Source organism: Ranitomeya imitator, chromosome 4 (genome assembly GCF_032444005.1).
Source record: "Ranitomeya imitator isolate aRanImi1 chromosome 4, aRanImi1.pri, whole genome shotgun sequence".
In the NCBI taxonomy this organism is placed as follows: Eukaryota; Metazoa; Chordata; class Amphibia; order Anura; family Dendrobatidae; genus Ranitomeya; species Ranitomeya imitator.
In genome coordinates, this window is record NC_091285.1 from 12,279,382 (window position 1) to 12,383,665 (window position 104,284).

At 45.4% G+C, this 104,284-nt stretch overlaps 4 protein-coding genes, 1 long non-coding RNA gene and 1 pseudogene across 6 annotated transcripts; all 6 read left to right on the top strand.

Annotated features, from left to right (window-relative positions):
• The first annotated feature begins 13,395 nt into the window (after positions 1-13,395).
• LOC138674415 (uncharacterized) lies at positions 13,396-33,747 on the top strand (annotated as a pseudogene).
• A 10,411-nt stretch (positions 33,748-44,158) lies between these two features.
• LOC138675072 (E3 ubiquitin/ISG15 ligase TRIM25-like) lies at positions 44,159-46,768 on the top strand. The gene has a single exon (XM_069763044.1). It carries the CDS (start codon positions 44,197-44,199, stop codon positions 46,192-46,194), a length of 1,998 nt encoding a protein of 665 aa, XP_069619145.1. The 5' UTR covers positions 44,159-44,196; the 3' UTR covers positions 46,195-46,768.
• An 18,410-nt stretch (positions 46,769-65,178) lies between these two features.
• LOC138675073 (E3 ubiquitin/ISG15 ligase TRIM25-like) lies at positions 65,179-69,817 on the top strand. The gene has a single exon (XM_069763046.1). The coding sequence runs from the start codon at positions 65,203-65,205 to the stop codon at positions 66,808-66,810; it is 1,608 nt and encodes a 535-aa protein (XP_069619147.1). The 5' UTR covers positions 65,179-65,202; the 3' UTR covers positions 66,811-69,817.
• Positions 69,818-79,587: 9,770 nt separating this feature from the next.
• LOC138673846 (uncharacterized) lies at positions 79,588-80,350 on the top strand. The gene is made up of 3 exons (XR_011320364.1): positions 79,588-79,688; positions 79,854-80,049; positions 80,197-80,350. It is a non-coding gene; the product is annotated as an uncharacterized lncRNA (long non-coding RNA).
• Positions 80,351-85,819: 5,469 nt separating this feature from the next.
• Positions 85,820-87,344, top strand: LOC138674416 (E3 ubiquitin-protein ligase TRIM39-like). Its single transcript, XM_069762262.1, has 2 exons — positions 85,820-86,490; positions 86,540-87,344. Exons 1-2 carry the CDS (start codon positions 85,820-85,822, stop codon positions 87,342-87,344), a joined length of 1,476 nt encoding a protein of 491 aa, XP_069618363.1.
• A 7,615-nt stretch (positions 87,345-94,959) lies between these two features.
• LOC138675074 (E3 ubiquitin-protein ligase TRIM39-like) lies at positions 94,960-97,355 on the top strand. Of its 2 annotated transcripts, XM_069763048.1 has the most exons (2): positions 94,960-96,002; positions 96,033-97,355. In XM_069763048.1, exons 1-2 carry the CDS (start codon positions 95,018-95,020, stop codon positions 96,695-96,697), a joined length of 1,650 nt encoding a protein of 549 aa, XP_069619149.1. In that variant the 5' UTR covers positions 94,960-95,017; the 3' UTR covers positions 96,698-97,355. The 2 variants fall into 2 exon arrangements, with proteins under 2 accessions (XP_069619149.1, XP_069619148.1); XM_069763047.1 differs by having other exon boundaries at positions 94,961-97,355.
• The last annotated feature ends 6,929 nt before the right edge of the window (positions 97,356-104,284 follow it).

A 104,284-nucleotide genomic window follows, 5' to 3' on the forward strand; every position in this document is an offset into this window, starting at 1 on the left:
CCGGAGCGGATAAACTGCTAAGAGATCAATTTATTGAAGGACTCTACACCCCTTCTCACCGGGGGCATGTGAGCATGCTTGTTTTTAAGAACCCTGAATTGACATTTGCCCAATTAAAGGAGAGCGTTATACGTCTCCAGCTGGCAGAGGCACCTCGGGATCAGGATCCTGCGCAACCCATGGCAGAGGCTCCTCAACAACATGGAGTACCAGTGACATCAGCTATGTCCGGGGCCATTGCTAAGCCCCTGGGGCCCAGTACTAATGAGGCTCTTCAACAAAAGCTTGACTCTTTAACTGATGTTGTTGCTTCAATGGCTAAAACCATGCAGGAGATGAGAGGACCCAAGATGGAGTTGTCAAACCGTAGAGAAGGTGTTCCATGGATGAGACCCCGGAGATACCCGACATGGAGAGGACGACCCCGCGACCGCTACCAACCGGATGGACAGCCCATTTGCCGCCGTTGCCAGCAGCCAGGCCACTTTGCACGAGATTGTGATTTAAACGGGAATCCCCTGGGAATGCGGGCCGCTTCGCAGGAATGAACTTTCAAGGCCCAACACCCTGGCACGACAGGTACATCGGAGGACGACCCATTATCCCTATCGTGCTGGACGGAATGCCCCTCAACGCTTTGCTGGACACAGGTTCCCAGATTTCATCTATACCGTATATCCTTTATAAGAGGTACTGGGCTGATGCAGATATTGATAAAGGGCCCTCTGATGTTGAACTAGATATATGGGCCAGTAATGGTAAGTTGGTACCGAAACTAGGATTCAGGGAGATGACCATAAAGATTGGTAAAGTAGAATTGAAGAAACAGGGTATAATTGTTGTTGATGTTGACCGGCGGAACTGTGAACCAACTGTATTGATAGGAATGAATGTGTTAGAGAACTGCTTTTCCGAAGTCATTTCTGTCTTACAGCAAATTGCTGAAACTGCCCAATCCTGCCAGCAGAGAGTTCTCCGGAGGGAAATAAAAGTATTGATGTTAAGGCAACAGGTAGAAGTTGCAGGTGGAGAAATCGGCAGTGTGAGGGTAAGTGATCCAACATCTATTGTAATCCCACCAAAAACAGAAATGCTGGTATGGTGTAGAGCAGCCATTGGTACTAAGGGACGAGATTATCAAGCCTTAATAGAACCAGTGTACACCGACAGCAGGCCCACTATACTCACAGCACGAGGGATAGTCGAGGTACACCGGGGACGAGTGCCGGTACGACTTTTGAACTGTGGAGAGGAAGAGGTCACTTTGCCAAGGTATGCTACAATGGCAAAGCTATATACTGTTGACAACAATGCCATCACAACCATTGAGCCCTTAGAACCAACCTGTCAGGTGGAAGGCAATGGCTCAGATGGAGAAATGGAGGATTGGTGCCAACAGCTACACGTGGGCATAAATTCAACACCTACCCATCAAAAACAAGGGGTGTATAGGCTAGTGACGGAATATGAACAAGTCTTCAGTAAACACCCATTGGACTTCGGACGGATAGAAGGGGTAGAACACACAATCCCCACCAGTGACCATCCCCCAATAAAAGAAAGATATAGACCCATACCGCCCGCTCACTATCAATGTGCAAAAGATATGCTGAGGGAGATGAAACAGGCCGGGGTAATAAGAGACAGCTGTAGCCCCTGGGCGGCCCCTCTAGTGATTGTCAAAAAAAAGGACGGAACCATGAGAATGTGCGTAGACTACCGGAAGATTAATAACATCACCCATAAAGACGCCTACCCCTTGCCTAGGATAGAAGAGTCCTTAACTGCTTTGAAATCTGCTAATTATTTTTCCACCTTAGACTTAACAAGCGGGTATTGGCAAGTCCCTGTGGCTGAGCGAGATAAGGAAAAGACGGCATTCACCACACCAATGGGTCTATGTGAATTTAATCGCATGCCGTTCGGACTCTGCAACGCATCCGGTACCTTCCAGCGGCTGATGGAATGCTGCCTCGGACACGAGAACTTCGAGACCGTCCTCCTGTACCTAGATGATGTGATCGTCTACTCAAAGACTTACGAACAACACTTAATAGACCTGGCAGAAGTGTTCGAAGCCTTATCCAGGTATGGCATGAAAGTCAAGCCATCCAAATGTCACCTTCTCAAGCCAAAGGTAAAGTACCTGGGACACATCGTGAGTTCGGAGGGAGTAGCACCAGATCCCGAGAAAATAAGCGCCATAACGGATTGGCCAAGACCTACCAGCGCAAAAGAAGTGAGACAATTCCTGGGATTGGTGGGTTACTATCGCAGATTTATAAAAGGATTTACCAAGTTGGCAGCACCCTTGCAAGACACCTTGGTAGGGCAGACAAAGAAACCTTCAAACCGAAACCCTCCTTTTCAGTGGAACGACGAAAGGGAAGACTCCTTTGAACAACTAAAGAAGGCACTAACCGGAGAAGAGGTTCTGGCATACCCAGATTACCATCAACCTTTCATCCTCTACACCGATGCCAGTAATGTGGGACTAGGAGCGGTGCTGTCACAAAAGCAAGAAGGTCGGGAGAAAGTCATCGCCTTTGCAAGTAGAAAGCTCCGGCCTACTGAAAGAAATTCAGAAAATTACAGCTCCTTCAAATTGGAACTACTGGCAGTAGTTTGGGCTGTGACTGAACGTTTCAAACACTATCTGGCCGCTGCAGAATTTATTGTCTATACTGACAACAATCCGTTGACCCACCTGGACACAGCCAAATTAGGTGCGTTAGAACAGCGATGGATAGCCCGGTTATCTAATTACAACTTCAAGATCAAGTATCGAGCAGGTCGCAAGAATGGAAATGCCGATGCCCTATCCCGGATGCCACACTTGAGAGATGTAGAAGAAGAAATGGGGGAGCTTGACGAAATTGAACTACCAGCCTTCCATCATCCCAAGGCAAAACATCATCAGTCAAGCACCTATCAGAAACAACAAGAGGTGAATTTAAATCCGTTAGCACACCATAGATGGGCTGACACCCAAGACAGCAATCCGGCTGTGAAGTTGGTGAAGGAACTGTTAACTGAGCAAAGTGCATATCCCGATGAGGATGCCCCAGAAGAGACGCATCAACTCTGGAAAGAGAGAGGCAAAATGTTCCTGTATCAAGGGAAGCTCTGTAGAAGGTACACCAATCCGAAAACACATGAATTGGTTTGGCAGATTATCGTGCCTAAACAAGATGTCAAGATGGTCCTCGAAGCTTACCATAATGGTGCTGGTCACTTCGGTTGGAAAAAGTTAGAAGTACTTCTAAGAGAAAGATTTTATTGGGTCGGGATGAGAAAATCAATCGAACAGTGGTGCAGAAATTGTGGCCCGTGCAACCTCAGAAGAAACGATCAAAAGAACCAAAGAGCACCACTGCAGCCCATAATCACCAAACAACCACTTGAACTTGTAGCCATGGACCACGTGAAGTTGACACCAAGCCGGTCTGGCTATGTCTATGCCTTGACCATCGTGGACCATTATTCACGCTTCTTGGTAGTAGTACCCGTAAAAGATCTGACAGCAAAAACAGCAGCCAAAGCGTTCCAAACGTACTTTTGTAGACCCCATGGATATCCGGAACAGGTTCTCACCGACCAAGGTACAGCCTTTGAATCAGAGATCTTCAGAGAATTCTGTAATATGTATGGTTGCAAAAAGATCCGGACGACGGCCTATCATCCACAAACAAACGGCTTATGCGAGAAGATGAACCATATTGTAATAGAACTACTAAAGACTTTACCTGAGGCAGAAAGGAATCAATGGCCAGAGAAATTGCCTGACTTGGTGGATCTGTATAATCATGTCCCGGTGAGTTCCACCAATTGCACCCCAGCTTACCTTATGCGTGCAAGACCCGGCCAATTACCAATCGATCTAGAAATGGGAATTCTGAAACCAGACGCAGAAGTCCAAGACTCCAATTGGGATATCATACGGCAAAAGCAGTATCGCCAAGTGCAAGAGAGTGTGCAAAGAAGCCTTCAGCAAACTAGAGAAAGACAAGAGCGAACTTTCAACCAGAATGCTCTAGCGACCCCATTAAGACCAGGTGACCAAGTGCTCAAGAGAAATCGTCGAACCAATAAACTGGACAATCAGTGGGAAGCCGTACCCTACACAGTTTTACCAACAAGAGTGGATAATCCTAAAATGTGTCTCATTAGCAAAAACGGAGGCTTAACATCTGTACTAGTGTCAAGAGACAATCTTAACCCCTTCATGACCCAGCCTATTTTGACCTTAATGACCTGGCCGTTTTTTGCAATTCTGACCAGTGTCCCTTTATGAGGTAATAACTCAGGAACGCTTCAACGGATCCTAGCGGTTCTGAGATTGTTTTTTCGTGACATATTGGGCTTCATGTTAGTGGTAAATTTAGGTCAATAAATTCTGCGTTTATTTGTGATAAAAACGGAAATTTGGCGAAAATTTTGAAAATTTCGCAATTTTCACATTTTGAATTTTTATTCTGTTAAACCAGAGAGTTATGTGACACAAAATAGTTAATAAATAACATTTCCCACATGTCTACTTTACACCAGCACAATTTTGGAAACAACATTTTTTTTTGCTAGGAAGTTATAAGAGTTAAAATTTGACCAGCGATTTCTCATTTTTACAACGAAATTTACAAAACCATTTTTTTTAGGGACCACCTCACATTTGAAGTCAGTTTGAGGGGTCTATATGGATGAAAATACCCAAAAGTGACACCATTCTAAAAAATGCACCCCTCAAGGTGCTCAAAACCACATTCAAGAAGTTTTTTAACCCTTCAGGTGCTTCACAGCAGCAGAAGCAACATGGAAGGAAAAAATGAACATTTAACTTTTTAGTCACAAAAATTATCTTTTAGCAACATTTTTTTTATTTTCCCAATGGTACAAGGAGAAACTGAACCACGAAAGTTGTTGTCCAATTTGTCCTGAGTACGCTGATACCTCATATGTGGGGGTAAACCACTGTTTGGGCGCACGGCAGGGCTTGGAAGGGAAGGAGCGCCATTTGACTTTTTGAATGAAAAATTGGCTCCACTCTTTAGCGGACACCATGTCACGTTTGGAGAGCCCCCGTGAGCCTAAAAATTGGAGCTCCCCCACACGTGACCCCATTTTGGAAACTAGACGCCCCAAGGAACTTATCTAGATGCATAGTGAGAACTTTGAACCCCCGGGGGCTTCACAAATTGATCCGTAAAAATGAAAAAGTACTTTTTTTTTCACAAAAAAATTCTTTTAGCCTCAATTTTTTTCATTTTCACATGGGCAACAGGATAAAATGGATCCTAAAATTTGTTGGGCAATTTCTCATGAGTACACCGATACCTCACATGTGGGGGTAAACCACTGTTTGGGCACATGGTAAGGTTCGGAAGGGAAGGAGCGCCATTTGACTTTTTGAATGAAAAATTATCTCCATCGTTAGCGGACACCATGTCGTGTTTGGAGAGCCCCCGTGTGCCTAAACATTGGAGCTCCCCCACAAATGACCCCATTTTGGAAACTAGACCCCCCAAGGAACTTATCTAGATGCATATTGAGCACTTTAAACCCCCAGGTGCTTCACAGAAGTTTATAATGCAGAGCCATGAAAATAAAAAATAATTTTTCTTTCCTCAAAAATGATTTTTAGCCTGGAATTTCCTATTTTGCCAAGGGTAATAGGAGAAATTGGACCGCAAATGTTGTTGTCCAGTTTGTCCTGAGTACGCTGATACCCCATATGTGGGGGTAAACCACTGTTTGGGCGCACGGCAGGGCTCGGAAGGGAAGGCACGCCAATTGGCTTTTTAAATGGAAAATTAGCTCCAATCATTAGCGGACACCATGTCACGTTTGGAGAGCCCCTGTGTGCCTAAACATTGGAGATCCCCCACATATGACCCCATTTTGGAAACTAGACCCCCAAAGGAACTAATCTAGATGTGTGGTGAGGACTTTGAACTTCCAAGTGCTTCACAGAAGTTTATAACGCAGAGCCATGAAAATAAAATAAAAATTTTATTTTCTCTAAAATGATTTTTTAGCCTGCAATTTATTATTTTCCCAAGGGTAACAGGAGAAATTTGACCCCAAAAGTTGTTGTACAGTTTCTCCTGAGTACGCTGATACCCCATATGTGGGGGTAAACCACAGTTTGGGCACATGTCGGGGCTCGGAAGTCAAGTAGTGACATTTTGAAATGCAGACTTTGATGGAATGCTCTGCGGGCGTTACGTTGCGTTTGCAGAGCCCCTGATGTGGCTAAACAGTAGAAACCCCCCACAAGTGACCCCATTTTAGAAACTAGACCCCGAAAGGAACTTATCTAGATGTGAGGTGAGCACTTTGAACCCCCAAGTGCTTCACAGAAGTTTATAACACAGAGCAGTGAAAATAATAAATACGTTTTCTTTCCTCAAAAATAATTTTTTAGCCCAGAATTTTTTATTTTCCCAAGGGTTACAGGAGAAATTGGACCCCAAAAGTTGTTGTCCAGTTTCTCCTGAGTACGCTGATACCCCATATGTGGGGGTAAACCACTGTTTGGGCACACGTCGGGGCTCAGAAGGGAAGTAGTGACTTTTGAAATGCAGACTTTGATGGAATGGTCTGCGGGCGTCACGTTGCGTTTGCAGAGCCCCTGGTGTGCCTAAACAGTAGAAACCCCCCACAAGTGACCCCATTTTGGAAACTAGACCCCCCAAGGAACTTATCTAGATATGTGGTGAGCACTTTGAACCCCCAAGTGCTTCACAGACGTTTACAACGCAGAGCCGTGAAAATAAAAAATCATTTTTCTTTCCTCAAAAATGATGTTTTAGCAAGCAATTTTTTATTTTCTCAAGGGTAACAGGAGAAATTGGACCCCAGTAATTGTTGCCCAGTTTGTCCTGAGTACGCTGATACCCCATATGTGGGGGTAAACCACTGTTTGGGCACATGTCGGGGCTCGGAAGTCAAGTAGTGACGTTTTGAAATGCAGACTTTGATGGAATGGTCTGCGGGCGTCACGTTGCGTTTGCAGAGCCCCTGGTGTGCCTAAACAGTAGAAACCCCCCACAAGTGACCCCATTTTGGAAACTAGACCCCCCAAGGAACTTATCTAGATATGTGGTGAGCACTTTGAACCCCCAAGTGCTTCACAGACGTTTACAACGCAGAGCCGTGAAAATAAAAAATCATTTTTCTTTCCTCAAAAATGATGTTTTAGCAAGCAATTTTTTATTTTCTCAAGGGTAACAGGAGAAATTGGACCCCAGTAATTGTTGCCCAGTTTGTCCTGAGTACGCTGATACCCCATATGTGGGGGTAAACCACTGTTTGGGCACATGTCGGGGCTCGGAAGTCAAGTAGTGACGTTTTGAAATGCAGACTTTGATGGAATGGTCTGCGGGCGTCACGTTGCGTTTGCAGAGCCCCTGGTGTGCCTAAACAGTAGAAACCCCCCACAAGTGACCCCATTTTGGAAACTAGACCCCCCAAGGAACTTATCTAGATATGTGGTGAGCACTTTGAACCCCCAAGTGCTTCACAGATGTTTACAACGCAGAGCCGTGAAAATAAAAAATCATTTTACTTTCCTCAAAAATGATGTTTTAGCAAGCAATTTTTTATTTTCTCAAGGGTAACAGGAGAAATTGGACCCCAGTAATTGTTGCCCAGTTTGTCCTGAGTACACTGATACCCCATATGTGGGGGTAAACCACTGTTTGGGCACACGTCGGGGCTCGGAAGGGAAGGAGCACCATTTGACTTTTTGAATAAAAGATTGGCTGGAATCAATGGTGGCGCCATGTTGCGTTTGGAGACCCCCTGATGTGCCTAAACAGTGGAAACCCCTCAATTCTAACGCCAACACACCCCTAACCCTTATCCCAACTGTAGCCGTAACCCTAACCACAACCCTAACCGCAACACACCCCTAACCACAACCCTAACCCCAACACACCCCTAACCCTAACCACAACCCTAATTCCAACCCAACCCTAACCCTAAGGCTATGTACCCACGTTGCGGATTCGTGTGAGATTTTTCCGCACCATTTTTGAAAAATCCGCGGGTAAAAGGCACTGCGTTTTACCTGCGGATTTACTGCGGATTTCACCTGCGGATTCCTATTGAGGAATAGGTGTAAAACGCTGCGGAATCCGCACAAAGAATTGACATGCTGCGGAAAATACAACGCAGCGTTTCCGTGCGGTATTTTCCGCACCATGGGCACAGCGGATTTGGTTTTCCATAGGTTTACATGGTACTGTAAACCTGATGGAACACTGCTGCGGATCCGCAGCGGCCAATCCGCTGCGGATCCGCAGCCAAATCCGCACCGTGTGCACATAGCCTAATTCTAAAGGTATGTGCACACGCTTCGGAAAACGCTGCGGATCCGCAGCAGTTTCCCATGAGTTTACATTTCAATGTAAACCTATGGGAAACAAAAATCGCTGTACACATGCTGCGGAAAAACTGCACGGAAACGCAGCGGTTTACATTCCGCAGCATGTCACTTCTTTCTGCGGATTCCACAGCGGTTTTACAACTGCTCCAATAGAAAATCGCAGTTGTAAAACCGCAGTGAAATGCGCAGAAAAACCGCGGTAAATCTGCCATAAATCCGCAGCGGTTTAGCACTGCGGATTTATCAAATCCGCTGCGGAAAAATCCGCAGAGGACCAGAATACGTGTGCACATACCGAAACCCTAACCCTAACCCTAACCCTACCCCTAACCCTACCCCTAACCCTACCCCTAACCCTACCCCTACCCCTAACCCTAACCCTACCCCTACCCCTAACCCTAACCCTACCCCTACCCCTAACCCTAACCCTACCCCTAACCCTACCCCTAACCCTAGTTCTAACTCCAACCTTAGTGAAAAAAAAAAAAATTCTTTATTTTATTATTGTCCCTATCTATGGGGGACAAATGGGGGGGGTCATTTACTGTTTTTTTATTTTGACCACTGTGATAGATTATATCACAGTGATCAAAATTCACATTGGAACGAATCTGCCGGCCGGCAGATTCGGCGGGCGCACTGCGCATGCGCCCGCCATTTTGGAACATGGCGGCGCTCGGGGAAGAAGACTGACGGACCCCGCCAGGATCGGTAAGTATAAGGGGGGGAGATCAGGGCACAGGGGGGGGAGATCAGGGCACGGGGGGGCGTCGGAGCACGGGGGGGGAGGGATCGGAGCATGGGGGAGAGTGATCGGTGTGCGGGCGGGTGGATCGGTGTGCAGGGGGGGTGGATCGGTGTGCAGGGGGGGTGGTTCGGAGCACGGGGGGGGATCGGAGTGCGGGGGGGTTTGATTGGAGCACGGGGGGTGTGATTGGAGCACGGGGGGAGCGGACAGGAGGACGGGGGAGCGGAGCACAGGACGGAGGGGAGCGGGCCACAGATCGGGGGGCTGGGGGGGCGATCGGAGGGGTGGGGTGGGGGCACATTAGTATTTCCAGCCATGGCCGATGATATTGCAGCATCGGCCATGGCTGGATTGTAATATTTCACCATTTTTTTAGGTGAAATATTACAAATCGCTCTGATTGGCAGTTTCACTTTCAACAGCCAATCAGAGCGATCGTAGCCACGAGGGGGTGAAGCCACCCCCCCGGGCTAAACTACCACTCCCCCTGTCCCTGCAGATCGGGTGAAATGGGAGTTAACCCTTTCACCCGATCTGCAGGGACGCGATCTTTCTGTGACACAGCATATGCGTCACAGGTCGGATTGGCACCGACTTTCATGACGCATACGCTGTGTCACAGGTCGGGAAGGGGTTAAATTATGTCCGGAAGCATTGAAAGAGCCAGACGTTGTCCAGCCAGAACCAGAAGTTATTCAACCCATACAGGTTCAACCAGTAAAGGAAAAAGAAGAGGAAGTGTATCACACCTGTATAGGAGACTTTCCCAAAACCCTACTAACATACCATGGTGCAGTAGTGGTTCCCATGGTGGCCTTTTACCCAACACCAAACCCAATACCAGAAGTCCCAAGACAGGAAGAGGCTGACCCCGTACTACAGGAGGTTCCAGGCCAGGAAGAACAGATTCCTGGTCAGAGTAATCCCATTCACGGTGGACTTGCCAACTCCATAGTCGTGGAATTATCTTTAGCAGAGCGGGCAGATACTACATCCGCAGTAGACAGTAGTACACCACATGAAGAGACACCGCTATTACGTAGATCACAGCGTAGTACCCAGGGTCAATTACCGGCCAGGTATGCAGATTACCAACTATAAAGCTCATAATGTGAATTGTATATATGTTATGCCGTATATAGTTAAACAGAAAATGTAGTATAGTCATTGTTATCAGTCTGCAACGTTTAAGCCCAGTGCCTACAGAGACTTGTCTGTATGAACTTCTTGCATATTCTTGAACTTTTTATCAGCCCAGAGGCACTAAATCAAAGCTCCGGAAAGACTGCTTTTTGAACTTTGCTCCTCGCTCTTTTTGAACTTTCTTTAGACTTTATATTGATAACTCCGTTGGAAAAATGGAACTAAATTCCTGGACACAAAGTGCAGTGCCTTTCCTAGTACCTTCAAGGATAGAACTGTATTAATGGACGCTATTTGAAGTGACTTTGTACAGAACTATATTTTTGTTTCCTCGAGTGGTTTTTGTAACTTTTCATTTTTAAGACTCTGTACATATTAATTGTTATTTCAAAATGTTATTGTCCCACAGTCCCGGAGTACTGTTCTTAACTAAGGGGGAATGTGGCACCCCTAGGGGTATTTGCCACAAAAATAGTTACTGACAGTAAATGCAAATACTAAAATAGCAAGACTGCACTACCACCTCCGGCCAGAAGGGGGAGCTCCAGAGACTCCCCTTGATCCATTCTGGTCTGAGAGAAGAACTGGCAGTTGGGCTAAGGAGCTGAAAGTGAGAGGTCATACAGTTGAATCTCTAACAGCCCTGTGACTGTTACCAGGCCTAAATCACCGGCCTGAGGAGAAGAGGGATAGAGAAAAAGGACATTGTGAGAACCGGGTAGCATTAATCACTACCCAGAACAGGTGCAAAGACGGATACCGGATCCGTGGCTGTATTCATTACATATAATACAGCAACCGGAAAAACGTGAGGTGATATCAGCTTCACTAGGGTCGGACGCAGCAACAGACACAGAGTTCAGCGGTACTCCTGGAGGGGGTAAGCCGATAAAAGGACTCGGGTTGCCCGTCGAACCAGGACCCGGAGGGGACAGATTGGGCCGGCAGCCAGTTCACATACAGCAGCAGGGCCACACAGATATTGCGTACAATAAGAGGCGAAGACCCCGGCAGGGTCAAAGTAACTCAGAGTTCCCATACAGACTCCGGTGACAGGACTGGTTGTAAATCCTTTTTTGTTAAAGTAAACTGGTTAAACGTTTCAGTGCCTCAGTCTTTCATTTGGACAATAGCCATCTATCCAGGATTGGGATCATCACCGCTGGGAGAACCTGCTGCTGATCAAGTAAGTGCCTGTTCCTTCACGATACCCTTTACACTGTGCATTGCCTGAGGCCACAGCACCGGGTCAAGCCACCCGTGACACCCCCCTCAACAGACAGACCCCATTGGTCCGGTGTTGGGTACCCCGGTCTCTTGGGCGTCACATATTCTTTCCTCATGCTGTTTTCTATATGCAGACAACAATATCCAGCAATAGCGCCTAGCAATAGCGCCCAACTCTTTACCTTTCTCCACTTTCACTTTCTGTAAGCATGCAACAACATCAGCAGGTTCAGCATCCTTCAAACATTTGTCCCATGCTTCACCCAAACCAGCACTATGCGACCACTTGGTTGCCAAAATATCATAGGGAGCCCGTTCCCAACCTGGAATCTCAATAGACTCACTCACAGCCACCTTTTTCTTAAAGAGAGGCATGTTTTACACACTATCACACAGAGTCCTGTTAATATTATAAACTTCTGAGCCTTCTGCGTATCCTGCCGACTACGCCAAATTATGTACTGCCAAGTTTTTAACACTAAGGTTCGGATACGACTTTAAAGAAGGCTACTATTTGCGATATAACGCAATTTTATTTCAAAGTACAAAATTAAAGGAATAATATGATTGGATAGTATGATTGAATACACATTTGTATATTTTAAGATACAAAGTACATACAGTATAAGGATTAAATTCATATAATGATTAAGAACATATAAGGATTAAATACATATAATGATTAAGAACATATACTCACATCATCAGTCACCAAGGAGCTTTTAAACATCATCTGTCTGGAAAATCAGAGAAGCAAACACCAAGACAGAGAACCCCTGGAAAATTCTCAACACTGCACGGGCGTCCCCACTTATGCAGGTATCAATCACTGTACACAGGTAAGTACAGGTTCACCAGTTTATGCTTCTGTCTTAAGGTACCGTCACACTTAGCGACGCTGCAGCGATACCGACAACGATCCGGATCGCTGCAGCGTCGCTGTTTGGTCGCTGGAGAGCTGTCACACAGACCGCTCTCCAGCGACCAACGATGCTGGTAACCAGGGTAAACATCGGGTAACTAAGTGCAGGGCCGCGCTTAGTAACCCGATGTTTACCCTGGTTACCATCCTAAAAGTAAAAAAAACAAACACTACATACTTACCTACAGCCGTCTGTCCTCCAGCGCTGTGCTCTGCACTCCTCCTGTACTGTCTGTGAGCACAGCGGCCGGAAAGCAGAGCGGTGACGTCACCGCTCTGCTTTCCGGCTGACCGGCGCTCACAGCCAGAGCAGGAGGAGTGCAGAGCACAGCGCTGGAGGACAGACGGCTGTAGGTAAGTATGTAGTGTTTGTTTTTTTTACTTTTAGGATGGTAACCAGGGTAAACATCGGGTTACTAAGTGCGGCCCTGCGCTTAGTTACCCGATGTTTACCCTGGTTACCAGTGAAGACATCGCTGAATCGGTGTCACACACGCCGATTCAGCGATGTCAGCGGGAGAGCCCACGACGAAATAAAGTTCTGGACTTTCTTCCCCGACCAGCGACAGCACAGCAGGGGCCTGATCGCTAGCGAGGACGCTGCAACGTCACGGATCGCTAGCGATATCGTCTAGTGTGACGGTACCTTTAGTCATGTTTCTCTGGCCTTATATTGTGATTTGCACCATGTTTAATTTGGTTTCACCCTGTCCTTCAAGTGGCCAGCTTTCAAGATAGGATGAGACCAAGATATCAGTCATACATCAGACAATGGGCCATAAACCCATAGATACATAAAACAAGGGTAAGATAAACCCACCTCAGACAGAGGTTAAATAAACCTTGTTTTACAATAACAAACAGAAACATAGAACTGTTTGTGAACTGAAAGGTCTTCAGACAATAAATAAACAGTTCCCAAGATTGTGTCTCAATGAGCATTGTCTGTCTGTAAATGTATGACAAGAGATGCTGCTCTGTAATAGTCTGTATGCGTTCAGTATATTTCAAAATGGACTCAAAATAGCCATTTTTATATTCACATTACATAAGCGGAGGACAATTTCTATTTGGGACTGCAGACAGACTTAGTAGGCTGTCCCCTGTGGACCATGCATCCACAACATTAACCCAGTGCGCCGTAATGGACATGTAACCTTTCGTGGACATGCCTACTGGTCCATGCATCTGTTGTCAGGTGCACCTTTCTACTATTAGATAGCCTGAGAGCATGGACAATGCGGATTTTTACATGATGGTGGAGGGCTGGGATGGCTTTTCTCGCAAAAGAAGTGACAACTGGGTAGCTCTTACCGTGGTACAGCGTAGTCCATCTGGGCTTTATAATTATAAATAAAAGAAAAAAAGTAGGCTGTATGCACTTTGAAATAGGTTCCAGGGGTACACGGGCGGCAGTGGACTGGTCACTGGAGGACTAGTGGAAGGAGGGACCGCAGACAGGCTTCGAAGGCCTAACATAAAAAAATTGGGCTGTAGGCACTTTATAATTGGTTCCAGGGGTACACGGGCAGCAGTAGACAGGTCAGTGGAGGCCTAGTGGAAGGAGGGACCGCAGACAGGCTTCGAAGGCCTAACATAAAAAAAATTGGGCTGTAGGCACTTTATAATTGGTTCCAGGGGTACACGGGCAGCAGTAGACAGGTCAGTGTAGTAGTAGTAGAAAGAAGGGACCGCAGACAGGCTTCGAAGGCCTAACATAAAAAAATTGGGCTGTAGGCACTTTCTAATTGGTTCCAGGGGTACACGGGCAGCAGTAGACAGGTCAGTGTAGTAGTAGTAGAAAGAAGGGACCGCAGACAGGCTTCGAAGGCCTAACATAAAAAAATTGGGCTGTAGGCACTTTATAATTGGTTCCAGGGGTACACGGGCAGCATTGGTCTGGTCAGTGGAGTAGTAGTAGAAAGAAGGGACCGCAGACAGGCATCGAAGGCCTAACATAAAAAAATTGGGCTGTAGGCACTTTCTAATTGGTTCCAGGGGTACACGGGCAGCATTGGTCTGGTCAGTGGAGGAGTAGTAGAAAGAACGGACCGCAGACAGGCTTCGAAGGCCTAACATAAAAAAAAATTGGGCTGTAGGCACTTTTAAATTCGTTCCAGGGGTACACGGGCAGCAGTAGACAGGTCAGTGGAGGCCTAGTGGAAGGAGGGACCGCAGACAGGCTTCGAAGGCCTAACATAAAAAAAATTGGGCTGTAGGCACTTTTAAATTCATTCCAGGGGTACACGGGCAGCAGTAGACAGGTCAGTGGAGGCCTAGTGGAAGGAGGGACCGCAGACAGGCTTCGAAGGCCTAACATAAAAAAAATTGGGCTGTAGGCACTTTCTAATTGGTTCCAGGGGTACACGGGCAGCATTGGTCTGGTCAGTGGAGGAGTAGTAGAAAGAACGGACCGCAGACAGGCTTCGAAGGCCTAACATAAAAAAAATTGGGCTGTAGGCACTTTTAAATTCGTTCCAGGGGTACACGGGCAGCAGTAGACAGGTCAGTGGAGGCCTAGTGGAAGGAGGGACCGCAGCCAGGCTTCGAAGGCCTAATATAAAAAAAATTGGGCTGTAGGCACTTTTAAATTCGTTCCAGGGGTACACGGGCAGCAGTAGACAGGTCAGTCGAGGCCTAGTGGAAGGAGGGACCGCAGACAGGCTTCGAAGGCCTAACATAAAAAAAATTGGGCTGTAGGCACTTTATAATTGGTTCCAGGGGTACACAGGCAGCATTGGTCTGGTCAGTGGAGGAGTAGTAGAAAGAACGGACCACAGACAGGCTTCGAAGGCCTAACATAATAAAATTGGGATGTAGGCACTTTATAATTGGTTCCAGGGGTACACGGGCAGCAGTAGACAGGTCAGTGGAGGCCTAGTGGAAGGAGGGACCGCAGACAGGCTTCGAAGGCCTAACATAAAAAAAATTGGGCTGTAGGCACTTTTAAATTCGTTCCAGGGGTACACGGGCAGCAGTAGACAGGTCAGTGGAGGCCTAGTGGAAGGAGGGACCGCAGACAGGCTTCGAAGGCCTAACATAAAAAAAATTGGGCTGTAGGCACTTTATAATTGGTTCCAGGGGTACACGGGCAGCATTGGTCTGGTCAGTGGAGTAGTAGTAGAAAGAAGGGACCGCAGACAGGCTTCGAAGGCCTAACATAAAAAAAATTGGGCTGTAGGCACTTTTAAATTGGCTCCAGGGGTACACGGGCAGCAGTGGTCTGGTCAGTGGAGGAGTAGTAGAAAGAACGGACCGCAGACAGGCTTCGAAGGCCTAACATAAAAAAAAATTGGGCTGTAGGCACTTTTAAATTGGTTCCAGGGGTACACGGGCAGCATTGATCTGGTCAGTGGAGTAGTAGTAGAAAGAAGGGACCGCAGACAGGCTTCGAAGGCCTAACATAATAAAATTGGGATGTAGGCACTTTATAATTGGTTCCAGAGGTACACAGGCAGCAGTAGACAGGTCAGTGGAGGCCTAGTGGAAGGAGGGACCGCAGACAGGCTTCGAAGGTCTAACATAAAAAAATTGGGCTGTAGGCACTTTCTAATTGGTTCCAGGGGTACACGGGCAGCAGTAGACAGGTCAGTGGAGTAGTAGTAGAAAGAAGGGACCGCAGACAGGCTTCGAAGGCCTAACATAATAAAATTGGGCTGTAGGCAATTTATAATTGGTTCCAGGGGTACACGGGCAGCATTGGTGTTGTTAGCGGAGGCCGATTGTAATGAGTGTCTGCCAGTTAGTAGTCCCAAACAATATATACATGTTAATCTCTCGCATGACAACAAAACAAAACCACCAAAGGGTGCAATCATTCGGTACTGGGGTGGGCTCCTCTGCGTAGTTTCAGACCTAGTAATTTGGCACAAAGTATTTACTTGGGTAAATATAGGACACTGCCTCTGACTATGTTAAGTACCATCATACATGTCAACACAATGGTATTGTCAGTGGCAGGAATTTACGGATGTCAGCGCATAGACTAAACATTGGTGGAACTGTGAGAGATAATTGTGCAAGTGGTTTAGCAATGTTTGAGCTGGGTGTGGGGGAACTCTCTTGTGGCCGGCGGTACAGGCCCAGGGCTCCTCATGTTACAACAGTGTGTCTGACGTTGGGTGCGCACCACCACCGCCAGAGACACTTTATTGTACTATGAGGGACCCAGTGGCAGTGCCGTCGACCAAAAGCGGGCACACCCACCTCTTCAGACAAACAGCACTCTCACGGGTGCTGGCGCCAAGTGGCGATACCACGGCCCCGTGTGGGGAGTTTGGCCATTTAGGGAGGTGTAAACATGTCGTATGCTGGACAATCAGGTGCTGCAAATTACGAGATTGGAAAAGTCATTCAGAAAAGCCCACAGGCAAGACCTTTTCATAGGAAAGCTAGGTGTCAGCCGGGCAAGGTGGGGCAAAAGATATTGAAATCCAGTTGTGGTTCATTTTAATGAAGGTTAGATCATCTACATTTTGGGTAGCCAGACGAGTCCTTTTTTCGGTTAATATTGAACCTGCAGCACTGAATACTCTTTCGGATAGGACACTAGCTGCCGGGCAAGCAAGCTCCTGCAATGCATATTCTGCCAATTCTGGCCAGGTGTCTAATTTGGATGCCCAGTAATCAAATGGGAATGATGGTTGAGGGAGAACGTCGATAAGGGATGAAAAATAGTTAGTAACCATACTGGACAAATGTTGTCTCCTGTCACTTTGAATTGATGCTGCAGTACCTGTCCTGTCTGCGGTCATAGCAAAATCACTCCACAACCTGGTCAGAAAACCCCTCTGTCCAACGCCACTTCTGATTTCTGCCCCTCTAACACCTCTGGTCTGCTGGCCCCTGCAGCTCGTGTGAGAACGATCACGGGCGCTGTGTGCTGGGAATGCCTTAAGCAAACGGTCAACAAGAGTTGATTGTTTGGTTGCTAATATTAGTTCCAAGTTCTCATGTGGCATTATATTTTGCAATTTGCCTTTATAGCGAGGATCAAGGAGGCAGGCCAACCAGTAATCGTCATCGTTCATCATTTTAGTAATGCGTGTGTCCCTTTTGAGGATACGTAAGGCATAATCCGCCATGTGGGCCAAAGTTCCAGTTGTCAAATCTGCGGTTGTGCTTGGTTGAGGGGCAGTTTCAGGCAAATCTACGTCACTTGTGTCCCTCAAAAAACCCGAACCCGGCCTTGCCACTGTCCCAAAATTGCTGTCCCCTGTGGACCCTGCATCCACAACATTCACCCAGTGTGCCGTGATGGACACGTAACGTCCCTGGCCATGCCCACTGGTCCATGCATCTGTTGTCAGGTGCACCTTTGTGCTCACAGATTGCCTGAGTGCATGGACGATGCGCTCTTTAACATGCTGGTGGAGGGCTGGGATGGCTTTTCTGGAAAAGAAGTGTCGACTGGTTAGCTCGTAGCGTGGTACAGCGTAGTCCATCAGGGCTTTGAAAGCTTCGCTTTCAACTAACCGGTAGGGCATCATCTCTAACGAGATTAGTCTAGCTATGTGTGCGTTCAAACCCTGTGTACGCGGATGCGAGGCTAAGTACTTCCTTTTTCTAACCATAGTCTCATGTAGGGTGAGCTGGACTGGAGAGCTGGAGATCGTGGAACTAGCGGGGGTGCCGGTGGACATGGCAGACTGAGAGACGGTGGGAGATGGTATTGTTGCCGCCGGTGCCCTAGATGCAGTGTTTCCTACTACGAAACTGGTGATTCCCTGACCCTGACTGCTTTGGCCTGGCAAAGAAACCTGCACAGATACTGCAGGTGGTGCGGAAAATGGTGGCCCTACACTGCCGGAAGGGATGTTGCGTTGCTGACTAGCTTCATTGGCCGAGGGTGCTACAACCTTAAGGGACGTTTGGTAGTTAGTCCAGGATTGCAAATGCATGGTGGTTAAATGTCTACGCATGCAACTTGTATTGAGACTTTTCAGATTCTGACCTCTGTTTAAGGTAGTTGAACATTTTTGACAGATGACTTTGCGCTGATCAATTGGATGTTGTTTAAAAAAATGCCAGACTGCACTCTTTCTAGCATCGGATACCTTTTCAGGCATTGCAGACTGAGCTTTAACCGGATGGCCACGCTGTCCTCCAACAGGTTTTGACTTTGCCACGCGTTTTGGGCCAGATACGGGCCCGGGAGATGGAACCTGTTGCGATGTTGATGCCTGCTGCGGCCCCTCCTCCTCCGCTTCAGAACTACTGCCGCCTGCAGCCTGTTCTCCCAATGGCTGCCAATCGGGGTCAACAACTGGGTCATCTATAACCTCCTCTTCTAGCTCGTGCGCAACTCCGTCTGTGTCACCGTGTCGGTCGGTGGTATAGCGTTCGTGACGGGGCAACATAGTCTCATCAGGGTCTGATTCTGGATCAGTACCCTGCGAGGGCAATGTTGTGATCTGAGTCAAAGGACCAGCATAGTAGTCTGGATGTGGCTGTGCATCAGTGCACTCCATGTCAGATTCAACTTGTAATGGGCATGGCCTGTTAACTGCTTCACTTTCTAAGCCAGGGACGGTATGTGTAAAGAGCTCCATGGAGTAACCCGTTGTGTCGCCTGCTGCATCCTTCTCTGTTGTTGTTTTTGCTGAAGAGGACAAGGAAGCGACTTGTCCCTGACCGTGAACATCCACTAACGACGCGCTGCTTTTACATTTACCAGTTTCAAAAGAGGAGGCAAAAGAGCTAGAGGCTGAGTCAGCAAGATAAGCCAAAACTTGCTCTTGCTGCTCCGGCTTTAAAACGGTTTTCCTACTCCCAGAAAAGGGAGCGTTCGAGGCCTTGTGTAGCCAGACGACGAACCTGGCTCCACAGCTCCAGACTCAGGTGCAATATTTTTTTTACCACGACCACCTGATGCTCCACCACTACCACTACCCTCATTACCAGCTGACAATGAACGTCCCCGGCCACGACCTCTTCCACCAGACTTCCTCATTGTTTTAAAAACGTAACCAAACTAGCGGTATTTGTTGCTGTCAAACAACTTACACGGTGAGCTATAACTTCAGTATGATTTAGATACCCCTTTACAGGTGGGTGACACCGCAAGGAAAAGCAGGCACAATGTTACACACTCTGCTTTAGGTGGCACCAAACGAGAGAGATGCCACACATGCAGGACTGTCACTCAAGCACAAATGTCAATATTAATCTCCCACTGTTTGTTTTTATTTTTTCAGGGAGAATTTAGAAACCCAAAAAAAATAAAAGATTTTTTAAGGAAGAATTTAGAAAACAAAATTAAAAAAGTGATTTTTTTTCAGAGAGAATTTAGAAACCAAACAAAAAAAACAAAAAAACAAATAGGCTTTCTATGGCCCACTATCTGAGAGAGAGAGATGGCACACACAGGAGTCAGGACTGGCACACAAGCAGAAAGGCCAATATTAATCTCCCACTGTTTTTTTTTTTTTTTCAGGGAGAATTTAGAAACACACAAGAAAAAAATGATTTTTTAAGGAAGAATTTAGAAAACAAATAAAAAAAAGTGATTTTTTCAGAGCGAATTTAGAAACCAAATTAAAAAAAAAACAAATAGGCTTTCTATGGCCCACTGTCTGGGAGAGAGATGGCACACCCAGGAGTCAGGACTGGCACACAAGCAGAAAGGCCAATATTAATCTCCCACTGTTTTTTTTTATTTTTTCAGGGAGAATTTAGAAACCCAAAAAAAAAAAAGATTTTTAAGGAAGAATTTAGAAAACAAATTAAAAAAAGTGATTTTTTCAGAGAGAATTTAGAAACCAAACAAAAAACAAAAAAACAAATAGGCTTTCTATGGCCCACTATCTGGGAGAGAGAGATGGCACACCCAGGAGTCAGGACTGGCACACAAGCAGAAAGGCCAATATTAATCTCCCACTGTTTTTTTTTATTTTTTCAGGGAGAATTTAGAAACCCCCCCCCAAAAAAAGATTTTTTAAGGAAGAATTTAGAAAACAAAATAAAAAAAAAGTGATTTTTTTCAGAGAGAATTTAGAAACCAAACAAAAAAACAAAACAAATAGGCTTTCTATGGCCCACTATCTGAGAGAGAGAGATGGCACACCCAGGAGTCAGGACTGGCACACAAGCAGAAAGGCCAATATTACTCTCAAACTGTTTTTTTTTATTTTTTCAGGGAGAATTTAGAAACACACACAAAAAATTATTTTTTAAAGAAGAATTTAGAAAACAAATTAAAAAAAGTGATTTTTTTCAGAGAGAATTTAGAAACCAAATTAAAAAAAAAATAGGCTTTCTATGGCACACTATCTGAAAGAGAAAGATGGCACGCTCAGGACTGGCACACAAGCCCAAAGGGCAATATTAACCCCTTCATGACCAGGGGATTTTTCGTTTTTCCGTGTTCGTTTTTCGCTCCCCTCCTTCCCAGAGCCATAACTTTTTTATTTTTCCGTCAATTTGGCCATGTGAGGGCTTATTTTTTGCGGGACGAGTTGTACTTTTGAACGACATCATTGGTTTTAGCATGTCGTGTACTAGAAAACGGGAAAAAAATTCCAAGTGCGGTGAAATTGCAAAAAAAGTGCAATCCCACATTGGTTTTTTGTTTGGCTTTTTTGCTAGGTTCACTAAATGCTAAAAATGACCTGCCATTATGATTCTCCAGGTCATTACGAGTTCATAGACACCAAACATGACTAGGTTATTTTTTATCTAAGTGGTGAAAAAAAATTCCAAACTTTGCTAAAAAAAAAAAAAAAATTGCGCCATTTTCCGATACTCGTAGCGTCTCCATTTTTCATCATCTGGGGTCGGTTGAGGGCTTATTTTTTTGCGTGCCGAGATGACGTTTTTAATGATAGCATTTCGGTGCAGATACGTTCTTTTGATCGCCCGTTATTGCATTTTAATGCAATGTCGCGGCGACCAAAAAAACGTAATTCTGGCGTTTCGAGTTTTTTTCCCGCTACGCTGTTTAGCGATCAGGTTAATACTTTTTTTTAATTGATAGATCGGGCTATTCTGAGCGCGGCGATACCAAATATGCGTAGATTTGATATTTTTTTTATTGATTTATTTTGATTGGGGCGAAAGGGGGGTGATTTAAACTTTTATGTTTTTTTTATTTTTTTCACATTTTTTTAAACTTTTTTTTAAAACTTTTGCCATGCTTCAATAGCCTCCATGAGAGGCTAGAAGCAAGTATAGCACGATCGGCTCTGCTACATAGCAGCGATCTGCTGATCGCTGCTATGTAGCAGAATTGCACGTGTGCTGTGAGCGCCGACCACAGGGTGGCGCTCACAGCGACGGGCAATCAGTAACCATAGAGGTCTCAAGGACCTCTATGGTTACCATTCACAAGCATCGCCGACCCCCGATCATGTGACGGGGGTCGGCGATGACGTCATTTCCGGCCGCCCGGCTGGAAGTGGTAGTTAAATGCCGCTGTCTGCGTTTGACAGCGGCATTTAACTAGTTAATAGGTGCGGGCAGATCGCGATTCTGCCCGTGCCTATTATGGGCACATGTCAGCTGTTCAAAACAGCTGACATGTCCCGGCTTTGATGCGGGCTCACCGCGGAGCCCTGCATCAAAGCAGGGGAGCCGGCATCGGACGGTATAGTACGTCCGATGCCGGTAAGGGGTTAATCTCCCACTGTTTTTTTTTTCAGGGAGAATTTATAAAACCAATGAAAAAAAAATAAATAGGCTTTCTATGGGCCACTATTTGAGAGAGAGATGGTATGCTCAGGACTGGCACACAAGCCCAAAGGGCAATATTAATCTCCCACTGTTTTTATTTTTTTCAGGGAAAATTTATAAAACCAATGAAAAAATAATAAATAGGCTTTCTATGGCCCACTATTTCACAGAGAGATGGCACGCTCAGGACTGGCACACAAGCCCAAAGGGCAATATTAATCTGCCACTGTTTTTATTTTTTTCAGGGAGAATTTATACAACCAATGAAAAAAAAATAAATAGGCTTTCTATGGCCCACTATTTGACAGAGAGATGGCACTCTCAGGACTGGCACTCAAGCCCAAAGGGCAATATTAATCTCCCACTTTTTTTTTTTTTCAGGGAAAATTTATAAAACCAATGAAAAAATAATAAATAGGCTTTCTATGGCCCACTATTTCACAGAGAGATGGCACGCTCAGGACTGGCACACAAGCCCAAAGGGCAATATTAATCTCCCACTGTTTTTATTTTTTTCAGGGAGAATTTATACAACCAATGAAAAAAAAATAAATAGGCTTTCTATGGCCCACTATTTCACAGAGAGATGGCACGCTCAGGACTGGCACACAAGCCCAAAGGGCAATATTAACCTCCCACTGGTTTTATTTTTTTCAGGGAGAATTTATACAACCAATGAAAAAAAAATAAAAATAAATAGGCTTTCTATGGCCCACTATTTGACAGAGAGATGGCACGCTCAGGACTGGCACACAAGCCCAAAGGGCAATATTAATCTCCCACTGTTTTTTTTTTCAGGGAGAATGTATAAAACCAATAAAAAAAAAATAGGCTTTCTATGGCCCACTATTTGACAGAGAGATGGCACGCTCAGGACTGGCACACAAGCCCAAAGGGCAATATTAATCTCCCACTGTTTTTATTTTTTTCAGGGAAAATTTATACAACCAATGAAAAAAAAATAAATATGCTTTCTATGGCCCACTATTTGACAGAGAGATGGCACTCTCAGGACTGGCACACAAGCCCAAAGGGCAATATTAATCTCCCACTGTTTTTTTTTTCAGGGAGAATGTATAAAACCAATAAAAAAAAAAAATAGGCTTTCTATGGCCCACTATTTGACAGAGAGATGGCACGCTCAGGACTGGCACACAAGCCCAAAGAGCAATATTAATCTCCCACTGTTTTTTTTTTCAGGGAGAATGTATAAAACCAATAATAAAAAATAAATAGGCTTTCTATAGCCCACTATTTGACAGAGAGATGGCACGCTCAGGACTGGCACACAAGCCCAAAGGGCAATATTAATCTCCCACTGTTTTTATTTTTTTCAGTTTTTCATTTATACAACCAATGAAAAAAAAATAAATAGGCTTTCTATGGCCCACTATTTGACAGAGAGATGGCACGCTCAGGACTGGCACACAAGCCCAAAGGGCAATATTAATCTCCCACTGTTTTTTTTCTTCAGGGAGAATGTATAAAACCAATAAAAAAAAAAATAGGCTTTCTATGGCCCACTATTTGACAGAGAGATGGCACGCTCAGGACTGGCACACAAGCCCAAAGGGCAATATTAATCTCCCACTGTTTTTTTTTTTTCAGGGAGAATGTATAAAACCAATAATAAAAAATAAATAGGTTTTCTATGGCCCACTATTTGACAGAGAGATGGCACCCTCAGGACTGGCACACAAGCCCAAAGGGCAATATTAATCTCCCACTGTTTTTTTTTTTCAGGGAGAATGTATAAAACCAATAAAAAAAAAATAGGCTTTCTATGGCCCACTATTTGACAGAGAGATGGCACGCTCAGGACTGGCACACAAGCCCAAAGGGCAATATTAATCTCCCACTGTTTTTTTTTTCAGGGAAAATTTATAAAACCAATGAAAAAATAATAAATAGGCTTTCTATGGCCCACTATTTCACAGAGAGATGGCACGCTCAGGACTGGCACACAAGCCCAAAGGGCAATATTAATCTCCCACTGTTTTTATTTTTTTCAGGGAGAATTTATACAACCAATGAAAAAAAAATAAATAGGCTTTCTATGGCCCACTATTTCATAGAGAGATGGCACGCTCAGGACTGGCACACAAGCCCAAAGGGCAATATTAATCTCCCACTGTTTTTATTTTTTTCAGGGAGAATTTATAAAACCAATGAAAAAAAAATAAATAGGCTTTCTATGGCCCACTATTTCACAGAGAGATGGCACGCTCAGGACTGGCACACAAGCCCAAAGGGCAATATTAATCTCCCACTGTTTTTTTTTTTTTCAGTTTTTCATTTATACAACCAATGAAAAAAAAATAAATAGGCTTTCTATGGCCCACTATTTGACAGAGAGATGGCACGCTCAGGACTGGCACACAAGCCCAAAGGGCAATATTAATCTCCCACTGTTTTTTTTCTTCAGGGAGAATGTATAAAGCCAATAAAAAAAAAAATAGGCTTTCTATGGCCCACTATTTGACAGAGAGATGGCACGCTCAGGACTGGCACACAAGCCCAAAGGGCAATATTAATCTCCCACTGTTTTTTTTTTTTCAGGGAGAATGTATAAAACCAATAATAAAAAATAAATAGGTTTTCTATGGCCCACTATTTGACAGAGAGATGGCACCCTCAGGACTGGCACACAAGCCCAAAGGGCAATATTAATCTCCCACTGTTTTTTTTTTTCAGGGAGAATGTATAAAACCAATAAAAAAAAAATAGGCTTTCTATGGCCCACTATTTGACAGAGAGATGGCACGCTCAGGACTGGCACACAAGCCCAAAGGGCAATATTAATCTCCCACTGTTTTTTTTTTCAGGGAAAATTTATAAAACCAATGAAAAAATAATAAATAGGCTTTCTATGGCCCACTATTTCACAGAGAGATGGCACGCTCAGGACTGGCACACAAGCCCAAAGGGCAATATTAATCTCCCACTGTTTTTATTTTTTTCAGGGAGAATTTATACAACCAATGAAAAAAAAATAAATAGGCTTTCTATGGCCCACTATTTCACAGAGAGATGGCACGCTCAGGACTGGCACACAAGCCCAAAGGGCAATATTAATCTCCCACTGTTTTTATTTTTTTCAGGGAGAATTTATAAAACCAATGAAAAAAAAATAAATAGGCTTTCTATGGCCCACTATTTCACAGAGAGATGGCACGCTCAGGACTGGCACACAAGCCCAAAGGGCAATATTAATCTCCCACTGTTTTTATTTTTTTCAGGGAGAATTTATACAACCAATAAAAAAAAAAAATAGGCTTTCTATGGCCCACTATTTGAGAGAGAGATGGCACGCTCAGGACTGGCACACAAGCCCAAAGGCCAATATTAATCTCCCACTGTTTTTTTTTTCAGGGAGAATTTAGAAACCCCACAAAAAAAAAACAGAAAAAAAAATTAGGCTTTCTATGGCCCACTATGTGAGATGGCACACACAGGGATGGCACTCGAGCAGAAATGCCAATGTTAATCTCCCACAGCTTTTTTTTTTAGGGAGAATTAAAAAAAAAAAAAAAACACAGGGACTGTCCTATAATTACTATCTCCCTGCAGTAATCTCAGCCAGGTATGGCAGGCAGCAATAAGGAGTGGACTGCTGCACAAATGAAATAAAAAGTGTGGACAAACAAACAAGATAGCTGTGCAGAAAGGAAGGAACAACAGGATTTGTGCTTTGAAAAAAGCAGTTGGTTTGCACAGCGGCATACACACAGCAATGCAGCTATCAGGGAGCCTTCTAGGGCAGCCCAATGAGCTACAGCGCTGAGGAAAAAAAAAAGTAGCTTCCACTGTCCCTGCAAACAAAGGTGGTGTTGGACAGTGGAAAGCGCTACAGCACAAGCGGTTTGGTGGTTAATGGACCCTGCCTAACGCTATCCCTGCTTCTGACGAAGCGGCAGCAACCTCTCCCTACGCTCAGATCAGCAGCAGTAAGATGGCGGTCGGCGGGAACGCCCCTTTATATCCCCTGTGACGCCACAGACAGCAAGCCAATCACTGCAATGCCCTTCTCTAAGATGGTGGGGACCAGGACCTATGTCATCACGCTGCCCACACTCTGCGTCCACCTTCATTGGCTGAGAAATGGCGCTTTTCGCGTCATTGAAACGCGACTTTGGCGCGAAAGTCGCGTACCGCATGGCCGACCCCGCACAGGGGTCGGGTCGGGTTTCATGAAACCCGACTTTGCCAAAAGTCGGCGACTTTTGAAAATGAACGATCCATTTCGCTCAACCCTACTTAGACATACTTGCAAACAGTTTCCCTTCCCACTTTTTCTTTTCTATCTTTTATTTGGCAAAGGCTGTTCATCGATATGGCAGCCCAGTACAAGAAACAGCAAAGAGGCTCTGGCCGACCTCTGTGAGCAGAGAGGAATAGAGACAGCTGACAAATACAAGGAACTGCTGATACGTGCCTTGGTTGAGCAGGACATAGAGCAAAGTGCTGGAACATCTGGGCAAGGAGAGAGTCCACCTCAGAGAGACCCAACATTGCGAGCTCTTGCATCGGAGATACTTGATGGAAGTGGCAGTGCTGACGAGACCATGGACTCTACTTTACAAATGGACTTACAACAACTGGGAACAAGTGATCCCAATCTGCGCATGCAGCTTATTCTACAGCACCGACAGGCTGCTGCTCCAGAATGCCGGGATGAGAGAAAGGCTGCAGCACGCCGGGAGGAGAGAGCTTTCCAGCTTTCAGATGCCTCATATAGAGAGAGGTATCAGTCCTCAGCTAACCCCTCCCAGGACATAAATCCAAGGAGACCACGGCTGGAAAACTTCCCTGTGATGGAGAAGGATACGGACTTGGATACTTTCCTTCGGTGATTTGAAAAAACCTGCAGGCAATGCAATCTACCTCGTGAGCAGTGGGCACAGTATCTAATCCCAGGGTTGAGAGGCGAAGCCCTGGAAGTTTTTGCTGACCTCCCACCAGAACTAGATGGGAACTATGAGGCCATAAAAGAGGCCCTAATCAGGAAATACAACCTAACACCAGAAGTCTATCGTAGAAAGTTCCGGAAAGTACAATGTGGATCAACTGACACCTATGCGGATGTTGTGAGCACCTTGAGGACCACGTTCCACCAATGGATCAGGGGAATTTCTGTTAACAGTTTTGAGGACTTAATGGATCTTATGGTCAACGATCAATTTCTTCACATGTGCCCCATGGATGTACGACAATTTGTGTGTGATCGGGAGCCACAAACTGCGGATCAGGCTGCAAAGATTGCGGACTGCTATGTGGCTAACAGGATGCCTGAGGTGTGGAAGCCATCGGGATTCAGCTGGAATGGAGGTAAGCCAAACGAGGACCCTTCTCCTTCTGCTGGCCTATCACCAGTGCTGCCCAAGCCTACGTCCTATGGGGTCCTGGGGAATAGACATCCTTTAGGTCATGCACGCCGGTGCTTCTCCTGCAACAAAGTGGGACATGTTAGCGTGATCTGCCCTGATAGGGAGAAATGCCCAACTACAACCACAAAGCCATCTGTGTCCCCACCGTCTGTCCTCTTTGTGGCCGGCTCTGATGCGAGGGCTAATGAGAACTGTCAATCTGTCACTGTTGGCAATAAAGTCACCATTGGTCTCGGAGACACTGGGACAGAGGTGACCCTGGTGCGTTCCGCCATGATAACCCCTGCCGATATCATACCAGGAAAGACTATGTCTATAACCGGGATTGGAAGGGTCATCCCTGCCGTGCCCATGGCCCATGTGTACCTGGACTGGGGAGCAGGAAAAGGACTGAGAGAAGTGGGAGTATCAAAGGCTATTCCCACCAATGTGTTGCTAGGCACGGACCTGGGGAGGATGGTGTCCACCTATATTCCTACCTCGCAAGTAAATGCTACAGAGAAGGTGGAAGCAAATTACTCACCTGAGATCCCGTGTGAGGAGGGAGAGCACGGTGGCTCAGTGGATAGCACTGCAGCCTTGCAGCGCTGGGGTCCTGGGTTCGAATCCCACTCAGGACAACATCTGCAAAGAGTTTGTATGTTCTCTCCGTGTTTGCGTGGGTTTCCTCCGGGCACTCCGGTTTCCTCCCACATTCCAAAGACATACTGATAGGGAATCTAGATTGTGAGCCCCATCGGGGACAGTGATGATAATGTGTGCAAAACTGTAAAGCGCTGCGGAATATGTTAGCGCTATATAAAAATAAAGATTATTATTATTATTTATTATTATTATAATGTATCACTGCACAGGACTGTACATATGTGGCAGCTGTGACCCGGAGTCAGGCTGCGGCTCAGACTCAACCCCAGAGGTTCGAGGATGAGTCTCAGACAGCTCCCTCACATGGCAGACCCACCAAGGTCCCTGATAACCGACACTGGAGACTCAGCTTCAGACCTGGGATTGGCAGTCACACTAGGCCAGGGCCTGCAGACTGACAGTCAGAGCTTCCAGGAGGCCCTGCGGTCATATGTCAGTCTGGAGAAGCTCAGATGTCTTGCAGGCCAGCCCCCTGCTGCTTCTGACAAAGAGAGAGTATACTGGGACCAGGGCAGACTGTATACAGAGACTATCCCCATGGACACTACAGAATCTTGGGACTGTGAAAAGCGGCTGCTCATTCCTTATCCATTTAGGGAACAATTATTGAGGATTGTCCATGAAATTCCTCTGGCCGGACACCTTGGAATACAAAAGACTAAAGCTCGCCTGACACATAACTTCTATTGGCCCAAGATGGGGACAGATATTGCCAATTACTGCCGATCATGTGTAGTTTGTCAGAGAGTTGGAAAGTCCGGGAATATACAGAAAGCTCCATTGATACCACTGCCTGTGATCGATGAATTTTTCCAGCGAGTGGCAGTGGATATCATAGGGCCACTTGCAGGGGCGGATTATCAGAGGGTCAATATGGGCGGTAGCCCAGGGCCCAGTGGTCTGGGGCGCAGATTGACCCTCTGATAATGATCTGTGAATGCGGTGCGGTGCCGGCCGCCGGCGTTTATGTGTCCCCCGGACCCGGTGGGCAGAGAGAGGGGGTCCGCATCGGGCCCCTTCTCATCTGCTCATCGGGCCCCTTGCAGCGCTGCGGCGGTTTCCTATTGATGTGCGGGCGCGCGCCCGCACGTCAATAGTTAACAACAACAGCCGCCAGCCAATTGGAGGCTGGCGGCTGATGTCGGCCGCAGCGCACACGTCGCCGGCGTCTGACGTCATTGTCAGTCGCCGGCGAGTGTGCGCTGCTGCAGGGAGCTCGCCGCCTGGAGCGCGGACAGGTGAGGAGACTGCTTGTTTTTTTTTTTTTTTTGGATCAGTTATCGGTGGACACACTGGGGGAGTGGGGGGCAATGCTGGAGACACTGGGGCAGATTGGAGGACACACTGGGGGCAATGCTGGAGACAGTGAGGCAGATTGCTGAAGACAGTGGGGCAGATTGCTGGAGACAGTGGGGCAGATTGCTGGAGACAGTGGGGCAGATTGCTGGAGACAGTGAGGCAGATTGGAGGACACACTGGGGGGGGCAATGCTGGAGACACTGGGGCAGATTGGAGGACACACTGGGGGGCAATGCTGGAGACAGTAGGGCAGATTGGAGGACACACTGGGGGCAATGCTGGAGACAGTGGGGCAGATTGGAGGACACACTGGGGGGCAATGCTGGAGACACTGGGGCAGATTGGAGGACACACTGGGGGCAATGCTGGAGACAGTGGGGCAGATTGGAGGACACACTGGGGGCAATGCTGGAGACAGTGGGGCAATGCTGGAGACAGTGGGGCAATGCTGGAGACAGTGGGGCAGATTGCTGGAGGACACACTGGGGGGCAATGCTGGAGGACACACTGGGGGCAATGCTGGAGAGGAGACAGTGGGGCAGATTGCTGGAGACAGTGGGGCAGATTGCTGGAGACAGTGGGGCAGAATGCTGGAGACAGTGAGGCAGATTGCTGGAGACAGTGGGGCAGATTGCTGGAGACAGTGGGGCAGAATGCTGGAGACAGTGAGGCAGATTGGAGGACACACTGGGGGGGGCAATGCTGGAGACACTGGGGCAAATTGGAGGACACACTAAGGGCAATGCTGGAGACACTGGGGCAGATTGGAGGACACACTGGGGGCAATGCTGGAGACAGTGAGGCAGATTGGAGGACACACTGGGGGCAATGCTGGAGACAGTGGGGCAGATTGCTGGAGACAGTGGGGCAGATTGCTGGAGACAGTGGGGCAGAATGCTGGAGACAGTGGGGCAGAATGCTGGATACAGTGAGGCAGATTGGAGGACACACTGGGGGGGCAATGCTGGAGACACTGGGGCAGATTGGAGGACACACTAAGGGCAATGCTGGAGACACTGGGGCAGATTGGAGGACACACTGGGGCAATGCAACATGCCCGCTGCCTTGGGGTCATCCTTGATTCTGACCTTTCATTCACCCCCTACATCCGATCACTGGCTCGCTCTTCTTACCTGCATCTCAAAAACATTTCTAGAATTCGCCCTTTTCTTAATTTCGACTCTGCAAAAACTCTGACTGTTTCACTTATTCATTCTCGTCTGGACTATTGTAACTCTCTACTAATCGGTCTCCCTCTTGCAAAACTCTCCCCGCTCCAATCTGTCCTGAATGCTGCAGCCAGGATCATATTCCTCACCAACCGTTACACCGATGCCTCTACCCTGTGCCAGTCATTACACTGGCTACCCATCCACTCCAGAATCCAGTACAAAACTACTACCCTCATCCACAAAGCACTCCATGGCTCAGCACCACCCTACATCTCCTCCCTGGTATCAGTCTACCACCCTACCCGTGCCCTCCGCTCCGCTAATGACCTCAGGTTAGCATCCTCAATAATCAGAACCTCCCACTCCCGTCTCCAAGACTTTACACGTGCTGCGCCGATTCTTTGGAATGCACTACCTAGGTTAATACGATTAATCCCCAATCCCCACAGTTTTAAGCGTGCCCTAAAAACTCATTTGTTCAGACTGGCCTACCGCCTCAATGCATTAACCTAACGATCCCTGTGTGGCCTATTTATAATAAAAAAAAAAAGGTTCCTCGCATCATGTTCTCATACACTTTATGCAGTATTAGCCCTCTGTGTCTGTACTGCTACATACTTAGGCAGGTAACTGGTTCATGCAGCTTTACATGAACACCTGAGCCTTACACTATAGCTGGTCCGAATAACTAAAGCAATTGTTACCATCCACCTCTCGTGTCTCCCCTTTTCCCCATAGTTTGTAAGCTTGCGAGCAGGGCCCTCACTCCTCCTGGTATCTGTTTTGAACTGTATTTCTGTTATGCTGTAATGTCTATTGTCTGTACAAGTCCCCTCTATAATTTGTAAAGCGCTGCGGAATATGTTGGCGCTATATAAATAAAATTATTATTATTAATGCTGGAGACAGGCAGATTGGAGGACACACTGGGGGCAATGCTGGAGACAGTGGGGCAGATTGGAGGACACACTGGGGGCAGATTGCTGGAGGACACACTGGGGGCAGATTGCTGGAGGACACACTGGGGGCAGATTGCTGGAGACACTGGGGGCAGATTGCTGGAGACACTGGGGGCAGATTGCTGGAGACACTGGGGCAGATTGCTGGAGACACTGGGGCAGATGATTGCTGGACACACTGGGGCAATGCTGGATACACTGGGGCAGATGATTGCTGGACACACTGGGGCAATGCTGGAGACACTGGGCCAGATTGCTGGACACACTGGTGGTAATATGCTGGACACACTGGGGCAGATTGCTGGACACACTGTCTGGGGGCAATATGCTGGACATACTGGGGCAGATTGCTGGACACACTGGGGATAATATGCTGGACACACTGGGGGCAGGACTGGAGGCATGGGCAGAATGTAGACACGGGGCATGATTGGAGACATGGGGCAGGATTGGATCATGGGGCAGGATGGATACGATGGAGACAGATGGGGCAGGATGGGGAGATCATATGGTGTAGAATGGATACTCATGAGTGCAGGATGGGAGAACATATGGCTGGAGCCAGGAATGAGATAAACGGAGCCAGGGTGGGGAATATTATTACCATAGGGGCTAATTAAGGGATATTATTACTGCAGTGATGTATTTATTTTATTTTTTGAGTATACTGTTTTAAATGGGGGGGCGGTCCTGTTATTATGCAGAGTGACACTATATCGCCTTTTCTTCTTCATGTGGTGTAATGTAGAAGTTGTGAAAAATTAAGTAATGTGTTCTGCAAGTGGAGCTCGAGATAACTGTGTTATTTCCTGCAGAAACGAGTCCTGGCTGGAAGAAATGATGGCGGTCTGTGCTGGATGAAAGATGGAGTTCACCTAGAGACATCACTGGTGAGTCAGTGTTACCTATACACTGACACTATACACTGTATACTATATACAAAGGTCCTGTGTACAATGTCACCAGTGATCACTGTATTACCTCTACACAGACACTGCATACTAAGTACAGATCTCCTGTGAATACTGGCACTTATGGTGATAGTATTGTGTTTTTTGTTTTTTTGTTACTGATCAGTATTGTGGTACTCAGTCACTATGTGGTGGTAATATGTGGTCTGGAAATGGTGTTGTGGTATTTGTCCCTTGTATGTGCTATTTGGTCACCAAGTGGTAATATGTGGTCTTGACATAGTGCGGTGGTATTTGTTCCTTGTATGTGATATTATTCGATCACTGTGGTTGTAATTTGTGGTCTGGTCACGGTGCGGTGGTATTTGTTCCTTGTATGTGATATTATTGGTCAAGATATACCTAAATTGTATTGCAGATTTTAACAAATATTTAATAGGTTACAGTAGAGTAGGGCCCGGCCATTTTTCTGGAATAATCTGGTTCGGGTATATCATGACCCCCGTCACATGACCCCCGTCACATGACCCCCGTCACATGACCCCCGTCACATGACCCCCGTCACATGACCGGGGGGGCCCACAGTGTGTGAACAGCCCGGGGCCCTGGCTACCCTTAATCCACCCCTGGCCACTTGCAATCCCTAGCAGCTCTAGCAAAAAGTACATCCTCACAGTGGTGGACTATGCTACACGATACCCGGAAGCTGTGGCACTATCCTCCATCCGAGCAGACAAAGTGGCGGATGCTTTACTGACTGTGTTCTCTCGTGTGGGTTTCCCGAGGGAAATGTTAACCAATCAGGGAACCCAGTTCATGTCTGATCTGATGGAAAACCTCTGCGAGAAAACACAAGTGCAGCATTTTGTGGCCAGCGCCTATCATCCCCAAACCTACGGACTCTGAGAGCGTTTTAATGGAAGATTGAAACAAATGCTGAAAATGTTGGTGGAGACTGAAGGGAGAGACTGGGAGCGGTACCTCCCCCATCTGTTGTTTGCCTACAGAGGTACCCCAGGCGTCTACTGGATTCTCCCCCTTTGAACTGTTTTATGGGAGGAGGGTGAGGGGGCCACTTGATTTGATTAAGGATTGTTGGGAGGACGACCCCAAAACTGCGGGAGTCTCAGTGGTTGAATGTGTACTGCGGCTCAGAGAGAGAATGCAGAAACTGAGCAACCTGGCCCATGAGAACGTGACGCAGGCCCAAACCAACCAGAAGGTCTGGTACGACCGTAATGCCAGACTGCGGGCCTACGAGGAGGGACAGAAGGTTTGAGTGTTAGTCCCTATGTTACAGAATAAATTTCAGGCCGCATGGGAGGGACCATATACTGTACATAAGCGGCTGAATGATGTTAATTATGTGGTGACACTAGATAAGCATGCAAAGCGTCAGAAAGTGTTTCATGTGAATATGCTGAAGGCTCATCATGGCAGGGAGGCCTGTGTCTTACCTGTCTGTAGCCTGCATGAAGAGGGGGAGGCTGATCTGTTACTGGATGTGGGGGCCGGGACTCAGTACATGGAGTCCCTGGAGTCAGCAGAGTTTAACCCTGAGCTATCCCACAGAGGTCTGAGCTGATAGGGGTGCTCAACAAGTTCACCGACGTCTTCACAGGGGAGCCTGGGTGGACGCACATAGCTCACCATGTGGACACTGGTACTAATCCCCCAGTACGGCAGTCTGCATACTGGGTGTCAGCAGAGGTGAAGGCACACATGAGAGAACAGGTAGAGGAGATGCTGAACCAACAAGGTGATACAAAAATCCCAGAGAAGTGGCTTATGCCACCATTGAAAAGAATGTTTGGCAATTGTGTGGGCTCTGCAGAAGCTGCAACCATACCTCTATGGGCACAACTTCACCCTGATCACAGATCATAAACCATTGAGTTGTCTCAACAGAGTAGTTGGGGACAACGGGAAATTGCTTAGATGGAGTCTGATATTACAGCAATATGATTTCACAATTCAGCATAAGAAAGGATTCGATCATGGCAATGCTGATTGCCTATCTCACCAAGGTGGGACAGAACCAGATACGTGCTCGGGAGCTGACCTGTAAGTCAACCCCCATACACGTTCATAAGGAGGGAGTTGTGGTGAAATATGTATATGTATATATGTGTAGTGACATATGTATTGGTTTATATGTGTAACCAGCAGTAGTTTAACATCAGCTCTGAAACTGCAGGCCTCACAAAGGTCACAACATATGTATCTTGGGAAGGCAGTCTACTGTCTCCAATCTTGACAGGGGGTCTGGCTGGGAACCAGGAAGAAGGGGAAACATTTCACACCTTCTAGCTCTTTTGAAGAGAGATGTCAATTACAGCCTGACACTATCTATCTGTGAGAACCTTTAGGCAAAGAGTGTTCAGAGGAAAATAATATATTCATTGGGGGAGCGGCCGTGGTCCAATAAAAAATAAGCAATTATAATATTAACCTGAGAGGCTGGCCTAGAAATCTGGCCTCCAGAGTAACTCTATAAATTAGGCTTGTATACGTACAAAGCTGTTCACTGATTGATGGCAGCCAAGCTGATGTGATCCAGTCCATCCATTCCCCCCTCAGGGAGCAGAAAGCAGACTACAAAATTAGCTATATCTGTAAGTTTTCTCTTGTTTATTTTTTTAACTGTTTTGCATATTTGCATGTCTTTTTATTACCATATTTTTATACCTTTTTCTTTATTGTAAGCACTGTATCTTTTTGTATTTACGTATAAAACTTTAACAAGTTGAACCTTGTATGTTCTATAGAATCCATAGCCTTAAACTGTATGATCCTTATGATTGGCAGACAGTAGTAGTAATATTTCCGGGACTCATCGCCTGTGTGTTCAGTGAGTGGTGGCAGCGTGTATGAGCGGGTGTGTGGCCTGGGTCGTTGTGTGATTTATGCTCCCATTACAGCATAGGACAGAGGTTGAATGCTGGATTGAGAGAGGGGAGATAGATTAACCCTTGCAGGCGCAACCCCAGGTCGCGTGCTAAGAGCAGGTACGTGACAAATTGATGGCAGCACGGTGGGATCCGTGACACCTAAGAAGGGGCTATGGATATTAGCTGCCCCCCAACTACAAACACCAGCTCCCAGCCGCCCCAGACATGGCGAATCTTACAGATGTGCCAATTCCGGCACTTAGCCTCTCTCTTCCCACTGCCCTGTAGCGCTGGCATATGGGGTAATAAGGGGTTAATGTTACCTTTGTAAGGTGACATTAAGCCGGCTTAGTAATGGATAGGCGTCAATAAGAATCCTGCCATTACTAATCCTATAGTTGGTAAAGGGTTAATAAAACACACACATGCAGAATAAAGTATTTTAATGGAATAGAACACCACACAGTGTTTCCATCTTTTTTTTAAACTCAAATACATTTTTATTAAGAATAATATTACAATTGACATGTTACATTCTTGTTTTCAGTACAAAGTTTTCCCCCCAAACGAACCCCGCAATCCCAACTTATCCCGCCCCCCCCCCCCCAATAAGACAGCCCACCTTGTTTAATAGCTCCACACTCAAATCTATAGGATGACTATCCCCTCGGTTAGGACCATAGGCCACGTGTTATGTTTTCACCAATTCAGGGTCTTGATTCACCCGGTCTCTATAACAAACCTATCCCATGGCAAGCCACGGAGACCATAGCTCATCGAACATTTCAATTTTCCCTCTTTTCTGATAAAACCCCTTTTCCAAGTATCCAACAAATGTGTTAGACCGCACCCAATACTGACACCGTCTCCATGGACATCAGGGCGCTCGTCCACACCAGGGGATCCGTCCCAGCAAAAGAGTCCACAATCGAAGTATAAAAAGGACAGCGCAACACTAGGAAGTGACAGACAGTAACTTTCTTTATTCTGCCTCCTGCGGCGAAGTTTCGGTCCGTGGACCTTTTTCAAGCAAGCTGTCTGTCACTTTCCTAGTGTGGCGCTGTCCTTTTTATACTTCGATTGAAAACCCCTTTTCCAGTCTCAGGCCCTGCTTCACATTATGGAGGAATTCTCTTCTTGAAGGCGGCTCGTCCTTAATCCAATTTCGCGCTATTACCTTCCGGGCCATATACAGCAATCTGGCAATAGCTGTCTTCAGGTTGTTATTCACTCCAATCTCATCCACGCACCCCAGCAAGCGCACCATCGGGTCCCTCAGCACCGTGCATCTGTATGCTCCTTCCACACGACTCAAAACTACCAACCAAAAAGCAACCAGTCTCGGTCACGTCCACATCATATGAAATATATCTGCATCTGTAGATTTACACCTCGGGCACTCAAAATCATCACGCAAGCCTGCCTTATATAATACCTTCGGAGATTTGTAAACTCTGTGTATCACATAAAGCTGTGAGTCTATACGGTTCGCTCAGAGACAGCCGTGGAACCCACTCCAGCACCGACTCCCAAGTTTCGTTCTCCATTGGGCCCAGATCCCTCTCCCACTTAGCGCTCGCCAGTATTGGAAACCTTAACAGGAAAGTGTGCAGCAAGTCTTTATAAAGAGTGGAAATAACCCCCCAGTAGTCCCTTCACCACACACATACTCTAACACTATATCCCTTTGATTTCTGATGCCTCCGTCCCTAGTCTGAGCTCCAAATACATGTCTCATCCGCAAATATTGATATTCCCCCGCAGGCCCGAGGTCAAATTCCACCTGCAATTGGGAAAAGGATTTCAACTCTCCCTGCTCAATTATCTGTTAGACATATTGAATCCCCTTGGCCTGCCATTCTGGTAGTACCCCCATTGCCACAAACTCCTTTAAATTATTATTATGTCATAGCGGGTGAGAATCTGGTCAGACCCGTAATCCCACGTATATGTTTTAGTCTACCCCACAGCTTACATATCAATAACATAGTCGGATACAATTTCCCCACAGCCCCCCAGGGAGCCATCCTTCAAACATTGTACTGCTGGCCTTCTTTTTGTCACCTTTTCCATTAATTGCTGTACCGCCCCGGATGACCCTTCATGCGCCCAGCCCTTTAAGTGCTGACTCTGGGCTGCAAGAAAATATACTTCAGGGTTAGGCAATGTCTAGCCCCCATCTTCCTTGGGTCGCTGAAATGTCTCCAGTCTGATACGTGGATGTTGTCTCCCCCATACCAAATTCATGAACAGGGAGTTAATCTGCCGAAATTTCCCACGCGGTATCCAAATTGGCGCATTATGAAGAACATACAGAATCTTCGGCATCAAAATAATTTTGATAAGATTCACCCTGCCCACCACAGATAAATGCAGCTTAACCCAAGCATCCACTTTTGCCTTAAGAACGCCTAAGATCGGAGTCAGATTCCTATGTATGTAATCCGTAATCGGCATAGATACCCATATCCCAAGATATTTAAATTGACTTACCACCTTCAGTCGCCCATCCTCCAGCAGCTCACTCCCCTCCTCCCCTACGTCGTCCACTTTAAACAAAATAGACTTACTCCAGTTTATCTTCAGTCCTGACCAGGGCTGCCACTAGAAATTTCGGGGCCCCATACTGGCAAAATTTTCGGGGCCCCCTTGAGACTCCGCCCAGGTTCCACCCCAGCCCCGCCTCCACACTCCACCCCTCAAACTGTCCACAGTCCCACCGCTCTCTCTTGGAAAAACTCCACTTCTCACCTACCACACATTAACAGTTCCCATCACCAGATCACACATATAGCCGGCAGCTTTTATTTTGACCAAAAGATTTTTTAAGCCACCACCATAACGCGGTAGACACTTTTGGCCGGGCCCTACTCTACTGTAACCTGTGAAATATTTGTTAAAATATGCAATACAATTTAGGTATATTTTTATTTATTTTTCAATTTTTAAAATGACCAATAATATCACATACAAAGAACAAATACCACAGCACTATGACCAGATGACATATTACCACCACAGTGATCGAATAATATCACATACAAAGAACAAATACCGCTACACCATGACCAGACCACATATTACCACCACAGTGATCGAATAATATCACATACAAGGAACAAATACCACTGCACCATGACCAGACCACATATTACCACCACATAGTGACTGAATACTACAATTCTGATCAGTAATTAAAAAAAAAGCACCATACTATCACCATAAGTGCCATTATACACAGGAGATCTGTACTTAGTATGCAGTGTCTGTGTACAGATAATACAGTGATCACTAGTGAAATTATACACAGGAGCTCTGTATATAGTATACAGTGTATAGTGTCAGTGTATAGGTAACACACTGACTCACCAGTGACGTCTCTAGATGAAGTCCTTCATCTTTCATCCAGCACAGACCGCCATCATTTCATCCAGCCAGGACTTCTCTCTGCAGGAAATAACACAGTTATCTCAAGCTCCGCTTGTAGAATACATTACTTAATTTTTCCCAACTTCTACATTACACCACATGAAGAAAAAGAGGCGACATAGTATCACTCTACACAGTAACAGGACTGTGCCCTCATTTAAAACAGTATACTCAAAAAATAAAATAAATACATCACTGCAGTAATAATATCCCTAAATTAGCCCCTATGGTAATAATATTCCCCATCCTGGCCACTGTGTGTCTCATTCCTGGCGTCAGCCATATGTTCTCCCATCCTGCCCTCATGAGTATCCATTCTGCCCCATATGATCTCCCCATCCTGCCCCATGTGATCGCCCCATGTGATCTCTCCATCCTACCCCATCTGTCTCCATCATATCCATCCTTCCCCATGATCCTGCACGATCTGTCTCCAATTCTGCCCCCAGTGCCTCCAATCATGCCCCATGTCTCCATTCTGCCCCCTATGTCTCCAACCATGCCCCCATGTCTGAAATCCTGCCACTTGTCTCCAATCATGCCCCATGTCTCCATTCTGCCCCCTATGTCTCCAACCATGCCCCCATGTCTGCAATCCTGCCACTTGTCTCCAATCATGCCCCCTGTGTCTCCATTCTGCCCCATTTGTCTCCAATCCTCCCCCATCTTTCATCCTGCCCCGTGTCTCTAATCATGCCCCGTATCTCCATTCTGCCCCGTGTCTCGCATTCTGCCCCAATGTCCAGCATTCTGTCCCAATGTCCAGCAATCTGCCCATGTCCAGCATTCTGCCCCCGGGTCTCACAGTCTGCCCCTGTGTCCAGCATACTGCCCCTGCCACTGTGTCCAGCATTCTGCCCCTGTCACTGTGTCCAGCATTCTGCACCAGTGTGTCCAGCATTCTGCCCCTGTCAGTGTCCAGCATTCTGCCCCAGTGTGTCCAGCTTTCTGCCCCAGTGTGTCCAGCATTCTGCCCCAGTGTGTCCAGCATTCTGCCCCAGTGTGTCCAGCATTCTGCCCCAGTGTGTCCAGCATTCTGTCCCAATGTGTCCAGCATTCTGCCCCAGTGTGTCCAGCATTCTGCCCGTGTGTCCAGCATTCTGCCCCTGTGTGTCCAGCATTCTGCCCCAGTGTGTCCAGCATTCTGCCCCAGTGTGTCCAGCATTCTGCCCCAATGTGTCCAGCATTCTGCCCCAGTGTGTCCAGCATTCTGCCCCAGTGTGTCCAGCATTCTGTCCCAATGTGTCCAGCATTCTGCCCCAGTGTGTCCAGCATTCTGCCCGTGTGTCCAGCATTCTGCCCCTGTGTGTCCAGCATTCTGCCCCAGTGTGTCCAGCATTCTGCCCCAGTGTGTCCAGCATTCTGCCCCAATGTGTCCAGCATTCTGCCCCAGTGTGTCCAGCATTCTGCCCCAATGTGTCCAGCATTCTGCCCCTGTGTGTCCAGCATTCTGCCCCAGTGTGTCCAGCATTCTGCCCCTGTGTGTCCAGCATTCTGCCACTGTGTGTCCAGCATTCTGCCCCAGTGTGTCCAGGATTCTGTCCCTGTGTGTCCAGCATTCTGCCCCAGTGTGTCCAGCATTCTGCCCCAGGGGGTCCAGCATTCTGCCCCTGTGTCCAGCATTCTGCCCCAGTGTGTCCAGCATTCTGCCCCTGTGTGTCCAGCATTCTGCCCCTGTGTGTCCAGCATTCTGCCCCAGTGTGTCCAGCATTCTGCCCCAGTGTGTCCAGCATTCTGCCCCAGTGTGTCCAGCATTCTGCCCCAATGTGTCCAGCATTCTGCCCCAGTGTGTCCAGCATTCTGCCCCAATGTGTCCAGCATTCTGCCCCTGTGTGTCCAGCATTCTGCCCCAGTGTGTCCAGCATTCTGCCCCTGTGTGTCCAGCATTCTGCCACTGTGTGTCCAGCATTCTGCCCCAGTGTGTCCAGGATTCTGTCCCTGTGTGTCCAGCATTCTGCCCCAGTGTGTCCAGCATTCTGCCCCAGGGGGTCCAGCATTCTGCCCCTGTGTCCAGCATTCTGCCCCAGTGTGTCCAGCATTCTGCCCCTGTGTGTCCAGCATTCTGCCCCTGTGTGTCCAGCATTCTGCCCCAGTGTGTCCAGCATTCTGCCCCTGTGTGTCCAGCATTCTGCCACTGTGTGTCCAGCATTTCTGCCCCAGTGTGTCCAGGATTCTGTCCCTGTGTGTCCAGCATTCTGCCCCAGTGTGTCCAGCATTCTGCCCCAGGGGGTCCAGCATTCTGCCCCTGTGTGTCCAGCATTCTGCCCCAGTGTGTCCAGCATTCTGCCCCAGTGTGTCCAGCATTCTGCCCCTGTGTGTCCAGCATTCTGCCACTGTGTGTCCAGCATTCTGCCCCAGTGTGTCCAGCATTCTGCCCCTGTGTGTCCAGCATTCTGCCCCAGTGTGTCCAGCATTCTGCCCCTGTGCGTCCTGCATTCTGCCCCCCGGGCCCCCCTGGATCGCCGCTCTCAAAGAAAAAAAAACATGAGTTCTTACCTGGCCATGCTCCTGCTCCGCGCGAAGCTCCCTCCAGGCTCCATGCAGACGCACTCGCCGGGCCCGGCGGCTGAGAATGACGTCAGACGCCGGCGAGTGCGCACTGCGGCCCTATTCAGCTGCCAGCCTCAGACTGGCTGACGGCTGTTAACTATTGACGTGCGGGCGCGGGCCCGCACGTCAATAGCGTGCCGCAGCGCCTGCAGGGGGGGCCCGGTGAGCAGATGAGACGGGGCCCGATGCGGGCCCCCTCTGCTCACCGAGCCCCATACGCCAGTCACGGCTGTAATGCCCTGATGGCGGCCCTGGTCCTGACAGTGAGCCAAATCTTTCAATAATCCCAATATGCCCCCCAAGAAAGCAACTGGGTCAGCTATAAACAGTAGAACATCGTCCGCATACAACGCCACCCTCTCTTCAATCATCCCATATTTAAACCCAGACACCTCGTCAGACTGTCGAAGTTTAGCAGCCAATGGCTCCACGGCCAGAGCAAACAAAAGAGGAGAGAGCGGACACCCCTGCCTTGTCCCTCTAGCTAATTGTATAGTCCGTGATAACTCCCCATTCGCCCGGACTCTGGCCATCGGCTGTGGATACAGTAACCGAATCCAGGACACAAACCTCTGTTGAACGCCTTATGGGCGTATAAAGATGCAATAACTCTCTGGCCACAGTTATCAGACCAAAGCTGCAGGTTCATAAATAGCCTCCGTAGGTTGACCGCCATGGATCTATCAGGCATAAAGCCAGATTGGTCTGGGTGCACCAGGCCGGAGATGACACTCGTCAACCTCATCGCCAACACCTTGGCCAGAATCTTGACATCTATATTAAGCAAGGAGATTGGCCGATATGACTCAGGTTGCCCCAAGTCTTTCCCCTCCTTAGGAATCACCGCTATTATGGCCTCTCTCATGGATGTAGGCAGACACTCCCTAGTCTTAGCCTCCTCTAGGACCGCCTTTAATCTGGGAATTAGCACCTCCCCCATCTGATTATAGATCTCAGCAGGAAACCCATCTACTCCAGGCACCTTTCCATTAGCCATAGACTGCAATGCCCGACCCAGTTCCTCCTCCGTGATAGGAGCCTCCAAGCCCTCTCTATCTGCGTCACTCAACCTCGGGAGCTCCAGTCCCTCAAGGAACGCCACTGTCTCCCACCGTCCATCCATCCGAGAGGAGTATAGGTCCTCGTAAATATCCGCAAAAACCTCCAAAATCTCTGGAGTCTCAGAGACACTCGTACCACTTCCAGAAACCAGAGAATGGACAAACGAAGTACTTCTCTGGGCAGAAGCCACCAGCGACAGCATGTGACCTACAGTTTCACCCTCCTGATAATAAGCCAGCTTCAGGAATTCCCGCTTCCTTTCAGCTTTACCCAGCAATATTTCTTCCAGATGACTTTGAGCTACCTTTAATCTCTTCCCAGCTTCCGGAGTACCCAGTGTCACCATCTCATTCTCCGCTGCCCTCAACCCATCAATCGCTGCCTTCTCTGCCTCTCTCGACTTCTGCTTACATCTACTAATGTCTCTAAACAACAGCCCTCTTAAGTACGGCTTCATGGCTTACCATAACAGTGTTGCCATCTTTATTACACTGGTAATCCAAGCGAAGCCATCGATCATCTGCAAAAAATGAAAAAATAATAAACCAACAGTATACTCCCTGGTCCGGCGCAGTCCTTAATAACGAGTGAGTGTCTGAGAGATGCCTGACATCCAGACATAGCAGAGTTTGTAGATGACCACCGGAGATAACTCTCCCGGTCATGTGCACGGCAGTTCTCGCGATAAGCTACGTTATCGCATGAACTGCAGTGGACGCGGACTAACGGCGGTGGGACACGTAAGACCTTATTTAAATCATGTGACAGGGGTCGGCGATGCGATCATTTCCGGGCGCCCCGCCGGAAGCGGTAGTTAAATGCCGCTGTCTGCGTTTGACAGCAGCATTTAACTAGTTAATAGGCGCGGGCAGATCGCGATTCTGCTTGCGCCTATTACGGGCACATGTCAGCTGTTCAAAACAGCTGACATGTCCCGGCTTTGATGCAGGCTCACCGCCGGAGCCCGCATCAAAGCGGGGCTTCTGACCTCGGACGTACTATCCCGTCCGAGGTCAGAAAGGGGTTAAGGGTGCTTAGTCACCAGAAACGCGTCGATATCGTATTTTATCTACTGTTTACGCTGATGTTTTTATCCTCTTTTGAGCACGCTTCCAGTGAATAAAGGAAAGTTTTCTTCACTATTTTGTTGAGCTGGATCCTCCATTCTTCTGATTTGCTTCACGCCCTGACACAGCGTTTCCATGCTCCGAATCTCTCAAGATGTCTACTACCGTGAGCTGGACTTTATTTTACTTAAACTAAGAACCTCAAATTTAGTCAAATATTTTTGCCTGGCGTCATTAAATCACTGTGCAATTTTGGGATGTGCTATCCTTGTATTTTTTTCAGCAGTTATTGCACAAAAAGGAGCAACAATCATACGTTGATCTAAAGCCGCTAGGCCAAAATTTATATGACTGAACATGAGGTTTTCAGTTTAACATTCTGATCAGACTGTATGAAGCCCACAGCAACATCACAGCAAACCTTGTAGTGGGTCCTACCACCCTAACTGAGCTGAGCGTGCGTCGACCACCGCCACAGTGGCAATGCACCAGAAATGAATGAAACCAGAAATAAACACTAAATATTTCATTACAGCACAAAAAAGTTGGTGATAGCAACAGGATCACAATTAAGTTACTACAAGAGACTCTCGGTGGGGTTAAACCTGGAGCCACAGTAAGGAGGAGTTCAGCTTTCTTTCTGATTCTGGATCACACCCACTGGGTATGTGTGGGGGAAGTGTGCTTTTAATGCTTTCACAGTTTCACTTCTTCCTTCTGCCTTCAGCGATGACGTCTGCTGGTCTTGAGAAGGAGCTGGAATGTTCTATCTGTATGGACATTTATGATGATCCTGTAACCCTGAGATGTGGACACAACTTCTGCTTGGACTGCATTGATCAGAATCTAAATGTACAGGAAGAGTCTGGAGTTTATTCCTGTCCTGAATGTAGAGAAGAGTTTGAGGAGCGGCCGACCCTGATGAGGAACATAACTCTGTGTAATGTGGTGGAGAACTTCCTGTCTACTCATCCACATCAGGAGGAGATCACCGGGATCCGCTGCGCTTACTGTGTGGACTCTCCTTTACCCGCCGTTAAAACCTGTCTGACGTGTGAGGCTTCTTTGTGTGATAAACACCTGAGAATTCACAGTAAAGGACCAGAACACGTCCTCACCGATCCCACCACCTCACTGGAGACCAGGAAATGTTCTGTCCACCATGAACTCTTGAAGTATTACTGCACTGTGGACGCGGCTTGTGTCTGTGTGTCCTGCTGTCTGATTGGAGAACACAAGGGACATAAGTTGGAGTCTCTGGATGAAGCTTCTGAGAAGAAGAAGAAAAAGCTTAGAAATGTTCTGCAGAAACTGAACATAAAGAGAGAGAAAGCTGTGGAAGAAGATAGTTGTCTGAAAAAGAACAGGAGAAAAGCACAAGATAAAGCATCTGGAGAAGCCCAGAGAGTCAATTCCCTGTTTACAGACATCATGAGGCAGGTGGACAACCTGAAGAACAGTGTCCTCAGTGAGATCTTCTGGCGGGAAGACCAGGAGTCACTGTCTGATGTGATCCAGAAGCTGGAAATAAAGAAGGACCAGCTGTCCAGGAAGATGAGGCACATTGAGGAGCTGTGTAACATGACGGATCCACTGACTGTCTTACAGGATCCAAACATCGGTGACTTGTGTGATTCTGAGGGGGAAGATGGAGGTGATAAGGCCACAGGAGAACATGATGGAGGTGATGAGGACACAGGAGGACATGATGGAGGTGATGAGGATGGAGGAGTCCATGATGGAGGTGATGAGGACACAGAGGGACTTGATGGAAGTGACCAGGACACAGAGGGACATGATGAATGTGATGAGGGCGAAGGGGAACATGATGGAGGTGATGAGTACACAGAGGGACATGATGGAAGTAATGACACAGGGGGACATGGTGAAGGTGACGAGGATACAGGGGGGCATGATGGAGGTGATGAGGACACAGAGGGATATGATGGAATTGATGACACAGAGGGACATGGTGAAGGTCATGAAGACACAGGGAGACATGATTACACAGAGAGACCTGATGGACATGATTACACAGGAGGACATGATGGAGGTGATCGGGGCGCGGAGCTGATCTCACACATATCACACACATTATCTGCTATGATAAGAGATATAAATGTGACCTTCCATGTGGAGGATCCTGCAGACATATTACTGGATGTAAACACGGCTTATAATAAACTCCTTATATCAGATGACCTGAAAACTGCGACCTGGACAGAAATAAGACAGAAACGTCCAGAAACTGCAGAGAGATTCCAGTATCCTCAGGTGATGAGCGGGAGGAGATTTACCTCAGGACGACATTACTGGGATGTGGACATCAGGAGATCTGTATTGTGGATGGTGGGGATGTGTTACCCCAGTATGGACAGGAGGGGGCTGCAGTCATACATTGGAGATAATAACAAGTCCTGGTGTTTAGTTAGCGGGATGATGTTTAATAATCGGCCTGCAGTGAGACATGACAGTAAATTGATCCAAATTCGTCACCAGATCTCCAGTGATAGGTTCAGGATATGTTTGGATTATGAGGCCGGGCAGTTGTCCTTTTATGAGCTGTGTGACCCCATCAGACACTTACACACCTTCACTGCCGCCTTCACCGAGCCTCTTCATGTTGTCTTATGGGTAAATGGTTCTATAAAGATATCAGGGGGAGAAGCTGTGAGGAGTCGTAAACGTAGAAGAATCTGCCTTGAGAATGGTGACATTATAGGTTGAACAATCCAGGTCTCCACACCTTATGGGTATGGACACCTCTGATTTCGAAGGATTTTTTTTGTCCAATTGTTACTGGTTTCTTCAGTTCCTCTAATGTTCAGGCTGCAATCTTCATTCCGACATTAATGTTTAGACCTCCTGTTATGCTGCTTAAAAATTGTTCCTAGTTTCAGATTTTTCTCTTGTGATCGTGTCCCTCTCAGTAATACAGGCGGGATGTGATGTCTTTGTGTTAGCACAGCTTCATTCCTGGACTGATTTCTCCTTGTGCACAGACTCACAGCACCAAAATGGTAAAAAAGTAATGTGTTATGAAGATTATTTAGAACGGAAATGAACATTAAAAATACGGTGTGAAGGTGTCCATATTATTAAAACCAGTACATTTTACCCATATATTGTAGCGTAGTTTATCATAAAAGTATAATGTCAAGACTATTGTATATCGATTTTTAGCTGATGTATCATGTTTGAAGTGTTATTCTCAGAATCACATTATTTTTCACAAAGTACAGTAAATGTATACTTATTGTAATATTCTGATTGAACACAACATAAAGTTTCTTTCTTACAACCTGTCTTTTTTTCTCACCTTCCCTCTGTGAATCCAGTTTTACATTTCTGAATGGGTGGTCCTATTCTTATTCTGCCAAAACTACATTTCCCAGCAGCTCTTGCTTCTCCTCAGTGCTGCAGACCCTCCCTCCCCTGTGAGCTGCTGACCAGCCTTACCTCTCAGTGCAGCTGATCACTGTACGGACCCTGCTCCTACATCACTGCAGTTCAGCAGGTCTCTATGCATTACATACTTACCAACACTGACAACGCAAGGTTCGGGGGGTTTAATGACCCACCTTGAGCACACAGGAAAGCCTCCAGAATGCCATCTTACTGATGTGGTTTGCCAAGTTCTTTTCCTTTTGCAGTTTATTTTGCATGTAATTAGGTTGGGGGAGGAGGATTGCACTCCAAAGAACAAAATTCCGTTTCGGTGGGGATGTGGGATCTGCCAGGGGAGATCTGGAGATGATCTGATATAATCTTGTAGCTCATAGGATGTCCTCAACACGGAAGGGATCAATATTCAGGATGAACAAGGGGATCATGTACTGGGTTTACATGACACATTTGCCCATGTTTTTAGGTTTAATACTGAAAAGATATAGCTGAGCTGGGATGAGACGGATCACACTAATGGATTATATGCCTCATATAAAATCTAGCGCTTGGTTTTGTTTTCATTTTTGGAGCGGGGGTGGGGAATTTTATTTTTCATTGGTTTCATATATTTAAGGGGCAACGTACCAGGTGGTTAAATAAAGGACACATTGTCATAATACAGTAAGTAATAATGTCCTTTCCTTGTGTATATATGATTGTATGATATATAATTTCCTAGAATTCGAACAATATTCAGTTGAAGTATTGTGAAGACGAGATATGTCTGTGTCAACTTTTGTGGTTTTAGCCGGCATCCCTTATCTAACGTACAATGTAAGGTGTCATAGCTTGCCGTCTCTGGCTACAGCTGATACCAGAAGTTTCAATCCACCATATAAAGACACATCTACATGTTTCTCTCAATATCTGACATTAAATCAGAATAAACATTTCCCGTTTTAGGTCAATTCGGATTACCATAATTATTAATATTTGCCAAATGTCAGAATAATGAGAGAATTTGCATCACCCCCAGGTAACCGGTTGCTGCAGTGATGTCGCCTGCCCTTCGGGGAGGGTGATATCACGCTTGGAGGCGAGGGAGATCCTATCTATCAGGTAAGGCACTTGCATTCAACACAATCTGAATCTAGGCCAGGAAGGGGAACTCAGGACCCGGATTCAGGGGAGCTACCTTAGACTTCATGTATCCTGGTCTGGAGAAGGAGCCAGTCAGTCTTAGTTAGTCTGAGGGAGACAGTGGAGGGAGACAGTTGGTCTCCAGTAGCTGAAGGACGCCTGGAGCAGACGTGGGGGCCGAGCAGCCACGAAGGAGCTGCTACCCCTGGAAAGAGAAGTAGGAGAGTTGAATTGTGGAGGAGCTTAGAGAAAAGAAGCACAGAGGAGGAAAGGGCTCAGGAGGGGAACAGCGGAAGGACACCCTCAGAGTCAGAGCGCAGAAGCCGGGTACCGGGAGCCTGAGGTTGTGTTGTTCTCCAGGACGCGCTACAGAACTGAAGGGCATAGTACTGTATGTCAATTGCCTGTAACAAGTCTGAGGTGAAGCAGTGACCGTGAGAGCCGGGTCACTTAAGAGATCCTATAAACAGGCTCAAACTGCCTATCGTACAGACATCTGTCTTAGGACAGGAGAGAGGGCACTTGCACTGAGCTTCAAGCAGCAGGGACCTAATTAACTAAATGGTGCTAGCAGGAAAGGCTTACGGTCCTCACCTGGTAAAGGGATCTCTTATTGCCTCCAAGCCGACCGGACCAGAGCTACCCTGCACTTGGTATCCTGGACTGAGGACTACTACTACCATCAGTAAACCAGGTAAAGACTTGCCAACCTGTGTCCTCGTTCTTTGTGCATTTATCGGTTTACACCATCTTGCCAAACATCTGGGAAGCCCTAGGGACCTGTGGGAAGCGTCACCATCTTGCTGCATACCATCACTCTAGAGGACCCCTTTAAGCAGCGTCGGTTCCTAGTGACCGAATACCACAGGTGGTGTCACAAACATAGACATTACAAATCCTCTTAAAGACCTTTCCCTTTAATTGGATGCCCAGGGCCGCGGACCGGGTCACAGCCACCGTGACATCCCCTTTAAAACCGGACCCGGTACCGAGTACCCCGCTGCCCTGGTGGGCACTCCAACTGTTTTAAGGCATTTTTATTACTTACTGCAAAGTCAAAAGTTTACATTCACATTCACGCCTGATTATAAATGCCTGCATATATGGGTAATTAAAATCACCACCTGGTGGAGGTTGCCCCTCCTGGTATGCGCCTATTCACACTAGTCTGGATGTGCCAGTCAGTTTTATGTCTTTTGTAATATTACTGGATGTAAACACGGCCGCTAATCATCTCCTTATATCAGACGACCTGAAAACTGCGACCAGGACACTAATAACGGAGAATCGTCCAGAAACAGCAGAGAGATTCCAGTATTATCAGGTGATGAGCGGGAGGAGATTTACCTCAGGACGACATTACTGGGAGATCTGTATTGTGGACAGTGGGGATGTGTTACCCCAGTATAGACAGGAGTGGAGCGAAGTCATACATTGCATATAATAACAAGACCTGGGGTTTATATAGAGGAGTGTGGTGAAATAATAATCAGTATTCAGTGACACATGACAGTAAAGTGATCCTGTTACCTCACCAGATCTCCAGTGATGGAGTCAGGATATGTCTGGATTATGAGGCCGGGCAGTTGTCCTTTTATGAGCTGTGTGACCCCATCAGACACTTACACACCTTCACTGCCACCTTCACCGAGCCCCTTCATGCTGCATTATATGTATGTGGCGGTTTGTATTTAACCCCTTAATGACCGCCGATACGCCTTTTAACGGCGGCAGTTAAGGGTACTTAAACCACAGTGCCATTAATTAACGGCGCTGTGGAAAAAGTGAATAGCGCCCCCCAGGGTTAGATTTTCTCTGGGGTCTCGGTTGCCGGGGGTAGCTGAGACCCCAGAGAACATGATTCGGGTCGGATTTGCCATTTAATTTCTCTGTCCTCCGATGTGATCGCACATCAGAGGACAGATAAATGGGGTCCCCGATAGCCCCCCCGATACTCACCGGTCTCTCCCAGTGCTCCTTGTGGTTCCCCATTGGTGCCGCCATCTTTTTCCGGCAAGAAAACGGCGGGGAAATGCGCAGTGCGCCCGCCGACCGGCACCCGGAAGATCTTTAGGGTCTCGGCTGCCGGGGGTAGCCGAGGCCCCAAAGAACATGATCAGGGTCGGTTTTTACCGACCCCTGTTTTGTGATCGCCGGCAACCGCAAAAAAAAAAAATGCGGTGTGTTATTCTCTGTCCTCTGATGTGATCGCACATCAGAGGACAGAGAAATAGGGGGATCGGGGACCCTGTTATACTTACCGGTGTCCCTGGGTCCTCCTGCTTCTTCTCCTGGAGGCCGGCATCTTCCTCCGGGAAGAAAATGTCAGGCGCATGCGCGGTGCACCCACCGTGATGTGCTGGCCAGCAGAGGAAGATTCTTCCTTTCATTTTATTTTGGTCACTAAGATCCTATCACAGTGATCAAAATAAAAAAAAAGTACATACCCCCCCTTTATCACCCCCTTAGGAAAAAATTATAAAATAAAAAAAAGTATGTATTTCCATTTTCCAATTAGGGTTAGGGCTAGGGTTATGGTTGGGGTTAAAGTTAGGGTTAGCGTTGGGGCTAGGGTTGGGGCTAAAGTTAGGGTTAGGTTTGGGGTTAAAGATAGGGTTGGGGCTAAAGTTAGGGTTGGAGCTAGGGTTAGGGCTAAAGTTAGGATTGGGGCAAGGGTTAGGGTTGGGGCTAAAGTTAGGGTTAGGGTTGGGGCTAAAGTTAGGGTAAGGGCTATGGTTGGGGCTAAAGTTAGGGTTAGAGTTGGTATTAGGGTTTGGATTATGATTAGGGTTAGGATTGGCATTAGGGTTACATTTGGGATTAGGGTTAGGTTTGGGATTAGGGTTAAGGTTAGGGTTGGGATTAGGGGTGTATTGGGATTAGGGTTAGGTTTGAGATTAGGATTAGGGGTGTGTTGGTGTAGGGTTTTGATTAGGGTTAGGGGTGTTTTGGGGTTAGGGTTGTGATTAGGATTGTTGATCGGGTTGGGATTAGGGTTAGGGGTGTGTTGGGGTTAGGGTTGGAGTTAGAATTGGGGGGTTTGAACTATTTAGGTACATCAGGGGGTCTCCAAACGAGACAGCCAATTTTGCGCTCAAAAAGTCAAATTGTGCTCTCTCCCTTCTGAGCTCTGCCATGCGTCCAGTGGTTAACCCCCACATATGGGGCATCAGCGTACTAAGTACTAGTTGGACAACAACTTTTGAGGTCCAGTTTCTCCTGTTACCCTTGAAAAAATAAAAAAAATTGGGGCCTAAATAAATCATTTTTGTGGAAAAAAAATTATTTTTTATTTTCACAGCTCTGCGTCAAACTTCTGTGAAGCACTTGGGTGTTCCAAATACTCACCACACATCTAGATAAGTTCCTTGGGGGTCTAGTTTCCAAAATGGGGTTACTTGTGGGGGGTTTCTACTGTTTAGGTACATCAGGGGCTCTGCAAACGCAACATAACGCCCGCAGACCATTGTATCAAAGTCTGCATTCCAAAACGGCGCTCCTTCCCTTTTCCCTTCCAAGCCTTGCCATGCGCCCAAACAGTGGTCCCCCCCACAAATAGGGTATCAGCGTACTCAGGATAAATTGCCCAATAAATTTTGTTGTCCAATTTCTCATGTTACCCTTGAGAGAATAAAACATTGCAAGCTAAAAAATAATATTTGAGGAAAAAAAAGGATTGTTTATTTTCACGGCTCTACGTTATAAATTTCTGTGAAGCACTTGGTGGTTCAAAGTGCTCACCACACATCTAGATAAGTTCCATAATGGGTCTAGTTTCCAAAATGGTGTCACTTGTGGGGGTTTCCATTGTTTAGGCACATCAGCGGCTCTGCAAACCCGACATGGCGTCCGATCTGAATTCCAGCCAATTCTGCATTGAAAAAGTCAAACGGTACTCCTTCTCTTCCAAGCTCTGCCATGCGCCCAAACTGTGGTTTACCCCCACATATTGGGTATTGGAGTACTCAGGACAAATTGCTCAACAACATTCGTGGTCTAATTTCTCCTGTTACCCTTGTGAAAATAAAAATTTGGGGGCGAAAAGATAATTTTTGTAGAAAAAATTTGATTTTTTATTTTCACGGCTCTACGTTATATACTTCTGTGAACCACCTGGGGGTTTAAAGTGCTCACCACACATCTAGAAAGGTTCCTTAAAGGGCCTAGTTTCCAAAATGGTGTCACATGTGTTTTTTTTTACTGTTTAGGCACATCAGGGGCTCTCCAAACGCGACATGGCATCCGATCTCAATTCCAGCGAATTCTGCATTGAAAAAGTCAAACGGTGCTCCTCCTCTTCCAAGCCCCGCCGTGCGCGCAAACAGTGGTTTACCCACACATATGGGGTATCGGGGTACTCAGGACAAGTTGCACAACAACTTTCGTGGTCAAATTTCTCCTGTTACTCTTGTGAAAATAAAAATTTGGGGGCTAAAAGATCATTTTTGTAGAGAAAATGTGATTTTTTTTATTTTCACGGCTCTACGTTATAAACTTCTGTGAAGCACCTGGGAGTTCAAAGTGCTCACCACACATCTAGATAAGTTCCTTAAGGGGTCTAGTTTCCAAAATGGTGTCACTTGTGGGGAGTTTCCACTGTTTAGGCACATCAGGGGCTCTCCAAACGCGACATGGCGTCCAATCTCAATTCCAGCCAATTCTGCATTGAAAAAGTAAAACGGCGCTCCTTCACTTCTAAGTTCTGCCGTGCACCTAAACAGTGGTTTACCCCCACATATTGGGTATCGACGTATTCAGGAGAAATTGCACAACAAATTTAGTGGTTCATTTTCTCTTTTTACTCTTGCTAAAATAAAAAAAATTGGTTCTGAATTAAAATGTTTGCAAAAAAAAGTTAAATGTTCATTTTTTCCTTCCACGTTGTTTCAGTTCCTGTGAAGTACGCAAAGGGCTAATAAACTTCTTGAATGCGGTTTTGAGCACCTTGAGGGGTGCAGTTTTTAGAATCGTGTCAAGTTTGGGTATTTTCTGTCATGTACACCCCTCAAAATGACTTTAAATGTGAGGTGGTCCCTAAAAAATGGTTTTGTAAATTTTGTTGTAAAAATGAGAAATCGCTGGTCAACTTTTAACCCTTATAACGTCCTAACAAAAAATAATTTTGTTTCCAAAATTGTGCTGATGTAAAGTAGACATGTGGGAAATGTTATTGATTATCTATTTTCTGTGACATATCTCTCTGATTTAAGGGCATAACAATTCAAAGTTTGAAAATTGCAAAATTTTAAAAATTTTCGCCATGTTTCCATTCTTTTCATAAATAATCGCAAGTAATATCGAAGAAATGTTACAACTATCATGAAGTACAATATGTCACGGAAAAAACAGTCTCGGAATCAGCGGGATCCGTTAAAGCGTTCCAGAGTTATAACCTCATAAAAGGACAGTGGTCAGAATGGTAAAAATTGGCTCGGTCATTAAGTACCAAATTGGCTCTGTCACTAAGGGGTTAAAGAGATCTGAATACTTTCCTTACCCACTGTATATATATCTATATTTATATATTTATTATTATTTTTTGTTGTAATCAGCATATCCCAAAAACTATTATTTTTCATTTCTCTTCTTTGATTATTTTTCATCTGCCACATTTTTTGGAACATATAATCTGCGGCTTCATTTTCATAATTTTGGGGGAAAGGTCAAAAATTTAATTCTGTTTTAACTTTTTGTTTTGTCCTTATGCCGTTTTTCATGTTGAATACAGTAAGTTTTACGATGACTTTATTTTGTAGGTCATTATGATTTCAGAAATTAAAAATCTATAGGGTTTTTTACATTATCTTTCTGATTTTTAAAAAAAAAAATTGTTAGCAATTGTTTTTGTGTTGCTACAACCCGACATCCACATCGTTTATTTATATTTACCGTGGACCGAATTCAGACGTCTGTGTATCATTACGGGTCACAACGTACCGATTGGCTTTTCACCCCATCTCGATAGTCTCAGATACGGCGCGGCCAGTCCGTGCATTCCGAGGTAATAATTTTATTTCTATAGCGCCGACATATTGCGCAGCACTTTACCCACTTGTATCCCAGTGAAAGATGAAATCACATTATATTGTCATTCCGTCACATGAATCTTGAGAAAACCACATTTTTTTAGCTGTATGCAAATGAGGTGTTAAGTGCTATGGGCGGCAGAATGCACTTAGTGAAACTCTTTCTTCTTTGGTTACAAAAGCTTGGAAGCAATGTGAGCGTATGTCTAGATACCGCACATGTGAGACGCTAATGTAGGCTCAGATAACCGGCTAACGGTAAAGAAAAAACCTTTATTGACAACGTATTTTATGGCTCGTGGGTCCCTTTGTCAAGTAAGAGAGACATCTATACATCTATAACACATTGGAATCCTTTACATATTAGTAGTGTATCATACATATCATTCGTCAAACTCAATCTGACAGGTGGGCCCGCCCCTATCAAAGTGTATCAAAGTGTGTAACCCCTCCCTGTCTGCCAGCTTTCCCTCCCTGGCTGTCTGCTTTCCTCTTTTGATACCCTTTGATATTGTTTTGATTGTTTTTATATCCTATTAGATTTTCATTTTATGTGTAATTGTTGTGAGTTTGCTTCTGTAATCAGAGCAGTGTATTTTAGAACCAGTGTTTCTGTCTGCAGACTGTAATGTGTAAGGTATTCTCATTTTATATATAGTGTTTTATAACACACCATGCCGTTTATATAATTTTATATCCTAGCTGTGTATTTATTTGATACTGGATTCTCATTTTTACACGTGGCTTACAAAGACATTTCAATAATATAATTGCTATCAGATGCTAGCTATCAGTGTGAAACTGACAGACAAGCACAGCTGTGTCTCTACAAGGAGTGGCTAACTGAGCCAGGAATTTCCACATGGCCTATTAACCCCTGTCCTGCTGAAAGAAAACAAAACACCTTTAATACACAGGAGAAGTGCTTCTTCTCAGCGATGAAGCAGAAGCCGTCAGACACCGTGGTCTTCTAGTACTGCTCTGTCGCGGTAACTCCGTGACAGTGATGTTGCCGAAACGTTGGATGGAATGATGTCGGTTGTCCTATGATGTCCGGCTGTTCATTAAACATTTGAAATTATCTGAAAATTGAACTTGTTTGACTGATTGAGTGCCCAAGGTTACCATCTTTATATTCTACTTTATTCCTTTGAGCACCATCCACTCGATAGAGTGCACCACTTTTGACCGATTAGACATATATTTGAGCAAACACGATCCCACGAAGGAGACGGTGCGAAAGTGTCACAAGAGGTCAAAGGACAAAGATGAGACACAATTGACAGAGAGTCAGGAGGAGGAGCAGGGTGCGGAAGAGGACTTTGCAAGTCATTAGTAAAACACTGTAAAGGCTTATAGAATTGTCGGATAGTATTATCTTTCCACGTGAATTTGTGAGATTCCAGAACAAGAATGGTGAATCTTATTGTTATCAAAATTCACAAATCCAGGATACATATAGTACTGTATGTGGTCATCAAAGTTAACAACTGTAAAGTTCCGTTCTAACATTCCTTATCCTTTTCACCAAAAATGTGGTTGTCTTTGTCATTTCAGCTGAACTGGATGTCTGACCTCTGGATGTCGGAGTAGGACACAGCCCCATTGATACGTACTGTTTGCTAGCAATTAGCTAAATTCCCTAATGCACATTTCGCGCCTAGAAGATAGCATCCTGGCCAGTGGAAGTTGAATGTTCACATTCCAGTTCTGTTGTGTATGACGTTGCTACCTTGTAAAGTGTTCTGTATTTCCAATTAGTTCTAACAATAAAACCTTTTAAGCTGATCTGTGTGCTCCATGTCCACAGCTGTGACCTGGGAGTCAGAAATGCCTCCAGGGGTCTTCCCCATGCTGTTCCCTTGTCATATGAGCAGCACTGTTCCCATCAATTTGTCAATTTCTGAAATTTCTAGTCCCTCTGCAGAAAAATGCTCCCCATAGTTTCCCATAGAGTTACATTGGGCTCGTTCCTCGGGTCGAGCACCCGATCATTCCAATATGCTCGACCCAAGCAACCTATAGACGGCGTAGGTACAGGCTGGTCTGTCAGTGTAAGTAGTGCCAACCAGCCATGGCCAATAAGAACCTCTACACAGCAGATGTCACATCTCTTAAGGCCCCGTCACACATAGCGACGCTGCAGCGATACCGACAACGATTTGGATCACTGCAGCGTCGCTGTTTGGTCGATGGAGAGCTGTCACACAGACAGCTCTCCAGCGACCAACGATCAGGGGAAAGACTTCGGCATCGTTGAAACTGTCTTCAACGATGCCGAGGTCCCCGGGTAACCAGGGTAAACATCGGGTTACTAAGCGCAGGGCCGCGCTTAGTAACCCGATGTTTACCCTGGTTACCATCGTTAAAGTAAAAAAACAAACGCTACATACTTACCTTCCGCTGTCTGTCCCCGGCGCTCTGCTTCCTGCACTGACTGTGAGCACAGCGGCCGGAAAGCAGAGCGGTGCTCTGCTTTCCGGCTGCCCGGCGCTCACAGCCAGAGCAGGAAGCAGAGCGCCGGGGAAAAACAATAAACGTCACAAATAATACATATTTGATGCCCCTCTAATCGTAATGAGCCGCACAACACAGTGATCAAAATATTTATTTATAGTGATTGGTTATAAAATGTCGGTTATAAAATCCGTGGCCGGCGTCCATAGGAGATCGTAATTTCTGCTATACACTACTATGTATAACACGAGCAATCAGACAATCGCAGCTTTAAGTCCCCTAAGGGGACTATTAAATACCATAAAAAGTGAAAAAAAAAGTTTTAAAAAAATCTGAAAAAAATAAAACATAAAACTGCAAATCACCCCACTTTTGCTCATTAAAAATAAGAGTTTAAAAAAAAAAAATACACATATTTGTTATCGCTGAATTTGTAAATGTCCAATCAATCAAAATATAAAATTAAATTAATCCGATCGGTGTTGAAAGCCGACATGGACAATATCCGATAATATGTAACAGGACGCAGGAGTGCTATCCCCCATCCACTAAGGGTATTAAGCCTACATGTCCACCAGCAAGACGCAGATGCGCCGCTGCTATTCCTCAACAAGGTCATACTCAGAGAAAAATCAACTATTAGGCCATACTTGGATTCAAAGAGACTGCACCTGCCCCTTGACACTACAGGGACAACATCCTCTTTACTATAAGAGCCACTCATAAATCCTGGATTAAGTGCGACTTTAGAGTAAGACCCGGGAGGGTCGAAACGTCAATCACATTGAGTCGCTTGTACAATTGTTTAATAAGTGCCTACTATTTGATCTGTCACATTTGATTGATTTCTGTTTTTCACTTGAATAAATTAGCAAGTTTCAAAAAATCCTTTTGTTTCTAAGATATTCCACACAGGGAGTGCGGTGGATTGCAGAACTCACCGGGTGTAGAAAGAAAGACCGCGTGAACACCACAGATATACACAATCATACTGTATACTGTACAAGGGTGTACCTGGGATCAAAACTAGGGGGGGGCAAGCCATGGTCGTTCAGGTGGTAAAATTTTAGAACGTGTGTACAATAGGGGGAAACATACCCTAACACACTGCAGCGGCCCTCAGGTATATAATTACACTCCGTGCAGACGTCACATATTGGATCTTTCTTTGCATAAGAGAATAGCTGAATACATTATCACTAGTGTTGAGCATTCCGATACCGCAAGTATCGGGTATCGGCCGATACTTGCGGTATCGGAATTCCGATACCGAGATCCGATATTTTTGTGATATCGGGTATCGGTATCGGAAGTGTAAAATAAAGAATTAAAATAAAAAATATTGTTATATTCACCTCTCCGGCGGCCCCTGGACATCAGCGGGAGGATCCGGCGTCCGGCACGGCTTCTTTCTTCAAAATGCGCGCCTTCAGGACCTGTGGAATGACGTCCCGGCTTCTGATTGGTCGCGTGCCGCCCATGTGACCGCCACGCGACCAATCAGAAGCCGCGACGTCATTCCTCAGGTCCTAGAAGGCGCTCATTCTAGGACTTTAGCTGAGGAATGACGTCGCGGCTTCTGATTGGTCGCGTGGCGGTCACATGGGCGGCACGCGACCAATCAGAAGCCGGGACGTCATTCCACAGGTCCTGAAGGCGCGCATTTTGAAGAAAGAAGCCGTGCCGGACGCCGGATCCTCCCGCTGATGTCCAGGGGCCGCCGGAGAGGTGAATATAACAATATTTTTTATTTTAATTCTTTATTTTACACTTTAATATGGATCCCAGGGCCTGAAGGAGAGTTTCCTCTCCTTCAGACCCTGGGATCCATGAGGATACATTCCGATACTTGATGTCCCATTGACTTGTATTGGTATCGGATATCGGTATCGGCGATATCCGATATTTTTCGGGTATCGGCCGATACTATCCGATACCGATACTTTCAAGTATCGGACGGTATCGCTCAACACTAATTATCACATGCGCACTGCACTAAGATGGCCACTAACAGCACTCTGCAGCAGTATGTATGTATAAAAAACCCCAAAAATGGAGTTCTATACAATTAGGTAAAAAAACAATACTTTATTAATCAATAATTACAAATACAATTAATATAGACAATTGACCCTGGTAAAAAAAAAAGGCATGGGTCTCCAGCCATAAATGTCATTACAATTAAGTCAGAACATCACGATGGTAACCATCCATTATATCCCTATTTGATAAAGCTAAACGCGAAACGCGCGTCGGGGTTGGGCCTGGCTCCGTGGCATAGCAGTACATCATGGGTGAGCACTGAGCATATTTGACATATTCATTATTTTCTACCTGTAATATACATACTTATGTTTGGGGAACTTCCTTAAGTTGATAGTAGATGTTTGATCGCTGATGCTGTGCGCACTTTGGCAATTGGCAGCTTGGCTAGATTAGACTTGCACTTGCGTTAAACTTTGCATTGTGCTGCCATAACGCACACATAATGGATTGTTACCATAGTGATGTACCATCACTGATGTTCTGACTTATGACCTCATGGTAGAGCCCGACATATGAGAGCCTTCTTGCTGCATTATCTGCAACATGATCCCTGTATAGTTATGATTAGGAATAATGCTGACTACTGGGTGCCACTCTGTTAGATCCACGTTATAAACCAAATTTTGCAAGATGATTTCTGCCCTAGAAAGGGACCCGCGAATGCTGGAGTATTGAAACATGCTTTTATACAACCGTAAGAGAGCTTTTCCCCAAGACAGCAGTGAAGCACACGGTTCACATCGCAGTTATAGACTTCCAACCTCCGGCACATCAATTCGTCAACGCCAAAACATGAGCAGCAGCGGTGGAAGCGGAAGAAGCAACTTCCGTGAGTCCTTTGACACTTTTTTTTTAGACCAACTCGTGCACCAGCACAATAGAGTCCACGTCTTACACGTGGTGAACGAATGGAGAGGATGGTGCAGGAGTATCTAGAACTGAATATCAGGGAGGGTTTGCACATTTTCGTCTTCCAAAAAGGATGAGTGGCCCGAGCTCGCCTCACACGCCTTGGAGCTTTTATCGTTCCCGGCAGCCTACGATTTCTCAGAGCGTGTCTTCAGGTGGTGGTGCTGCTGGTGGTGTCCTGACGTATAAGCAAATCCGGCTGTCCCCTGAAAGTGTAGACCGCCTAACTTTCATCAGCATGAACAAGTCATGGATCCCCAAGGACTTTTGCTCCTCATTTGCAGAGTGTACAGACTAGGTGATATTGCATTTTTTAGTGTGATGCATTAATGTCACGTAACTACAGTCTGTGATATCTTTAATGTGTCTTCTGTTGCTGCTGATGATGTTAACACAAATTTGTGGAAATGTGAACAGTCATGGTTGGTCTACATCTGCTGGGTTCGCTGTAGTGGAAGACGTGTCAGTCCCAATTAAACTATTTCTATTCTCGTGACAGTTATTCCACTTCGGTGGTGTCAGGCCCTCATTTTTTAAAATGTGAAGACTCCTGGTTGGGTGTCCATCTGCTGGATTGGGTGTAGAGACAGACTTGTCGGTTCCTATTATACTATTTCTACTGTGGTGACATTGATGCCACTTTGGTGTTGACTGGCAATAATTTTTAAAAATGTGAACACTCCTAGTTGGGTCTCCTTCATGCGTGTTGTCTGTAGCAGTAGACATCTGACACCGTCAGGCCTCCACTTCCTTGGACTCAACTACCCGTGTTACTATCATACCTCCCAACCGTCCCAGATCCAGCGGGGCTGTCCTGATTTTGACAGTCAGCCCCGCGATCCCGGGCGGGACACTACTTGTCCCGCACTGGTTGGGAGGTGTGTAATACATCCAGTCCGCTCCCTGAGTCCCTGCACCCTCAGAGCAGCACAACACATATCGGCTGCTCTGTGCGCACAGGACCTGTGATGAGGTCACAGGATGGGAGGAGTCAGGGGGTCACGTGATCGGGAGGACCTCCATGTAGAGGACTCTGCTGGTTGCCATGGCGCTGGACGAGGGTAAGTAAAGTGTATGTGTGAGGTCAGGAGGTGTACAGTGTGGATGTAGCAGAGCCACGTGTGTACGAGGTGTGCGGAGCGGAGCCGTGTGTGTACGAGGTGTGCGGAGCAGAGCCACGTGTGTACGAGGTGTACGGAGCGGAGCCACATGTGTACGAGGTGTGCGGAGCACAGCCACGTGTGTACAAGGTGTACGGAGTGGAGCCACGTGTGTGCGAGGTGTGCGGAGCGGAGCAGCGTGTGCATTGTATATGGAGCGGAGCCGTGTGTGTACGAGGTGTATGGAGCAGAGCAGCATGTGAAAGGTGTATGGAGCAGAGTCGTGTGCGTACAATGTGTACGGAGCGGAGCCGTGTGTGTATGAGGTGTACGGAGCAGAGCAGCGTGTGAAAGGTATATGAAGCAGAGTCATGTGTGTAAGATGTCTAGGGAGCGGAGCCATGTGTGTAAGAGGTACACCTCGTACACACACGGCTCCGCTCCGTACACCTCATACACACACTGTTCCTCTCCATACATCTCGTACACACACGGCTCCGCCCCGTACACCTCGTACACACACAGATCCGCTCTGTATACCTTGCACACACGGCTCCGCTCCGTACACCTCATACACACTGTTCCTCTCCATACATCTCGTACACACACGGCTCTGCTCCGTACACCTCGTACACACACTGTTCCTCTCCATACATCTCGCACACACACGGCTCCGCTCCGTACACCTCGTACACACACTGCTCCGCTCCATATACAATGCAATACAATGTGTATGGAGCAGAGCCGAGTGTACGAGGCGTACAGAGTGGAGCCGAGTGTTTATGAGGTGTACGGAGTGGAGCCGTGTGTGCACGAGGTGTACGGAGTGGAGCCGTGTGTGTATGAGGTGTACGGAGTGGAGCCGTGTGTGTACGAGGTGTACGGAACGGAGCCGTGTGTGTATGAGGTGTACGGAACGGAGCCGTGTGTGTATGAGGTGTACGGAGTGGAGCCGTGTGTGTACGAGGTGTACGGAACGGAGCCGTGTGTGTATGAGGTGTACGGAGTGGAGCCGTGTGTGTACGAGGTGTACGGAACGGAGCCGTGTGTGTATGAGGTGTACGGAGTGGAGCCGTGTGTGTACGAGGTGTACGGAGCGAGCCGTGTGTGTATGAGGTGTACGGAGCGGAGCCGTGTGTGTATGAGGTGTACGGAGCGGAGCCGTGTGTGTATGAGGTGTACGGAGCGGAGCCGTGTGTGTATGAGGTGTACGGAGCGGAGCCGTGTGTGTATGAGGTGTACGGAGCGAGCCGTGTGTGTATGAGGTGTACGGAGCGGAGCCGTGTGTGTATGAGGTGTACGGAGCGGAGCCGTGTGTGTATGAGGTGTACGGAGCGAGCCGTGTGTGTATGAGGTGTACGGAGCGGAGCCGTGTGTGTATGAGGTGTACGGAGCGGAGCCGTGTGTGTGCAAGGTATACGGAGCGGAGCCGTGTGTGTATGAGGTGTACGGAGCGGAGTCGTATGTGTACGAGGTGTATGGAGCAGACGCTGGCTTAGTCGGATCGGAGCAAATATTGCTCCTCGCTCTGACACGGACTGGCACAGGAGACACGGAGGTCTTTATCAGTGGCATATCACAGCTGCAGCGACGTAAGCAGTCTGCGGTGCAGCTGGATGACACCATTTAGCGCCGGGGGAGTGGAAGCTGCCGGCTGCTGCGAGGGTGCACGGTAAAAGGTGTGTGTGTATTGATGGAGAAAGCAATGATGGGGTGGGGGTAACTATGTGTGGCCATTATACTGTACCCAGCATCGTGTGGGGGCATTATACTGTACAACGCAATATGTGGGGCCATTATACTGTATGGACCATCACGTGGGGCAAGTATACTGTACGCAGCATCATGTGTGGTCATTATACAGCATGGAGCATTATGTGTGGCCATTATACAGTATGGGGCACTGTGTGGCCATTATACAGTACGAAGCATCATGTGTGGCCATTATACAGTATGGAGCATCATGTGGGGTGATTATACAGTATGGAGCATCATGTGGTAATTATACAGTACGGAGCACTATGTGTGGCCATTATACAGTATGGAGCATCATGTGTGGCCATTATACAGTAAGGAGCATCATGTGTGGCCATTATACAGTATGGAGCATCATGTGCAGCCATTATACAGTATGGAGCATCATGTGTGGCCATTATAAAGTACGAAGCATCATGTGTGGCCATTATACAGTATGGGGCACTGTGTGGACATTATACAGTACGGAGCATCATGTGTGGCCATTATACAGTATGGAGCATCATGTGCGGTCATTATACAGTATTGAGCATCATGTGCAGCCATTATACAGTATGGAGCATCATGTGTGGCCATTATAAAGTACGAAGCATCATGTGTGGCCATTATACAGTATGGGGCACTGTGTGGACATTATACAGTACGCAGCATCATGTGTGGCCATTATACAGTATGGAGCATCATGTGTGGCCATTATACAGTTTTGCAATATTCGCCGATTAATTCGTCGAATATTGGCCGAACATAGCCAAATGCCATTCTAGTCAATGGGAGGCAAAAACAAACACATGCACAACACCTTATATCAACAAGAAAATCAGCCGCACTCAAGTAGTTGAGATTTATGCAAAAAGTGTTGTTTCTTTATTCGTGTATACAAACATCACCAGGTGCTTTCAGATATATAGTGATTGCGGACAATAAGGTTAACGTTTCGACCAGGGACGGTCTTTGTCACTTGTGCCAGAAGGATAAATGATGGGCAATGATGATCGTATGGGAGGCAATGATGGAGGTGATAGGCAATGATGGAGGTGATGGGCAATTGTGGTGGGGAGGCAATAATGGAGATGATGGGCAATGATGGTGGTGGGGGAGACAATGATGGAGGTGATGGGCAATGATGGTGGTGGGGGAGACAATGATGGAGGTGATGGGCAATGATGGTGGGGGAAGACAATGATGGAGGTGATGGGCAATGATGGTGGTGGTGGGGAGGCAATGATGGAAGTGATGGGCAATGATGGTGGGGAGACAATGATGGAGGTGATGGGCAATCATGGTGAGGGAGGGAATGATGGAGGTGATGGGCAATGATGGTGGGGAGGCAATGATGGAGGTGATGGGCAATGATGGTGGTGGGGGGAGGCAATGATGGAGGTGGGAGGCAATGGTGGTGGAGGAGGCAATGATGGAGGTGATGGGCAATGATGGTGGTGATGAAATGGACAATGATGGTGGAGGAGGAGGCAATGATGCAGGTGGTGGAATGGGCAGTGATGGAGGTGGTGGGGGAGAAGGCAATGATGGAGGTGGTGATGAGGACAATGATGGGGTGGAGAGGGGCTGCATTATACTTTATGAGGGGACTACATTATATTCCGTGGGGGGACTGCATTATTCTCAGGGGACTACATTATATTATGGGAGGCTACATCATACTGTTTGAGGGGGCTACAGTATACTCTATGGGGGGCTGCATTATATTCTGTGGTGGGGCTGCATTAAACTATATGAGGGGGGCTGCATTATACCCTATGAGGGTGCTACATTATATTCTATGGTGGGGACTGCATTATACCTGAGGGGGTTGCATTATATTTTGTGGGGTGCTGCATTATATTCTATGAGAGGGGACTGCGTTATATTTTATGAGGGGGCTAAATTATATTCTGTGAAGGGGCTAAATTATATTCTATGTGGGAACTACCCCAACCCCTGCTACATAATTAAGATGTGAACTACCTTATACCCTGATATTAGCGCTTTTTAGCGCACAATTGGTGGTCTTGTATCTATTTCTATGTAGCTACATAGTGGGCCCCAAGAATGATTTTCTCTGGTGGGCCCAAGGTGCTCCAGTCCGACGCTGCACACACGGCTCTGCTCCGTACACCTCATACACACACGGCTCTGCTCCGTACACCTCATACACACATGGCTCCGCTCCATACACCTCATACACACGGCTCTGCTCCGAACACCTCATACACACCCGGCTCTGCTCCATACACCTCATACACACACAGCTCGGCTCCATACACCTCATACACACACAGCTCGGCTCCATACACCTCATACACACACAGCTCGGCTCCATACACCTCATACACACATGGCTCTGCTCCGTACACCTCATACACACACGGCTCTACTCCGTACACCTCATACACACACGGCTCTGCTCCGTACACCTCATACACACATGGCTCTGCTCCGTGCACCTCGTACACACACGGCTCTGCTCCGTACACCTCATACACACATGGCTCTGCTCCGTGCACCTCGTACACACATGGCTCCGCTCCATACACCTCATACACACGGCTCTGCTCCGTACACCTCATACACACACGGCTCTGCTCCGTGCACCTCATACACACGGCTCTGCTCCGAACACCTCATACACACACGGCTCTGCTCCGTGCACCTCGTACACACACGGCTCTGCTCCGTACACCTCGTACACACACGTGTGTGACAGTTTTTTTTCTCTGACTTTATTAGAAAAATGGAAAATGTTCCATTCAACACTGATCCTCATTAAGTTATTTACTGAGATCCTCGGTGTCGCTAAACCTGTAGATAGCACCTGAAGGATAAGTTCCGTCTCGCCCTTTCTCATGAATGTGGATCACACCCACTGGGTGTGTGTTTGAGAATTCTACTTTCATTTCTTGCTTCTGCTTTCAGTGATGGCGTCTGTTGTTCTAAGAAAGGAGCTGGAATGTTCCATCTGTCTGACCCTGTATACAGATCCTGTCACCCTGAGATGTGGACACAACTTCTGCCGGGTCTGTATTGATCAGTTCCTTAATACACAGGATGGATCTGGAGATTATTCCTGTCCTGAATGTAGAGAAGAGTTTCAGGAGCGGCCGACACTGAAGAGGAACATAACTCTGTGTAATGTCGTGGAGAATTTCCTGTCTACTCATCCACATCAGGAGGAGATCACCGGGATCTGCTGCACTTACTGCATTCACTCTCCGGTACCTGCTGTTAGATCCTGTCTACACTGTGAGGCTTCTCTGTGTGATAATCACCTGAGGGTTCACAGTAAAGGACCAGAACACGTCCTCACCGATCCCAGCACTTCTCTGGAGACCAGGAAATGTTCTGTCCATATGAAGATCCTGGAATATTACTGCACGGAGGACGCTGCTTGTATCTGTGTGTCCTGCAGTTTGGCCGGAGAACATCGGGGACACCGGGTGGAGATGCTGGAGGAGGCCTCTGAGAAGAAGAAGAAGAAACTGAGAAATGTTCTCCAGAAACTGATCACAAAGAGGAAGAAGACTGAGGAAAGAGTCCAGAGTCTGGAAGATCGAAGGAGAAAAGCTCAAGAAAAAGCAGCTGGAGAAGCCGAGAGAGTCACTGCCCAGTTTACAGACATCAGGAGACGGGTGGACGACCTGGAGAAGAAGGTCCTGAGTGAGATCTCCAGGTGGGAAGAGAAGATGTCACTGTCACTGTCTGATGTGATACAGAAGCTGGAAATAAAGAAGGACGAGCTGTCCAGGAAGATGAGACACATTGAGGAGCTGTGTAACATGACGGATCCACTGACTGTTTTACAGGAACCAGACACCGGTGACTTGTGTGATCCTGAGGAGGAGGGAGGTGATGAGGACACAGGAGGACATGATGGAGGTGATGAGGACACAGGAGGACATGATGGAGCTGATCGGGGCGCGGAGCTGATATCACACATATCACACACATTATCTGCTATGATAAGAGATATAAATGTGACCTTCCATGTTCAGGATCCTGCAGACATATTACTGGATGTAAACACGGCTGATAATAATCTCCGTATATCAGACGACCTGAAAACTGCGACCTGGACAGAAATAAGACAGAATCGTCCAGAAACTGCAGAGAGATTCCTGTATCCTCAGGTGATGAGCGGGACGAGATTTACCTCAGGACGACATTACTGGGATGTGGACATCAGGAGATCAGGGGATTGGAGTGTGGGGATGTGTTACCCCAGTATAGACCGGAGGGGGCTGCAGTCATACATTGGAGATAATAACAAGTCCTGGTGTTTATATAAAGGGCTGGCGTATAATAATCAGTTTTCAGTGATACATGACAGTAAAGTGATCCGGTTACCTCACCAGATCTCCAGTGATCGGTTCAGGATATGTCTGGATTATGAGGCCGGGCAGTTGTCCTTTTATGAGCTGTGTGACCCCATCAGACACTTACACACCTTCACTGCCGCCTTCTCCGAGCCTCTACATGCTGCGTTATTTGTACATGATGGTTCTATAAAGATATCAGGGAGGAGCTGAGAGGAATCGTAAATGAAGAAAAATCTGCCTGGAGACTGATTGGTGTATCACTCAGCCAGTAGGAGGCAGCAGTGGGAGGAGCTACAGCTGAGCTCATTTTCTCCAGGACTCTTTATAAACAGGGATCTAAAGGGGAACATTCCTCTTGTAGAGATATGCCAGAGTGAGGAGACTTATAGGCCATGCACTGCTCTTCTAGGAAATGAAATATGTGAACTGTCTCTTCAGTGAGGAAAAGGACTTGATCTCTAGTGTCATTATTGGAAGGAGCAATCCTAAAAGTCAGTTTCCGCCCTGTAACGAATCTTGCCACATGACTTAGGATAAAAGCTGGAGAGCGTCTGGTCGGACTTTTATCCTTAAATCATGTGACAAGGCTCATTGAATGGTCAATATTTCCAGTAGGTGGCACTAGAGCTCAAGTCCTCTTCATCTCCAGAGACAATTTGCATATCCATACAAACATTAACCCCTTTTGGGCTATGGACTCCTTTGATTGAGGTAAATTATATGTTACTGTTTTTCTTTAGTTGTACTAAGTTTCAGGCTGCAATCTTCATCCATTCTCGGACCTCCTAATATGCAGCTCACAATCTGTTCCCAGTTTCAGACTGGTCTCCTGTGGTCGTGTCCCTATCAGTAATACAGGTTGGATGTGAGGTTTGTGTGACCAAGATGCTGCCGTCTTCTTCAGATCTCATGTGTCAGCACAGCTTCATTCCTGAACTGATTTCCCATGCATAATATCTACAATTGAAAAATTGTAGAAAATGTGTAGTGAAGGTTATTTAGAAAGCAAATGAACATTTAAAAATACAGTGTGAAGATGACCATATTATTCAAACCAGCGCTCCAACATTGTAACCCATATATTGCCATTGAGTCTATTATAACAGTATAATGTAGAGACTTTTTATTATATATATATATATATATATGTTTAAGAGATGAACAGTAAATGCATACTTCTGTTAATATACCGAATAAGCCCAGACTAGCGCCACCTCCCTGAGTTATCATCAAGCTCATAGAGGTGTAGCATTCACCTTATGTCTGTTCACACTCTGATCCTGTACAGTACCTGCCTGACCATTTTTTTTATCTCCTGCCATTTACTCACATCAGTATATCTGCCTGTGCAGTATTATATCATTGTTAGCTAATTTCTAGCAGAGCTTAATAGTCCTGCAAAATTCCACGATTGGACTTGTAATAACTGAGCCGTGCAGAGCTGAAACACAAGCTGGGCTGTTTGTTACCCGCTGCTGTCAGATCAGTGTTGTGAAACTGCATATGCCAGTCTATTGATACATAAAGCAGAAGATTATTTTCTGCCATATGCATAAAAATTTAACATTTTCAGTTTCACATCACTGATCTGACCTCTCAGATCATGAAAATATTCACACCCTAATTCTGCAGTAAAACCTTTGAAAAGCTACTACATTTAGGGATGGGGCATGAGACCACAGCTTGTCGAATTCATGACGAGATAGGGTGGGTAAGGGTCAACCACAAAATGAAAGTGTAAAGCTTGGTGGGGATGTGGGAGCTGCTAGGAGAGATCTTGTGCTAATCTGAAATAATCTTGTAGCTCATAGAATGTCTTCAACACCTCGGAGATGGCTATCCTGGTTACACCAGTAAACATGTATTGCACCGGTGATCAAACTGGGATTACATGGCACATTTGGTAAACTGAGAATTTGTAACTGAGCTGGAATAAGGCTGATTACACTAATAGGATATTATTGGTGATTTCTATGCCCCTCACAAAATGTACTGGTTTGCTTCCCTTAGGGCTGATTTATTTTCATTTTGTTATTATGACACAACATTTTTTGCTTTTTTGTTGTGGCATTGTAAGAGCTATGGTTTTTATTTTTCCTTGTTTTTTGTTTTTCTTGGGTGGGTCACTTGAAGACTTTATTGGCTTTTTATATGAACGCTGCATTGTACTCGGTGGTTAATTAAAGGACATATTGACCTTATACAATGTACTCAATTTTACAAATTAAATTCCATTTCCCAAATTAATTTTAGATGAAAACTTTATCAGTTTTCTAACTACTGTAAAATGACCGATACGATGACGGCTAGGCTTAAAAAGACCAGTAAGTAGGCTTGTCCTAAACGCCGTCGTCCTAATACGGGTTTTGTACATCTCTTCCGGTTTTGTGAGGAAGTAAAAGAATTGTGGAAGGATGTGAAGTAGAAGGTGGGGAAGAGGATTGGAAATATAAAAGTTGGGAAACCCTAAAATTTAGTGGCTCGGAGACGTGGACCGATTACGAGGCTCCAGCCTTACACAGAAGGATTTGGTGGCCATGGCTTTCTGGACTGCCTGCTTGGTGGTAACAAACAAATCGACGTCTCAGGCTTCAATGACTATTATAGAATGGAAAAAATATAATAAGTAAATTTAGATATCTGGAATACAATATTTTAAGGAAAACACAAAACTGTGGTAAATTTTGGGAAATGTGGAGACCTTGGATCTGGTCCATGACGGCTAGAGAGAAACTTTATATAGTAAGATAAGTAAGTGAGGCGTCTTCTCGATTATTCTGGGAAGGTTGGTGGCCATCATTCCTGATTTTACTTTTGTACTTTCGACAACAGCAAAAGAAACTAAAAAAGTTACAACATTGGTGGCTGAGGTCAATGATTTATAAATCTCCGGGAACATAATGGTGAGATCCCTAAATGTGACCCCGGTAGCCCCCCTATTGTAGCATATCCCTTATATTATGTGGTCCTGGTTGTGATACAATGGGGCACCATGATGATGGGGTCATGGCTTATGGCCATCGTGGTGACATTACATTGACTTCCATGTGTTACCAGAATTCATATCAACCTCCGTAATTACAAAACTAGACCTGGAAATGTCACCAGTGTCCGCCATGTTGTGTATAGTTACTGTCTGATTGTGTGTTTAACCCTTACAGATCAATGATTGATATTGTTACTCTGATTTATATGCAATAAAAACCAATGATAAGAATCCTGGTGTCTGAGCGTTCTGATGATCTCTCGTCTGAGCGGAAGATGAAGTTGGCACATCGGGGTCAGGTCTTATATCGGGGTCAGGTCTTATATCGGGGTCAAATATCGAGGTCAAATCTTACATCTTTCTATAGTGGATTAGGAGAGTGAAGAATAATCATTGTACAATGAGACGTTCTACAATTTTACAGGAGACTTTGGGCCCAATTTATTGTTGCTTTTGCATCTTTTTTTGTCTAGTTTTTGGTGTTTTTGCATTTTACTTTTCTTTAACTTTGTGCCTTTTTTAAAGTCTGTTTTATATGTGTTCACCTGGCTTTTTTCATCATCACCATTCTTTGGGGTTTCCACATTTTTTACATTTTGATTCATCATCTGCGACTTTTTAAAATCTTACTAAAATTTTGCCCCAGCATACTACAGTCTTTCCCCCCTCCTCATCCTTTCGAAGTTATTTTACTTCTGCCAGAAATTTTTGTGCAAATTTTGTGACATTTTAGTGGAACGTGCAACCTTTTTGCTCTAAAAAAAATTGCGAAAATATTAGACAAAAACAGTTTTTTATTATTTTGCACAAATTTTGTGAACCATGTTCACCACTTAGGTGCAAAAAAAAAGACAAAAAAAAAGTGACTTAAAATTAGCAAATGATGACTCGGCTTTTTGTGAATTCATTTTTCACCATTTTACACATCTGATTGGTGTCAGTAATTGGAAATATTCCCTTTTGCATTCAGATATTAAAATGTGCGAGGAACTAATCCTCCTCACAGCCGCAGAATACAGACTGCAGGAAAGGTGACAACCATTGTTAATTGCTGCACGTCATCATCAGGGTCAGCAAATCTGCAGATGGAGGGGCGTAACTTGAAGCTCATGGGCCATAGTGCAAAGTTTCATTGGGCCCCCAATTATTGCAAGCTTTTAATAGCACGGTTGTTTTCTATAGGCCAAAGGGAATTTTGGGGCTCCCTAGGCTCCAGGGCCGGGGTCTAATCACATATTGTAGTTACGCCCCTGAGCACATGTACGTCTGTGCCCCTCCTTTCATGTTTGTCATTAATTCACATAATTCTCATGGATTCAGGGAGATTTGCTGAAAATATTATAAAGATTATACAACAAAAACTTGTAAAACACAATATTCACAATCAGACACTATTATAAGGGACGGATTGTGACTTGTAGGATCGCTACTTCCAACAGGTGGCGCTATAGAGTTTAAGTAATTTTTTTCTCTGAAGAGGCAATTTGCATATAATAAGGGACATAATATTACTAATAAATTACTCATATTATAGAAAACTAGTTCAATAAGTCGGGTCCACTGCTGCACGCCGCACTCGCACACTGGGATACATCGCTGTTCTTTTTGCAATAGTTTTGCCTTTACCTTTTGCGTTGTCCTTGGCTTATGATGCCCAGCTGGTCTACAGCACATACCCGCTGCAGCAGGTCCCTATAATTTGGACGTTCATGACCGCTTATAGAGCGCCCCTTCACATCCAGTTCATGTTACAGAATGTTCTGATGAAGGTCCTGTGATGGACCGAAAACGTTCATAACCATTTTTGTCTGGATGCACAAATAAAAGGAAGCTCTTTTTTGTTCAAATACTGAGTGCCAAGTTTATTATTATATTTTGACGGGTTGGACACCTGACTTGAGCACCAACAACTCTTTTACTATAGAGTGCCGTGATAGTCTATACTATATATTCATAAGAAGCCATTCTGATTAATAGACGGATGCATGAGCCAAAGTATGGAAGCCCAAAAGGGTTAACAGGATTTTTCATTATTACAGTGAAAGAGAAAAAAAATCCAGCTCACCCATTGTGATAACTATGTCCGTAATATGTTTGGATATGCGTACTTTTAATTTATGTGACATACACCCCACAAACATCTTATAGCAAGAAGAACAAGCAATGATGTACACCACGTCTTGGGTATAAGGCTAGGTTCACATTGCATTTTAGTGTGAGCGCTAGCGGACAGCGTTGCACGGCGAAATTAACGCCGTGCAACGCGTCCGTTAGCGCTCCCATTGCCCACAATGTTAAAGCGCATTGCTAGCGCGTGTCATATTCGGCACCCGCTAGCGATGTGCCGTTCTTTTGTAGCACGCCTCAGACGCTGCTTGCAGCATCCGCGGAGCGCCCGAGGTCCGTTCCACGCTCTCGCAGATCGGGGATCTGCGAGAGCGGGGACATTTAACGCGACCCCGAAAAAGACATTGCGTTAGCGCAATCCGCTAGCGCTTAGCGCTAAACGGATTGCACTAACGCAATGTGAACCTAGCCTTATAGTTAATATAATCTTTGATATTATAGTGTTGGGAATTATCATGATTATGGATGGTTTTAGTAACGTGCTGCAGTGCAGTGTTTAATCCTGGTAAATTCCCTAAGGAAATAGTATGATGAGGGTGGCTACTACGAGCGTGTAATATTGTGTAACCTTTAATGGGTTTGATGTGAGTGGAGGTGGAAATTATCTCCCCAGGTATGCCCGTGAGCTGCAAATCCAGAAAGGAAATATGTTCTCTATGGTAAGTAGACATCAATTTAAGATTATAGTCATCCACTGTTTAAATAATCAATGAAGTCTGGTATGGCAGATACATTGTCCCCCTAAATGAAGAGGAGGTCGTCTATGTACCTGCCATACCACACAAGATCCAATGAGAAAATATTAGATGTAGAATACAAGAACTCATACTCCCAAAATTCCATCACAAGATCGGTTAGGGAGAGTGAATACTTTACCACCCCAATGAGATACCCTTGCTTTGTGAAAAATAAGAGAATAAATTGTGTGTCACGAGGAATTGGGAAACCTGAATAATGTATGTCTGAAGACCAGTGGAAAAACTGCTATACATGGATAGATGAAATTCAAGTGCTTTAATAGCAGTACTGTTGGATAGAAGTATATAGTGATATCAGGTCTTAAGGCATGTAAAATTATTGGACCAAAATTTGTTAGAAAAATGTTCAAGGAAGTCGAAAGAATCTGTTCAAAAACCCGTGGTCCTCTGGGCTAACGGTCGGAGAGCTGCATCCAGCATCTCTCCCAAACGCTTTGTGATGGACCATATTACTTTAATACTAAAACCCTTATTCTCATATAAACAAACACACAACAAAAGGTTAAAAAGGGGGAATTGATGAAGAGTGCTACACTCTTGGGGTACACAAAACATTCTTTCCAACACATTTGTACTGGTATAGGGTTAACTTGAAGGTAATCCAATAGTATATTGCCACATGCTATTTGAAAGCAAATTCAAGGTAGAGAATACAAAGGACTAAATGATAAAAGTGATATGAGTCCCCAAATGAGTACATATACATATGAAGGTCCTGTATCCTTGCTTGAAGCTAATATAAAGTGCCCAGGGCATACAGTACAATGATTATGTTTGAACATCAGTAACACTTACATAGCCAAGATGCCTTATACATCAACAATGTTCAGCTGCTAAGGAATAAACCAGGACAGACACGTAAGTAGCATGTACACTAAAATACTAATTAGGGTAAAGTGCAATAAATATTTGAGACAGAAGGAATGTACAACCTGAGAGTGCAGCGCAGAATCTTGACACGCGTTTCGCATATAGCTTCTTCCTGGGGAGGTTTTTGGAAACCATGCATCCATGATGCGCATTTATACTAGTTGTACTCTGGGTCAATTATTATCACTTTTCCTGGTGTCTGCCCCTTATTTGAGCTGTTTGGCACCTTTTTGTCATCCGTTAAGGTGTTGTGTATGCGTTTAGTTTTGCCTCCCTTTGAATTCAATGGGGGTCGGGAATGTTGGACGAACATGATTGGCAAACAACGGGACATTCGCCAAACCGAACCTTGAAAGGTTTGCTCATCTCTAATTACCGGCGTCCCTTGTAGACCGCCATCATTGTCTTTCTCTCTTGAATGATACAGTGGGGAAAAAAAGTATTTAGTCAGTCAGCAATAGTGCAAGTTCCACCACTTAAAAAGATGAGAGGCGTCTGTAATTTACATCATAGGTAGACCTCAACTATGGGAGACAAACTGAGAAAAAAAAATCCAGAAAATCACATTGTCTCTTTTTTTATCATTTTATTTGCATATTATGGTGGAAAATAAGTATTTGGTCAGAAACAAAATTTCATCTCAATACTTTGTAATATATCCTTTGTTGGCAATGACAGAGGTCAAACGTTTTCTGTAAGTCTTCACAAGGTTGCCACACACCGTTGTTGGTATGTTGGCCCATTCCTCCATGCAGATCTCCTCTAGAGCAGTGATGTTTTTGGCTCTTCGCTTGGCAACACAGACTTTCAACTCCCTCCAAAGGTTTTCTATAGGGCTGAGATCTGGAGACTGGCTAGGCCACTCCAGGACCTTGAAATGCTTCTTACGAAGCCACTCCTTTGTTGCCCTGGCAGTGTGCTTTGGATCATTGTCATGTTGAAAGACCCAGCCACGTTTCATCTTCAATGCCCTTGCTGATGGAAGGAGGTTTGCACTCAAAATCTCACGATACATGGCCCCATTCATTCTTTCATGTACCCGGATCAGTCGTCCTGGCCCCTTTGCAGAGAAACAGCCCCAAAGCATGATGTTTCCACCACCATGCTTTACAGTAGGTATGGTGTTTGATGGATGCAACTCAGTATTCTTTTTCCTCCAAACACGACAAGTTGTGTTTCTACCAAACAGTTCCAGTTTGGTTTCATCAGACCATAGGACATTCTCCCAAAACTCCTCTGGATCATCCAAATGCTCTCTAGCAAACTTCAGACGGGCCCGGACATGTACTGGCTTAAGCAGTGGGACACGTCTGGCACTGCAGGATCTGAGTCCATGGTGGCGTAGTGTGTTACTTATGGTAGGCCTTGTTACATTGGTCCCAGCTCTCTGCAGTTCATTCACTAGGTCCCCCCGCGTGGTTCTGGGATTTTTGCTCACCGTTCTTGTGATCATTCTGACCCCACGGGGTGGCATTTTGCGTGGAGCCCCAGATCGAGGGAGATTATCAGTGGTCTTGTATGTCTTCCATTTTCTAATTATTGCTCCCACTGTTGATTTCTTCACTCCAAGCTGGTTGGCTATTGCAGATTCAGTCTTCCCAGCCTGGTGCAGGGCTACAATTTTGTTTCTGGTGTCCTTTGACAGGTCTTTGGTCTTCACCATAGTGGAGTTTGGAGTCAGACTGTTTGAGGGTGTGCACAGGTGTCTTTTTATACTGATAACAAGTTTAAACAGGTGCCATTACTACAGGTAATGAGTGGAGGAAAGAGGAGACTCATAAAGAAGAAGTTACAGGTCTGTGAGAGCCAGAAATCTTGATTGTTTGTTTCTGACCAAATACTTATTTTCCACCATAATATGCAAATAAAATGATAAAAAAAACAGACAATGTAATTTTCTGGATTTTTTTTCTCAGTTTGTCTCCCATAGTTGAGGTCTACCTATGATGTAAATTACAGACGCCTCTCATCTTTTTAAGTGGTGGAACTTGCACTATTGCTGACCGACTAAATACTTTTTTTCCCCACTGTATCTGTTGCGAACATACTGTGGCTGTAAGCAGTTCTTCTCTGACTTGTATGCATCTACTGTACAGCATGTATGGAATTAAGGTGGAGTCACCTCTAGCTGTCTTGGGGCGTTATACTTGGGTATGATGGTATTTCTACATGAACCAATATGTAGGAACACAGCCAAACTCTCTGTGTAGCCATGGCTTAGTTGATAGCTGGCTTTCACCATTTCTCCTCTAACAGATTCAATGGTTGAACTTTGTGTGTAGTGACCAAGACCTTTGACACAGTAATGATAACACCCACTTGTCAATTTATTAATGCAGCTTTTACAAGTTGTCACAATTTGTTTTTTTGCCGCAGTTGTGGAAAAAGGCACTGTGTTGCCACAATCTTCAAAAACTGTGAAAAAACACGACTGTTCGACAGCCACGAGACATGCAGCCACGGCAAATTGAGTATATATGTCAAGCACACTGACAATACTTGAGTATCACACAAGAATGCTCGGATAACACCTTATCTGAGCATGCTCGCTCATCACTATTAAGGAGCTTATAATACTCTGTTAACAATAATAATAACACAATTGTGCCAAGGGTGATGGAAGTATCCTGCTGGTTAAATGACAAGCCACGATGAGATAAAAAATTGTTAGTTTAATGTCACCGTGTTTCGGAGTAACTCAGACTCCTTCAGGACAACCACAAATAACACAGGTCTGCAAGGGAAACATTGTTAGAAAAATAAGAGGTGATTTTTTATTTAATTTCGATCACTGAACTCTGTAAAAATATCGAAAAAAATTCCATCACATACTTTTTAACAGCTTGATTTAAATGGTTTAGTCATGGACATGGACATTCCTAAAGATTCTGAAGAACTTTTAGGCCCTAGACTAAAGGAAAATAACCTACTAGCTCCTGGTATCTGTTTTTATGGAACAGAAGCAGAGAAAAGGAATTACTACCGTACTTTTCTTAAGACTGATTATTGTAGTGATGTTCCTGGGCTGAGGGAAACATTGAGGTTTGAGTACAATGTGAGCGAGTAGAGACTCTTATTGATTAATCCTGAAAAAGTCTGAAAGCTGTGCTACTGCACAATGACAGCAAGAATGCTTCAATATCTGTAGGGCCTGCTGTGCACTTGAAGGAAAGCTATGGAAATTTAGACGTTATTTTCAATAAACTTAATTATGAGGATCAAGGATGGTCAATATGTGGTGATTTGAAAGTTCTCCCTTTGGTTCTTCAGCAGCAAAGGGTATACACAAAGTGACCATGTTTTCTGTGTGAATGGCAAGGCCGGAATATGACTCATCACTGGAGCCAAAAAAGTTGGCCAACCTGAACATTTTTCCAACCTGGACTCAAGAACATAGTTGATGAAAGTTTAGTTTATCCCACTAAAATTCTCCTGCCACCACTCTACGTTAAGCTTGGACTGATGAAGTAGTTTGTGAAAACTCCACCAAGAAAAGGAGAGACCTTTAAGTACCTGTGTACGAAGTTTCAGGGACTGTCCAAAACAAAACTGAAGGAAATCATTTTTGTGGGTTTGGATATTTGGAAACTCATGAAGAACGATGTGTTTGAAACAAAAATTAAAGCTGTTTAGAAAATGGCTTGGGATTCTTTTAAAGAAGTTGTGAAGAAATTTTTAGGTAACAAAAAAGATCCAAAATGTAAGTCCATAATGGAGAACATGCTGAAACGTTTCAAAGACGTTGGTTGTCTGATAAATTTTGAAGTTAAATTTTTTACATTCCCATATGGATGACTTTCCTGAAAACCTTGATACCGTTAGTGAAGAGCAAGGAGAAAGATTACATCAGGATATTAACAGGATGGAACGACGATACCAAGGTAGATGGATCGTGAAGATGATGGGGGACTACTGCTGGATACTAATTACAGGCCTTCTGTAAGAGAAAAGGGATCAAGAGAAGCTTTGAAGAGGAAAGGAATTAAGTTCCAATAAAATTAGAGAATGAATGTTCAATATATTTTTATAATATTGCGTACATTTTTGGCTATCATAAAAAAAAATCTTGCTCATCTCAATTGTATGTAATTTCATGCACATTTTCTGCAAAAGCCATACTTGATGGTTAAAAATAGAAGTGTTTGTTGAAATCAGGGCATAAAAAACATAAGAATCAGGCATTGGATTTTTAGCAATTTGCATATACCCAAATTTTGCATACCTCTGTAATTGATTATTTGTGGTAGTCCTGAAGGAGTCGGAGTGACTTCAAAATGCGTTGACATTAACTCATCAATTCTTCATCTCATCATGGAATGTCATTTAGTTAGCAGCTCAGGATACTTCCATCACTCTTGGCACATTTGTATATATTTTCTCTGGAAGTTGCAGAGGCTGTGATTTATGAAATTCTATGGGTTGTATCTCCCCATAAGGTGAGGACCCCCCCCCTTTTGTTTTCTCTTGGTAACTTGCATAAGAAGCTATTCCATTTTTGCATTTTTTATATAACTAAAAACACAATAAGTCAGGTTGTAGCAATTTACGGGGGACAGAAAATGTAAAAAGTCACATTCAGCACTGATGTACGTTTCTGATATCAACAGAATGCACATTAAGTTATTCACTGAAATTCTGGTTGTCGATAAACGGTAACCTGTAGATAGAACCTGAAGGACAAGTTCAGTCTCGCCCTTTTTTGTAAATGTAGATAACACCCCCTGGCTATTTGTCTGGGAATTTTACTTTCACTTCTTCCTTCTCCTGTCAGCGATTGTGTCTCCTGATCTAAGGGTACGTTCACATTAGCGTCATGCGACGCAGCGTCATGCGCCCCTATCTTTATCATTGGGGACGCATGCGTTGCGTTGTCGTGCGTTTTTGGAAAAACGCACGACGCATGCGTCGTTTCACCGCACCTGGGTGGCGTCGGAGACGCTACATGTTGCATTTTTGTAGCGTCTAAAAAACGCATGCGTTGCACTTGCGTCGCTAGTGCATCGTCATTGCGTTACAATTTCCCATTGAAACCAATTGACAACGCACTTGCGTTGCGTGTGTTAGTTGTGCGTGCGTTGTGCGATGCATGCGTCGTTAAATAAAATTAAACAAAAAAGTGTCTAGACAGTGTCTAGACAGTGAAAACAGTGATAAAAACATCCCCCATATATAAAGAAAATGTTGGATTGTTTGTCACTTCTGCTGCAGCATCCACAGGCAAGACATCACACCAGACTTCTACTTTTATTCATCTGCTGTCCAGAGATGTAAGTATAGAATGATTCTGTGCATTTTCTACATGTTTTATTTTTAAATTGTTTTTGCAAGTTGTGTATTATAGTATGCACTGTGGTTGTTTAAAGATATTGTTGTATTTTTAGTCTGGTTGTGATGTATGGCGTTGTATAGGATGGTGTTTCATTGTCTGCGGCCTTGATTATTGTTCTTTCCAGGATAGATTTTTCTTTTCCATTTATTGGTTTGGGGGTGTTTTTTGTATTCAGTTGTGATGTTTTATTCTTGCGTTATATGAATTTTATTGTCTCCGGCCATGGTGGTTTTATTGTAAAGTATGGTAGTATAGAATGATTCTGCGCCCTTTTATTAAATGTAATAATTTTTATTGCAAGTTGTGTATTATGTTCTGCACTGTGGTTATGTAAAGACATTGTTGTATGTTTCTGGTTGTGATGTATGGCGTTGTATGGCCTTTTATTGTCTCCGGCCCTGTCGGTTTTATTGTAAAGTATGGTGTGTTATTGCCGTTTCTGCCCTTAATTTTTGGGGGTTGTTAATTTTTTCCTTTCAAAAATCTATTGTGTTTTTTGGGTTGCTCCGTGCATACTGTACATTTTTTTTAAACAAAACTCTCTTTTGGGATTACGACATAGGGTCTGTTGTATATTTGTTTTGTTATCTTTAGGCTTTTGTTTACTCTGGCATCGTGTTGTCTCTGCCATTGTTTCTTTAATCAATGTGGCAGTGTTGTTTGCTCAGCGTTAGTTCAGTTGGAGTGCAATGTTCTTTGTGGTTGAAATGTAAATTTTTTTTTTTTTTTTTTTATATTTTACTATGTTCCGCTGTATTGTGCATAGGATAAATGTTATTTTGTTCTTTATTTCAGAATTGCATTAGTCATGGCCAGCGACTCAAGCCACACCCCACCGCTGAGGAGTCCGGTGAGTACATGATCTACTATTGCTTACTATTCGCTGTCATTTGTACATGGGTCACTCAACTTTTTGTAAACTATTTTGCAGGCTTCTTCAAGTGAGGAGGAGAGCCAGGAGGAACAGAGGGAGCAGGAGCAGAGACCACGGGACCAAGCTGTGGTTGCAGGACGGCGAGTAAGTTTTTATGTCAAACCTATCCCTTTTTTTTCTTTTAGATTTTTTTTTTTGCGGGTATGGTGGGTGGTGGGGGGGTGGGTGGTGGAGGTGGTAGATGGTGGTGGAGAAGGTAGGGACAACAATTTTTATCTTGCAAACATTAATATTTTCCATTTATTCTAGGTTTCACAACGGGCCCATGATGACCCACTGGATATTGACATGATGGTGGCATCCATAGAGGAACGGGGCCCATTGTGGGACAGCCGTGACCCCCGGCACGCGGACCAGGGCGTGTTGCGCCGTTTGTGGATAGAGGTGGCACAATCGCTGTGGGATGGCTTCGACAGCGCTTCCCCCACGGGCAAAGCTAATTTTCGTAAGTATTTCCAAAATGCTGCTGTGAGCCATCATGCCAGGATTACACAACCGTCTGTGATGTCTTCTATTGGGATTGCACACGGTTGCGTGATCGTTTTCAATATTTTCTCTAAAACTTATATATATTTTTTTTATTTATACACAGTTAAACAATTGAAGACCAGATGGCGCTCCATGAAGGACCGTTTCAAGAGGGGCCTGAAAAAGGAGGGACAGATCCGTAGTGGTGCTGCAGCGTCAAGGACCTCTGTGTACAAATACAACCGTATATTGCAGTTCTTGCGACCGTTCCTTGACAGCAGAGAGTAAGTATAGTACCTATGCACACACCTAGTTTTTACAACATGCATATTCACGTACTATATTCCAGCCACGTAGCTTATTGCCCAGCCATTTATTTTGGCAAGTACGAAGTATAGAAATGAAGAAAAAATTCAAGCTCACCGAGGCGTGAAAAGTAAAAAATACATACTTTTATCCACTTCAATCATAAGCAGAGGATGAAACATCAGCACAATACAATAGACACTATCTACGCGTTTCAGGAGACAGAGAACATCCGACCTGAAACGCGTAGATAGTGTTTTTATTGTATTGTGCAGATGTTTCATCCTCTGCTTCTGATTGAAGTGAATAAAGTATTTAGTTTTTACTTTTCACGCCTCGGTGACCTCGAATTTTTTATTCATTTCTGGTCTTCTCACGCTTGACACAGCGGCTCCGTGCTCCGAGCCTTCTGGGATTACTACAATGGTGAGCTTGACTTCCTATTTTTTTTCCCTGAAATCCAAAGTATACAGAACACAGAAAGATAGTAGATTGGCCGGGCAATATTTCATAGTGGAGTAGTATAGTGCCCATCCAGGTGTATCCCAGTTTTTTTACACAAAAAAACTTAAAATATAATAGACACGGCATACCTTCTACTGCAAGGCAGGTTATGTTCCCATGGTTGCTCAGCTCGCAGGACCTGTGATGACGTCTCGGTCACATGACCGTGACGTCATGGCAGTTCCAACGTAAGCGTAATTGTCGGGCGTTACAAACCGCAACCATGGGTGACTATTTTGAAATAAATAAATGCATTCGTTTTTTAATATTGATGCGGCATATGCAGTGTCAATATTAAAAATAGGTTAATATTAACGGCGGCAATGGATACCGCCGGTAAAGTTAATTAATGACACATGTGAAATGTTATATTTAGTATACTAATGGTTTCCTTATGTTTTCACAGAACACACAGCAGCACCCGCGAGACTGTCCGACCCTCTGGAGCGGTCCTTCGTGAAGCGCCATCTGAACCGTCGCAGCCATCCCACAGCGAGAGCAGGTCTGCACCACCACAATCTGGCGAACCGGCAGCCGGTCCATCAGATGTTCCCCTGGCCGAGGCCTCTGTCGCTCCTTCCTTCGGGTCTTCCCGACAGCGTCAGCGGGCCTCGGACAGGGCGATCCTGCCTGAATTTTTACATTTGAGCACCGTATTTCAGAATGGTTTCAAGGCGCTGTGCGATAAAATGTCCAATATCGACCGGCGTCTTGAAACCATAGAATCGGAGCTCTCGAGGCCGGCCAAACATTTTTTTAGTGCCATTGACCAGGGCATGGCGGAACATCTTACGCCGGAACTCCAGATTCCGGTCATGTAGGCCTGCAACAACGCATATGTCACTGCTCTGCAGCAGGCTCGGGTCATGCAGTCAGCGACTACAATGCCCGCAGTACCATCGCTGGCTGCCATGACTCCGACTCCTGCTGCAGAGCACCACCACAGAGCTCCGCGTGCCGAGGGCCACCGCCACCACAGAACAGAGCCCCAAAGTTCTGCTCCTGCCAGGCCTTCAAGGGCACACAGACGGGAAGCCGACCCACACCCAGAGGGAGAGAGGAGGAAAAAAAAGAAGAAGACGACAAGCACTACAACCTTGGCTATGGCTGCTCCCAAAACAACCACCCAAAGTACACAGCCTGGGTCGACCCGGAGCACACCAAGTACCCAGCCTGGGTCTACACGGAGTACACCCAGTACCCAGCCTGGGTCTACAAGGAGTACACCATCACAGCATGGGTCTACCCGGAGCCGGAGTAGCCAGCCAAGGACACTGGTCGTCCCTCCTCCTCCCTCACCTCCTGCTTTTGCAGTCTCGCCACCGTCAACTGGCTGGATTGATGTCGGCATCCCGTCTAGTGTCATAGAGTATGCTGCTTCCTCCCCCTCGTCCTCCTCCTCGGTCTCCTTAACACCCACCAAAACTGGGGTATATCAATCCCCCTTAATTGCAGATATAGATACCCCATAACATTTCCCATTTCTTTTTTTTGTGTCCCAAATAAAATTGTTATTTTGTTCAAAAATACTGAGTTTTTATTGTCTATAATAAAGTTTGCACCAAATCACACCGTGCGCCGTATAAACAAATCTTGTGTTTGTAACACCTGATGTGCAATGTCTGACAATATTTTATAAATAATTTTTTTTATTGTTTTATAGGGCTGTCACTCATTGTACTATGAGATGTTACAAACACAAACAGCATTGCTCAATATATCAAGTTTAAAATGTACCATCACACAACGATTTCAGTAACGATATAGTTGGTTTTTGTCAGTAACCAACGTTATCTTTTCTGAAATCGTACAACGATCAGGCCCCTGCTGGGAGATTGTAGGTCTCAGCGAATGATTAGGAATTTTTTGGGGTAACTGATCACACGCTGTCATTGTTGGATCGGCGTGTTTGACACCGATCCAGCGATGTCTTTGCTGTAAACAAGGGAATATTGGGTTACTAGCGCAGTGTTTTAAACACTCAAAAAAGTGAACAATACCCCCCCCCAAAAAAAAGGTGTCAACCACGTCCCTCGCCGTCATCTTTCCGCAGTGACTGACACTGTGATTCCCGCCCGTAAAGCAGAGCACACCGTTGACTTAATAATAAACGCTGTGCTTTAGGGCTGGCACAGTACGGAAAGCTGACGGCGATGGACGTGTCACACACCGGAATGTAAGGGTTTTTTTATTCTTTTAAATTACATTTACAATGGTAAACAGGGAAAACATCGTGAGTGCGGCCATGCGCTTCATAACATTACCCAGATTACACGGGGACTTGCTCTTTTTTGGTCGCTGGAGAGCTGTCTGTGTGACAGCTCTCCAGCAACCACGCGACAAATAAATAACGATCACGGTCAGGTCGTATCACTGGTCGGTATCGTTGGATAATCGTTTTATTACGGTACCTTAAGAATATTGGTCAGGTGAGGTGGTAGCAATGTTCACAGTGTCGCCACTATTTGACTCTGGACGAATTCTAGCATCCTGAGTGCAATAGTGTTAACTCTGTAGAGTTTTGCAAACATGATCGTCTCCCTCCTTGTCAAGCCAGGTTCCATATGCAAATAGTCTGCAAGATTAAAAATGGTTGACAAGGTGGGAGCCGATCATGTTATATGTCAAAACTATGGAACACACGGCTGAAATATTTTTTTGTTTTGTCACAGTCCATTTGGGTACTGGTGCTCACATAAATTTTGTGGGACACACATTAGTTTATATAATGGATTTTAAAATTTGATTACTATGGAAAAACATATGGGAGATTTGTTTTGTGAAAACGGAAAGGCACAAGAACTTTATTTCAAAACACAACGCACTAGACAATCAGGGGACATTAAACAACATTTAAATAACCTTACATAGGCTGGTAAAATGTCATGGACTCCACAGTGTTTACATTACAGTGTTTTTATTGTATCATAATACCAAGATGAATTAAACCATTTGATCTTGCCATGAAACACGCCCAACATCTGAAACAAAGTATGCAGCAAATTGGTCCCTCATGTGAGCAATCTCCACAGTTGTCCGCAGAGGATGATCTTGATAATCAGGCAATGGATTTGGTATGGGTTCATCGAGTTCCACGTTGACTCTCTCTTTATCAATAATAAAATTGTGGAGAACCACACACGCCTTCACCACCTCATCCACTGTCTCAATTTTCAAATTTATAGCGGATCCTAAGATACGCCATTTGGAGACAAGGATTCCAAAGGCGCACTCCACAGTTCTTCTGGCCCTGGACAGTCTATAATTAAAAATACTTTTGGTGCGGTCCAACCCCCGACTGGAGTACGGTTTAAGTAGGTTGCCACTCATTTGAAAAGCCTCATCCCCAACCACAACAAATGGCAGGGCCGGGCCTTCGGTGTTGGGAAGAGGTCGTGGCTGGGGGAAATTAAAATTGTTATCGTACAATCTTCGGCCCATATCAGACTCCTTAAATGTCCGTGAATCATTTGCAAGGCCAAACGCTCCAATGTCCACAGCGAGAAACCTGCAGTCCGCACCTGCAATTGCCATGAGCACGGTGGAAAAGTATTTTTTATAATTAAAAAACAGAGATCCACTTCTTGAAGGCTTGGTAATCCTAATGTGCTTCCCATCCACGGCTCCAATACAGTTAGGGAAAGAACACACTTGTTCGAATTTTTGGGCATTGGCCTGCCATAATTCTGTTGTAGGGATGGGTAAAAATTCCTCCCGGAGGTTGTCCCACAATGCGCGGCATGTGTCGGCAATAATACCAGACAGTGTGGAGACTCCAATCCTAAACTGGAAATGCAGTGATCTCAAGGTCTCTCCGGTAGCAAGGAAACTGACAAGAAGAAAAATAAATAAATGTAATTAATTAAATTGTTATGAAATAATTTTTCATTCTTAATTACAATCCCCCACCCCACAAAACCAAAACACGTTACTTTAAAAAATGGCAAGAACATATAAATCCTTCACATTGCATTACGTACCGTAGACCAGCAGACGTTCCTCGGGGGAAATTGATTTACGGAGCTGCGTGTCCTGCCTGGAAATGGCTCCTTCCACCAGACGCAGCAGATATCGGAAGCTGTTTTGTGACATCCTGGTGTATTCAAAGTATTTCTCCTGGTTCTCATTTAATTCGCCAAACAGACAATGGTAGGCTCCACGACTCTCTCGGACTTCCACTATAGGGTGTAGCCAAAAACGCCGACGACTCCTTCTCCGTAGTTTGTCTCTTTTCCTCTGTTCATGACAGGCAATAGCATAAGCAATAGCAAGGGCAAATTCCAGCTCCATATTGAGGTAGATACTCTCCATGGTACGCTCCATCTTGATGCTGTATGGTTGGAAATAATCTATGCCGGGGTATATATACCACAATTACATTATACCCACCCTCATCTACCCATTGGTGGCATTATCTAGTGTCTAGACACTAGACCCACCCTCTTCTATTCATTGGTGGTATTATCTAGTGTCTAGACACTAAATTGTGTTGAAAGATTACTTCATTGTTTGACAACGCATGCGTCGTAAAACGCTGCGTTTTTTGGAAAAACGCAACAAAAACGCACAAAAAACGCTGCGTTTTACGACGCATCCGTTCGACGCATGCGTCAAAAATGGTGCGTTTTTGCGTGCGTTTCCGATCCGTCATGCGTTGCGTCGGCGACGCTGCGTCGCATGACGCTAATGTGAACGTAGCCTAAAGAAAGCTGGAATGTTCCATCTGTCTGACCCTGTATACAGATCCTGTCACCCTGAGATGTGGACACAACTTCTGCCGGGTCTGTATTGATTGGAACCTGAATACACAGGACGGATCTGGAGTTTACTCCTGTCCTGAATGTGGAGAAGATTTTCAAGGGCAACTGGCACTGATAAAGAAAATAACTCTGTGTAATGTAATGGAGAATTTCCGGCCTACTCAGTCAAATCAAGAGATGACAGGGATCCGCTGCACTTACTGTATTGACTTTCCTGTATCTGCTGTTAGAGCCTGTCTACACTGTGAGGCTTTTTTGTGTGATAATAACTCGAAACTTCACAGCAAAGGACCAGAACACGTCTTCAATTATCCCACCACTTCTCTAAAGAACGAGAAATGTTCTGTCCATAAGAAGATCCTGGAATATTACTGCACTGAGGACGCTGCTTATATCTGTGTGCCCTGCTGTTTGATCGGAGAACATCGAGGACACTGGGTGGAGACGCTGGATGAGGCCTCTGAGAAGAAGAAGAAGACACTGAGAAATGTTCTCAAGAAACTCATCACAAAGAGAAATCAGACTGAGGAAAGAGTCCAGAGGTTGGAGGAGCACTGGAGAAAAGCTCAGGAGAAAGCAGCTGGGCAAGTTGAGAGAGTCACTGCACGTTTTAGAGACATCAGAAGATGGGTGGACGACCTGGAAAAGAGGGTCCTGAGTGACATCTCCAGGCGGGAAAAGAAGGTGTCACTGTCACTGTCTGATGTGATCCAGAAGCTGGAAATAGAGAAGGAGGAGCTGTCCAGGAAGATGAGGCACATTGAGGAGCTGTGTTACATGACGGATCCATTGACTTTCTTACTGGAACCAGACACCGGTGACTTGTGTGATCCTGAAGAGGAGGGAAGGTGGTGAGGCCACAGGAGAACATAATGGAGGTGATGCGGACAAAGTGAGACATGATAGAGGTGATAAGGACACAGGAGGACATGATGGAGGTGATGATGACACAGGAGGACATGATGGAGGTGATGAGGACACAGGAGGACATGATGGAGGTGATGAGGACACAGGAGGACATGATGGAGGTGATGAGGACACAGGAGGACATGATGGAGGTGATCGGGGTGCGGAGCTGATCTCACACATATCACACACATTATCTGCTATGATAAGAGATATAAATGTGATCTTCCATGTACAGGATCCTGCAGACATATTACTGGATGTAAACACGGCTGCTAATAATCTCCTTATATCAGACGACCTGAAAACTGCGGCCTGGACGGAAATAAGACAGAATCATCCAGAAACAGCAGAGAGATTCCCGTATAATCAGGTGATGAGCGGGAGGAGATTTACCTCAGGACGACATTACTGGGATGTGGAGATCAGGGGATCAGGATGGTGGGGTGTGGGGATGTGTTACCCCAGTATAGACAGAAGGGGGCGTCAGTCATACATTAGAGATAATAATAAAATATCCTACGGTTTATATAGAGGGCGGTTGTCTAATAATCAGTATTCAGTGACACATGACAGTAAAGTGATCCCGTTACCTCACCAGATCTCCAGTGATCGGTTCAGGATATGTCTGGATTATGAGGCCGGGCAGTTGTCCTTTTATGAGCTGTGTGACCCCATCAGACACTTACACACCTTCACTGCCACCTTCTCCGAGCCTCTACATGCTGGGTTATGGGTACGGGAAGGTTCTATAAACATATCAGGGAGGAGCAGCTGTGAGGAACCTTCTTCGTAGGAAAAAAACACCAGTCGCTGTGTAGATTTCTCCTGTGACGATGGCTCTTCCCAGTTGCTCCTCCCTGACTGGTGAAGCCTTCAGTGAATGGAGCTACTTCTTTCATCTCTTTACTTCAGTCCTGTAGATAAATATGAATCCCCATGAATAGACTATATGATTATTTGTCAGCGCTGTCATTCAAGTCATGGACTTTCAGTATTTTGCTTCTGCAGAATATAATATTTTCACAATCGTTTTTTTTATGAGAAACAATTGGAAAGTTGATTATTTAGCTTTTGAAATTCAAATGAACAATTATAAAGATATATATTTTTTGTTAAGCTTCTCATCACCATATTCCAAAAAAAATAACTTTATTTTTGTGTTATGATGGCTTGTATTTTGTCTACCACATTTTAGAGAATATATAAAGTACTATTTCATTTTCATAAATGTTGGAGGAAAGGGTTGGTCAAAAATTAAATTCTATTCTTACTATTTGCATCTACAGTATCTATCTGTATTGTCTGCTAACCATATGGTTTAAATGACATATTAACTTTATTTTATGGGTCATTATAACTACAGAAAATAAAAAAAATGATAGTTTTTTGTTTCCAATTTTGCACAATTGGCTGCCAATTGTTTTAGTCTTGCTACATCTCAGCATCCACAATGTTCATTGTGGAGACCCAAGGGGTCAGTGGGTGCCCTGGTCCACTAATCGAAACTGCATGTACTGGGGATCATCCCACCGAACGCCCACTGTCCTTTAACCGTGAGCATAACACTACTCAGGCAACACAGGGTGAGGGTAAAACTGTGTGCCAATGCTTTATTGAACCACAAAACAGGCAGATAACACGTAGAACAGTCCCAGCAAAATACCCAAGATGGTGCACAATTACAGAATCTAACTCTTCCGCAGACTCGCCTGGATAAGACCTACTCACATTGTTTGATTATGCAATCTATTCGCATAGTTTTTCCTCCTCTGTTCTTCAAGTCAACAAACTAGCTGTCCTGGACAGTGTGTAATCAGCAAACATCACTAGTCATCAAGGATAACATCACAATATGTTACATCAAATGTCAACATGCAAGTCAATAGTACAGGCTTATATGATCAAAAGTCTGCTTTTTCTTGATCAACCAGAAAGAAACACATAAATTAAAAGTCAACATATAGATAATAGTCTATTCCTCCTGGCTTGCTGAAAATAGATGTCTGGTTAACCCCTTTACCCCCAAGGGTGGTTTGCACGTTAATGACCAGGCCAATTTTTACAATTCTGACCACTGTCCCTTTATGAGGTTATAACTCTGGAACGCTTCAACAGATCCCGGTGATGTCTGATGTTTTCTCGTGAAATATTGTCCTTCATGATAGTGGTAAAATTTCTTTGATATTACCTGCGTTTATTTGTGAAAAAAATGGAAATTTGGCGAAAATTTTGAAAATTTCCAACTTTCCAACTTTGAATTTTTATGCCCTTAAATCACAGAGATATGTCACACAAAATACTTAATAAGTAACATTTCCCACATGTCTACTTTACATCAGCACAATTTTTGAACCAAAATTTTTTTTTGTTAGGGAGTTATAAGGGTTAAAATTTGACCAGCAATTTCTCATTTTTACAACACCATTTTTTTTTTTAGGGACCACATCACATTTGAAGACATTTTGAGGGGTCTATATGATAGAAAATAACCAAGTGTGACACCATTCTAAAAAGTGCACCCCTCAAGGTGCTCAAAAGCACATTCAAGAAGCTTATTAACCCTTCGGGTGTTTCACAGAAATTTTTGGAAAGAAAAATGAACATTTAACTTTTTTTCACAAAAAATTTATTCAGCTCCAATTTGTTTTATTTTACCAAGGGTAACAAGAGAAATTGCACCCCAAAAGTTGTTACACAATTTGTCCCGAGTACGCCGATACCCCATATGTGGGGGTAAACCACTGTTTGGGCGCATGGCAGAGCTTGGAAGGGACGGAGCACCATTTGACTTTTCCAATGCAAAATTGACTGGAATTGAGATGGGACGCCATGTTGCGTTTGGAGAGCCACTGATGTGCCTAAACAGTGGAAACCCCCAATTCTAACAGAAACCCTAACCCAAACACAGCCCTAACCCTAATCCCAACCACACCCCTTACCCTGACACACCCCTAACCCTAATCCCAACCATAAATGTAATCCTAACCCTAACCCTAACCCTAGCCCTAACACTAATGGGAAAATGGAAATAAATACATTTTTTTAATTTTTTTATTTTTCCCTAACTAAGGGGGTGATGAAGGGGGGTTTGATTTACTTTTATAGTGGGTTTTTAGCGGATTTTTATGACTGGCAGCCGTCACACACTAAAAGACGCTTTCTATTGCAAAAAATATTTTTTGCGTTACCAAATTTTGAGAGCTATAATTTTTCCATATTTTGGTCCACAGAGTCATGTGAGGTCTTGTTTTTTTGCTGGACGAGTTGACGTTTTTATTGGTAACATTTTCGGGCACGTGACTTTTTTGATCGCTTTTTATTCAGATTTTTGTGAGGCAGAATTACAAAAAAACAGCTATTCATGAATTTTTTTTTGGGGGGGGCGTTTATACCGTCCCACGTTTGATAAAATTGATAAAGCAGTTTAATTCTTCAAGTCAGTATCATTACAGCGATACCTCATTTATATCTTTTTTTATGTTTTGGTGCTTTTATTCGATAAAAACTATTTTATAGAAAAAATAATAACTTTTGCATCGCTTTATTCTGAGGACTATAACTTTTTTATTTTTTCACTGATGATGCTGTATCGTGGCTCGTTTTTTGCGGGACAAGATGACGTTTTCAGTGATACCACGGTTATTTATATCCGTCTTTTTGATCGCGTGTTATTACACTTTTTGTTCGGCGGTATGATAATAAAGCGTTGTTTTTTGCCTCGTTTTTTTTTACGGTGTTCACTGAAGGGGTTAACTAGTGGGACAGTTTTCTAGGTCGGGTCGTTACGGACGTGGCAATACTAAATATGTGTACTTTTATTGTTTTTTTTTTTATTTAGATAAAGAAATGTATTTATGGGAATATTTTTATTTACTGTATTTTTTTTATTTAGGATTTTTTTTTACACATCTGAATATTATTATTTTTTTACACTATAACATTGCCCCGGGGGGGGGGGGGTGGGAGCATCAACACTTTGCTGTGCACTGTGTCAGATCAGCGATCCGACGTGCACTGCAGAGAGGCTTCCAGGCGCCTGCTCTGAGCATGCGCTAGGAAGCCACCTCCCTGCAGGACCCGGATGCAGCCCCGCGGCCATTTTGGATCCGGGGCCTGCAGGGAGGAGACACTCGGTACAACGCGAGCACATCGCGTTGTACCGAGGGTCTCAGGGAAGCCCGCAGGGAGCCCCCTCCCTGCACGATACTTCTCTATGCCGCCGGAACGCTGTGATCATGTTTGATCGCAGTGTGCCGGGGGTTAATGTGGCATACGTGAGCGCGGCCGATCGCTATGATGTACTATCCCGTCGGTTGGCATACGGGCACACCCCACCTCGACGGGATAGTACGTCACATGTCAGAAAGGGGTTGATTAAAATAAATTGCTGTTTCATCACATTGCTCCCCATCTTAATCAGCCAGATGTGATAGAATTCCGATCATCCTTCTCCACTTATCGGTGAGAGTACGTGGCATATATTAAGCACAGGCACGAATATAAGAGGTCTCACCTTCATTACAACAAAATTTTGTTTCATCCAATTTCCTCAGAGCATATTTCATATTTTCCTTGCATAAGGCAGGCACAGTACCGTATAGGGAATGTGCCACTGACTGCGGAGCCACTAGGAAAGAGCTAAAAAAAAACGTGCAGTGCTCGATTCCCCCCTCCCGCTACTCCCCAGGGGATGCCATAATTGGGATGCCCAACTGACCAACCGGAAGAAAGAGTAAGGGGCGTCCGGCCACACCCTCAGGGGTTAAATTCAGGTGCCCTGGGTCAGTGCTTTCCTCTTTCTCCCTGGCTGACCCTTGGAAGCTGTTGTGTCCCTGACCCCTGGATCTTCCATGCACCCTGTATAATGGCCACTCATGATGCTCAATACTGTATAATGGCCACACATGATGCTCCATACTGAATAATGGCCACACATGATGCTCCATACTGTATAATGGCCACACATGATGCTCAGCACTGTATAATGGCCACACAGTGCTCCATACTTTATAATGGCCACACATGATGCTCCATACTGTATAATGGCCACACATGATGCTCAATACTGTATAATGGCCACACATGATGCTTAATACTGTGTAATGGCCACACAGTGCCCCATACTGTTTAATGGCCCCACATGATGCTCCATACTGTATAATGGGCACACATGATGCTCCATACTGTATACTGGCCACACATGATGCTCCATACTGTATAATGGCCCCACATGATGCTCCATACTGTATAATGGGCACACATGATGCTCCATACTGTATACTGGCCACACATGATGCTTCATACTGTATAATGGCCACACATGATGCTCCATACTGTATAATGGCCACACATGATGCTCCATACTGAATAATGGCCACACATGATGCTTCATACTGTATAATGGCCACACATGATGCTCAGCACTGTATAATGGCCACACAGTGCTCCATACTTTATAATGGCCACACATGATGCTCCATACTGTATAATGGCCACACATGATGCTCAATACTGTATAATGGCCACACATGATGCTCAATACTGTGTAATGGCCACACAGTGCCCCATACTGTATAATGGCCCCACATGATGCTCCATACTGTATAATGGGCACACATGATGCTCCATACTGTATACTGGCCACACATGATGCTCCATACTGTATAATGGCCACTCAGTGCTCCATACTGTATAATGGCACCACATGATGCTCAATACTGTATAATGGCCCCACATGATGCTCCATACTGTATAATGGGCACACATGATGCTCCATACTGCATAATGGCCACACATGATGCTCCTTACTGTATAATGGCCACACAGTGCTCCATACTGTATAATGGCCACTCAGTGCTCCATACTGTATAATGGCCCCACATGATGCTCAATATTGCATAATGGCCACACATGATATTGCGTGCAGTATAATGGCCACACATAGTTACTCCTACACACACGGCTGCGTTCCATACACCTTGCATACACGGCTCCCCTCCATACACCTCGTACACACATGGCTCCGCTCCGTACACCTTGCACACACAGCTCTGCTCCGTACACCTCGTACACACTCGGCTTTGCTCCATACATCTCGTACACACGCGGCTCCTCTCTGTACAAATTGCACACACTGCTCTGCTCCGTACACCTTGTACACACCCGGCTCTGCTCCGTACACGTTATACACACCCGGCTCTGCTCTGTACACCTCGTACACATGTGGCTCTGCTCCGTACACCTTGCACACACGGCTCCGCTCTGTTCACCTCGTACACACACGGCTCCACTCTGTACACATACGGCTCTGCTCCGTACACCTCATACACATCCAACTCCGCTCTGTGCACCTCGTACACACGGCTCTGCTTCATACACCTTGCACACACTGCTCAGCTCTGTGCACCTCTTACACACACGGCTCTGCTCCGTACACTTCATACACGCAGCTCTGCTCCGTACACCTCATACACATGCGGCTTCACTCCGTGCACCTCGTACACACGGCTCTGCTCTGTACACTTTGTGCACATGTGGCTCCGCTCCGTACAGGTAGCTCTTCTCCGTACACCTTGCACACACTGCTCCGCTCTTTACACCTCGTACACATGGCTCCACACTGTACACATCCGGCTCCGCTCCGTACACCTCATACACACACAGCTCTGCTCCATACACCTCATAAACACCCGGCTCTGCTCTGTGCACCTCATACACACACGTCTCTGCTCTGTACACCTTGCACACACACAGTTCTGCTCCATGCACCTCGTACACACAGCTCTGTTCCACACACCTTGTACACATGGCTCCACTCTGTGCACCTAGTACACACATGGCTCTGCTCCGTACACCTCGATCACACCCGGCTCCGCTCCGCACACCTCATACACACACAGCTCAGTACATCTCGTACACATGCGGCTCTGCTACATCCACACTGCAAACCCTTCCTGACCCCACACATAAGCTTACCCTCATCCAGCACCATGACAGCACAGCAAAGTCCTGCAATACACAGAGGCCCTTGATCATGTGACTCCTGACTCCTCCCCTCCTGTGACTTCATCACAGGTCCTGTGCGCACAGAGCAGCGGCAGCCATATATGTCAGGGGTGTCAAACTGCATTCCTCGAGGGCCTCAAACCATGCGTGATTTCAAGAATTCCTTAGCATTGCACAAGGTGCTGGAATCATTCTCTGCAGGTGAATAAATTATCACCTGTGCAATGCAAGGAAATCCTGAAAACATGACCTTGTTGCAGCCCTCGAGGAATGCAGTTTGACACCCCTGATATATGTGGTGTGCGGCTCTCTGCGGGTGGAGGGATGCCCTCTGCAGTGCAGGACAATGTTGTGAATTCCGCTCTTGGGCTCCCTCCGGTGGTTGTAAGTGGCACTTTTGTGAGTTCTGCTCTTGGGCTCCCTCCGGTGGTTTTAAGTGGAATGGCTGCTCCTTGGATTTAGCTGTCCGCAGCTGCTTCCACTAATTGTCTATTCTGCTCGGCTATTTAGCCTGGCTCTCCCCTACAGCTTGTGCCACTTGTCAATGGTTCCTGGTTGGATTCACATCTCTGTTTGGATTTCCCTGATATCCTGACCAGTTCAGCAAAGATAAGTCCTTGCTTGCTCTTTTCTGTCCACATGTTGTGGACTTCATTGTTCGGTACATTCTATGTTTTTGTCCAGCTTGTCAGTATGGATTATTTCAGTTAAGCTGGAAGCTCTGGGAAGCAGATTTACCCTCCACACCTTTAGTCAGGTGTGGAGATTTTTGTAAACTCTGTGGTGGATTTTTCTAGTTTTTAATACTGACCGCACAGTATTCCGTCCTGTCCTATCTATCTAGCTAGACTGGCCTCCTCTGCTACATCCTGGTTTCATTCTACGTATGTCTTTTCCCTCTCCACTCACAGTCATTATTTGTGGGGGGCTATCTATTCTTTGGGGATTTTCTCTGAGGCAAGATAGCTTTCCTGTTTCTAGCTTTAGGGGTAGTTAATTCTCAGGCTGTGACGAGGTGTCTAGGGAGTGACAGGAACATCCCACGGCTGCTTCTAGTGTGGTGTTGAGCTTAGGAACTGTGGTCAGTACAGGTACCACCTCCTTCTGAGCTTTTCCCATGTTGCTCCTAAACCACCAGTTCATAACAGGACAAGTATGGTCCCGCCCATGACCGCAGGGCAGACACTCAAAATTGGGACTGCCCCGTGGGATACGGGATGGTTGGGAGGTGTGCAATATACAGGGGACAGTTTTTTTTTCTCTGGCTTTATTAGAAAAATGGAAAATGTTCCATACAACACTGATCCACATTAAGTTATTTACTGAGATCCTCGGTGTCCTAAACCTGTAGATAGCACCTGAAGGGTAAGTTCAGTCTCGCCCTTTCTCATGAATGTGGATCACACCCACTGGGTGTGTGTTTGAGAATTCTACTTTCATTTCTTGCTTCTGCTTTCAGTGATGGCGTCTGTTGTTCTAAGAAAGGAGCTGGAATGTTCCATCTGTCTGACCCTGTATACAGATCCTGTCACCCTGAGATGTGGACACAACTTCTGCCGGGTCTGTATTGATCGGTTCCTTAATACACAGGATGGATCTGGAGTTTATTCCTGTCCTGAATGTAGAGAAGAGTTTCTGGACCATCCGGCACTGAAGAAGAACATAACTCTGTGCAATGTAGTGGAGAATTTCCGGTCTACTCATCCACATCAGGAGGAGATCACCGGGATCCACTGCACTTACTGCATTCACTCTCCGGTACCTGCTGTTAGATCCTGTCTACACTGTGAGGCTTCTCTGTGTGATAATCACCTGAGGGTTCACAGTAAAGGACCAGAACACGTCCTCACTGATCCCAGCACTTCTCTGGAGACCAGGAAATGTTCTGTCCATAAGAAGATCCTGGAATATTACTGCACGGAGGACGCTGCTTGTATCTGTGTGTCCTGCAGTTTGGCCGGAGAACATCGGGGACACCGGGTGGAGATGCTGGAGGAGGCCTCCGAGAAGAAGAAGAAGAAACTGAGAAATGTTCTCCAGAAACTGATCACAAAGAGGAAGAAGACTGAAGAAAGAGTCCGGAGTCTGGAGGAGCGCAAGAGAAAAGCTAAGAAAAAATCATCTGGAGAAGCCGAGAGAGTCACTGCCCTGTTTATAGACATCAGGAGACGGGTGGACGACCTGGAGAAGAGGGTCCTGAGTGACATCTCCTGGCAGGAGAAGGAAGAGTCACTGTCACTGTCTGATGTGATCCGGAATCTGGAAATAAAGAAGGCCGAGCTGTCCAGGACTATGAGGTACATTGAAGAGCTGTGTAACATGACGGATCCACTGACTGTTTTACAGGATCCAGACATCGGTGATTTGTGTGATCCTGAGGAGGAGGAAGGTGATGAGGGCACAGGAGGACATGATGGAGGTGAGGACACAGGGGGACATGATGGAGGTGATGAGGACAGATGGGGACATTATGGAGGTGATCGGGGTGCGGAGCTGATATCACACATATCACACACATTATCTGCTATGATAAGAGATATAAATGTGATCTTCCATGTTCAGGATCCTGCAGACATATTACTGGATGTAAACACGGCTGGTAATAATCTCCTTATATCAGACGACCTGAAAACTGCAACCTGGACAGAAATAACACAGAATCGTCCAGAAACAGCAGAGAGATTCCAGTATATTCAGGTGATGAGCGGGAGGAGATTTACCTCAGGACGACATTACTGGGATGTGGAGATCAGGGGATCAGGATGGTGGAGTGTGGGGATGTGTTACCCCAGTATAGACAGGGGGGGGCAGTCGGACATTGGAGATGATAACAAGTCCTGGGGTTTATGTGGGGTGTGTAATAATCTCTATTCAGTGAGACATGACAATAATAAGATCCCGTTACCTCTCGGGATCTCCAGTGATAGAGTCAGGATATATCTGGATTATGAGGCCGAGCAGTTGTCCTTTTATGCGCTGTGTGACCCCATCAGACACTTACACACCTTCACTGCCGCCTTCTCCGAGCCTCTACATGCTGTGTTATGTGTACATGATGGTTCTATAAAGATATCAGGGGGAGCTGAGAGGAATCGTAAACGAAGAAGAATCTGCCTGGAGACTGATGACTTAATAGCGTGAACAATCTGATTGGTGTATCACTCAGCCAGTAGGAGGCAGCGGTGGGAGGGGCTACAGCTGAGCTCATTTTCTCCAGGACTCTGTATAAACAGGGATCTAAGGGGGGACATTTCTTTTCTAGAGACGTCAGAGTGAGGAGACTTATAGGCCATACACTGCTCCTTTGTGAAATGAAATATGTGAACTGTCTCTTCAGAGAGGAAAAGGACTTGATCTCTAGTGTCATTATTGGAAGGAGCAATCTTGCGACTTGACTTAGGATAAAAGCTGGAGAGCATCTGGTCAGACTTTTATCCTTAAGTCATGTGATAAGGCTCATTAAATGGTCAATATTTCCAATAGGTGGCACTAGATCTCAAGTCCTCTTCCTCTCAGAAAAGACAATTTGCATATCCATGCACACATTAACCCCTTATGGACTATGGGCACCTTTGACTGAATGAAATTATATAAATGTTAGTGATTTTCTTTAGCTGTACTGCAGTCTTCATCCATTCTCAGACCTCCTAAAATGCAGTTCATAATCTGTTCCTAGTTTCAGACTGGTCTCCTGTGGTCGTGTCCCTCTCAGTAATACAGGTTGGATGTGAGGTTTGTGTGTCCAAGATGCTGCCGTATTCTTCAGATCTCATGTGTCAGCACAGCTTCATTCCTGGACCTCATAGATGTGTAGCATTCACCTTACGCCTCTGTTCACACTCTGATCCTGTACAGTACCTTCCTGACCATTTTTATCTCCTGCCATTTACTTACATCAGTATATCTCCTTGTGCGGTATTATATCATTGTTAGCTAATTTCTAGTAGAGCTTAATAGTCCTGCAATACAATGGGACTTGTAATAACTGAGCAGTGTAGGGCTGAGACAAAGCTGGACTGTGTTTGTTGCCTGCTGCTGACAGATCAGTGATGTGAAACTGCAATGCCACTCTGTTGATACATAAAGCAGAAGATTATTTTCTGCCATATGCAAAAACTTTTAACATTTTCAGTTTCGCATCCCTGATCTGACCTCTCACACTGCAGAGTCTTAGGGTCCAATTCATGAAAATTTTCACACCTTAATTCTGTCGTAAAAGCTTTGAAAAGTTCCTACATTTAGGGACGGGGCATGAGGCCACAGCTCGTCAAATTCATGATGAGCTGTGGAGTTCCATTCACCAGAAATCTCATTCCAGTCCAGCATTACCCCTCATCAAGACCAGCATGAAAAATACTGATATTGATGAAACGTGGCCTAAGTGTACTCTTTGTTATGCAGTTTCAGCCTGTCTCCCTGCCTCCTGCTTGTGACAGGTTTTTCCTTTAAGCTTTTAAAGGTGTTTATTTGCATCTCATAAATACAATACTGTATATTCTGACCCCTTAATGGCATATTCCTAATGTAATTTTGTCAGGTTGCTTCCCTTTTATGGTCTATTTCTCATGTAAATTGAGCAGGGGGTGGGTAAGGGTCAACCACAACATGAAAGTGTAAAGTTTGGCGGGGATGTGGAAATGTTAGGAAAGATCTTGTGCTGAATGTTATTCTGATTTATATGCAATAAAAACCAATGATAAGAATCCTGGTGTCTGAGCGTTCTGATGATCTTGTGTGAACGGAAGATGAAGTTGCCACATCGGGGTCAGGTCCTATATCGGGGTCAGGTCTTATACCGGGGCCAGGTCTTATATCGGGGTCAGGTCTTATATCGGGGCCAGGTGTTACATCTTTCTGTAAGGGATTAGGAGAGTGAAGAATAATCATTGGACAATGAGAAGATCTACAATTTTATAAGAGACTTTGGGCCCAATTTATTATTGCTTTTGCATCTTTTTTGTCTAGTTTTTGGTATTTTTGCATTTTATTTTTGTTTATCTTTGTGCCTTTTTTAAAGTCTGTTTTATATGTGTTCACATGGCTTTTTTTTCATGATCATCATTCTTTGGAGTTTCCACATTTTTTTAATTTTGATTCATCATGTGCGACTTTTTAAAAACGTACTAAAAGTTTACACAAACGTTCTACTGTCTTTCCCATTTCCGAGTAATTTTACTTCTGCCAGAAATTTTTGTGCAAATTTTATGACATTTTAGTGGACATGTTTGTTTTTTTTGCTCTAAAAAGTTGCAAAAAGATTTGACAATTTTTTTTTTGTATTTTGCACAAAAATCATGAATCATATTCACCACTTAAATGCAAAAAACATCAATGAATATCACAAGACAAAAAAAGTGACTTAAAAATTTGCAAATGATGAATCGCGCTTCTTGTAAATTAATTATCCACCATTTTAAACATTTGATTAGTGTCAGGAAATGAAACTATTAACTTTTGGCCAAGATCTCATCGCCGAGATCTCAATCTGCGCATGCGCCGCCTCCAGCGGCCATTTTCCCTGAGGTCACGGCATTGCAGCAATGGAAGTGCGGGCGCTTCAGGCTTTCACAAAATGTCAGAAGAGCCCCGCACCACTGCGCACCACCGAATACTGCCGGACCAGTCTGGGATGGGAGTCGTATCATCGCCCTGCAGCATTGGACCCCCGAACACCCCCTCTTCCCAGCCCAGGGCCGGCAGAATCGTCTGACTCCTGCTGCCGCCACACTACTGGTAAGTACATTCCAACTATAAGATGCACCCCCATTTTCTCCCCAAATTTTTGGGGAAAAAATGTGTCTTATAGTCCGAAAAATACGGTATATGCTGCGTACCTATCTTTAACATTAGGTACGCAGGTCATGCGGCTGTATGAGGATGCTGTCGCATGCGCCGTTTTGACGATGCAGCGACCAGCGTAGGACGCAGCCTGTAGCATTTTTTTTTCTGCATCGTCAAAAAGATAGGTACGCAGGCCGCATGCAGAAGTAGGCGGAGCTAGCGGCGGAGGTGCGGCCGAGGGCGGGGCTTCACGGAGGAAGTCCGCAGCCTGCCGCAGATCAGGTAAACGCTAGTGTGAAACTAGACTTATTGAGCCACAAAGCAGGCAAATAACACATAGAACAGTCCCAGCAAAAATATCCCAAGATCAAGCACATTACAGAGTCTCACTATTTCCCTGACTCGCCGGAGTTCTGGCAGCTGTTAGATCAGAGCATCCAGGGTCGACTCCCCCACCTGTTGCTCACGCACAGAGAGGAGGTAATGACGAGCACAATCTGCCTCCATCTTTCTCCGATTGCTGTGGCCAGATTCGCTTTGCAGGTTGGATTCTAGTCATCGACCATTTTCTTCAACTTCCACCAAAGATTCTCCGTTGGATTGAGATCCGGACTATTTGCCGGCCATGACATTGACCTTATGTGTCTTTTTTCAAGGAATGTTCTCACAGTTTTTGCTCTATGGCAGGATGCAATAACATCGTGAAAAATGATTTCATCATCCCCAAACATCCTTTCAATTGATGGGATAAGAAAAGTGTCCATAATATCAACATAAACTTGTGCATTTATTGAAGATGTAATGACAGCCATGCCCAGGATCAAAACTAGGGGGGGAAGCCATGGTCGTTCAGGTTGTAAAATGTTAGAACGTGCGTACAACAGGGGACGGCGCTTTGGGCGGAGCTGGGTTTCCTCTGCGTCCAAAGCGCTGCAAGTACGCAGTGTGGAAACATACCCTAACACACTGCAGCGGCACTCAGGTATATAATTACACTCCGTGCAGACGTCACATATTGGATCTTTCTTCGCATAAGAGAATAGATTAATCCATTAGCACATGAGCCCTGCACTGCTGCAGGGTATGATGGCCACTAACAGCACTCTGCAGCAGCATGTATGTATAAAAAACAAACAAAATGGAGTTCTATACAATTAGGTAAAAAAACAATACTTTATTAATTAATAATTACAAATACAATTAATATAGACAAAAAAGGACAATTGACACTGGTATAAAAGCATGGGTCTCCACTCTTGATGGTAGATGTTTGATGTTCGATCCCTGATGCTGTGCGCACTTTGGCAGTTGGCAGCTTGGCTAGATTAGACTTGCACTTGCGTTAAACTTTGCATTGTGCTGCCATAATACACACATAATGGATTGTTACCATAGTGATGTACCATCACTGATGTTCTGACTTATGACCTCATGGTAGGGCCCGACATATGAGAGCCTTCTTGCTGCATTATCTGCAACATGATCCCTGTATAGTTATGATTAGGAATAATGCTGACTACTGGGTGCCACTCAGTTAGGTCCACGTTATAAACCAAATTTTGCCAGATGATTTCTGCCGTAGAAAGGGACCCGCGGATGCTGGAGTATCGAAACATGCTTTTACACAACCGTAAGAGAGCTTTTCCCCAAGACAGCAGTGAAGCACACGGTTCACATCGCAGTTATAGACTTCCAACCTCCGGCACATCAATTCGTCAACGCCAAAACATTAGCAGCAGCGGTGGAAGCGGAAGAAGCAACTTCCGTGAGTCCTTTGACACTTTTTTTAGACCAACTCGTGCACCAGCACAATAGAGTCCACGTCTTACACGTGGTGAACGAATGGAGAGGATGGTGCAGGAGTATCTAGAACTGAATATCAGGGAGGGTTTGGATCCTATCACATTTTCGTCTTCCAAAAAGGATGAGTGGCCCGAGCTCGCCTCACACGCCTTGGAGTTTTTATTGTGCCCAGCAGCCTACGATTTCTCAGAGCGTGTCTTCAGGTGGTGGTGCTGCTGGTGGTGTCCTGACGTATAAGCGAATCCGGCTGTCCTCTGAAAGTGTAGACCGCCTAACTTTCATCAGCATGAACAAGTCATGGATCCCCAAGGACTTTTGCTCCTCATTTGCAGAGTGTACAGACTAGGTGATATTGCATTTTTTAGTGTGATGCATTAATGTCACGTAACTACAGTCTGTGATATCTTTAATGTGTCTTCTGTTGCTGCTGCTGCTGCTGATGATGTTAACACAAATTTGTGGAAATGTGAACAGTCATGGTTGGTCTACATCTTCTGGATTAGCTGTAGTGGAAGACGTGTCAGTCCCAATTAAACTGTTTCTATTCTCGTGACAGTTATTCCACTTCGGTGGTGTCAGGTACTTATTTTTTTAAATGTGAAGACTCTTGGTTGGGTGTCCTTCTGCTGGATTGGGTGTAGAGACAGACTTGTCGGTTCCTATTATACTATTTCTACTGTGATAAAATTGATGCCACTTCTGTGGTGTAAGGCCCTTATTTCTTTAAATGTGAACACTCCTTGTTGGGTGTCCATCTGCTGCATTGGGTGTAGTGGAAGAACTGTCGGTTCCTATTATACTATTTCTTCTGTGGTGAAATTGATGCCACTTTGGTGTTGTCTGGCAATAATTTTTAAAAATGTGAACACTCCTAGTTGGGTCTCCTTCATGCGTGTTGTCTGTAGCAGTAGGCCTCTGACACCGTCAGGCCTCCACTTCCTTGGACTCAACTACCTGTGTTACTATCCCTACATTTTTCTGACAATAGTAGTCTACAAAACTGATATTTGTGCCACCTGTGTGTGGCTCAGCATGAAAACAGGTAGAGGTGTTGCATGTGGTATCAGGGCTCCCAGCATAGGAGGCCTACACCGATCCCTCACCCATCTTGTCTCGTCCCAGACTCCGATACCTCATGCCTGGCTGATTGATGCAGTGCCATGCTACAATTAGTACTGTGGTTGAATTGAGGCCACTTTCCTGATGTCTGCACCTAATTTGATGTGTTTGGCAGCATTTGGAGCCGTTTTAAGGTTGTTTTTGCCTCCATCACCCACAAGGCGGACATGCTTTTTCCAAACTCCTACTAGAGCTGCCCTACTGGGACTCATTCCTTATACCCTTTCTGTCCTCCATTTATCCTTCTGGCACAAGTGAGGTTTTGACAAAGACCGTCCCTGGTCGAAACGTTAATCTTATTGTCCGCAATCACTATATATCTGAAAGCACCTGGTGATGTTTGTATACACGAATAAAGAAACAACCCTTTTTGCATAAATCTCAACTACTTGAGTGCGGCTGATTTTCTTGTTGATATAAGGTGTTGTGCATGTATTTGTTTTTGCCTCCCATTGACTAGAATGGCATTTGGCTATGTTCGGCTAATATTCGACGAATTAATTGGCGAATATTGCAAATTTAGCTATCGTAATCCGAATCGAAGATTTAAATATTCGCTCATCTCTCCTTATAATACTCTCTGTTAACCCTACTAATCACCCAAAAAGTCAGGTTGTAGCAATGTCACACCTCCCAACTTTTGAAGAAGGGAAGAAGGGACAAAGTTTGTGGCACACGCAGCACGCCGTGGCAAATCTTAGGCCACGCCTCTGACCACACCCATTTCACAACTAGTCACACCCATATCCACGTCCCAACCACACGCATTTAGCACTGTTGATCACACTGTTTTATAAACAATAATTATAAACAAAAAAATATGACCACACATGATGCTCCATACTGTATAATGGCCCCACATGATGCTCAATACTGTATAATGGCCTCACATGATGCTCCATACAGTATAATGGCCACACATGATGCTCAATACTGTCTAATGGCCACACAGTGCTCTATACTGTATAATGGCCACACAGTGCTCAATACTGTATAATGGCCACACATGATGCCCTATACTGTATAATGGCCCCAAATGATGCTCAATACTGCATAATGGCCACACATGATGCTCAATACTGTATAATGTGCACACATGATGCTCCATACTGTATAATGGCCACACATGATGCTCAATACTGTACAATGGCCACACATGATGCTCAATACTGTACAATGGCCACACATGATGCTCAATACTGTATAATGGACACACATGATGCTCAATACTGAATAATGGCCACACAGGATGCTCCATACTGTATAATGGTCACACAGTGCTCCATACTGTACAATGGCCACACATGATGCACAATACTGTGTAATGGCCACACATGATGCTCAATACGGTATAATGGCCCCACATGATGCTCTATACTGTATAATGGCCACACATGATGCTCCATACCGTTTAATGGCCACACAGTGCTCCATACTGTATAATGGTGACACAGTGCTCCATACTGTATAATGACCAAACAGTGCTCCATATTGTATAATGGCCCCACATGATGTTCCACACTGTATAACGGCCACATATGACACTGCGTACAGTATAATGGCCTCACATGATACTGCGTACAGTATAATGGCCACACATGATGCTCAGTACTGTATAATGGCCACACATGATATTGCATGCAGTATAATGGCCAACCATAGTTGCTCCGTACACCTTGCACACATGGCTACGCTCCGTACACCTCATACACACGTGGCTCTGCTCCGTACACCTCGTACACACCCGGTTCTGCTCCGTACACCTCATACACACACACGGCTCTGCTCTGTACACCTTGTACACACCCGGCTCCTCTCCGTACACCTCGTACACACACGGCTCCGCTACGCACACCTTGCACACACGGCTCCGCTCTGTACACCTTGTACACACCCGGCTCCTCTCCGTACACCTCATACACACAAGGCTCAGCTACGTACACCATGCACACACGGCTCCGCTCTGTACACCTTGTACATACCCGGCTCCTCTCCGTACACCTCATACACACGCTGTTCTGTCTC

Coding starts and splice junctions, on each gene's coding strand:
- LOC138675072 (XM_069763044.1), top strand. CDS start 44,197: ATGACGTCTGCTGGTCTTGAGAAGGAGCTGGAATGTTCTATCTGTATG.
- LOC138675073 (XM_069763046.1), top strand. CDS start 65,203: ATGGCGTCTGTTGTTCTAAGAAAGGAGCTGGAATGTTCCATCTGTCTG.
- LOC138674416 (XM_069762262.1), top strand. CDS start 85,820: ATGACAGGGATCCGCTGCACTTACTGTATTGACTTTCCTGTATCTGCT. Junction 86,491..86,539: donor GATCCTGAAGAGGAGGGAAG/GTGGTGAGGCCA, acceptor GGACAAAGTGAG/ACATGATAGAGGTGATAAGG.
- LOC138675074 (XM_069763047.1), top strand. CDS start 95,018: ATGGCGTCTGTTGTTCTAAGAAAGGAGCTGGAATGTTCCATCTGTCTG.